Raw genomic sequence first — 144,179 nt, forward strand, 5'->3', positions numbered from 1 at the left:
TTTCAGCATACCAATAATTATAATCTCCTACTAACAATTGCTTACGATGTTATTTAAAAATTAAAGCTAGCTATTCTTTTTAAATGAACAGATTCCTATTATATATATGTATACTTATATCTGCATTAATAAGAGCTTCACCTCACCGTTCTAAAAATAACTTACTTTCAGTTTAATTTAATTTAATTTGAGTTCTTCTTTGCTCTTTGTTGCCTCTCACTCTGAGGGAAGTGCAGGTAATTGGAACTATGCAACATTGGAATGTTACCTTATTTGTTAAACATCATTAGCCATTTTGCTGAACTGTAAAGCATGCAACGTCCTACCAGGTTGTTGTCAATAATTCACTATTGAAGATTAATGCCCTTAACCCCCTCCTACAAATTATCATTATTATTTGTACTTCATGCTTTGAAAAACGAACACAATTTGCCCTCCAAATAATCTGTAATCCTAACCAAGTCCATGCTGTAGTTAAAGATCAAATCCATTTGTCTTCTTATTCTTAGCAGCAGCCTTTACTGCTTCAGAGTTATTCACTTGCTGAAGAATTAAAAATAAATAATGAAGCTCCATTAGAAATTCTGAGAGAGGAGAGTGGGGGCAATAATATGGGAGTGCAAATTATTATTTATTTGAACAAGTAGTCATAAATCCACACACTTTGTCTATGTTTATGTGTGTACAGCACAAAATGTATACCCTGTAAAAAAGAAAACAAATCAACAACACGGAAAACTATAACAGAACAGACACAGAGACTTTCTGTACATGTTTGTATCAACCAATAAAGTCACTCTTTTGAAATGGGATGGATTGGAAACATTACCTCATCATGCATAACATAAAGGATATCCATTGTGTACGTAATGTGTTTTGCTCTGAATGCATCTTACTGTGGCTTTTAGAGCAGACACATGCACACACACACACACATACACACACACACATGTGCACATGCACAAATAGATGCACATATACACACAGGCACACATGCATACAGTATACAAACACACAAAACACACACAGACATACACACAAGTATACATTATATACATATATACATCCACCTGGATTGGATACAATGAACAGTGTGTCATTTTGAGGCATTATGTTGATGCCACCCAGCCATATCCTGTAATGTTTGTTGTCTAAAATAATGTCCCTTCAGATCAATGGTGTGTGTGCCCCTCTGGCTACTGAGTTCTGTTTTGGGTCACAATCTCACAAAACTGACTTCCACCCTTGGTACCAGTGTCCCTTTCTCATCACCAAGAAGCATAGCCGCGGGGACAGCTGTGACATATAGCTTTTTGGAGGATAGGTGTGTCTCCATCTATGTTATCTGAGTAGCCCATAAGTACTTGAACAGTTGCAGGGTGTCTGAGAGTGGTGAGACAAGGAAACCCTGCAGACAAACCCACCCCTAATCATTTCAATAATGCAGTCATTGTGAGATAATGACATGGCTAGGATCATACCCGGGCCACACGGCTTAACATTAGCTGACTGAACCACTCGGTAGCCTCAAGATTTAATTTCATAGACTGGGGTTATTGCAGAAACTGTAAGCCGATGCATGCTGCCATGGTTTTAGCATGGAAGTGTTTATTCGATTTAAAAACAGGAGATCTTAATTTCAGGTCCTCAGTGCCAATGTAATGAATAAAAATGAGATCTGAAGACTATTTTGGAGCATTTTTTAGATTTGCTACTCAAGTCATGTCTTGATGGGCAGACCAGTTAAAAACAGTGCCACTTCAATCTGTGGATTAATGAACTAATGAAAAAAGGGTACTGCTTCAATTTGCCAATCACTTGACTGTCTAGAGTGGGTCTAACCTGCAGCTACATATGTGAATCAATACGAATCAGTAACAATTGTCCATGAAAAAACAAAGGTAACACTGGACTATGAAATTTAAATTGATTTTTTGGAGGGGTGGGGTGGGGGTGGGTGGGAATCACTTAAGATTTAAGTAAAGGAAATGGAACAGTGTCCACACAAGTCTACTTCGAGTCTATTTAAATCTGAAAAGGAATGGTCTGCTTTAGGATATCTGAGGTAAATTTATGTCACATCAGCAGGGATGGAGGCAAGGTGGACTCCTCTAAGAACTGATTGTCACCTGTACCAGGTAATCCCATCACCTGGATGAAAGGGATTGGTTTTCAGTGTGCTGAGCTGGCCATGGGCTATGGCTTCGTCACAGAAAATCATTTGAACAGAACATCCTGAGGCCTGTTATTGTGAGATTCCTGCTCTCATCCTCCTCATCCTGTGGGACAGTTAAAAAAGCGTTTTTGGATGACAGCAGCACTAGGGCTGAAATTCGTTAGCACATTGTGTGTGAATTTGAGCAGTGAGGTGTGAGCTGTTGGCCGTTGGAACTCAAACAGAAGTTACCTGTACCCTGGTGCGAAACAGTAATTGAGATGTGGAGGATCATGTGGGCAGTTCGTCGTATTAGCACGTGCAGATCGTAGGATAAGAAGCACAACACGAAGCACGACCTGTTTCAGCACTTAACTCAGCCAGACTGACCAGCCACATTCCTCTGTAAAATAATAATAAAAAAATACTTTTTTATTAATAAATAATAAAATTAACTCTTTCATTAATTATTTGAGCTGATGTTTTTTTTTTAGATTTGTGATATGCAATTTTTTATCGTCATCACTTAATGTAAATAATAATTATAATAATCTCAAACCAACGGGACTGACTGAAGCAACGGAAACAATCATATTCTTGGTCTGTATGCTCAGCCAAACGACGCATCCAGCATCGTGGGTTAACACAAATCTGCTGTCATCTTGCAGGTTTGTTGCGTTTCACGCTCAGATCGTCTTAACAGAGATGTCAAGGGGAAGTCCGGATCGGTGACAGCGTGCTGAGAAGTGGAAAACCATTGCGACTGGATCACCGATTCGCGCATAATGCGGACACCCGTGAGTCTCCGTCTCTCCTGGGAGCGTAGGTAGGGCTGGCAGTAACGGTTCTTTAGTAGCCAAGGATATTAGCATTAACTGTGAGCCGAGAGCGAGGAGAGGGGTGTCGCGAAGAGCTTCGTTAATCCAGTTTGTCTCTACTGTAAAGGGTGCGTTTTCTAGTGCGCCAAAGGAAGAGAGCGGAAAACAGAAACAAACCTCGAACAAATCTATGGTTGGAATTTGGGTTCTTTCTTTTTCGCCAATGCAAAAGGAGATATGCAGCGAAGCTTCGCCTTGCTCTGCACCAGTTTTCTGGGGCTGTGTTTAGGTTCAAGTTTCCCAAGTAATATAAATATTGGTGAGTATGCGCAAATCTGCACCGCATGCACATAATGTCTACTGTGTTCTTTTCAAACAGCCGCATGTATGTGTACCACATGCATAAAAGTATTTCAGTCTGTTAAAGAAATGTTTATTTATTGCAGTTGTTTTGATGAGGGGCAGAATTTGACGCTGCGTGGTTAAACTGGACAGCTCTGATGATGCGACCTGTGACTGTTTTGACGGCGTTTGTGTGAAATGATGGATTTTGTTTCGTTCGCAGGAGGACTGTTCCCCACAGACTCCCATGAATATGAGGTTTTTCGGTTTGCTCTCTCGCGCCATCAGGATATCCCCAAACTGGTGCCCCATGTGGATATGGTCGAAATCGGGAGTAGCTTTGCAATGACGTATGCTTGTAAGTACATGAACTATCTTCTTTTGATCTCTGTGTGCACTGCAGGAAATAGTCGACCAGACTTTTTTTCGACCCCAGTACTGATGTGCAACGCACGGCACAGCGCAGCGGCTATGCACGGTTGATATTGTAAACTGTTGCTTTTCCTAACTTGCGAGCAAAGCGTCTAGCCGCGACTATTTTTGGGTTGTAATGTATGTTTATGTCCACTGGCTGTTAACTGTACTTATGCGGGCATATGACATGTCCAACCTCTGGGCTGAGAAACTAACCAGAGAAATTTACGCACAGTGATATTTTCCCTTTCACGAGGAAGAATTGTTCAGATGAAAGTCTGACGGACATTTGGCGCATTTTGTCGCGTTGTCAGCCCCGTTGATTTAACCCCATTTTGTTACCGCTGTGCTTTTAGCCCATATCCTTCAGGAGCATGGTCTTTGTTCACAAACCACGATCGACTCTGAGGCTTTGCCACTGGAACAATAAATACGCCCCCGATACCGATCATATCATGCACACAACTGGTTGCTATAGTTCCAGACCATCAGTAATGTGTATTCGATTTGCTTAACTCTGATAATCCCTATTCTATTAACCCGAACGCACGAAGGTCTGAATCATATGTGCCGCAATAATCGTTACCCTGATGAAATGGAATTTTGCTCAGACTTCACCAGTTTTTAAACTCCAGTGCAGTGTATTACACACATCTTTAATTCATCGTAAAATTACCGACAAATTGAAACTGAAAACGGCTATAAACCGATGGTGTCTCAGAAGATTTTGGCATTGTCGTACACCCTACTCTGGAAATTGCTTTGTTGCTTTGAAGAGTGGCATGCAGTATATGATAGAGTTTCGGGAGATGCCCTACTGCTAAAGAGCCGCGTTAGGGTTGCGCAAGCCATGCTGAGTGTCACGTTTAAAGACGCAGCCGATAACACATGAAGCCATAACCTATTTGAATAAATAATATTCATTTTACCTGTAAATAACGCAGCCATCAAACATTCGTTATTATTATTATTTTTTCAATTTTGCAAAGTATCGTGAAAATGCATTTACAGTAAATACAACAACAACAGAAAATGCAGAAAGTGTTTTTCGTCGATGGGCGCGCGTCCCAAGCGCGAAACCCAGCAGAGGCTTATACACTCTTCTCGCGTACTTCCTGTCCGCGCAATGATGCCTAAAAATTCGCAGAGGACAACGTGAACTGACACCACACACGCAACACATCCTCTCCGTGACTGCGAAGAGATGTTAGTTGTAACACCTGTAATCGTGTCCTCTCAAGCTGCCAGGTCAGTTGTTACCAACAGGACAGTTCAGTTTACAGGGCGATAACAGTTTGGCTTTAATGACATAACAACAACAACACTAATAATAACAATAATAATAATGAAGATGATAATAATAATAATAATAATAATAATAATAATAATAATAATAATAATAAAGCTTATGCGTAGAATTATTCAGTGTGGTCTTTTATTTCCGTCCTGCGCTTTGCTGAGCTATAATACGACCACAGATGTTTCAGAAAGTGAGGAGGTCCCGTGTGCGTTAACCTCACCATAAAGCTGTAATAAATAAATAACTACACGAACTTTAAATTATTCCTCCCACCACGGACGCGTTGGTCTCTAAAGAACTCTGCCGTTTTGTAATACATCATACGCTGTAGCTCTGTAATTAACCACGAAGGCTAATTAATGATTAGCGGCACATGTAGACAACGACGAACATCTTTTAAAGCAACTGAGGAAAAACTCCACCGCTGCGTCTAAGTGTACACTACGGCCTTGCTGATGACAGCTGATAGCTGATGGTTTGCCGTAGAGAAGTGAAGGGGCAAGAAGTGTATGGTGAACAATTATGTTGATGCACTGTATTTAGTTCAAAGGCTGTAAAGTATCAGAATCAAATCAAAATCACTGCATTGCAAAAAAAAAAAAAAAAACGTGACTGCTGATTACAACACTGCCGTACTGACCTTACAAATTCTGTCAGTCAGATGGTTTCCCCTGCATCTGTGACTTTTATTCTTTGGTATCAAACCTCTATAAAGGCCAGAGGCCCTTGTCGAGTACATGATCCTGTAATAGCCAAACTATAATACAGGCTGTAGTGTGAATCACAACAAAAAGGAATATGTAGGCTATCCACCAGGCTGACTGAAGTCACCCAGGATAACCCATGATGTCTGGCCTGCAGCTTAGGGTGTCTTCACCAGTGTCTCTCTTCAGGAGGAAGTGAAGCTTGTAATGTCATGTGTAACAAATGCATAACAGCATACCTTCCAGAAACATAATAACAATCTCTTGCTCTTGCAATCTCTCTTTCATTCTCCCTCTCTCTCTCTCTCTCTCTCTCTCTCTCTCTCACACACACACACACACACACACACACAGACACACACACACACACAAGGGCAGCGCCAAGAAACACAAACATATAAAAATGTGCATCCTCTAGGCAAGCACAGAACTGAGGAGAGAAAGAGAGAGAGACAGACTGTGTTTACAGTGCCCCTGGTCTACCTGGGCTGTTCCCTGTTGCAGTGGGAGGCTGTTGGTATGCTGTGGTGGTGGGGTTGGAGGTGGGAGGGGGGTGAGGTTGAGGGCGAGGATGCAGGAGGATGGTGTGTGGGGAGGGAGCTTGGGGTGAGGTTATATAGTGATGGTAATGGTAACCGTAATACCTGGCAAGGTAATCGTACAGAGCAATGGTGTGGTGCAATGATGTGGAACTATAGATTTGAGTACTGCCACGCAGTAGTGAAACTTTAGGGTCATGGTTTGGGGTAAGACGTTAAAGCAGTAGTCTGGGGTAAATCTACGGGTTAATGTATGGGGTGGGTTAATGGTATGGCATGGCTCAGCGTCACACCCAGTGCCCGGAGTCTTCACATCCCTTCGGGCACATATGCGGCAGGTTGATGTTTCCCATTCTGGCCTGCCTCCTGCACACTCAGCCATTAGAGGGCGACGTTGATCCTGATGTGAAGTAGAGGAAGGATCAGGGCTGTAGGAGCTCAGGTGTGTCTGAGATTTGCACCAACAGATGGGACAAGTGGCATCGTATAGATTACCACAATGGTACTGCAGCATGCGGTGGATCCATTATGACTGTTTACATTTCAAATCGACGACTCTATGTATAAATATATAGACGTATGCAGGAATAGAAGTTTGAAAGATGGCCTATCCACAGTCCACACCTCAACTGAGCAGTGAAGATGAAAGTAATGTAATATACCCTTTAGTGCAGCATGTGTTCTGTGTAACTGTAATGACACTCTTCCCTTAACTTTCAGTAACAGATGCATTAATACCAGAAAGGGTTTTTTGTTCAAAATCCTTGTCAGCACTGTTCTTGTACTCAAGTGCTTTATTTCTGTCAGAATGTCTGCATTGTTATGATTAATTTTAAATAGCACTTATGAGATAGCCGTAGGTCATATTTGGAATGCAGTATAAAAACAGCTCAGAAAGTGATCCCAATTGTCATTATCATTACCATTTAATATAATGATAATAATAATGATAATGATAATGTCACCACTATAATAATTTGAGCTATTTAGAGTACATTTTTTTATTGGTATTGCTATTTGAAGCATAACATATCTATATACAAAGGAATGTACAGCTACTTAATCCTTATAATATCTTTCTTCTCATGGTGTCATTTAGGTGGAGTTAGGACATCACTTGCTGCTTCTCTATGCATGGCATTAAGAAAAGCTCTCACCCAGTAAGGTGGGAAAGTCTTCCAAATGCTTAACTGGCAGGTTTTCCTCCAATTCATAAGTAAAAAAATGAACTTCTTACCATGGACAGACTACCAGTGAAGCTTCCATAAAAGTTACGTGTCATAGTACACGTCCCAACAAAAAAAAGAGAATGGAAGTGGAGGCCTCACTGCCTCACATGCTCTCTGCTGTATTATCAGCTTCCTTTAATTAAGATCCCAATCCCCTGGTCTCTGATATCCCAGCAAAGCATTTAAATTGAAATCCTGAGTCATGCGTCTTCAGATCTGCAAGTTAATCATTTCAGTAATATTCTAACTCCCCGAGTTGTGTGTGTCTTGAGATCTTGAGATAATCATTTGGGTAATCCTGAGCTGATAATTGTCTGGTGACCAACCCCCCCCAACCCCCCCCCCCCCCCCCCCCCACTTCACCCTCCACTTTCCCATATCTTTTAAGGATGGCTCCCATGCCCCCCTCAGCGCTGTTTCATGCACGCCAGCGGGCTTTGTAATGAGGGAGGCCATTATCGGCGTGTTTGTCCTGGTTCAGATCCGTGTGGCAGATTGCTGGAGTGGCAGCTGAGCCCCACTGGCTGTTTGAGCTCGGGTTTTTCTCGCACTTTCAATTACGAGATTAATGAGCCGTTAACTTATCATTGTTCCATTACCGCGCGGAGCCGGGGATTGTCTGCGCGGAGAAACGAGGGTCGGTGGTCTGGATCATCTCCAGCCTGAGCCGGCTGCTCCCCTCCTGTGTCCCCAAACAGACTTCATCAGCTCAGGTGTTTTCCGTATGGATGGGTTCCGGCTCGGAGAGAAAGAGGGCAAGTCAGGTAGCACTCAGATCTACAGTAATAGTGCTTCATTTTGGCATCATTATCAAAGAGTGCTTTGTTACCGTGTATCCAGTGACACACTCAGGGGGAAGTTCAGCTTAATATTCATTAGCGTATTGCTGGGCCTCTATCTGCAGCAGGGTCAGGATCTTACTCAGGGCAAAACAACAGCAGTGGCAGGGGGAGCCGTCATCTGGATTCCTGTCTTCCTCCTGCCTGTTTATGATACACTGGCGATTTCAGTCAGCTTCTCTCTCACACACACAGATAAACACACTCACACACACACACACACACACACACACACACACACACATATGCTCAAACAAACAAATGCACGTATATGTGTCAACACGTCATGTGATGATGACTGCAGTTAATTAATCTCATTCACACAAACACAGATACACACACACACACACACACACACACACACACAATTCCCTTATTGTGACAGTCAGCCAGGCCAGGAATATCAGGGTTGTCAATCAGTCTTGCGTGCAGTAGCCCCGCTGAGGCAGCTCAGATTAATCTCAGTGCCAAGGGAGAGAGAAACGAACACCGTTTTATTGCTCTTCCTCAACGGCTGGCTGGAGCCCCTTGGAGTGCTTGCTACTGACTTTCACTGTATCCGAATACTCACAGCCGTGGACAGCACTCTAAAATGGAAAAATGATAGGCCCCTCACTGCAAACATCACTGTGAATCCCCTTTGGCCTATCTGTGCTCTACACTGCGATCTGCAGGCCACATTGTGTACTGCAGTGAATGTGGAGATCAGCTGCAGTCCCTGGAGCAATGGCCACCAGCGCCGAGACTTTTTAAAAATCAGGTGCTGTCAAACATGGGTTTTGTCATCGGCCCAGCACTGCGGCCTTGTGGGACATGGGCTGCTCTAGGGGCTTCAGCGCTGATGATATGTGACAGGTATCTCATTAGCTTGCAATTATTAGCCACCAGGAACAAGGGCAGTGCCGGGAGGAAGCTGTCTGGAAAAGAAAGGCTGATCTAACTTTGGGTGTGGCGGGGGGGGCTGGGAGGGGGCTGTGGAGGAGGGGGGATTGGCGGGGGGGCAAGGGATGGGGGCAGGGGTTGGGTTTAAGTAGAGTGTGGGGGGTCGGATATATTAATTTAATCTTTGTCCCCCCAGGTCAGTCGACTCAGGAGCCTGTAGCTGACTGAAAGCTGATTGGTGGAGACTGTGGGTGATGTGTCCCGTTTTAGGGATGTGCCTTTTGGAATGCAGAGGAGTTGAACGGAGGGTCATCATGGTTTGGAGGCATGTGGGTTGGTTAGCGACAATTTCAACAGGACAAACGTGCAAAATAGGGAGAGAAGGCCTGCAATTCAGACAGACAAAAAGAGGCTGAGCTTCTACCAGTGTAATAAGTGTATAACATACTAGCCGAGTTGTAACTAACAGTGTGCTTAGTTGTACAGTTTGTGTTATCAACAACAGCTAGTACGTGGTAGTTTTGAATCAGCTTGTTATTACAAAGCAATTTTGTGGTTTACTTAAGATTTAGTCAGTATTGCAGTTCGAAATTTTTTAATATTCCTAACCCAAAGCGAGTGAAATAACTCAAATGCTTTGATTTATGCATGTCTCGGTGTAGGATTTTCCCCCTGTTGTTTATGTGCAGATGGCAATGCAAATGAATTGATTATGAAAACTGTCAATCAAATGCAAGCGCACAACACCACTGAGGAATCGCATGCAGACAGGTAGCTGTGATGTGCAGGCTTTAGTCAGAGGACATAGCTTAGTAGCGAGGAATGCAACACCATGAACTGTTTTTTCTTAACTGTTACCCAAGGGCAGCATGGGTCATATTTGTGTGTGTGTGTATGTGTGTGTGTGTGTGTGTCTGTGTGTGTGTGTGTACGTGTGTGTGTGTGGAAGGGTTCAGTGGGGTCTTGTTGGAGGACTAAGTATCTGCCCAGGAGTTTGTGCACTCAGTGATATGTATCACATGATTTCTTACACTACTATTTTTTTTATCATGCTTTGTCAAATGCAATCATGCAGTAATGCCTGCAGCAATGTGCCCCTTATTCATGGCAGTCCTGAAACTGTCTTGCGAGGCTTTCGAGTCTCTAGCGTTCAGTAACACTCAGTGTTTAGTGTTGGTGCTGTGGACTAGGGGTCTCTTTGGAATGTTGTGACTCAGTAGAATAATGGAAAAAAATCCCTCGGAATGTCGTGGTCATGGGTTTCCGGAGCAATCCAGCATTATGACTGGCAAGAATATGTAACTCAAACGCACACCTATATTATAGCATGGTGAGGGGGAGGCCCTACCCAGACGCCCTCCACCTCAAGGGATATAACAAATCCCACTGCAGATCCCAGCTGCAGATCACATATGTCACAGACTTACCTGCATTACCTCTTCTGAGATTCGGCCCTGCAGCCACCTGCTCACAAACCTGCTGCCTGAGTGGTGCCCTCTCTATATGGCATGTTACTGTGGCATGACAGTTTTACAAAGATCACCGGGCGTAAAAGGGTTTATGATGGCAGAAGCCCGGATTCTAGTCCAAGTCAAGGATACAGCAGTGAATGTGTGGCTCCAAAGTGGCTGGCCCTATAACAGCTCTGTAACCGCAGGGCCTCAGCCATGACAAGGCTAGCGAGGTTGGGCTGGGCCAGACTGACGGGCCCTCCGAAACTCCCTCTGTCACGGTCCCAGGCACGGCCGTGCTGGCCAGAACAGACGGACCCTGCCAGGGGTTTTTGGAACATCCCCGGGGGGGGTTCAAATGGCCCCAGATACCCCTTCCCTCTCACCCCGTCCAGCGTCAGCTGCCCGGCGTTCCTCATGGCCGTGTCTGTCACCACGAGATACAGCGCAGAGCACTTCTAGTGTGTTTTAGGTCAGGTTAAAGCAAACTCGTGTTGGGGCTCTTGTTCAACCCCCGCAGCCATTGTTGTTCTCAATTTTAAATCTAGGAGGGGTAAAATATGCTGCCCTTTGGCTACCAGCTGTAACTTACTCAAACAGAAAGAGAACATGAAGCAAGATCAGGAAATAAGAACTGAGGCATGGCGGATTATCAGTACTGTGTCTCATCACCCGCCATCATTTCCCTCTGTAAACAGACACTGTCAACTCTGATTCTACCATTTCTTCCATTCAGATCCCATTTCATGCTCTCAAGTTTACTTGGTTTCTGTTTCTCTCTAATAATTTGGACCATTTTTTCTTCAATGTCTGTGACAATTACGTATTTTCCCCCTTGCAGCTGTATTCTTGTCTTTCACTAGAATCTTCAAAAAATGCCAGGATTTATACAGGATTGTAAATAACTTTTAACTTGTAACTTGTAACTTAACTTCTGATGACCATAATGTACAATTTCTGTTCAAGATCTTTCTCCTATATTATGTATAATTGCACTGACTTGTGAATAGTGAGTTACCCTGGATAAAGATGAGCGCATAAGTAGACAAAACAAAAAAGATCCACACAGAGTAAAGTCAGAATAATAGATCAGATCTGCAATCCAAGTAAAATAGAATAACAGATGTAATCATGACTTTGGCAACCTGCCGATCATATGCTTCAGATTCCAGAACTGCTCTATGCCAGGGCAGACCTGAGGCCAATGGCAGTGTCTGCCCTGTTCTTTCTGCTCATCTCAACGAATGACATTGCTGGATAGACTCACCATTCATGCCTCTGCCATTCATTGGTGCCAGGCAGCACTCACTGTTCCCTGCTTCAGCCTTAATTATCAGAATAGACTGTTTTAAATATTGCAGGTATTATCAGAATTATAAATGCACATGTTAGTCATCTGCATATTGAATTATGACACTATGGTATATATTTTTGGTGTCTGGAACAAATTCCCTTTGCGCTCTTCTCTTACATTACATTACATCACTGTCATTAATCAGATGCTCTTATCCAGGGTAACATAGGTTACCATTTTTACATGTTATCCATTAATACAGCTGGATCTTTAATTTTGATATAAGTACCTTGACCAAGGGTATATCAGCAGTGCCCCAGCAGGGAACTGAACAAGCAACCTTTTGATTACAAGCCCTGCACCATACCACTATACCACACTGCCAGGTCAGTCTCTTACTTGTACCGTACAGAGTTCCTGAAGTCCTGCACTTGCAAGGATCTCCAGAACATATTCCCCAAGACTGTGGGGTCTCCTGGGCACCCCTGTGTTCTTCAGCAACTCTACTCTCAAAAAAAACACTCCATGGCAAGAAAACAGACCAGATAAGATGAGATGGGCATGATTGAGCAGCCCTGTAGAGGAAAAAGAAACCGCAATAAAAGAGGCGGAGGACATTTTAGCTCGGCAGGGGAGCCGTTGCAGAGCCGGCCTACAGGAATGAGCATCAGCCTCCTGAAGGAAAGAGACCCAGCTGTTTTCAGAAATGTCAAAGATACCCTGCAGACTTATTGATCAAAAAATTTCATCCAGAAGCTCATTCAGCACGCCCACCCATGCCTGCATGCTAATAATTAAATAATGCTCCGTCCGCCAATTACCCAAGCTCGTTTCAGCATCTTCGTTGTCACTGGAATGTTTATTCATGGCGGCCAGCGATGGCCTCTTTCAGCGAGCGGACGATAAATACTCAGGATCAGTAGGGAAGTGATCCGATGCAAGCACTCATAAAAATTAATCGTTTCTAACGGACCATTCACCGGATTGTTTGATTAGTGCGATACCGAGACGAGATAAGCTCAGATAAGATAAGATAAGCTGTTTGACTGGCACACGGGGATGTGAGCAGATGGACTGGCAGGGTCACGATTGCGGAGGGCCACACTCTGTAGCTGACGGTTGCAGAAGGACCCGTGTGTCAGCGTTGTCCTCGGCGACTCGGTCAGATCCAGTCAGATGGCCTCCGACCGCCTCCGTGGTGGTGCGGTGGAGTTCTGTCTGTCGGCAATGTTGAAATCTTTCTGATTTGGGCTGATCTGACATGGAGTGACCTGAGGCGGTCATGTGATCCAGTCCTTCAGTGACATTTAGTATCGTGCCCTTACTACTGTGACTGCTCTATGAAGAAGTCAAATAAACATGCTATTGTATTTCCCTAAAACTTCAATTCAAAAATATGTATTCACATTCCATATTCCATTCAAGACAGGAAAAGAAAAAATCAGGAAGCTTGCTGTGACTGTGAGGTATGGTACCATACCTTTGTCTAGTCGTGTTGCACAAGTTGTGGTAGCGCTTGAGTGCTCACACTCACTGGTTTGGGAGTGTTGTTAGGCTGGTCTGACACTGTTGTTCATTCAGCTGAAATGGACACACTTCTGTTCTTGTGCTGGAAGTTGCTCTGTATAAGAGTGTCTGCTAAATGAACGTAATGTAATGCAATGCTGTTTTTACCTGATGAACCGGTCAAAATAATCCTTCCTAGGTGTCTTAATCTTCCTTTTTTTCTTGTCAGTTTGTTCACAGTTTTCCAAAGGGGTGTACGCCATCATCGGACTGTATGACAAGACCACAGTTAACATGCTGATGTCGTTCTGCGGGGCGCTGCACGTCTGCTTCGTCACGCCCAGCTTCCCGATCGAAACGTCCAACCAGTTTGTGATCCAGCTGCGGCCTGACCTGCAGGACCCCCTGGTGGGCGTCATCGAGCACTACAAGTGGACCAAGTTTGTCTACATGTACAGCTCAGACTCCGGTAACACACGTCTGCTTTCAGATCTATTCCCTCAAGCCCCTAAAACCTAAAATTCATCTAAAATTTTGTACCCTAACTTTACTCACTTAGGTACTATGTTATATGTACACAATCACTACTCTACACATTGTGGTTGTTATAAACTTGTAATTACACAAGGCATGACCAAGTTTAATAAGTGGAGGTACTATGTAATAACATGTGGGCCTGTGCACACAGTGAGTTGTACTGTTCCTAAGAAGGGAGAGCCTAAATACGCAGATGTTAGAGCTACTTAATGTAAAGAGAGACAACAAACTACTTGATAAATACCTTCCTTCCTCTTCACATGAGAATTTTGTGGCTGTAGGCATTTCATGAGGAAGACGCTGAGCTCAAGTGTCCATGGATTGATATGCTGAGAGGAAACACAGCATTGATTTTTTTCCAACTCGCTGATCCTCTAAGCACCTGCAGCAGCAAGCTGTGCACTTCAGAATGTGGAGGGCCTGGTGGCCACATAGAGGTGGAACAGCAAGGTCCAGCAAGGAGCTTGCTGTCATCAACACTTCCTCATTTGTTAGTTCTAGCTCTAACATACATGCCTAGAGCCAAAAAAAACACCACACACATGTATAGTCTGTTACTATCTTTCTGGATGCCAGGTCATATGACATGCGGCAAGCATCTATGTATCCATGTAGGTATCCAAGTAGGGCTCGTAGCTGAAAGGTTGCTGGTTCGATTCCCCACTAGGGCACTGCCATTGTGCCCTTGGGCAAAGTACTTAACCCAAAATTGCCTCAGTAAATATCCAGCTGTATAAATGGATAGTATGTAAAATTGTAGCTTATGTAAGTCACTCTGGATAAGAGCTTATTTTAAATTACAGTAATTTAGAGTAATGCTCCATCTTCACTTCCCGCACACTGGGTCATAGTCCTTAGTTTCGATGGCTAACTTAACATGGCACAACCAGGTGCCTCAGAAGTCTGTATCCCCTTGATCTGTGTTGCTTGGATACAGCTCAGCGCTCTCTTAGTGTCATTATCAACCCTCTGAGAGGCTCCTTGTTAGCGCTGTGCATCAGAGAGCGCACTCCAGGTCAGCGTGGGATTCACTAATGGAGCAGGGCCCTTGCTACTTACACCCTAATGAAAGCTTGTTTGCTAATGTTTGCTTGTTCTCTTGTGGCGCAGCTTATGGTTTTTTCGTGTGTGCATGTTGTGCATGAGATTGTTTATGTTAGTCTCTGGTCGCCGAATTCTGTGGCCTATGTGGGTACGAACTGCTGTTCAATTCAAGAAGGAGGAGGGGGTAATTTCCCGGAGAAGGTGGGTTATAATTCAACTGCAGCTGTGCAACAGGCCCCCCCAACCACCACCACCCCCGCTCCCATTCTCTGCATAAAGCATTCTTGCCCCAAGGACAGATTGTGCTAAATCAAGCAAGGACATGAGCTCTGCATGTGTTTTTGCTCTGTTTCATCCAATTTCATTCCGTAGTTCAGAGAAGTAAAATATCTGGTCAGTCAGCTTCAGCTTTTTGCGCATCATCTTTGGCTGCATGATACATTGTCTGATGCATTAAATGAACTATTAGAACATGGTCGCTCATTGCATTGATTGACTTGTCCCTGTAGTTCCTCGGGCTACTCTCTTTCTGTTTATCCATCTGGTGTCTGAGCAGACTTCATGAAGCTTTGTTCCATTACATCACATTGCATTACTTGCATTTAGCAGGGGCTCCTCTCCAGAGTAATTTTCAGCATAAGAGAACAGAAGTTTGTCCATCCAAGTTACATGGGCAACAGCGCCGGGCCTGGTTTGTTCCCATTTCATAGATCTCCCTGTTTTTATTGCACCTGCCTGCTGGTGCATTTTGAGTATGACTTGAAATTTTGTACCCTGTTGTAGTGCTGAGGGGAGGACCTGAACATTGCACAGCTGATCATCGTTAGCTACGCCATTTTTTCTGTAGCATACCTTCAGTTTACAGAGGAGATTGCATTTTGCATGCCATTATGCAGTCACATTGAGCTATGGTTGAAACTCAAGGTGAATTAATGTTGTTTCGCAGTGAGATATTTAAAAGGCAGCATATCATATTTGCTTCACCCTCAAAGTTGAAATCGATGATACAATTCAGTTTGTAACTGCAATTCGAATAAGTCAATACCCTGGCAGTTAACAAATGCATTCTTATATGAAGTGAGTGACAGACAATTGGTTTAGGATCATTTAAGCCAAGGAGACATGTGATTCAGTAATATCCTAAAAGGGTCAAAGCATTTCCACTGTAATTGGGGTCTCTAGTACATTGTAATGACGTATGAGGACAATGCTACAGGGATGCTGGCTGCAGGGGATTTCAGCATTGATCATGATTTCTGCACAAGAATAAAAAAAAAACGATAAAAAGGATTTAAAAATAAATAAATAACAATGATAATTCTGAATGGCAAAGAACATTTTTATAAATATACAACATAAAATAAAAATAGAAAAGGAAGATAATACCATATTCTCCTATCCCAAACTGTAGACAAGACAACAAATGGACAGTATGGATGTGAATGTTTTGTTTTTAAAGATAAGGTCTATAACAGATCTCCCCGTGCAGCTGCACTCTCTCCTCCAGCTCAGACAGGACTGTGAGTGTCATTGATCAAACTGAAGACAGGTGTAATCTCTGCGCTTGGCTCAGGGGAGCCAGTGTGTTTTTCCCGTTGTCTCGGCCACTTTGTTCTCCGTTACTCTCTTAAATTGAGTTATTCTCCCTCTTTTGTTCAGGCTGATGATTTGAGAGCGCGGGCAGGCATCTCCCTGGGGCCTGTAGAGTCGAGTGAGGGGGGAATGCAATGAGCATTCGCTGCTGGCTCACTGTTGCTGTCCACTGCTAGCTTACCTCTGCTGTCTTCTGCTAGCTTACCTGTACTGTTTGCCTGTAGTTTACCTTTGCTTTCCACTGCTAGCTTACCACTGCTGCTTACTGTTTGCCAAGTGCTGCTGTCCACTACTAGCTTACCACTGCTGTCCACTGCTAGCTTACCCCCGGTGGCTTACCTGTGCTGTCTGCTGCTGGCTACTCTTAAGTGGCAGTATTAGACAGGGCGTAAGGTGGTATAGGTGTCATTCTTGGAGAGGGGGGAGAGGAGATCAGAATGCACGTGAGAGCTGGGGTTCCCCAGCCATGCCCTGTGGTGCATAGCACCTCTTATCAATAGGCCTTGCCCTATTTCAGTTCCTGCAAATAAATCTGTCTGTCTCTCTTTTTCCTGTCTCATCACACTCAGAAGACTGAAGACACCAACTGAACTTTACTGCTCTGAGGTCCTTCTTTTTTAAGTTTTCTTTCTGCAGGCTAGGCACATATAGGGACATCTGTCTTTATCTCTCTATCTCTTTATCTCTCTATTTCTCTCTTTTTCCCCTCAGTATCAGTGTAAAGCAGAGATCAAACGAGGGCTTCATGTTAGCTTCAGTCATTTCTCATTTCCAGCTCGAACTGAACTAGAGAGAGGGAACTTTGTACTGTGGGTATCTCAGTGGTTTCTGTGCCCTTATCCTTGAGCAAGGTTCTCTTCCTGGATCACGTCAGTGAAATCAACTTCTGCATATTACTCCAAAAGATTGTGCCGTATGAGTTATATTGGAAAAACATCACTAACTCATGAATAAATAACCTTCTCTGATGTGGAAATGAGGGCGGAAGGAAGTATGATACTTTTTCTATTAGTTTTTAATGGAGTGCTTATCTCCCGGCTCGCCGTGGTATCACCGCATAGGCTGTTGGGCTACCAGTGGATGTAGCTAGCATGGAAAGTGAGGATGTTTTTCCATTACCCATTTCTGTCAGACCTGCATGCGTGGAGCTGTCCATGGTGCTGAATGTGATCTCTATGTGAGGAACCTCGGCATAGCGGACTTCAGTGTTCTGAGCTGCAGTGTAAGGCAACTATTCCACAGCATAATAAATGGCAGGACAAGGGCTTAACATGGGTCATTAAATTATATTTGGCTTTTTACTTAGCAAAATCAAACACTGTATTTCTCTATTTGAAATAGAGTTATTAAGGAGTAATTCATATTTTAAAACTTAGAGAAAGTTTTTAAACTGTTGATGTTGAAATAAATAAATAAAACTGGGAGGCCCTTTTCATGCTTTTCAGTGAGATAGGATTGTACTCACGCTGTTACTATGATGATGTCTTCTTGAAAATAACCAGTAAATAATCTGTCAATAGAACTAATGTTGTGCTCTCTCTCTGTCTTTCTCTCTCTCTCTCTCTCTCTCTCCTATATCTTTCTCTTTCTCTCTGTCTATCTCTGTCTCCCATCAATCCAGGTCCCTCCTACCCCTTGAATCTCTAAAAATATTCCCAGAAAATGACATGCGATGTTCTTGTGTATGTAAATGAGATGAGGGAGAATATCAACATGTATATTTATAACACGCCTTTCTATTCAGCTCTAATTGCCATTTTATTTATTACATTTTTTTCCTGGGAACAGGGCTCAGATTCCTTTTGAAGGAACTGTATTGAGGAGCATCGATGCGGGGGGACTGAGTCATCTCTCCTGGAAGCACGCACACATTCTCGCTCAAAATGATATAAGGCCCGGCTCAGCAGCCTCGTTAGGGTCTCAAAGCCACACAAATCGTACACACCTTCCTCTTCCCCTCAGCGAGCTAAAAGAGACACAGGTTACAATTATGCGTAATTCATGACGACAGTCGCAGTAATGGATGTAAAATATGAATTAATGCGCAGGCATAAATCTGGCGAGAGGGAGTGCAGCAATCTATAAAATGATAACTAACCCGTAGTTCGTGACAGCGTCATAACTCCAGCAATAACTGATTAACTAGTGCCGTGAATGGGACCCAGATGGGATGTGATTTTCCAGACCGGTAAAGAGATTATTTCCGTCTAATGGCGTAATGACTTCCACAATCGCCCAGTCACTCGCTACCTCTCCAGCTCGGCGCTGTCAGGGAACTGACCCGTCGTCCACGCGTACGGTTCTGTTCCTTCTGCAATCATCAGTTCGTGTGGGTGAAAGCCGTGTCTTTGAGGCACGCCTGTGTTCCTCGGTGGATGATTCTTGTCCTGGGACAGCTCCCAGATGGGGTTAGGAATGGCTGGGAGGGGTCTGCTCAGGGTGTGGACCAGAATACTGATCTAAAATCTGCTAGCACTGCTAGCCTTTGCTAGTATAGCCTTTGTCTGACTGACAAGGGGATGATGCAAAGACTGGAGTGAGGATTATAAATGTAATTTAAAAATAATTTGAAAAATATACTACTCAGGGCAAGGTAACAGCCACTTGTGGCCACAGTAATGAAACAGTGAAACTATGACACATTATATCCAAACAAACTTTAGAGATCCTCTAGATCTCTTCCTCACAAAAATGTCAATTTATTGCTGTGAGATTGTAATTAGTATTTTTGTGGTTCTTAAAGTTGTTTTCCCCAACATAATGGGAACGGTAAACATTAATATATTATTATCAATGATTAACAATGATAATTCTTGCATTTCCACCAAAGATACATTAAGAAAAATGATAGTGATTTTGCAAGGAGGCAAGAGATAGAAATAGCTAAAAGCCATTTCTGTGAAGAAAGGGCTGAAATTGCAGGAGACTCAGTTCACTTCCTGTCCTAATTATTACAGGCAGAGCCCATTAAACTGTCCTTAACAGCTGCTCCCCATTAAAGAATGTGCTAGGCAGACAGTGAACAAGACAGCCAATCAGAGCACAGCCTTGTGTACACAGGGTATGTCGGAGCTGATTAGGAGAACATTGATCCTTCACTGCATCTCGGACTGTGGACACATGTACGCTCCCCAGCGCCTACCATGTGTCTTTATATCTGTCTCCATCTGCTGTCATTGCATAAGTTCCTGTTTCCATCTCTATCACCTGCATCGATACAACCTTGTTTCGAGCACAGCGCTACACCATCTACCCTAAATTAGGTTACTAGCACTGATGTGTGTTTTCAGCTGTCCTCAAATATCATACATGGAAAGCATATCATCAAGGTCAGATTCCCGATAAAAGTGTAAAAATATTATTATTATTATTATTATTATTATAAGTAGTAGTAGTAAGCAGTAGCAGTAATATAATGATTATGATGCCAACATTTTGTCATAACAAGTTGTTATGATTCATGATGATCATTATTCATCTTCTGAACCTCATTGCCCGTTTCTTCAGATGTTCAGGTGTATTCAGGTATTCATTCAGGCGATGTCATTGGTCATAGTGGCCCTCCTCTGGTCACTGTGTCTCCCATGAGCGAGCTCATACTCCCTGTTTTCAGACTGACTCCCCTCATTCCGTTCCTTATGTGTTTGGCAGAAGCGCTCATGCCCTCATCCTCAGGGCAGCACATCTTACATTTAACAGGTAATCCGTTCATGCAGCTGGGTGTAGGCTGAGGCAATTCAGATTAAGTGCCTCCCTCAAAGGTGTAACAGCAGTGTGAAGCCAAGGATTCAGGCCCACAGTTTCCCCTTCAGGCACCTCATCCACCACAGAACCACACAGCTAGGCAGCCATTTCAAAGCTATCCCCTGCCGCCTCTTTTTCCCTGTGAAAAAGAATTCCCACTTTTTATTTTCATTATTTCATGGTGTTTTTACCCTAGAGATTACCCTCTCCAGCAAAGGGCCCCTGACTGTTGCTGAACTTTATAACAAGCTGTTTTTTTTTCTTTTATTATTGAACAGCAGAAATGCTGAACAAAATAAGCAGACGTGCATTATAGATTGGTTAGGTGCACACAAACTGATATGTAATTTGATTTAGTAATGGGTCTCCACTTTCTGCAGCTTTTTGAGGTTTTCACAGCTTTTTTGTCGAAGGCAAGGCAGCAGTGTGTTTTGTGTGGCAGTGAGCAAATCAGACAGGGGATCTCCTGATGGTGACATCTAAATCTAGACCAGTCCTACTGGACAACATACATTCAGTTAAAAGGTGTAGAGTGAAAATTATTCTGTGCCATAGCAAGATGACAAAAAGAATCACCTCTTAAAATAAAACCAATGGATTTTTTTGTTGTTTGTGCTGAGGTGGAATTAATGATTGTGGAGAACAGAGGTTCTGCATAAATTTGACTACAATAAGGCTGCCAGCTCTTATTAATCACCTGGCAGTGCTTTCAGGTGCACAGGTTCTACGGGTTTGAGTTTAAAAGAACATGGAGAACAACATTAGGTGTGTGCCGCGGAGCGTGGTGGGGGTGTGCGCATGGGGGTGTTTGTGTGGGGGGGGGGTGTTTTTTTGGGGGGGGCACACTGCCTCGATAACTTTAGATGCTTTGTCCTCCAGCGGTTCCTTTCATGCTTGTGCATTAGAGTAAAAGCTAATAGGCTCCCACAGCCCGCAAACCCATTTCAGATCTCCCAAACAGCTTTTTAAACTATTTTAAGCTTGTCAGTGCACATGATAACAAAATGTAAGAAAATAAATAAATAAATAAGAGAAGACTCTCCATTAAAGTCTGTTTGAATTAGCGTAACGGTGGATTACTGACTGGGAGCACTCATGCAGTCAGAGTTTCCCTACTGATTCACTCATGATCAGGTCACACCTGGGCTCCTGTCTCCTCTCACCTGCCTGCTTTCCATCTCTCCTGTCTCTCCCCCATCCCCCATCCCCCCCCCCCCCCCCGCGCTCCTTGCTCTCCTGCCCGCAGGACTGACGGTGATGCAGAGGGTCCTGGACACTGCCGCGGAGAAGAACTGGCTGGTGACCTCGGTTAACCTGGAGACCATGACGGAGGTGGTGCTCCTGAAGTTCTTCCAGGAGCTTGAGAAGAAGAAGGAGGGCAAAATCATCATCGACTGCGAGCTGGAGAGGCTCACCACCGTGCTTAAAGCGGTAAAGCATCACCCTTTACCACCATGACTACTTCATCTTAGAGAAAAGAGGGAGGGAAACAGAGAGAGAGAGAGGGAAAGAGACAGAGGGGGTGGGATAGAGTGAGAGAGAGGAGAAGAGATGGAAAGACTGCACAGATATCTGACCCAGATGAGATGCCCATCACACTGGCAGAGAGATACACAGCCCCATTAGCAACCCGATGCATCGCCACCTGCCACAGCTTGAGAGCTAAGCTAAACACTCTGAGGGGAGGACCAGTCAAGTACTGTTCGGTACATTTTTCTCAGAGCCCGAGACCCTCGCTCTTTACCGTTTATGTATTGTGTGTGTTGTGTATTTCGTGTGTGTTTTGCTTTGGCAACACAACCATATGTTTGTCATGCCAGCAAAGCTCATTGAATTGAGCTAATTTGAAAGGAGACAGAGGAAGAAGAGAGAAACAGAGACTTGTGAACTAAAAAAACCTTATTGAACCTTTTTATTTATTGAATGGAGAGGTATGTAGAGGTATGGAGAAGTGTTTGAGAAGTGGAGAAGTATTATACATTTATATATGTGAAAGAACAAACAACACACCGCAACCAGAATACTGCAACCAAAATAAAAAAAAGCTTTACCACGTCACATGGTTAGAATGTCACCACTCTTTCATAAACCTCATTTACAGCACAAAGTGCCATCAATTTCCCACTTGCTCAGAGAAGGAGATGGAGAGAAGAAAACAGAGGCTGAGAGATACAGAAAGAGGGGGGAGAGAAAGCGAGAGAGAGAGAAAGAGAAGGAAACAGGCTGAGAAAGAGAAAGAGAGAAAGAGGTTCTTACATTTATTTGGCCTGTAGAAGCCTGAAATATAGGTTGGCCCAGTGCAGTATAATTCAGTTCCAAACCTCTTATTGTTCCATCATTGCTACAAAAAATACCAAACGGGCAGTAAGTCAGTAAAATTCCTGGCAGTGGAAATCAATCTTGAACATTGGGGCAAAGAACAAAACCGCACTACCGGTGAGTCAGTGGGCGGCTCGTACAGATTCACAAGATAGACTGCAGCACTGCTGTTCCCTTAGCTACAGAGAGGGAGAACAGAGACACATCATTGCCTCCCAGCTAAAGACATTTAAAGTGACTGATTGGTTAGCAAGTGAGTGACTATGTGAGTGAATAAGGGGATGAGAGAGTAAATGAATGAGTTAGTGACAGGGTGAGTAACTGTGAGGGAGTGAATGGGTGAGTGAATAAGTGAGTGGGTGTGTGAGTAAATGAATCGGTGAGTGATTGTCAAAGTGACAGCAGTGAGTGAAGGATGTGAATGAGGCCGAAGCCGAGAGCTTAGATGAATGTACCTCACGGCATTTCCCTGGAATGAAAGCAGTGTTCCCTGATGTTCCGCACATAATCCCAGCCTGACACACTTTATGTGGCCACCTCCAGTTTAGTTGCCTGAACAAAACCAGACCAGTTACCTGAAGAACACGTATAGTATATACAGGCCTGTATTGCACTCCATAAGAAATGATAAGATACACTTGTTTTACTGCATTATTTAAATGTATTTTCATATACTGTATGTCTTTACATATATTCTGTCTGTCTGTCTGTCTATCTATCTATCTATCCATCTGTCTATCTGTTTGTCTACTTGTAATGTTCAGACCAAATTATGCAGTGATAGGCTGTGCTCAATCCCAAGAAAAGTTTTTTTTAGCATAAATGAGGTGGTAGTATTAAAGAAACCTGTGTCACATCAGGGAGAAGAAGACAGCACTCACCACACAAAGAGAACGACAAGGGCTTCAAAGCTTTCAGTCCAAGCACTGATGTTGGCGTGAGTGCCTAAATGCATTTGTTCCACATCTGTGAACATGTCTATTAAACGTTAAAAAGTATCTTTGAAACCTTTGTGGTTTTCTTTTTTTATGGTCAAAAGTTGGCTAATGTGACTACAGTCTATACATCTAACTTTTTTTCAGGCAGGTTTCCAGTGTCCTACAGACATAAAATCCAGGGAGAGGGGCCTGTAAACATGGAATAGTCTTAAATTAAATCTTAAAACATCCTTACATGCCTCTAAGGGGAATCTAATCTAATTATGTATATTTTTAAAATAATTGTGATTTATGTGGCCTTTGATTACGGAAGTAGTTCAAGTTAAACACCCTGCTTAAGAGGACCATGGCAGTCTCCTGACAACAGCGGAACAAACTGGGGATAGAGTCGGGTAGGTCAGCCAGTGTCCCCTCATCTCACCGCCCTTAGGCACCCTGCGATTTGTCAGGTACCTGTGAGTTGCTCAGATGGGGTCAGTGGAGTGGCGCCTATCCTCCAAAGAGCACTAATGCCCTGTGTGATGCAGTGGTGTGAAAAGCAGCCTATAAAAGAATTATATTCTGCTCACCTCAGCACTGCAGAGGTTGTCGTGGAGAGATGGACGTAGAATATAATTAGCAATTCCATAACAGGGTTGCGCTAAGGGTTAAAAAAACTGAAAAGAGAACAATGGCAATGCACGTCCTGGAATTTGAACCTGCAGCTCCAGGTCATCAGCATCCACAATGAATTGTCCTTTGATCACAGGATTACGCACTGGAACTCTTCTCTCAGACTGAACCTGACCAGGGGGAGAGATAGGAAGCCAGAGGAATAACTCTTCATAAATAACACACACAACATGTATAGTTATACCTAAATTGCTCTTTGGTGATGTTCTGCGTGTTTAGCGGTGTTTAGTGTTTAGCGTTTAGCACATGTCTGGGACACTGTAATTTATGCAAGGTTTTCCATTTCACCCAGAGGGCACTGGTCATGTGTGAAGGTTGCCTCTGTCTGTGTTTATGGATGATCTGCCATCTGAAGCTGAAGTTGTTGTATCAAATTTCACCAATGAGCCTCTATCCCAGGACAAAGCAGTTCTCTCATCAAAGTATAGCCATCACATTGGGTCTGCAGATTCCCTTGACAGTAAAAGAACTGCACTTGTCCTGTACTCTGTATTTCATCTTTGTCTCATTTTATATTATTATTATTATTATTATTATTATTATTATTATTATTATTTTCACACTTCTGCTCTTGCAGTAGACATCATTTGGCTCATGGTCCAGCCATGTGTTGAATCAGGAGAATTTCACATTCTGTGAGAGTTTCATGCAAACTCCCAAGCCGATTTGAATATCGCAAGGAGGCAAAGGGAAAAGGAAAAGAAAAAGGAAAGAGAAAAAAATCATTACATGCTTTAGTGAGATTACAGCAAAGTGTGTTCCTCCCTGAAGGAAAATCCTTGGATAAGTTGTTAAAGGGACTACTTATGTTATTGCAAGGGAGACTCGTCATGCTCAGGTCCTTTTTGGATTTGTTCTCCCTGCCTCAGGTTTGGCCCACAGAGCTGCAACCGGTCAGGGTCATTGGTAATAACTAATACAATTGTCTGTCGAGGATGGGAAGGAAACGTGTCTGGCACAGCAAAGAGCCATCTCTCCAACTCTTTCCTTTCTTTAGTGCAATTTAATGCTCTGGCTTTTTAGAATTGTTTTGTTTTTTTTTTTTTAGAGCCAGGATGCTGCATCTCCCATAATTACCTATTTTGTGCTCAGGAGGAAATAGCAGGTGTCCTTGAAGATGTTCTTTTCAATGTTACATCATGAACTGTTTGATTTTAGAAGTCCACAGTCAGGTTATAAATATGTTCATTTCAAGCAAAAGGAAATTATAAACTCCAGTCTCTGAACTGAAAATGCTTGGCAGGTACTAAAGTGATCATTGTAACAACATTTTTGGCTTAGTGATGAAAAAATCATATTCAGTACACTGTGTGGAGCACAGACTGTACCGTGAATGTACATGCATGTGTGCCTGGCAGGCTATTTTCTTAGCAGGCACACTTAGTGAGGGCAGCTCTCTTGGTTTACAGGTTCAAATATTGTGGATTTACACAGCTGGATTTTTGCTGAAGCACAGCAGGGGGAGTGCTTAAGTGCTCCAGGGCACAGCAATAGCATCCCACCTGGGACCTGAATCTGTGGCCGTCTATCTACTGCCTGATCACACTGTAAATCCAAGCAGAAGAGATTAAGCCAAACTTTTATTAGCGCTAATCAAAGCAAGACCTTTGAAAACATTGTTCTTATAGGGCAATGCAGCGTGTGGCTTGTGGGTTGGTTTTGGGTTATTCTTTATAAGTGCAGTGAAATGTGGCTCCGGTGAGAGCTGTGACAGTGAGTGCTGTGACACAGTTCAAGGGTTGTGGACATATCAGAGAAAACACCATCAGGCCATAATGATGGTAATCATCACCATCTGTGCTTTTGCATTGTGGTGCTTTGCATGTAATTGTAAATCACACAATACCTCTTGATTATGTCGCCTCTGTGACATGACGGGTGGATTTTGACAACAGAGGCAGTGAAAAAGAATATGAACAACAAAAAGATAAAAAAAAAAAAAAAATTCAACTCTCAGGCCACAAAATTTAATTTGAGTAAGATTAGTCATTCTTTCCACAGTGAAACAGACTTTTGTAACTATAATATGAGGACAGTAAAATATTAATCTCCACCATCTCTTTTGTTTAACAGATTGCAAGCCAAGGAAGGAATCTGAAAAGCAACCATTACATACTGGCAAACCTGGTAAGGAAAAGGATCTCTTCTGTGAAATCGCTGGTCGGAGAATCTGAACAGATGTGTTCTGATGTGCTCCAAGGCCCTGAGACACATGTCAGTGAAACTCTTAACACTGAGAAAACACTCTTGCGGTCGGGGAGTATACAACCAATAACAGCTAATATGAGGTCCGAGCAGAATCTCACTTTCAAACCAAGATGTGCCAATCAGCATTTTGATCAAAGAAGGAAATTGGCAAGCAGACTGCTTTCTTTAGGAGCAGGGACATAGAGCTCATATCAAAAGTGGGAGGGGACACATGCTGTTGAGCATACATGCAGGTCTTTTTACAAATGGCTTGTAAGTGATTAACTTATACGTTTACCCATCATTCCTTGCACTCAGTCAGGCTGTATTACAAATGACAGATGAAATGAGGGTATGCTGCTGGCATTTTCCCTCGCTGCCCTTGGCATCTGTTCATGCTCTATGGTGAGGATTTTTGGTTTAATTATAATATCAGTGCTACTACTGCATTCCTAAGGAAATGCCTGAATACCCTTCAGGGGGCCCCTGTTGCAGAAAAAAAACTGAAGTTTCAGAGCCTGTGGAACACTTGTATGTTCCATTATACAGTGTTCTTGGGAGGAGACTCAGACTACAATGACAGGAGTCAGCAAGGTGCCATTGATGTTGCATCACTGGAAGCTCTTTGGTGTACCAGCATGGTGAATGAACCTATGGAACAAAAAGCACTTCCATAGAAATACAACTATTGTACATCTATTGTACTGAAACCCAGGGTCAGCGCTCAACATTGAATAATATTCCATTTTCATTCATAAAAATCAGTGTATACACCATTATATTGAAAGAAAGATGGAATGCAGATTTGCATAAAGAGGAAAAATCAGACCTGACAATATGCCGACTCCTGAAGAACTGGCTTTATTCTAGAAAAACAGTTTTTCTATCATGCAAATTCCAATCTGTTGTGGAGATTAATTTTTTTACGGTTTATGAGTTTGAATGCAAACACGCATCTGAAAAAGCTAAACTGCGCGCTGTTTCAGCAATGCCTGCTCGTCAGTCATGTGGAGCCCTGTGCTGTGGTGCAGCGCGACTGGGTTCCACCTGAGCACTTTTGTGGTGGCTGGTTTCTGTTGCCATGCATGGAGCCCCGTTAACCGCGCTTCCGTTTGCTTAACCAAGAGGAGCGGACACCTGCGCTAACAGGTACCTTGGGGAGAGGAGACTAGGCAAAGGGAGAGAGAGAAAGAGATCGATAGATAGAGAGAGAGAGAGAGAGAGAGATAGAGAGAGAGATAGGGAGAGAGACAGAGAGGGAGACGGAGAGGGAAAGACAGAGAAAGAAAGACAGAAAGAGAGGCAGAGTGGTGACATGAATAGCTGCCGCAGTGCCAGAGCGTTACATATAAAACTTGGCTCTGCTGCCATGCTCTAACGCTGTGGCAATGGACACATGGCTACCATGTAAACTACTGCCCAGACCCCCCCCCCACAAGAGGAAGGAAGAGTGAGCCAAACCTCTGTCAGCAGGAAGGGGGAAAAAAACCCAGCTCCTGTAGGTTTATATAAATCTGCAGCGAATCAGGTTTTTGATTGCTTCACAAAGCATGAACCTCAGTGTGTGAAACGCTTACATTCCCGCTCCTGGCAGGTTTGCTGCATGGATCAGCCTTGCGCTGCGATGGACAGTGATCTGCGCAGGTGTGAGTGACAGTGTATGTGTCTGCTGCCTCCCATTTGTGGAGGGAGAGCCAGTCGTGACTATGTACTGCAGATGCACAGAAGCTCAAGCCACTGTCCCCTTTACCTGTAAGAAGGATGGGCGTGGTTCTTCAGTCACCATTAGTCTGGATAGGAGTATCTGCCAAGTGACTGAGTATAAATGTAAAGGGATGCCTCAGAGAGAGAATCCAGTCAGGGAATGGGCTGGTTGAACTGACTGTCTCTGCTGCTCGAACACATGTTGGCACAAAAACTGAACTTTGATCATTATATGTAAAGTGAGCATATGTAGTACTGCAGATGATGGAAGTTTTAAGTGGCTGAGTATTCGGAAAAAGGATTTTCCAGCAATCAGGAAAATCAATGGTCTCATTATTTCATTGTCTTTGCAATTGTGTGGAGCGCTAGCATTTTCTGTGTGATGCACAGTTTAGATTACGGGCTGCATGTGGAGCAAATTAATTTGAATTTCTGCTACTGCAGGGCATCACAATTTCGAGAGCTTCTCCTTTGTGTGTGCGTGTGTGTGTGTGTGTGTGTGTGTGTGTGTGTGTGTGTGTGTGTGTGTGTGTGTGCATGTGTGTGTGTGTGCGTGTGCGTGTGTGTATGTGTGTGTGTCTGTGTGTCTGTGCATGCACACAGACCTGTGTGTGTTGCCATGTGCATGTGTGTACATTTGTGAGTGTGTCTGTGTGTGCATGTGTGTGCATTTGTGTTTGTGCGTGCCCGTGTGCATGAGTGTGTGCTTGCGTATGTGTGTGTGTGTGTGTATGTGATTGTTGCCACTTTCTCTTCCTCCTCCTATGTTCTGCTGTCTTTACTGTTTGTCTGTGTGATGAAAGAAAGAGCAATGACAGAGCAGCAGCTAACTGGCAGCTAATAGAACATTTAATACACTGAGGAGAACTTTGCTTTCCTCCCACTGTCTTTCCTTCAACCTATTTCTCTCTAACCCAAACAGACCCAAACACACAGTCCTGCAGAGACACACACACACAACACCACACATTGCAATTCATGTTAACATAGTCCTGCCGATACAGACAAACACACACACACACACACATACACACCCACACACACACACACACATACACACACACACACACGCACACACACACACATACACACCCACACACACACACACACACAGACACACACACACACACACACATCAGCTGTTTCCTGAGATAGTGGGCCAGAAGAAAGGAAGGACATTGCCATTGCTCCAGAGTTGCTTCACCCAAACTGTATGAATCAAATATCCATCCGTATGAATAATTAATAAATCACAAAATGTCAGCTGCTGTATGCAAATCATATTCAATAGCACCATCTGCTAAATTGCTAAATAATAATAATAATAATAATAATAATAATAATAATCAGAGCTGCTTACATCAGTAGAATGATATTGGCACAGAATAGATGAGCACTGTGTAATGCTAGGCTGCATTACCCAGCACATTATATGCTAACACTGTAGTTCTGTGGCATTTGCTGAATATGGGTGGGTGCAAGGGACAGGCATCTATTGTAAGGGATGACATTAAAATAATTTTTTGCTTTAACTGATAATATTTATGTATATGTTTGCTTGTCTATATCATTTCTTTCTGTTCTTTCTTTATTTACTCACTCAACCAGGGATTCACTGTTGTCTCTTCAAACCCAGAATTGTGTTGTTCTACCACCCGCTAATGTGATTCTCCATAGCCCCAACCCCACATCCGTGCACATCCAAAACACCCCAGCAAGCAAACACCAAATACAGTCTGGTTCATTTTGAAGCAGCACATTTCCTGTTTTCATTTTCCTGTTGAAGAGACGCTCTAAAACATTTATTAATCCATAACTTTTTTTTTCAAATCCATAAAGTGAAGTTCCCCTAATTGATTCTGTCTGAAATGCTTTTTTTTCAACTCAGTCCTGCTTTTATCTTAGGTCCAGACGTTTTGTGCTGGAATTGCAATTATTCTTTGCTCTCACACTGAAATGGCCACTTTCGTACTTTGGCCTTATCCTCAGTATTCTTTCTAAATTACTTGAATAGGAGCCATACAGCTGCCACAGCAATTCAGTCCTTTTTTGTGTTGTAAGTGCATAATCCCTGGGATTCAATCAACAGTCACCTCTGCACTCAACTAACAATTATGTATAAGTGTTCCCTTTATCCTTTGTAAAGACATTTAGGGAGGTTTAGGGGTGATTAGGAAAAACAAAACTGTTTGTATTGAAAAGCATATGCACTTATTGGCAGATCAAAATTGAGAAGAAGCTTTGTTTTAATCCGGGGCTTAGTCTTTGTAGACTAGTCTTTGTAGACGTCGTAGACTTTTAGAAGAAGGTTTTGTCTTTTCTTATGCTTTAGGAACTCCTTGGCTTCTGTCTGGCCTGTTAGTCGTTGAGTTTGTCCCTGTACAGTTAGGCACTTTTCACTGTATGTGAGACATTTCAAGTTTTAAGTCTCGACAAAGCTTGCCGTCTAGTTGGTTGCAATGTGTATTTCATTTGCATCCCTGAAGCTTCATTCTTATTCTTGTGGGCTATCAATTCGACCTCAAATCGACCTTCCCATTCCCACTAATTAACTGAAGATGACTCCCTGAACCCTGCTGGATCCTGACCCTGTTCATCTGTCTATAACCCCAAAATATTGTCTTTTGTTTACCAATATACTACCCGACGTTTATCCTTCCTTCTATGCTTCCACTATAATACCTGACGTTATGGTTGGACCATTTATATAAAATCCAGAGAAAAACAAATAAAATCAAACAGTAAAGATAAATCAAATGCTAAATCAAAGAGTTTATTTGATTGATTGATTGATTGATTGATTGGATAATGGATTGGTTGGTTGATTTACTGACATCCCTGTGTCCCTTAGGGGTTTCTGGACATTGACCTGATCGAGTTTCAGAAGGCCGGAGCCAACGTTACAGGCTTCCAGCTGATGAACTACTCGGATCCACTGGTCGGCAGGACAATACAGGAGTGGCTCGACTTTGACAGCAAAGACCTCAAGGCTCCCAAGAAGAGGCTGAAGGTACCAAGAAATCATATATCTCAAGGAGGGAATCCAGACCAATAAGCATCATCCTAATATGAACAGAAAATAAAAAGAGAACAAGAGGATGAGAGAAATAGAAAAGCCTGACATTTTTATGAAAAAAAAAGTTCAAAACCAACCTGCATAATAATAACAATAATAACTCAAAATTTAATTTAAAATGTAATAATGAAATATTTCAAAAGGTAAAGGCCATTTTTACTGGCATTAAAAAGTATTTCCCTATTCCCAATTTCCTGTTTTATTGTGCATGTTTCTCTCGCCAACCTGCATATAGTGACTCAAAATTTACTTTAAAATATATAATTTCATAATAAAATATTTGAAAAGGTAAAGGCCATTTTTGCTGATGTACAGTGGCATGAAAAAGTACTTTTCCCCTTCCTGTTTTATTGCATGTTTCTCTCACTGACTGGTTTCATATCATCAAATACAATTTAATATTAGACAAGGGAAACCTGAGCAAATACAAAACATAGTTTTAAAATCATTATCTCATTCATTTAATAGAGAAAGTCACCAATTACCCGTATTGCCCCTGAGAAAAGGTAATTGCCTCTTAGTTTTATAACAAAGAAATCAACAAACTTGTAGTGGATAATGAGATATTCAGGTGACTGAACACAGCCAGGCTTGATTGCAACCAGCCCTGTTGAGTTTAAATGGCATATATATTGAACTGTACCATCAGAGGAAGTAGTCGCCACAAAGCTTCTACAGGCACCCACTGCCACAATCACAGGAAATTCCAGAACAGCTGAGAAAAAAAAAAAAAGTTGTTGAGATACATTGGTATGGAAAGGGTTACAAAGCCATTTCTAAGGTCCTTGAGCGGCACCTCATCCAGGCAGTCTCAAAAGATCCCAGAAAAACTTCCAAAGAACTGCTGACCTCTCTAACATCAGCTACGGTCAGTGTTCAGGACTCAACAATAAGAAAGAGACTGTGCAAAAATGAGCTTCATGGAAGAGCAGCGAGGTGGAAACCACTGCTCACCAAGAAAAACATCAAAGCTCTCACATTTGCTAAGAAGCACTTGCATGATCCCCAGTAATTTTGGGATAGTCTATGGACAGATGAGTCAAAGATGGACCTTTTGGGAGGGTGCAAGTCTGTCTAGCATAAAGTGAGTACAGCATTCCACTGTAAGAACGTCATACCTACAGTGAAACATGGTGGTTGCTGTGTGGTGGTACGGGGATGTTTTGATGCAGCGGGACCTGGACGACTTGTGTCATTGAAGGAAGCATGAATTCTATGTACCAGACAATTCTTAGGGAGAATGTCCTGTCATCTAATTAGGTGATGCAACAGAACGATGATCTAAAACACAGAAGAAAATCTGAATGGCTAAAAAGAAGCTAAATTAAAGTTTTGGAGTTTCCTAGTCAAAGTTCTGTCTTAAATCCAATAGAGATGATGTGGCAGGACCTCAAAAGAGCAGTTGATGCTTGAATACCTACCAATCTGTCAGAGTTAAAGCCGTTCTGCAAAGAAGAGTGGGCCAATATTCCTCCACAGAGATGTGAAATGTTCATATAAAATTATGGAAGTGTTTAGTTTTAGGGCAGTTATTGCCCCTAAGGGTGATCCAACCAGATATTATGTTTAAGAGGGCATTTACTTTTTCACAGGGGCAATATGGGGGCTGACGGTTGTTTGCTGTCTGAGGTAGTTGAAACAACTCCTTAATTCGTATGAATGCGCTCGTCGCAGGAAGAACTTCCACAGGACTCCATGTAAAAGAGATAAAATAAAGGTGTTTATTCCAAGCTATACACGTAACAGAATATGTTGAAACAAAACTTCTCTAACAGGAGAAGGCTAAAGCTAAGTTGTTCCTAATACGACACGCGACTATGGTAAGAAAACTGTGTTGCTCTGTAGCCGAAAAACCCCCAACTCCCTCCTTAAATCCAGAATGAATGAATGTGTAAGTGCGAAGCCAACCTGTCTTAAAGTTACAGTATTCAAAAAATGTTACAAGCATAAATCCAAGTGTAAAGAAAGGCATCCTAAGCCTATCAATTGTACATTAACGATACAGCTTTTACCTGTGTCGTCTATATGAATATTATGTATTAACAATAACTAATACGCTCTATACTGTTTATGATAATGTTACTGTTCCCTGTAAACTTTATACTTAATATAAACAACAACACTTAGCTATACAATTATCACACACATGTCTAAAGTGCTTTGGCTCCCACAGGTGATATGGGTGTACATTAACTATTTTCACTGAAGGGGGAAAATAAACATTGAAATATTGTGCTTTGTGTTTACTCAGGTTCCTTTTGTGTAGTATTACATTTTGTTTGAAAATCTGAAACCATTCAGTGCTCCAAATAGGCAATAATAGGGAATATCAAGAAGGGGGAAAATACTTTTTTTTCACACCGCTGTACTTATACCGTGGGGTTCTATATATACTGTAAAAACAGCAATGTAAGTGTTAAAGAACATTTTCTACAAGCATCAAGCTTTGAACATTTTTTTTTTTCCAGCTTACTCATCAAACCTTAACAATGTGAGTACACAGGATGTACACAGATGATAAAATTCAATTTGTACCTGATGATAAAACCCCAGAAGGCAAAACTCAAGAGCAATTTCATTAGTGATGGAAAAGGTTACTGAACCCCAAAATGGATGTACTGTCAATGACTCACATATTTTAAGCCAAACCTGCTGCAGAGAGCAGAATCTTTCAATTGGTTTGTGTGTGTCAGTGATTGACAGCTCCGCCCATCATGGGGTCCATGAATCCCTGCCCTCCCATCGCTAATTCATTTCTTTCATAAAGGCAATGACGGCTGCTTCGTTACCATGGGAATACATTCACTCATGTCAGGCAACAGCGCAGACGGCTGTGGAGACCTCAGATTCCCTTTGAGCTTCTGTTGATTTTTCATTTCTTTCTTTCTTTCTTTCACTCTTTCTTTCACTCTCTTTTTCCTTCTTTCTCTATCACTCTTTGTTCCTTTCTGTCTTTCTTTCTTTCTGTATCACTCTTTGTGTCTTTATATCCTTTTTTATTTCTTTCCCTCTCTTTGTCTTTCTCTCTTTCCTTCTTTCTTTCTCTCACTCACTCTTTCTCTCTTTTGCTCTTTCTCTCTGGTTCTTTCTCTCTCTTGCTCACTCTGTCTTTCTCCCTCTTTCTTTCCTTCTTTCTTTCCCTCACTTCTTTCTTTCTTTCTTTCTTTGTTTCTTTCTTTCTTCCCTCTCTCAGTACACAGGGGCCCTCACATACGATGGGGTTAGCGTAATGGCTACTGCCTTTCAGAACCTCCGCAAGCAGAGGATCGATATTTCTCGTAGAGGGAACGCTGGCGACTGTCTGGCTAACCCCCCAGCACCGTGGGGTCAGGGAATCGACATCCAGAGAGCCCTGCAGCAGGTACGCAAAGCCGGGAAACCAGGTTTCCCTCTGCCTCACTGGGCATGTAGGCGGCACACCGAAGAGCCAGAACAGAACCGTGTGAATGCATCGCGCTCCATTTTTAATGGAGCATTTGTGTCCTCACTAGAACCTCTACGAGGCTACCAGGGCCTGATGTTTGGTAAAAGAAATAACATGAAAGAAATAAGTAATGATAAAACAGAGGTGAATCAGGAAAATCTGCTTTTTAAGGCAAGGATAAAAAAGGGCAAATGCAGTTTACACGAACTGACTTCCAGCGTGTTGTGACTTGGTGCTGCAAGAGAGCATTCTCTCAACAGGAGCTGCGGGAAACAATGGCGTTTGTGCCTTTCACAATAAAACTGTCAGCTGCAGAGATGAGTACATTTTTCCAGCAGTAATGAAAAGGAAAGGATTTCATGTAAACATGAAGCAAGTCATCTCCTTGATATATAGTCGGTTTTTTTGTTCTGTTGTTTTAAATGACATTCCACTATGCCTTGCAATGCGTGAGTTTGCCCATCTGTCAGAAATTCTGCTCGGATAATTAACTCATTTAGCTGTGTCAAGCTGTGGCAGTGCAGCCATGAAAAGATGGGATAAAGATGGAGGATATTCTCAACATGTTTATTCAGAACTACTTTGTGGAGGAAAAAAAAAAGAACAACAGACGAGCACTACTGAGGAGATGGCTGTTGTCACGCCTCTGCAGTTGGAGTTTGGAATACACTCTGTTCTGAAAGAATGTAACAATGTAACAGCACACTAGTGCATTTGAGGTGCTGGGTCGTGTTCTGTGGAATTGAACTGTGCTTGCTGATCTCGTCTAACTGCCTAAAATAACTATATGTGTACCAACACTGAAAGTGTTATGTACGCAGTCTGAAGTGCAAGGCTCTGAAGCCATTATCCAAATAAAAAATTAAAATGGAGGCAGCTGAAATTAACATAAACATTTACATGCTTAAAGAATTTATGTCATGAAAAAAGAGATACCAAAAAGTAATAAAAAACACAAATCTGTAGCAGTATTCACGTTCCAAAAATTGAGCATAGCAGTTTTTATTACTCTATTTGGCATGCACCCATACACGTCTTGATTTGCAGACTGAGGATTTTGAGCTCTGCTGGGAATGTGGATTATACAGCCCTGTTGAGTCAGGTTCCAGCTCTGAATGTTGACCATCGCCAGCCTGTGGATTGTCTCACAGGTTCAGCTGGAGGGTATGACCGGACACATCCAGTTCGACGAGAAGGGAAGACGGACCAACTACACTGTCACTGTGATGGAACTGGGACCAAAGGGCCCCAAGAAGGTGACCTGTCTCTTCTTTATTGCCATATAAATGTCAATCAATTAGTGAATAGGTCAATTTATATTTGATAAGCTGCATTTCACAAATATGACTAAAGTGGGAGGGCTTTTTAATCAGTTACATTTATGAATAAATTGAATTGTTGGTTGTTTCATTTTCATCCATTACCTTGTACTTAAAAACTGTTAAAGAGTGATTTATAAATGTTTAATTGCGACGTACACATAGAGCATGTCATAAAAGCAGTGAGAATAAGGGGACAGGTATTTAATAAGGAGAAACTCATCAGTGGCAAAGCATGCAGCTGTTGAACAGTGCTGGGATAAGCCCACAGGCAATAGAATATAGGCAGATGCATAGCATTTTAAATGGTCATCAGGAGAAACTGTTAAAGGAACTTCAGGAATCATGTAAGTAACCGTAAAAGCTATATCTTCTGATATTGCAGTAGCATACTGTATATCTTTAGTATAAGCCTAATTTAATTGTGCTTTCTTTATTGCAATGTAGAACACTTTTTAAAAATAATGATTAGAAGTTCATTGGCCTGCCATGCTGAGGTTGACCCTTCTGATTTCAGGCGGGCTACTGGAACGAACAGGAGAAATTTGTCAGCACATCGACCTACGCTCAGGGCAGCAATGAGACCTTTGGGCTGCAGAACAGGACTTACATCGTCACCACCATCTTGGTAAGATTCGGTTACCCAATGGCACATGTGGCATCACGCGGATCACTCACAACAAGTTTCAGTGATGCTGCTTTGAACACTGCTGGAAATGTTTGTGTTCAAGGGGAAATCCTCACATCCATCAAGTAAACAAATGAAAATCCAGCAGGAGAGATATGTCTGTCAGAATAACTAGAACGTACTTCCTCCTTAATGAAGAAAGAGAGGTTTGACTTGCAGTATTGCTATGCCTGTAACTTTCCTTCTCCCCATAGCTTTGTCTCTTTCAGTGGAATGATTTCTGTGTAGGAGGAGTGGTAAAGCCCTAAAAACAGCCTGTCATAAATGAAAGCATGTTTGTCATGACAATACTGTTCCCTGCTCCAGCACGTGGGGCTGTGGGATTAATTCATCTTTGATGCCTTTCCAAAAAAGATGAATCCCCCCTCCCCTCTGCTTCCTGGTATTGAAATCCTCCTGTTGCCTGCAATGCTTTTTCATTTTATTCTCTGCTTTGTGAAAGCCTTCACATCAGCTGTTTCCTTCACACACACACACACACACACACACACACACACACACACACACACACCACGCTCACACACACTCACTCTCTCATACACACACGCACACATGTACGCACGCAAGCACACACTCACGCACACATAAGGAGTGTTATTCATCACTTTTCTCTGGTCCAGGCCCTTTGTAAAGGCTCTGCAAGTCAACAGGGCTGTGGTGCCCAGAAACGTGGGTGGTTTCTGAGATTGGTCTCTGAACTGATCGGCCAGCATTGGAGGCAGGAGCATGCGGTCTGTGAGGCTGTACAGTAATGCACAATAATGACACATAGATAAAAATAAACTTAAAGCCAGCAATGCTCAAAAAAGGGAGATGGTCACGCCTGACAGCAAAAATCCTTATGTTCATCATTCTGGACTATTTTTCTATTGCAACAGAAGTGAGAGTTTCTCTCTTCATCATTTGTGAAACTGCATTCTCATGTTAAATAAATTATGGCCTTTAAGGAACTACTTCATAGTGGCATGCAAGTTTTTCTTGTCCGTGGCAGGAAGATTGAAGATTCCTCAACCCCTATTGCCACTGCACACAGATACCCTGGGAATGAGCCATAAATCCAATGGACAAACACAGTCAGGATGACTGTGCCTTTGCAGAGTCAGAATGTGACTGAGAATGACTGTTCAACTGAAGTAGCATTGCCAAAACTGAGTGCAGATGCTAGCAGTACTGTCTCGTAAGCACCATGTTAGGAGAGATTATCCTATTAACAATTATTTCATGGCATGTTCCAAAGACCCAGGCAGGGATTGGTTCAGCAGGTGTTAACTGAAAGTGACAATGATCACAACGCCACACATGTGTGTTACTGCACAGTGACTCATTGATGTGTTTCCACTACAATACTTAAAAGTACTTCCATGTTGGGAGCCTCTGGCATTGCATGCTGTCATAGAAGTGTGCACAGGAATTCCTCAAGTACTGCATTACATTTGAACAAGCTTTGGACTTCATTCCCCATCAGCCCTTGTGAACCTTGGCTAAATGCCTTTCAGCTCTCTAGCACAATTACAAAACAACTCAACACCAACACTAGCTAACCAACACTATGGTTCTTTGCTTGTGTTGTACTCTGCCTCACTTGTAAGGCTCTTTGGATAAAAGCATCTGCCAAATGAATAAATGTAATTATACAAATACATATATGTATATGTATACGTACACCCATGTATGTGTAAATGTGTATGTATATGTATACGTTTACATATACATACACATGTGTAATCTTCTCCGCCTTTTCATGCACCAAATGTGAAAAGTGTAGCGAAAAAGAGTGTTTTGGCAGTGCTTCTTATACAACTTCTTTGGCTCCAGCATTGAAATAACCAGATTTCACTGTTGACCAAATATTTGCTGATTTGCAATATTCATGTGCTTCAGCAACCAGGGAATTAAACAAAAAAGAACAGGCCCCAAAGAAAAACAGGACCAGCTGGTACTGTTGCATGAAGCAAACTTGGTACAAACATTGGCAAACTTATGTATTTTTGCATAAATCTGTGCACTTGCTTAATATATTTCATATAGAAAAAGTCTATTTTATGTGTAATTAGGGGCTTAGGACACAGTGTTTGTGTCCACCAGAGTCATTCCAATGAGGTTACAAGCTGAACAAGATATTGCACGTTTCATATCACAGATGACAGAACTGAACTGGCTTCAGTACCATCACTGGAATTTGTTACAGGTAACACTCACCTGTTGTACTCTTCTACTTATCTCTCTCTTTCTCTCGCTTTCTCCTGCTCTCTCTCTCCCTCCCTCTCTCTCTCTCTCTCTCTCTCTCTCTCTCTCTCTCTCCCCCCCCCCCCCCTCTCTCTCTCTCTCTCTCTCTCTGTCTCACGTTCTGTCTGTCTCTCTCTTTATCTCTGTATCACTCAGGAATCTCCGTATGTGATGCTGAAGAAGAACCACGATCAGTTTGTTGGGAATGACAAATATGAAGGCTACTGTGTGGAGCTGGCCGCAGAGATCGCCAAACACGTGGGGTACACCTACAAGCTGGAGATCGTGGGTGATGGGAAGTACGGGGCCCGGGACCCCGACACCAAGATGTGGAACGGGATGGTGGGGGAGCTGGTCTATGGAGTAAGTCTTGTAGCTGTAAACAAGTAATGCCTCTATTGTTAAGCTTTTGTTCATGTTATTTTTATTTTTTCTCCTTTTCCAGAGAAAAGGATACATTTTCAAGGAACTCCTTATATGGCCGGTGGGTGGGGCAAACAGACTCTGATTTACCAGTCGTCAACAATCACACTGTGGGACCTTCCATACCTGCTGCCACAATGCATACACATGCCACACGTGCACTCATGCTCACAATAGCTGCGTTTATTTGCCAGAGGGCAATGCTTTCTGAAAGTGTTACACCCTTTTTGACAAAAATCAATCGTGAAGGGAAAAACAATGTGTTGGCACAGTGGGTCACAGCGCCAGTGCTGGTGAGTGACAATGTGTCCATGCCTTAAAGCATAACAAAAGGTTACGCTCCTGAGTTGACACGTTCAGGGCACATTATGACCATCCAACATGCTTAACACAGCAAGTCTGCCTTCTCCACTGCAACCACAGTATCCACCCTCTACAAGAGCTATCAGTGGAAAAAAGCCTGTCAGGGCAAAGTCAATAAAGGGGAGGAAATTGGCCTAATATGAGAGACCATCAACTGCGATGTGACATTCTGTATTTCTCAGCTGTCCGTGTTGATATTACTTTCATTTTAGTGTTATTTCTCACAACACCCCCTTTGGCTGTCATGAAATTCAAATGAAAGAATTGAAAAAAAAAAGATGAAAAATCAAGGAAGTGTACAGGGTGTTTTGTATTCTCGCATTGTTTCTGACAGAGGCTCTGGCCGGAGTCTGCCATAATCAAGATTCCCTCCATTTTATCCATTATTTCCTGGATGTTATTTTAATATTACTGGAAAGCATTATATTATGTTACATTATTCAATTTGAAATGCATGAGTAGGTTTATGTAAGTTGGCATCCCCTTGTGAGACAAGTGCCCGTTCATTTCTCGAGGGGGAAGAGATTGTATTTATTCTGGCACGTAATATTCATCCTTCAATGTCTACATGTTCACGTCCAGTGGGCTTCAAAGGAAGCGTCTTTGAAGGATTCCTTAGGTAATACTGCCTTGACAGGGTTCTAGGTTTGTAAAAGTAAAGCTCTATTTCACAAACTGTGCCTGATGTTTTTTTTTTTTTTGTTTGCTTTTTGGTGGTTACAAGTAATAATAATGTAAACCTTGCACGCTGTTCTCAGGGAGAATAAATCAGTGCGATATTGCCTTCAGTGTTTCCTCTTCAAAATCTCACTGCCATAAAAATAAAACACAACAAATGGAATGCAGCCATTTCACGGTACTTCAGAGGGTAGTAAAAACATATTTCTGGATGAAGAATTATTTGTCGCAAGGGTAAGAGTATTTTAGTCATGTCAAGAAGATCCGTGTTATTGCAGAGCTGTACATTTTAACATGATTTGCGAGGGCTTCTTCCCATTCCGAAAAAAAACTGCATCCATTTTGTGAGCAATTTATTATTTTACAGAGGGTACTTGATATGCACATTGTTCATATGAGTCAAACACTGAAAGTCTTACCGTTGAGCAAAATTTGACAGCTTCTTTGAATCATTGAGTTTGTGGCAGAGAGTAAAAAAGACGTTTATCCCGGGTGTCAGTCAAATCCTCCAAGTCATCTTAAGGGAGAATAATATTCAGTAGAGGAAAAAAAGGCCTAGTGCCTAGAAGCACCATATTACATTTAAGTAACCCCTGGATTCACTTAACACAGCCAACCTATATTCTGGGGAAAAAACATTTTTGTTCTAATACTGTTCCTTATGAATGAAATGAAAATGAGAATGAGTTTTATGATTTTTTTCTCTTTTTAATTGAATAGTGATATCCTTTAAGAGAACTTGGCAGTTTTTATTTAATCCAGGAGCAAGCATTCTTGACATGGTTACATTATTTTTTGAACAGATACAATACATTGAGCCTGTGACTTTCTCAGCCACTGCCCTGTGATCATTCATACTCAGTGTCATGTGACCTGACCCTCCCCCCTCCCTGCTTGCAGAAGGCGGATGTTGCCGTGGCTCCCCTGACCATCACCCTGGTGAGAGAGGAGGTCATCGACTTCTCCAAGCCCTTCATGAGCCTGGGCATCTCCATCATGATCAAGAAGCCCATGAAGTCCAAGCCCGGTGTCTTCTCCTTCCTGGACCCGCTGGCCTACGAGATCTGGATGTGCATCGTCTTCGCCTACATTGGCGTGAGCGTGGTGCTGTTCCTGGTCAGCCGCTTCAGCCCATACGAGTGGCAGGGGGAGGACCTGGAGGAAGGACAGGACCAGCAGCAGAACCCGTCACAGGCCCAGCAGAACCAGAACCAGAACGAGCAGCAGCAGCAGAATCAGCAGTCCTCCAGCCAGCTGAGCCAGTCCGGGTCCCAGCAGAACCAGAACCAGCAGCAGCAGCAGCAGACCCTGGAGCACACCAACGAGTTTGGGATATTTAACAGCCTCTGGTTCTCCCTCGGGGCTTTCATGCAGCAAGGCTGTGACATCTCCCCCAGGTAGGCCAGCTACAATGCCAGCGTCATCACCATCATCGACATCATCACAGCACAAGCTCACGTCCAACACAGCAGTGGCGCAGCAGTGTAACATAGTGGCAAGGTGTAGGGCTCGTAACTGAAAGGCTGCTGGTTTGATTCCCTGCTGGGGCACTGTTGCTTTACCCTTGGGCAAGGTGCTTAAACCAGAATAGCCACAGTAAATATCCAGCTATATAAATAGATACCACCTAAAAACTAAACTGAGTCACACTGGATAAGACCATCTGTAATGTAACACATCAAACAGACTCCGAAACAATGCATCGATACATATCCAGGACGTTGTCATACGTTTTTGATTTTTTGTTTATTATAATTTGTGGGTTGGATAGTTTTGTTGTGTCATGCACTGGAAGGGGATATATGCATAGATGTCCTATTCTGGCCTATCTTTATCAAGTATGTTGCATCTTGTAGCATGCTCATGCTTCTCAGGGTATCATTCTGGGTTATCTTTGGAAGTAATGAGCCATTATCACAAGATATAACTTTTTCATCTTGAGAATGAAAACCTCTCATCTGACTCCACCTGACACATTTAAATTGTGTGTACATGCCAGCTGTTGATGGACTTCTCCCGTGCAAGTGCTGTGAACCTAGAAAGAGTAGCCCTTTATTCCTCACGAGGCTGCTCACAGAACTGTAGGGCAGGTAGCTCCAATCAGATGGCAGGGATTCTGATCACTGCAGTAGTGTGTCTGTGATAGTGACCTTTGCAATGGCTGGGATGAAAGAAGAAGAGACAACCAGGGTCTTGTGAACCAACAAAAGCAATTCTGTATGGCATTTGAGGGCTCTGTTACTACGGCATACTGGGAATTGGTGGATGTGCTGAAAATTGGATCTCTTCTTGTTTGGAGCATTTTGATTATGGCTTTTGAAGGGCTGGCTAGGATCCATTAAACTGCTTAGTGGGAGTGGCTGCTCTATGAAATTTAGAGTGTGCTCCGCCCTGTCATTTCTTTCATGCTGAATATGGGTTAGAAGTTTCTATTATTTCTTTGATACAGTTCTTTACCTCAACGTACCTCTGTTCAAGTCATAAATGTCAACCGTTTTGTGTAATTGTCTCCATTAATTAGTGACCTTTTGAGTGAGAGACAGTGTTCCCATTCCACCCTGCTCCTGAGAACACTCCAGGCGGAGAGAGGCACGGAGGTGGATATCCTCCCCATTACTAATGAGCCTCTCTCTATTGTGAAGTCACAATGCTGCTTTCTATGGCAGAGCCAATCATGGCTCACGGCCACAGCTTTTGTGACCTTTGCACAGCCGACACAGCAGTGATGTCATTCAGACTTGGTCCTGCCCCTGGCTGAATTGACACAAGTCTTTTTTTTTCTTGACTTCATTACGTGTACGATGAAACAGGTCATCCTCTTGGTGAGTCCGGGAGCTCTCCTCTCTCCTGGGTTATAAACAATAAAAAAACAAAACAACAGCTATCCCCTCTGGAGCCCTGGTGCCTGTTCCTGCTGGCTTCTCATTTAGTTTCTGACATTTAGGTGAGACCTCTGTGTTCCGGTCCTCAGGGGAATCCGCAGACTCCAATTTGAACTGATCTTCACGGATGTGGCAGTGACAGATGTTTTTATTGGCGTCATAGATGGCCTGTGGAAGGTAGCATTCCAGCAGGCCTACATAATGCACAAGCCACAAAGTTTTAGCGCTATTTTTACTCTTGTTTTTCTAATTTCTCTACTATTACATGCAGTGGTTGGGAGGTCAAAGCCTGTAGGCGGGGCACAAATGCTTTAATATGCTTTATGTTGAGTAATATCCCCAAATCAAAATCTTGTTGAGTGTAGAACTTTGTGTCTTTCTGCCATTGACACCAAAAGCTAAGAGCTGATTTAAGATGTGATTTCCAATGGTAGCTGTGCATTGCAGCTTGGTGTGTCCACCTGGAATATACAGATCAAGTCTATTTTCAGGCCTTTGGATGAAGCAGCCCGGCTGCTCTGGAAGGACAGACCAGTCAATCAGGGGTAGAGCATGATCTCTGCTGTGATCTGTGGCCCTCCAAGAAAACCCCCCCAAAACAGCCAAACCCATTAGTTTGACAGAAACACACCAACAAAAAGAGATTCACTTCAACCCGTGCTTCACATTTTTGACCATGTAACTGTACCATTAATTTCTGTAGCTTCCCTGAAAATCTGTGCTTTTAGCAGGTTGTTCAGAACATCTTTCCCAGTTGTCAGGGTTATTTTTTCTGACATTTTATATGGCATAAAAAATGATAGCTTCACTGGAGTGTTCCTTTAACTCTGGATTAACATGGGGGTGTGGGTGGTCCATGTTAAAATCTTTGATCTCACATCCCAGATTTAACAGGCTGTTCTATTTTCTGTCTTCAGAGAGCAAGGGAAGACCCTTCTGTGGTCAGAATCATCTACATTTCATGGTCAAACAAGTCACTCAGGGACAAATCATAACCATCTCCCCAGTCTCCTCACTGCAGCATCGGCACAGAGGCAGATCAGTGCTACCCCCTCCTTATCCCCTGGGGGTGTGAAGGAGACACTGTAATGGGATTGCAATAGAGAAATAGTAATGGCATCATAATGGAGAAATTGTAATTTGGTCATAATAGAGAAAGTGTAATAAGGTCGTAATGGAGAACCTGTAATGGGTTCATAATGAAAAAACTGTAATGGGGTTGTTATGGAGAGACTATAATAGGTATATAATGGAGAAACTGTAGTGGGGTCATAATGGAGAGATTGTAATGGGGTTGTAATGGAGAGACTGTAACGGGGTTGTAATGAAGAAACTGTAATGGGGCTGTAATAGAGAAACTGCAATGGGGTCATAATAGAGAAATTGTCATGGGGCTGTAATGGAAAAATAGTACTGGTGTCATAGTAGAGATACTAGGCTGAGTAAGAGAGCCCTTCCTGTTTTTGTTCCTTCAGGTGATTTTTTTCTGGTATCAAATAATGCTTTTTAGTGTTTTATTTAAGCAGAAATTTAGGATATCAAGCTAAGCATTTCCTCTGGTATGTCTCTTTACAGCATTCAAAATCAGAACTCAGGTAAATTTGGTGTATTTTTTCCTGATGAGGACTATTCTCATACTGCTTTTTTAGTGTTACTGCAGTGCTATTACTCTGGGGGAAAAAAAAAAAAAACAATTTGCACAGTAATGCAGTTTTAATGTCATGTGATTTTAGTTGATTTTCATAATCAGCTTTTTCTTTTTTCTTGTTGTTTGTTTCTTAATTAGACACCAAAAGGTCACATCAACAAAATACCTTGCTCTCTGATTAATTGGCTGCAATTTTAATTATTTGTTATTCATATGCTGGCTATAAATTTACATTCCATTAGTTTCCATCAAAAGACTGAAGCGCAGCTGAACAAAAGGAATCAGTTACGACCCCTGGAAGACCCCTCCCTCGCCTAGGTCCTCCCCACCCCCAATCAGGAGTGAGGGAGATATCAATCAGAGACGGAACAGGAAATGAAGAGCATTCCGGACACGCTTTGCCACTGCTATTTACCCATTATAAATTCCTCTCTGCTTCGGTCTCTTCAAATGTCACAGATGCCACTCAAGGTCTGTTTGTCACTCTGAGATTCACGGCAGCCACTCTGCGTCAGGTTTATCTACAAAGACAGGTGGGTGGTCTGCACGCAAGCAGGGATGTGTGTTTCCTTCCTGCACCCACCCATCCTCACATCGATGCATTGAACACTTTTAGCGATCCTGGGGGGGCTATTCTGTTTTTCTTCTTCTTCTCTCATTATTATTATTATTATTATTATTATTATTATTATAACAGGGTTAATGAAACCTTTAGCTTTAGTCTAGCGCTGGAGAAATCATATCGATACTTTGAAAAAGACTGTCACCTTCCTGACACCACATGACCTTCCTGATGTCAGTGACAATGATGATATTGATAACACTAACAAAGGTGATGGTGATGATGATCATGAAGATGATCATGATGATGATCATATTGATGATCAGTGGGGACTAGTGGTTAGGATCTGCTAAGCAAACAAGTAGTGTTGAGATTAAAGAGAAAGAGAAAAGCACTCGACATGCCTACCCATTAATGCTACAATTTTAAAGCTCATCATCAGTGTAGTGTACATCAGACCCTCCAGAATCAATTCACATAAATTGCTCGGGCAAATTTCTGACTTGTTTTGCGTCCTCTCTGAAGTTAATTGGTAGTCTTAGATAAAGGCCTGAACTGACCTAGCTTCACTGTAATAGCTGCATGTCCTAAACTCTGTTTTCTATTAAAAAAAAAGAAAAAAAAAAAATGGTTTAATGCACTTGTGTCTCTCCCAGCTAGCTTGTACCTTGTCTGGCCAGCTATTGAAACTTGGTCATGTAGCACTTTTAATATTGTGAATCGATGTATGGCTTTCGCTTGTGTTGTATTCTAAAATATAAATTTATTTTTTATGCACGTTTTTGATTTTGAGAATTATAAGCAAACCTCAAGTCTTACTTGGCTGATTTCCATGTTGAAAGGTTGAAATTACACGTTCCACGTTGAAAGGTTGAAATTACATATTGTGAATGGTTAATGTCACTTGTTTAAAAGATGTCAGGTTAATTGTGACTGCAGAGAAAACACATTGCCAATGTGTCTCATTGGTATAGGTTTTTGCATCCAGGTTAAATGACAGCTTGGTTCAGCACTGGGAGGCTCAGCCAAACATTCCGGATCTCTGGGAAAAATGATGAATTTCTGTCTAGAAAACTCTTGTGTTGTTAAGTAGCAGCAGCCAGACATTTATGCAAAGGCATACAGCATACAAATCTAAAGATGCACCCTGACTACAAATGAGAATGTGTGTATATGTGTGTGTGTGTGAGAGTGAGTGTATGTGTGTGTTTGAGAGTGGGTGTTCAGAGCAGAAGGCAGAGTACTAAGGCAGCTGCAGCAGCAGAGAGTGGTGATTACTGCTCTCAGTAAACTGTTCCCAGAGGGCCCCCCCGCTTAGCCTGCTCTCCACTTGCCTCCAGACGGCCGCACTCCGCCACTCGCGTGGCTCAGCGACTGTCTCCATACTGCGACCTCTGCATGTGGAAAAAAAAAAACAAGCTTCATGCTAAATTTATCCCAGAATCAGGCTGTCCCATTAGCATTCTGCAGCCAAGCGCATCCATGCCAACACACGATTCCATAAGAAGTGAAAGAGGAATGGTGTGAGATAACGCGCCGCTGAAAGGTTAAACTCCTGAAGAGAACGCCCCCCCGCCCCCACCCCCTGGCCACTCTCTGTGAGAGGAGATGCTTTTATACACACACACAACAGAAATATTATATTATATTAGAGCAAATATGGCTATAGATTTTACCTGCATAGTCATTTTAGCATGGTATTACCACCATTTTATTCTCATTCTGTCACCAGTGTCGGTTGCATCCTCTTTACATTAATGCAAGGACACTTATTAGGGACTTATTAGGGACCACTGTGTGTTCACAGCAATTGCCATCATTACAGCCAGCTTTCCTTGCACAAAGGAGAAACCTGGAGATGTATTGCCAGGTGTGTGTGTGTGTGTGTGTGTGTGTGTGTGTGCGTGCGTGTATAATGTGTACTGGTAATTAATGACAATTGAATGAATGCAAATGACCCCTCTGTATAAGAAACTGTGCTTATTATCAGTCGCTGAAACACAGACCTTCACCCAGCAGCAGAAAGCTTTCTGAGCCAGGCGGGGGGCATGGTAATTCTGGAGCTGGTGCAGCATGTTGTTCACTGTAAAGGCCACCATTAGGCTTGAAAGCAAAGGCTGTGGAGTGTTTTGTGAGTCAGAGGCAGGCGCTGGCTCTGAAACGCATGTGAGGTTGTACTGGCACTTGCACACCTGCAGCAATGTGTTTGAGATACAGAGGACAACCCCAAGAAAGCAAGAGAGAGAAAGAGAGCGAAACCTACTTTTTTCCAATACAACCGTTTTTTTCTTTTCGTTTCGCTAATTTTCCTGATTGCCATGCTCACTGAACTGTGCTTGTGAGGAGAATTGCATATAAGGACAAATAATGGCTGAATCACGGGGGAAACCTTTCCCTTCAAACCAAGAAGAGAAAGAGAGAAACAGAAAGACAGAGAGGCATTCTGGTATGTTCACAGAGAGAGAGAGAGAGAGAGAGAGAGAGAGAAAAGAATAAGAGCAGTGTTTTTTTTCTTTCCTGAAACAGATGTTTTTTTTATGATAATTCCAAGAAGTACTCAGTCGTGTATACAGACAGAGAGAGAAAACATAAAGTGAGAAAGAGGGAGAGAGAGAAAATAAAAAAAAGCAAGAGAGAGGGAGAGCAAGAAAGTGAAAAAACGAGAGAGATGGAGAAAGAGAAAGAAAGTGAAAAGCAAAAGAGAGGGAGACAGAGAGCAAGAGAAAGAGGGATAGTGTGAGAGCCTGGGGAAACTGTTCATTGTGACTGTCTGGAGTGAGATGGGGAGAGAGGTGCATTGTGGGCCGGCGAGCCGAGCCCGGGGCTGATAACGCAGCTTTGGTTGCACATGCCGCCCCCCCCCCGGCCCCCAAGGCTGTGTCTGTCACTTCGGCTTTGGTGTCACACTCTGCCATCAACACACACGCGCGCACACACATACACAAATATACCCCTTCAGGGGCATCTCGACCCGCAAGGACAGAGGTGACCCCGATACCACTTGTCGTTGATGCAATGAACCAAGCGCATTATAGAGACATAGACAAGGAGTAGAGGCAGAGCCTTGTTTTCTGTAATCTGAGTTTAAATGTGTTCACGGCGGCAGCAACCAGCGCAGACAAGGTGATAATGGAAGCTCTCAAGGGAGGCATTTTATACTGCCTCCCACACACAAGTGCTGACCAACAGCAAAATCTCTTTCCGCCGAATGACAGGGTCTTTAGAGCCACAGCGCTGCCATGGCAACGCCAGGTCTAGAGTGGCAAGGTCTGCAGCATGAGTACTGTCAAACTAACACGGACTTAGATGAGAGTGTGTGTGTGTGTGTGTGTGTGTGTGTGTAAGTGTATAAATATAAATGTGTGTTTGTATAAATGTGTGTGTGCATGCATGTAGACATGTGTGCATTTGTGTGTGTTTGTGTGGGCATGTGTGTATGCATCTGTGTATGTACATGTTTATTTGCATATGTGTGTGTAGATGGTGTATGTACCTATGTTTGTGTGTGTGTACCTGTATATATGCATGTGCACATGCATGTGTGCATGTTTGTGTACATGTATCTGTGTGTGTGTGTGTGTGTGTCTGTGAGTCTGGGTGTGTGCCAGGATGAGGTGATGGCATTTGGAGGAAAAGGACAGTTACTCAGTGTTGGGTCAGCCCGAGTCTGCCAGCTTGTGTATTGGGTAAATTAGGTCAGTGTGTCTGCAGGTGGGGGAGCAGCAGACACAGAGAGGAGAAGAGTGCAGCTACAACGAATACACCCTTGTGTCAGGCTCTAGGCAATCGACTGAACTGAGGTCAGGTGAGGGTGAGCCATTAGATTAACCGAGGGAGAGATAGTCCTTGACTTTGCCAATGGAATTTAAGGGATGTGCCTCAAGAGAATAAGAAATACTATTGTTAATGTCCCACTGACCTATAATCCACAAATGTCTCGCAATCTGAACAGAAAAAAGGAAACCATTCAAAGTCCAAGGGACTCATTTCTTGGTGACAGGCTAAAATGAAAGCCAGTTCTGGTCAATAATGTGATTTCTGATCTAACTGACAGTAAACAAATGGTTTATTGCAATGGAGGTTTTTTTGTTTGCAGTAGAAATAGGGTTTTTCACATTATTTTTTGGGAGAAATACTTCTCTGTCAATTAAGTGAAGGAAGATTGAAAAAAAAGAATCTTCCTTATCCAAACACACAGATTTAATTACCCATGAGCACCTGCTTGCAGGACATAAGTCCCAAAGCTGCAGGGGTCATGACTGCACAGTGCATTACGTACATACTGCACATGCTATCAGCAAGCACAGTTCTGAGGACAGCCGTGTCCTTCGTCTTCCTGCAGTGAAGACACAACTGTGAGTGGCACACTTGCTGACTGTTTAAAGCAATGACGATCACACAAAATGAGCAGCTCCGTCTCAGAGGAGCGGTCTTGAGACAAGCGAGGAAACAGCTATTTTGCTGTGCGTCTCAGTGACGGGGACAGCGCCAATTTGGTGCTGCAGGTATAAACAGTGGAAGAGACAGTGATTTGTCAGTCCCGCTGGTGTGTCAACACGTGTCTGAGCTGTGTCTGAGCTGGGAAGAGTGCGTAGTTTCTAAAGGGTTTCTATAAGCAGCTACTGATGAGGCAATAATGCTCGCACAGACATCAAATATGTCTGTATCAGGCATCTTCGTCTGTATGCTGATACTGTATATGTAAAGCATACAAGTTTGTTCAGTACAACAGGAGCTGATCAAATGTTAACTGTCTTCTAGTTGGTGGAGCTGAATCCATGAAAGCCCTGCCAACCGAAAGCTTGTGGTTGTTACACCATGTCTCGAAGCTGTAACCTTTGCATGTAGTGTATGGGAGAAGGTGCCATAATACAAGTGTTGTACATCCACTGAACTGAGAATCATCAGCTGAACAAGGGCAGGCAGCCAGGCAGCATAATAAAGAGGCATCCTGCCACAGCATCAGGCTCGATTGCAACACTGCATGCTTTCAGGAATTAAATCTGGGGGTTATCTCCATTGCTCCAGGTGTTCTTCAAAGAAATGGAAAGGAAGACCAGAAGTGTAGAACAAAAGTATGGAGAATGAGCATCCTTCATTTTAAGGCATGCAATTACCACACTTTGCTTACAGTAACAGTTGTTGCACACATAATTAGCATAATTACGTTATTCTTCTTGAGTTGGATGTAAACACTGACCTTTGTGTGAACGGCAGAGACGTTTCTGTGGTTTTCTAGCCTGAAGTGTTGTTCGGATTTGTAAACACAATCATTATGGTCTCGGGTCCAACATGTGCCATGTCCAAATTAGAAAATTAAAAGGTTTTTTTGCATAATTGCCTTTAAAGATTTTTTTTGTCACATTTTTCTGAAGGCACATTTTAAATGGATGTAATTAGACAGCCATTTTTATCTGAGTCATAAACTCTTCAGGAAGTTGATAAAGGACCCTTTGTGATTTCAGTCAGGTGATATGTGTGTCTTCCTGTGATTGAGGATTCTGCACAAAATGCCATAAGGCATAGGGGTTTAATCTGTCTTTGATTAAAGATGTGATCAGAACTGATCTGTAAGAGGTCACATGACTTCTTTAAACAGTACTTTCTTTACACTATATTATTATATTATATTATATTATATTATATTATATTATATTATTATTATTACTGCTGATGTTTCATATATATATATATATATGTAAACTACAGAAGTAGGAAAGAACACTAAAAAAGCATTGAGCTGAAAGCCATAGCACATGTACATATGCAGCAGTTTCTGTTTTGCTGCGCATATACAGCCTAACAATTAAAGCATTCTTAAGTGCAACTCACATGCTAAGATGGAGTCAAAAGCTGATCTGTGAGAGCAATGTCCATCAGAACTTAGACACACCCCAGGACCATTCTTTCATCATTTTCATGGCTTTATTTGAAAGTACATTTAGCTTTTTCATTATTTTTCCCCAATGTGAGTATGTACCACCAAGGACTTATGCAAGGCAGATTAAACCACAGTAAGCTGATTGTGTTCCCCTTTACAGTGCAGAGTACTTCAACCAACAAAGAAAAGCCACAGCAAGTTTAAAAGATGCACAAAAGAAGCTCCCCTAATTCTGCCTCAGTTGCTCATTCTCAATTTCACATTGAGTCACTAATGTATTTCAACGTCTCAATTTATCATTCTTAGCACATGGCACCAGCTTTTTGACGTACTAATTGAGGCACTGTAAGCACAACTGGGGGAATACGGTGACATGAATAATTATCTGACATCTTAATTCGCCCAAGATTAATTCATATGCTATGTTGTTTATGAGGAAAGCGTGGGTTGATTTCTGTAGTCCAGGGGAAACACAGTGGCTAAACGCCAAGGCATGCCAAACAAACATCTGGAATCTCTCCAGAGTTTAATTGACTTGTGACATTTGACATTGTCTTCTTTTTCCCATATATTATTATATTATATTATATTATATTATATATCGAAATTTAGAGTTGAATATGAGTGTACCCACTGTGAGTGTTTTTTTTTTTACATTGAATTGTTCACGTAAGATATAAAAAACTGGACATCATTCCTTATTTTTGTTACTGGATTTGGAGTCCGTAATTATACTGAAATGATCTACTTTGGAATTGCAACAAGCCAGGTCTCAAACTATTTCCACATTGTCCACAATATTTAGAATCGCATACACAAGTGTATACACTACTGTATCCCCCTGTTTTGTTATGTGTGCGTTCACAAAAAAAAAAATAAAAAATGTGGTGTTGTAACAATGGCTCAAAGTCACTCACTCCGAGTTGGTACAGAGAGTGCACTATAATGGAAATATGTTTTAAATCCTATAAATGTTTTAAGAATATAACACATTTAACACGTTGAAGTTTATGATTATAAATCATTGTGCAAAGTAATTGATATATGCATAGTGTGTATGAAATGCATTGTAAAACGTGTGTCAGACACAAGCATTTGTCTCTGTCCATAAATGTTATTAATGCATTAATTAAGCTACATAATGTTTTATAATCATACACTTAAAGTGCTTCTGAATGACGTAAAAGCCTCATAAAGTCACTCCCGGGGAAATATTACATACTCGGCAGGAGGTATAACAGTGCACGCAAAATGATTTAACCCATTTAGCATTCAGTGATTGTTCATCAGAAGTACATGAGCTGCAGCGCTAAAGGTCGTTTCAGGATCCCGCTTCGGTTTTTAATCTCTCCGCCCTCTCCCAAGCGGGCTCTGAAGCAATGCTTCTCCTGTGGAATTGGACTTCGGCCGCTCGATGGAGAAAGTGGAGGCTGCAGCCTCCCTCCCCATCGAGATATTTCTCTCATTGTGTTTCTCGTCACGTAGCTGAATATTTTCTCTTTGAGGTCCCACTGATTTCAGAGCGCTGCGGCTGTGCATTTCAAACAGCCCTACGGAGGGTTAACCCTGCAGCCCATAGGAAGAGATGGGTTTACCAGATCAATGTGTAATCAATCAATCAATCAATCAGCCAATCAATCAATCAAACAATCAGTCCATCTCTGTATCCGCTTAACTGTCATGTTTATCAGTCAGTTCATAAGTCAGAATTTTTGGGTGTATACTATTTGGGTATATCTTAACAAAAATAGTAAATTGTCACATGGTACTTGTCAGAGCATCAGGTCAGGAGGGAATGAATAAAACAGAAAAACCAAAGTGAGACTGAAGGGGAAAAGCTAAATATATATTATATTCCCTGAACATTTGCAAGAAGCGTTCTAGATAAACTCCAGGAAGTATGTGGGAGGAGACAGACTGTTGCATTTGCATGAGGCATTGTGTCATACATCAGTGACAGTCAGTCCACCACAGAGTGGTGAGAAAGGAAGTACTTAGAAGAGCTACTAAATGAGAATGGCCGTGGTCCCTCTCTGAGAGAAAATGTTGTTTTAAAGTCCAAAGGACACATAAGAATGCAGAGAGCATACTTTCATCATATGGCAGAGTACAGTGATCTGCCAACCCTTCTGAAAACCTACCTGATTTTAAATTCTTTTTAGTGATCTTTTGTGTCATTTTACATGTAATGGCTCAGGCAATGCCACTGTACAAATGGAATATTGTGTATGTCATTTTTAAGTATGTGTGATTCTTCTTTGCTTAATGTTTTTTTTTTCCCACTCATTATCATGTTTCTCTGTGCACTCTCTTTTCACGAGTGGTTTTATCCTGTGCACAAAATTTCCGGATAAATATTGAAAAAAAATTAACGTTTACTGAATCCAGCGGGTGAGAGGTGGGGCTTGCCATGTGGGCAGGCGCAGTTGTTCCAGGGTGGCTCGGGGACATGCCAGGTAGCCTCTTTTTCCCACCATCCAGCTCAGCGCAGCTTAACTTCCTGGCAGGTTTGTCCTGCAGAGACGGGCTCCCTCATCTCACCCGAAAGTGTAGATTGAGCTCACTGGCTGCCAGGTGTCGGGGGAGGGCTTCGCGGCTCTTGGCGTGTCTCAGCCTTGTTCGTGTGAGAGCAGCATTCTGCAGAGGGGATTGACAGTGATAAAAGGTGGTTTGTCAAGTCTTCCAAAAAAAAAAAAAAAAGAAAAGGCACTGCTGTCATGCGTTTTGGATTTGCGGATGTCTGTAACTGAGGGAGTCATGGGGATTTTGGCTTTCACACAGAAACTGGCAACCCAGGCCAGCTTAGCATAGCATGGTGCTCTGCTGTTATTGTTGTTGTTCTGTGTCTGCAGATCTCCCTTTTATTTATTTATTTATTTATTTATTTATTTATTTTTCTTCTTCTTCTTCTTCTGCAAGATGATGAATAGCCTCTTTGTAATCTGTGCACGCATGCCCCAAATTCTTCTGTTTACTTATATTCACTGAGGCTCTGTCATTCTTTCCTCCTTTATCTAATGTACTGTAGATTTTTTTGGGGGAAGGGGGGGTTCTCTTCCTTTTTGTTTTTTCTTTTGATATGATTGGGCCTGTTGCGCCTGCATTGTCATGCTGATTGAACATATACTTAGAGAGGACCCCAAAAGCCCCCTCTCTGTTTTTGGTTTGTTATGTCTGTTTCATAAAATCTTCGCCTCTCTGATGCATTGTGATGTTGTAGAGTGGAGATATTTTTGTTGTTGTTGTGTAGCACGCGTACTTAAAGGAAGAGCATCAGGTCTCGGGGGATTATCATACATATCAGGCGTTTGTTTTTCAAAGCACAGGCACAGGAGCAGCTAACTGCTCTTTTCTCTATTAATCCCGAGTTATTAATATGCATACGTTCATCAAACATGTTGGCTACTTTTGAGAGAAACTAGGATTAATTTGCTGGTTTGGGGTTTCCTTTATGATCTTCCTTATCATGTTTGAACACATTTCAATGAGAATTAGCAGTGAGCCCATGTCAAAGATTTGAATAAAATAAATGTATGCAGTGAATATTCTTTTCATATAAAACACATTGAAATTGTAATAGTTTAGAGCATTTTCTAGGCATATAAAAATAGATTATAAATAATAGAATTCAATCCTCATCATTTTACACATAATTGTATTTTTATAGCATCTTTCATCCATTTAGAGTGCTTTCCAGTCAAGAAAGAGAAAGCACGTGTTTAAAATGCATGTGTGTCTTTTTTATCTGGTACATAAACAAATATGTCTTACAAAGAATGGATGCATCTTTTGCTTCTGCAGTTCACAGGCTTAGCCTGGTTCACTTATATTCAATGCCCAAACCAACATCTGTTGAACTCAACCACACAAGGGTCTAGTTTTAAGTATGTATTTTGCTAATGAGAAGAAAGAATAGCAAAAATATGACAATGATGGTTTATTTGTAAAATTACAAGGAGATGAAACATGAAGCTAAACTAGTGGGTTTATTTAGTTATGTATTTTTTTACAATAAAAAATTACAATTTTTTTGGCGCTGAACTGATGTAGAAACCATTTTGCTTTTTATAGACTTAGACTTAGAGCATTTATAGAGAAATGTCTACATTTATAGACACTAGAACTAGCTCTTTATAAAATGATCCCTCTGTGTTTCTCAATGTGCAAGGTGAACCTTAGCATGACATTTCCTTTCAGTAAACCAGCTTCTGTGTTGATGATAACTTCATTATTTTGTTGAAAGTTTTTCCAAAGTGGAGTGTCACTGGGACAGTACTAACCCACCATGTTGCCCTTTGCAGATCCCTTTCTGGTCGCATCGTTGGGGGTGTTTGGTGGTTCTTCACACTCATCATCATCTCCTCCTACACGGCCAACCTGGCAGCCTTCCTCACGGTGGAGAGGATGGTGTCGCCCATTGAGAGCGCCGAGGACCTGGCCAAGCAGACAGAGATTGCCTACGGAACCTTGGACGGAGGCTCAACCAAAGAGTTCTTCAGGGTGAGAGTCTGTTACTCGGCAACGAAAGGGTGGAGCCCCATGGGCACCAAAATGGGTGGAGCTGTTATTTTGGTCTCCATGACTCACTGATCTTAACCAATCATAGAGTCAGCTATGGAAGGAGAAATCCTTTTGATTGATTCATACAAGTGAAACATGACACCAGGCAATTTGTAGCTCCTGCTCTAATGATGTTCCTGAAGCCTTACTCTCCCATCACCAAAATATCACTGACTATTTCAATTCTTACCAAAATATTACATTCACAAAGAGTTTGGGACCCCACAATGGCAGGACATTGGCATTAGTTTCCTTCTGCCAGGGATAGGGAGGGTAGGTCAGCCAGAGCTTCTTCATCTCACCTCAGACTTTCTGCCATTCCTCAAACACCTGCAAGTTGCTCATATGATGTCAGTGGAGTAGCAGCTGTCTTCCAGTGAGTGATCACTTCACTGCATTTTGTGAGTGTTAAAAAAACGGGCATTGGCTCAGTGGGAGTGTATCGCAATATTGCCTTCATCTCACGCCAGTGCTCTTGCGTGAGTGCAGAGATTGTTGTGATGAGCCAGCCCTCATGGACAGTTGGTGATTCCAAAAATAGGGGTGTATGAAGGGGAGTAATCCTAAGGAGTTTATGGGTACATCATCCACGTGTAGCTGGAATTTTTGTACTTCAAAGGTGGCAGGTTGAATGTCCAGGAAGACTGACGGAGGACTCAGTGAGTGTGGTGGGGAAGGACTGAACTCTGTGACTCAGTTTATACCACAGTTATGATCACGTATTATGGCCACTTTATGAACATCCACTCATTCTACTGTCTGTTTTCTCCACAGAGGTCAAAGATAGCGGTGTTTGAGAAGATGTGGTCGTACATGAAGTCTGCGGACCCATCGGTGTTCGTGAAAACGACAGATGAGGGAGTGGCGAGGGTGAGGAGGTCGAAAGGGAAGTACGCCTACCTGCTGGAATCCACTATGAACGAGTACATCGAGCAGCGCAAGCCATGTGACACCATGAAGGTGGGGGGCAACCTCGACTCGAAGGGCTATGGCGTCGCCACCCCCAAAGGATCCGCTTTAAGGTATATGTCACTATACTAACCTTCAGCCACCATGATGACATCATCATTAACATGCATGAGTTACTTACTTATGTATAGGAATGAAAAAAATCAATGCTTAATTGAATTTGGGCAATTTAATGGTGATGGAGTTTGCATAAGGTGTGACAAAATATGTTGAGGTGGCAACTGAAAAAAAGGGGGGGGATTTTTGGAGACTAAAATGCTAAAAATGAGATTAGCTCATACAGCAGCCAATCCATCAGAGGCTAGATGAGGTGATCTTGATGTTGTGTCTGTATGTAACCTCTCTCACCATGCCCTGTGAGATGATGAGGGAGTAATTACCCAAATTTGACCTGCGCAGATTCCATTAGCACTTGTATAAGCAGATTGTGGGATAAACCAGAGTACAATAATTATGTGCTGTTATCAGAAAGGAGCCCCTTGGCTTTCATATGCAGCTCTTTTATTACACTGTTCAGAGATTCAATTTAAGGACCTTATATGACATTGTCCACTTCTGATACAGTACTCCTCTCGTAAGCATTATCAGACCCGGCACGCTTGAGTGCATACCTTTATTTGCTTTTCAAGGAGAGCTGCCAGTTTACGATGTATGCACTAGTAAAAACGTTTACTCAATGTACCCAGACTTACATTTCTTCGGAATTTAGTTAAATATTTGTATTTTTTAACATGGATCATCTACCAATGCTACAATTTTTGTGTTCAACCAGTAATTGGCTTCATTTTACACCTCTACGCTTGTCAGCTGGTTGCATTTCATTCAGTTCATACACTAAGCCACAACATTACCTAGGCATATAGTTTTTTTTTTTTTTTATGTATGTAGTCTAGACACCACACTACTCCCTGTCTTCAGCTTTACAGTGCAGCTTCACCAGACCACAGCACCGGCACCATCTTTTCACATCAGACCACAAAAGTGGAGTTGTTAAATTCACACATAGCCGTGATGATTGACCACATAAGGCTTATGACATCTCTAGCAGCAAATGAGAATGTTCCCCTATAGCCTTTTTCTTTAAAAAAAAAAAAAAAAAAGCATGAGAGCATATGAAAGCAAGGGAGGATCCTATCCACGGAGTCAGCATCCACGGAGTCACCATCCACCATCCAGCTAGCTATTTCTTTTCCTCCATATAAGTCCTTAAATATTCAGTAGAAGTAAAATCAGAGGGTATCTGATGGTTAGGAAAACTATACACTGAAATTCTGCTCAGGAATATTGAGAAATGCTTATTGTTTTGAGATAAATCTGGAAATCCCTATCCAACATCCACATGACCCTGAAGTTATGCTTCATTGTTTTCTTTTATGTGACCCATCTTGCTCAAAGGGTGCAGGGGGTATTTAATCTAACCACGCCTTGTCCTCAACGTTGGACTTTCAGTGATAAAAGGAAGAAGCATAGTACTGCATTCATCAGTATTTGTATATTTCTACATGACATGCCAAACTTTAACTTGGCAGATGGCTCGCATCCGGTCCTAATATAGATATAGTCATACACTGTAAATATAGATACGCATATCTTTTGGATCAGTGAGTGCTGAATTCTAGGTGCCGGTATGGGAAGCTTTGTGTTTATAGCGTCTGACATTGGGAGGCTTGGGGTAAAGCGTGAGTCATACCAAAGTGGCTGTGGGTGCCGTTTATAATGGTACGGCATCTCTGTTAGGCACTGAGCATTAAAAAGATACGAATTGGGGTTAATGGCCCTGCGACAGATTGCCGTGCTGTCCAGAGGGCGAGCGTAGTCTTTAGCTGGCTCATGCCACTGAGAGCGGGTTAAGCTTTGGCGCTATGAGTCATGCATCTCTTTGCTGAACTTTTCAGGACGCCTGAGAGCCAGAATCTAATACTTGGTGGAAACAATTACTAAGCATTTAGGACAAAGCACTGCCGTGGTTAGATTGAAAACTCCTCCTTGCACAGTGCAGCTGTTGCTATATTAGTAACCAATCATGGAAAAATGATTCATAAAGGGGAAAATATGATTTACTGCATCCTTTTGGGGTGGGGAGGAGGGATGCATCTACTGTAATTACCCTGCTTAAGATTTTTCATTTTCTATTTATGACAATATGCATTTTGAGGCACCTTCACTGAGATTGAGCCATTAACCACTGTGTCAATTCTGAACACATGATAGCTGAAAAAGGCTATAGGAAATAGAAAAATGCAATGATGAAAATAATTTTGTGATGAGTCTGCATGTCCTTTGTTATACTCAGCACTCTTTGAAGGTCCCTTAGATGTTCATAACACATATGCATAGGAAGTCAAAAAAATGTGATGGAATCTGATGTGACTGTGCAGATGTTACATCACAGTTCATATGGCAAGAATGGGTTCTTTCCTTTCTCTTTTGAGACATTTCAGGCTGTTTTTCTTACTAGTCACAGTGGTATCACTTTAAGTTAACAAAATCATCTCACCCAGAACTCTGCCGCCTCCAAAAAAAAAAAAAACAAACCAAAAAAAGAAAAGGATGTGGATTTCTGTTCATCACCCATAAACACATGGACTGCTTTCTTTCTGAGTCTTGGGACAAGAAAGAATTCAGGGGTTTTACTGAGAAAGACACTCGACAAAGAGCATTACGTGCTATGGCCAACATTGTTTGCATTAATGTACAATGCAAAGAAGGGTTTGTCCATAGTGGAGCAGCTGCTGAATGAAGGGAAGACGAGGAAAGGCAGATATAGATATCTGGGGAAACGCTTACGTTGTGTCACACATTTGGTGGCATTTTCGTCTTTGCTTGTGCACAAATGAAGACCCGAGCCACCAGTATCCCAACTGAATGAAATTTTAAAAAAAGGAATGTAGGATTCTCCCATATAATCAGTTCCTGAGAATGTTACCTGGATGGAATGCATAGGTACCTACCTTTGGCACTTTTTACTGATGAAGGGCGCTGGCACTTTAATGAATCACCTGTTGAATCGTACACATAACTGATACTTTATTTCCTTCCTCAAAACCCTTCTCACATGTCTTGCTTGGTAAAATCTGGTACAGTATGGCCACTGGGCATTATTTTTCCATTGAAAAAATGAATATTTTTATTCACATCTCTACTGCATTTTAATTTTTAGTTCTAAGCCACCGAGGCAATCGTTATTGTAGACAGTAATACTTTATAAATTAAAAATAAGCAGTTAAAGGTTCTGTTTTTTTGTAATTATTATTATTTATTTTTTACATCAGTCTGTATCTCGCCACTAACGTATCTCGATTAATGCTGACCAGTATTATTTTATCATTTCAAGAAACCCAGTAAACCTGGCAGTGTTAAAACTGAACGAGCAGGGCCTCTTGGACAAATTGAAAAACAAATGGTGGTACGACAAGGGAGAGTGCGGCAGCGGGGGAGGTGATTCCAAGGTCAGCCCCAAAATGAGCCACCCAGCGGTAACCACGCCAACCCGGGGAGGGTAACCGGCAACCACACTACGCAAACACATCGGCCCCAAACCCCTCCCACGCTGACCCAGCTTTACGTGGTGGGGTGGGGGGGGGGGCAGAGAATGGCAGTAACATGAAGCATTCTGAAGCTTTTTCTTTTTTATTTTTATTTATACAACTGTCTAGATCAACAGGTTTGGAATACAAAAAATCAGATAAATGAATCAATGAAGAGATCATACTCTGCAGATCACATTCAGTTCTGCATTTATTGTGTTTGGATGTTCTTAGATATATTTTTCCTCTGCCTGTTTGAATATGATTAATAATCCATGAGTATTTTTGTCATGGCTGCTTTATTGGGAATATGAAAGAGATTTTGCTCCTAAAACCGAGTGTTTACAGTTTGCCGGTTACCCAAAGTGATATAGTAATACACATCTTGCAGTAGGGAGAAAGGAAACATTGGCTAGATGGAGTATTAATGCATATCACTTTGATGATGTATCAGACTATGATTCTGTTTTTTTTTTCTTTCTTTCTCTCTATTTATATACATGTAGAGTACCTAAATACATTTTCATGGGTTTTATGTTTTACTCTGTTGCTGAATAACATAAAATAACATAAAAATAATGTTATTTATGTTATTTCCCCTTGACTGAAGAATCCCCGTAAACCTAGCGGTGTTGAAACTCAATGAGCAAGCCGTCTTAGACAAACTGAAAAACAAGTGGTGGTACGATAAGGGGGAATGTGGAAGCAAGGACTCAGCGAGAAAGGTCAGTTCACGACTCGGTCCCTACCTGCCGCTGAGCTCAGTCGCTCTGTCTCTCGGGCTCCCTGCCCCCACTGTGGCCTGTCCCCCTCTCTCTCCAACCTGCCATTTACCTGAACAGGTGTCACTCCTTTTTGGCTACGGACCAAGTTGTTACATTGTGGTTCTGGTGCTCGTGAATTGCAGGTGCTTCTGAACCTTGATATGGTGAATGCAAATCAATCATCAAGTCAATTGACCAGTTAATCAGTCAATGAGTCAATCAATCACTGACTCAGTCAGTAATTGAAGCAAGCAATCAGTCAATTAGTCCAATCGATCAGTCAAAATCAGTGAATCAACTCAAATATCTGTAACTAAGCATTCAAATTAGTTTGTTACAAAGGACTTCAGAGAGTCCATTACATAGAAAGGAAGTGACTGTGCATGGACAGACAATAAAATGAGATATGTTCAAATTCTGCTGCTTTGTCTATAAAGCAAAATGCAACCCCTTATAGAAACAGGCTACATAGTCGGGTGTCATATATGAGATTCTCTCTGAAGTGGATGAGAATCCACAAAGAGGACCTCAAATGCTATCGAGGAAAAGTCTCTGGTCCCATAAGCAAACCTCAAAAGAGACTCAGCCTTGTCTTTTTCTGCAGATCAAAGAATGAGGATCGCCTTGAACAAAAGACGGAACACGTGCAAACAAACCACAGCGGAATTAGTTATTCACAGCTGAAGAAAACAGCTGCGGGTTCCGTAGAATAACGCCGCCGTGCGCAACGCGATCACTCGTGCCGAGAGTGTCGGTTTCTCGTCTCGCACGGCCTGTCTGTCCTCCGTGGGAGATGGGGTTGGCATTCGCACTACGACAGGGACTCTGTGCCGACTGCAGGAGAGCAGCTGTTGAGGAGGATGGGTTCTCAGAAGAAAACAACAGTACTGTATGTAGCCAGTAGCTGATAGTTCTGGTGCTCCTCTCAGCAGCAGACAGCAGTACTGTATGCAGTGTGTATCTGATAGTCCTGGTGCAGCCCACACTACAAACACAGCCTAAATGATAAGCACAGATCTGGACATGTGTAGTGTGAATCACCCAGAGGAAAAATGTTTAAGTATAAGAACGGCTACTGCAAGCGTGTTTTTAATCTGGAGTTGCATGGGAGGTATCCCATCTTACATTATTTGATAATACTCATCATCTTTTGTATTTATTTGGATGATTAACAAAAAAACCTAATTTAAATTAAAACGCCAGATTAGCCACTGATTCCTTTTTATGTAATTGCATTGAATGTGATTACCTTAGTGTACTTTGATGAGCATTTGAGCAAAACAAAACAAGCAAAGAAGTGAACAAAACCAAACTGTGGGGTTTGAATTAAAACTGAGCAAGCTATGTTCCTTTTCTTATAGCTGAAATGCTTTAATATGAGGTACAGCACAAAGACGCTGTAATGCTACAGCATTAGACTGAATTGGGTTAAAAAAAAACAGGAGTCTACTCGCTGCTGATAGCTGAGCCTCACTTAAACCAGCAGGCTTGTTAATCATGAAATAAACAGGCCCAGATCAGGACCAGCCTCAGGACAATTATGTTTTCAGAGGCAGTTTCTCTGCCTCGGCTGTTACCCGCCCATGGGCTGACATGGAAGATGAGGCATATGTGCGGACAAGTCATCGGGTGACGCATTCTGCTCTCTACCAAAAACATTGTACCATAAGGTCCCCCCATTTCCTGCGCAACGGGGAACCTTTTTAATGAGAAAAACTACTTTGTCATGCAGCACTTGCTGACTAACAGCGGTGTTTTTAGAGAGTTCAAGGCAATGTAAAATAATGAGTAAGCACAGAAATGAGCTGGGTGGTCATTTGTCTACATTACATGCCGTTTCACCTTTTAAGAAAAATAGAAACCCACACTTCCCCAGAGAGAAAACAAAGACGGTCTTTAACTCTGGATATTTATTCTGAAGTCCAAGCCATAATGCAAGTTTACCCTGTTCATTCTGTTAACATTTTAATGTTAATGCTTTCCAAAAACAAAGCAGTAAATGGCAGTTTGGAGAGAGCTGTACTCATGGGACAGCTGTTTATGACTGAGTAGCCCAGCCTTCACCACCCAGTACTGTTTCCCTCTCTTTGTTGGAACTTGCATGCTATTGGATGAGAACCATGTGGAATCTGATGACCGTACATTGAGGTCACCAAACCCCAAAGTGCATGCAACTGAGAACCACTGTCCTTCTCTTGTGATGTCATAATTACATGGCCGTGCCAACAGTGAACACAAGCCAAAGTACGGTGTCCATTTTAGGACATAAATGCCTCTTCCTACCTTCCTCCATTGTAAAACCCCACCTCTTTGTAATTTACAACAATGGAAATTTCAATGAGGGAGCTGAGAAGGAAGGAATTTTGAAGGAAACTGTAGGAACTCTGAATGTCCTAAAATGGGCATTGTATAGAAGAGCCCCCTCTTTATCCTTGTTAAAAAAAACGTTTCAGATAATTTTACCCTGAACCCTGACCAAGGTTCGGAACAACAATCAAAATTTACTATTTTTGTCACCTCCTGCATGGTACCATCCACTGAGAACTCGAAACGTCCTGTGACCACAACCCCAACTTATGAGTGCTCATAATATGAATATATTTATGTTTTTTATTATCATAGGTTTATTTTATTGATTGGGGGTTTATTACTTTAAGGCAGATCCAGGACATACTAACTAGCCAGTTATAACGTGTATATTAATTGCATTGACCAAGAGCTTGTGAATTGTGCATGATTACGTGCATGTTTCTGTCAGTGTTGATTATGTGTCTCTTGATTGTTGATTATAGGGTTTTCAAGTATATTTTGTGGATAATTATACATTAACTGTCAATAACTCAAGTTACAAGTACATTTATGGATAATTATACATTGACTATTGATCAAATAGTATGTGTATACATTAATTACATAGTATGCATATATACAACAGGCAAAACAGACTAGACCACATTTGGATCTGTTTACTCTTTAATTTTGTTTAGACTGTGATTATTATTAAGTCAGTATTTCACATATAAGCGCTCTAATTCTGAAAGCATGCAAGTATATATCATCATGACTCCCAATTAGCAGCAGTGATGGTGGTGCTGTGTGTGTGTGTGTGTGTGTGTGTGTGTGTGTGTGTGCGTGCGCAGTTTTTTGTGTATGTGTCTCTGACCTCATGTATCTGCTCGCAGGACAAGACCAGCGCTCTGAGCCTCAGTAATGTGGCCGGAGTTTTCTACATCCTGATTGGAGGATTGGGTCTGGCCATGCTAGTGGCCCTCGTCGAATTCTGTTACAAGTCCAGAACTGAGTCCATGCGAATGAAGGTGTCTGTATGCTTCACTCAATCCTTGTGTTGCACAACCACGCCACCAGGGGGCACTACACATTCCTTTAACAGACCTGAAGGCGTATAGGATAATGGCCGTATAGGATAAAACTATTGACCTGTAACTCCATTTTTGAATTTCTCTGAAAAGCTGCCATTACTTGTACTTTCATATGCAATTGATCCCTGTCCTCCCTTACACTTTATAGTATGTGTGATAATATAGAAATGCGAAGGGAAACTTAATAATTGTAGAATAAGTCGTTGCTATTTATATAAATCATCCATGTGACAGATGGATTGCACTGTTTTGGATATCACAACAGAAATTGCGACCAGTGTCCAAAATGAATTAGCCTGTTTCAGCTGAAGACTATAATCCTCTGCTTTCATTAGAGTGTTCCGGAATGGAATCATTTATACACTGAAGATGCTCATGCCCCAGCATACAGATCATTAGCTACAGTTTCAAGCCCAGAGGCTTTCATTATAATATACTAATGCACAGTGTCAACTGTAAGCAATGAGAGTGCCGCATTGCTTTCATTATTTTGGGGAGCTAGGTCCATGCTTTTACACTTATGTAATAATTGTGTAGATTTCCATATCGTGTAAAGTTATCTGAGAGCACTTACAAAAAGGTGGAGATTACCATCGTAGGAAATAGAAAACAGGGTCAAAGGTAATGAAGAGAGAAAAAAATGCTAATGTCCAATACTGAATATAGTGAAAATACTGAGTAGGACAGATGTTTGACTAAATAATTATATAATATAAATAATTATATAATATATATACACACACACATACATACATATATATGATATATAGAGGGAGAGAGAGTAGAATAGAAAGTAGAGGTCTTCAGACACGTTAATGTACACATTAATATGTATGTTATGAAGACAGACTCACGACACTTCAGTCTTCAGTCTCAGGAAAAGGAGGAGGTTTTTACATTTTTAAAAGGGATTAATAAGGAAGCTATTTCAAGATCAGTCAGCTGAACAAGACGACACAGGTGGAAACTACATCAAGTGAAATTTCACACTGACACTAGGAAGTCGTTTTTCACTCAGAGAGTTATAAATACATGAAATAGCTCACCAGGATTCATAGCAGAAGCAGAAATGTTTAGAGTGGAGTTTAGTTACACTTTATATAGGCAGAATGACCCATTACACCTTATATAGGCAAAATGGCCTGTTACACTTTATATAGGCAGAATGACCTGTTACACTGTATAAAGGCAGAATGACCCAATACATTTTATATATACAGGATGACTCATTATAATGTATATAGGCAGATTGATCCGTTACACTGTATATAAGCAGAATGACCCATGGTCTTGTGTTCTTATGTAGTAGACACTGTTTGGTATTGTGCTTCTTTCTGATTTGTTGTTACTGTCCACCCCCCCCTCCGTTCAGCAAATCATCAACGAGGCCATGATGAGCTCCACCCTGAACCGTGTGAGCGGGAATGGCAGCGGGGGTGAGAACGGGCGCGTGGTGACACACGACTTCCCCAAAGCGGCACAGACTCTGCCCTGCATGAGCCACACGGGTGACATGGGCTTAGGCGCCTCCGGCATGTGACGGGGCACGCCCCCGCACCACGCCGCCCCCCCCCCCCCCCTTCCACCGCCGCGGAAAAACACACAACAGAGCCACAGCGACGCCAACGACAACCACCACCACCACAACCATGACCACAGCGAAAGGAAGCGTCGCGCCGCGGCGAGCTGCCCAGCCATCTCGCATCTACTGCCAAAACAGACTCACTGACTGTACCGCAGACTATGAACTATGGATGCTACAAGAGTAACAAAAAAGGATAAAAAAAAACACTTTTCTAAAGAGAATTTGTTTGTTTAAAGACTATGATCTGCTGCAATAAAGAAGCCGTCTGAACTTTGAGAAGTGTACATTTTGTGACAAAAAAGGAAAATTTTCTCCCCCCACCCTCAAAAAGTGACACTTTTTTCCTCTGTGCCAGTTCTTTTGTCCTGTTTATTTTATCCTCCATATGCAATATTTTGATTATTATTGATGTTGAACTCTGTCTGTCTCTACTCTTTCTTAAGATGGAATCACAAAAATTATTTAAAAGTATGAAAAATCCCCAACCCCATATCCCCCCATTACTGGGGAATTTCTTTTAGAGAATACACAGGCAGAACTGGCAGGGCACGGCACACTGCAGTGGTGTAAGGGAAAATCTCTTCACTCTTCACAAACTCAAACAAGCTGTTTTCTTTGTACTCATCCTCTCATTTTCCTTTGTATTCATATTCATATATTCGAGTGTCTACTCATTCCACGGCCAGAGGACTGGCAGCATATATCTGCTCTCTCTCCTGTTGGTACAAAAGCTGCTTGAGGAGAAAGAAACATTTTTTGCTTGCTTGTGCTGTAGAATAAGGTTTTGGGGACTCTGTCAGTAGCAGGATGTGCACAAGATCATCAAGGAAAGATGATTTGCTTTCTGAAAGATTACAGTCAGCAGGATGGTTTCAGCAACACTTTTTTGCCCAATAATGAAATGATTAACAGGGTAAAATTGGGTCAGGGGGTGTAATTAGCTGTCAGATTTGTTATCCATATCTTTAAAGCACAGCTGGGCTGAAATGTTTGTGTTGCCTTGTAAAGCAATATTAGCTCACATGAGGTCGGGGAGGAGCATGCAATCTGAAGTGCTGCAGAAATGTGAGAGAGGACAAGTGAAATTGCCTTGGACGTATGTGGGAGATCATTTTAAAGCGTTTGGCATATGTAACTGAGCCATCTCTGATACATGTTTATTTTCTGGCTTACTGACATGCCCAAGGGTGTGTGGCATGTAGACAGAGGTGTAAATGTCTTTGTAAAAGCACCCAGCCATTCATACTTTCCAGAGAGTGGGCCAAGCAGCAGCACAGAAGTGACCTTTCACATGGAATTTTGGGGGGATGTGGAGTAAAAGAGTTTAGGAAATGTGTTTGAGACAAGAAGCTGGAAGAATGCCTTCTCAGTGCCCTCTGTCCAATCAAGATAAAAATGCACCCAACAGTATCCCACAGTGCATTGTGCAGATATCCACAGTCGAGGCAAGGAGATTTTTGCTTATCAGCCATCTGTTTTTATTTATTTATTTTTCTATTTTATCTATTTCCACACCTGAAATCCAAAACTGCATGAATTTTATCACCAGCCAATCAATGACTTGCAACCTGATGTTAAGGTCATCAGTTGTGGGTGTGGCACAGTGTGTAGGGCAGCTGATCCAGCACTCGCCTTGCTTCTAAGGATCTGACATTTGATCTACGCCCAGATTATGGGCCAGGGAACCACAACGGGCCTCATGCTTTGATTGATGCTCACACAGGAACCTGTGGGTTTGTTTGTTTTTTTTTTTTGAGTTTGGAGAGATGCATGGACGTAGCATGAAAACACGGAAGATGCTGCATGATTTTCTGCTCAGAGTGATTTGCATACATTTACATTACATCCTTGAAGTCCATGCAGTTTCACATTGTGATATCCCCTCATATTAAAGCATGCATGACAGCATCTGGTTGTCAGCAAGCCTCCATCTCTCTAAAAAATATTCTGCAGTGCTAGCAGAAGGTTTTCACCCCCTGCACCTGAAATGCTGCATTGCGTGCAGGAAGAAGGGGTATGCTGTGACTCCAGATATGTGACTTTGCAGGCATAATCCTCCCCTTATCATGCGTGTGCAACAGGAAAGAATGAACAAACCACAAGACTGTCTGCTCCTTAACTGCTTCACAAGCATAGCATCCCTGTGCGTTGTGCACACCTGACATGCAGGGAAAAAGCACAGTAACACGTCATGGGAAATTTACAAAAATCATGCTTCTAAACATGTGCCCCATTTGTTTATTAATTATTATTCCATAAATCGTGAGTTGGAACACAACAGTATTGTGTAATGAGAAGATTTCTCTGTTCCTACCCATGCTTTCCAGGCCACACCCACTCTGTGCTTCTTACTGATTGGCTGGGTGAGAATAACCATTTCAATATTTAATTAGTAAGGCACAGCACAATCAAGACAGCCCTCCATAAAAGAAAGAAAAAAAATCATATTCTACTTCATTTTGAAAGACATTTTTATACTTTATTATATTTGTAAAAAATAACATTCAAAATTTGTATTGTTTGAAGAACATGTAAGAGTCAGTGTTACACACATGGAAAAATTTGGTGAAATGGTGTTGAATTAGTAGACATGGTTATTGATTTTACCAGTTTAGTTGGATTTAAGGTCAGTCTTGTTGATTTTGTGAAATTTTTGTGGAAATTTTCCAAAACATGACCTTTCTTTTTTAAAAAATGTTCTGTCTGACACTAATTTTCTCCTTTATTTACTTATGAGGACAGCTATGAAATCTTATCTCAATGTATTCACATCAGCTTCACAATATTGTTCATTTTTCTACCATGAAGGCGAGATGTGACTTGAATAATTAATTACCAATGGAAACGAGTATGTTAATTATGGTTCGTAAATGAATTAAACTTTTTTCTAATCAATTGCCCTGAGAGCTGGAGCTTTCTTGTTTAGTTTAGGGGGGTATGAGGGGCAGAGGGTCAGGCATATGGGGGGTGATGCATGAACAGATTGAAATATGTATGATATTGATTCCATCTAAGTAGCATGAATATAAATTGCACTCTGATGCTCTTTCATGAACAAACAAAGTAAACTTAAAGAAGGAATGGAATAATATAACATTATAGTGATAAATATACTGTGAAAGTAATATTTTACAGACACCTATTGCTCTATTTATGTGTGTGCATTTTGGGGAACAAAATTAAGCAAATGGATTTAGCATATTCATTGCATGATTTTGGCTGGTAAACTGAATCTTTCATGACACAGATGATATGCTCAAAGAGTCCAACAGCTGCACAAGCATACAGTAATGTCACCTTATAGGGCAGAGATATAATGGGCTGCATTTGAAATCATCAGCCTGGACGCAGAAAGAAAACAGGGAAATGAAAGAATACCCCACTTACCAAGAGAACAACACCCTCATGTTGACTCTGTATATTGCTACAACAGCAAGCAATAGGCAGACAAAAAAAAAAAACACATTCAGGACTGTTATAGGCCCACCCGCAGCCATTCACAGTAGTCTAAACACTCCACTTGACTGATGTGCAGGCTGAAATACTTACATCCAGTCAAAAATGTCTTTCATTCTAATTTCGACTACAGTATATTCAGGTGACATTTGTAGGTAGTGTGAGTCACTGAGAAGGCTTTCACTCATTATTGGGTCATGAGTTTGGAAAGTTCGGAACTCTTGATGCAGATGACACTGGTTATATGTGATAAATTCCATTTACTAGGACAGCATTCCTCTGAATGAAAAACAGCATGGCTTTAGGGTGAAGTCATTTTTCGCACTAGGGAAGGCATGGTTGGCAGAAGGATGCCCTGGGCACATATCTTTTAATATTTAATGAGCAAGGGCCAAGTGCTTCTGCAGTTTTTGGTGCTCCGCACTCCACAACTCAGCACAAAGAGAAAATGAAATCAATTATTAAATAAAAAAGTACAAATAAAACAACAAATTGAATTAAAAAATGAGACCGTTAGCTCTTTGTCCGTGCCACTTGGGTAGAATCCATTGAATGTTTTCAACTGCAAATGTGACACAAGCAGACAATCTGCCAATAGGAGGTGCTGTTTCTTAATCTGATTAATAAAGATGCTTGCACAGTTTGACAGAGACAATGGGTTTCTGTACTGGGAAATGTCACAGTCAGGACAGGTGTAATGAGCAATACAACACAGAAACATACACACCTAAACCAGTTCTCACGATAAGACCAAATTTTTTCAGATTTGCTGTGAGCTTTATAATGTACTACTGGTGAAATTTTTTGACAACATAAAATTATATTTACTCACAGTTAGTGGCTCACCCCTGTTTTGCACCTTTTTTTCTTTTTTGCAAAATCTGACAGCGTACCTCTGCCATCTTTCATGAGGACGCCTTTAGGTTAAAGAAAGAAAGTCTGAACTGTTGCGTCACAGATTTAAAAATCCATTGCCATGACAGCCAGGCTCATTTCTCTGGAACAGACTCGGAAACGTTGAGAGGAACAATGTCAATATGTTTGACCTGGTTAGGATCAAATTCTCATTAAAACAAACTGGCACTGTCTCACAGGTCTATCGAGGTACACTGAAAATCTTTGATGTACTCATTAGCATCAATGGGATTTCATCACCTTTTGGAGAAGTAATGTAGGAAAATGTTGCTTTTGTTGGCCTTGTATATACACTTTATGAAATGCTGGATAATGCATTTACATTTACGATATAAACCTGATGACACATTTTAACATTGTGGTCTTTCAGGGTTGCTGAAATCTGTAGGCTATTAAAAAAGGCAGGCAGTTGATAAAATTACCATCAGTGGCAGTATATAGGTTCATATGTTATTGCTATTTTCATAAAAGGCTGTCTCACTCAGGCTGTCAACTATACTCAGGCAAATCAGCAAGCTAGAGTATGCAAAGCATTTTCAAAATATTCATTACAACTTGCTGTGCATTTTCAGGCTATAGGGACATCATTTGCTTTATAAAAAAATCTATTTGCCCGTTTCATCACATGCTGCCCTTGAGTATCCCTGAATCACCCCTCATATTATAATAATGTTAATCACTTTGTTGCTGTTTGTGCCCATGGTTTTATTCAATTCAATGCATACTACTTATGCTAAATTACAAAAATCATAATTAATCTAACTAGTTTGACAGTCAAACACAAAGCAATTGAGACTTCTTCTATGAGCAACAGAAGTAATCATATCTTTTACCATTTTGCTGGCTTTTTCAAATGAAATAAACTAGCTGAAACTTTTTTTTCCCCTGCTCATTTTTTTTTCCCTCATTTTCAAGACATTGTTGTCTTTTCTGCATTGAGGAGGATTTGTGACAAGTGACAAGTCATAGCCTTAAGTATGACATGTATTCATTGCACAAAGTGAGTCTGGGAAATGTTGTCCAATTAACAATTAGCATAAATTACATTTACACCACAGTTGCTTAGCAGACACATATTATCCATTTACACAGCAGCACATACACTGTGGCAATTCAGGTAAAGTATCCTGCCCAAGCAACCTTTATGTCACAAAATACATTTTTTCTCATGTGTGACTAAATAAAAAAGCAGACAATAAAAGAGATAAATCATGATGTGTACTGGGCTTGTCATTGTCACTGTCTTTCATGATACAGGTATTCGACCTGAATTGCTTCAATAAATATCCAGTGGTACAATTGGGGATGTAAGGATGGGTTGAGCCAGTGTTTCCTGGTCCTTGAGTGTTCCAATGGATGCTGCCTTTGGACACTGAGCCTGCGTGTTTTACACACCCTTGTCCAGAGTGACTTACATATCATCTGTTCACAAAGCTGTTTACAATTAAGTACAAGCATTACTTATTTTTGCACTACATGGTTGTATGTGTGTCATTGTAATTTACAATTATTTTTTTATTAGTAATTTGGATAGGGCCTAAAAAATCATTGACCAGTGAATTCAGTACAGATATGTGGAAGAAATCATTTCACTTTTATTTCTTCATGAGCGCAGCAAATCCTTTCAACAGCACATTTCTATCACAGCGCATTCACAGCCCCGTTAAAGCTTTGTTCTTTTTTGGTTTGTTGTTTTTTTTTTTTTTTCAATTTGTTCATGCATCAAGCCATCTGTGTGGAGAAGTCCGTCGCTTTCAAGAGAGAGAGAAGAAAGGAGAGATGAAACAAAGACGTTTATTCAGAGCAAAACGCGCCTGTCCCCGTCCCCTGACAACAGGCTAATGGTGGGCAGGAGGCGGCGCGGCTCTTTTTCTGACTGACGAAACCCACTGAGCTGCAGATGACAAACGCCGAGGTGCAGTGTCCCAGCTGTACCCAGGCTGTTCTTCCCTGTTTTCTCTCTTTTTTTTCCGTTTTATTTCAGCGTGTCATGAAGTGGGCGTCTTGTACATTGCACAGCTCCCTATAATCACTGTCATCGCAGACCGGAAAGAGGCGATGAATAGCATCTGACACCCGGTTAAGGGACCTATCATTACCAGTGATTTCCACATTGTATTTATAATTACCTCATTAAAACTTCAAGGAGCGCTCCTGTAGAGTCACTGGTCTACAGGGATTTTTGGACTGTTTTGAAAAAAAAGTTCTGATTTTTTTTTTTCCATTTTAAACTCCTCACAGAATCCACAAAGGCTTACAGCGACCCGATGATATCATTTAATTTGACATTTTGAAGGCTCTTTGAGGGCGGTGAGGAGTCTTTAAACTGTCAATAAAGGCTGCCCTGCCCTCTCTTTGTGAGCCCACTACACTGACAGAATGGCACAATTTAAACACAACACTGGAAAGTGACTGCAGTGTATTGCAGTCTTTTTTTTTTTACATGAGGTCAAAGATGCTTATTGAGTGTGATATGATCTCAGCTTCCTGTTTTTTGGCAGGGAAGTGTTGGGGTAGTGAACCAGTCCAAACAAGTCAGCAGAAGCAGTGATGTGCAGGGAAAGGAAATTCAGGGAAGAAGACGTCCTCAGTCAAAGGCCTTGAGTCATGCACTCCCCCCTGACTCCTCGTCAGACAACGGTACACCTCCTCTCGTTTTCATGTCAGATTCATTCCCAGGGATGGACCATTCTAGAATAACCAAATGGCTAATTACCTGTCCATAGACGAGTGACGGTTCGGCACCACAGAGCAAGGGAGTCTGTGGAGGATCAGAGCCTGTTATGAGGAACCGAAGAGTCCTGGATCCAGCCAGCTTCTCTCAGCTACAGCACAGTCACCTGGGATGGGGATAGATAGGAAAGGGGTGGGGCAGTGTTCAGAGAAGAACATGCACAGATGAGGAAGGCTGGGGGGGGAAAGGAAGAAAAGGAGAGGGAATCTAGTAAAATATAGTCAGTTCAAAGTCATTGTGTTTTTGCTCTCTGTGGTTTAAATTTGATTATTTCCTCTTTACAATGTTTATCATGTCATTGACTACAGTGCATTATGTGGCAGCATAATGTGGCAGAGATTTTTATAAGATTCCCAAGAAATTGTTACTCCCGTGCAGGGCTCGACATAAGCAATGGCCCTATGGCCCGGGGCCAGAAAAAACTATGTCGGGCAAGTTGATTGGCCAGTCGCTGGCCCATTCAGCCCAGTGACAGTGTTTCTGCCCATCACAGCCACGAGTCAGTTTACCTGTGATGCTAACTGGCTGAAACTAACCCTCGATTCCCTGACAAGTTTTTTTTTTTTTCTTGCAGTCAGTATTTTCACTAAAAGTTTCACCTCAGCCGATAGTTCGAAGATATTGTCAAAGGAAGTGTATGAGGCTACTAAAAGATAGAGGGGGTTCCTAGTGTCATGGAAAAAACAGCTAACTACTGTATCTTGATTGGATGGTGAAATGAAAGAAAGTGCTAAGTTAATGTCCATGCACTTTACGAACGATTACATTGTTCTTTTCAATACTCGTCATGTAGCAAGTTTTAATATCACTGCGTGGTGAATGGGGTGCTAGCTACTTTGCTAGCTAGCTTGCTAATATTTTAAATACTTGTGTACATAGAATGTACTTCTCCAACTTTAAAACAAAACATACCTCATTTAATATGGAAAAATGTATTGGACGGAAGAAGTGTGTGCGTCATGTAACAACAGTCCTCCTTATGTAGAATCTGCATGTAACTTGACATTGCAACAAGATGATTATTTTTACACAACATTTAAATTTGTGTATATTTTGTAAATGTGTGTTCTATAAAACAGAATATAGCTGTGATTAAATGAATGTATGTCATTGGATTGTGCTGTTTAATTTGTTTTGAAAGCACTGAAGGTATTAATGGAATTATGGAAGAAAAAAAAAAACAGTGTACACAATGAAGAGACAGTTCAAGTAAAAAGACGTTAATTCTTATCAGTTTGTTTAATTGTTATATGTACTGCATTACACCTTTGGGGCTTGGAAACATTTGAGGTAGCTTGCAACCTGTAGTTTTTTCCCCTTTTTTCGGGCCAGTAAAAATATACAAGGCACCAGTAAAACTCTGATCTACTGGCCCGGGGGGCCAGTGGAGGAAAAATGTTACGTTGGACACTGCTCCCATGCTTTTTAGGGTTGCCTTCCTCTGACCTAAAGGGAGCCATGAAAGAGTATTACGGGTAAGAACACTTGAGTCCTACATTATGAACAAGAAAGAACAACAATGAGTACAGTCTTTCTTCTGTTTGTAGCCATGTTTTTTGTGCCTGCCTTTTTCAATGGCTAGACCGCAGTCCCTGGGCCTGTACTTGGTAAGGATCTGTCTCTGTCTCTGGACCTGTCTCTCATCTCAGTGATGATGAGATATTTACCCAATCTGTAATCTCTTTTTAGGGCCAGATTGCAATTAATCTTACTTTGTGTTCTCGTTCGGTTATTCCAGTGTTGCAGATAAGTAATTTTAGTTTGCTTTACGATTTGGTTCAATCTAATCTGTAAAACAGTTTGCTCTCTCTCTCTCTCTCTCTCTCTATCTATCTATCTATTTCTCTCTCTGCTGGACCAGCACAGTGGAAGCGATGATTACAAATTTCCATCTCTCTCTACCACCAGAATGCTGGAGCTGAGGGTTTTCAAAGAGGCCATGGGATAGGCATTATATCACACACGTGTAAAACCTAGATACCAGACCTCTTTGAAGGGGCCACAAAGCCTCTATTTGGGCAGAACAGTTTGAACCAGATTACTCTCTGAAGGGACGCTGGAAGTCCCAGTATCAGCCTCCTGTAGGGAAGAAAGTGGGAGATCTGTATGGAGGGTTATTCAGGGGGGCATAGCTACTAACAGACCAAAATGTCACACCTGAATCCAGTAGTGGAGAGGGGATTGTTCTTAAGACACCATGGAACATTTATTTGTGCAGTGTGCTTGTCGTTCTGAAAGTCTTCCAAGGTGGACTAAGAAAGGGGTTCTCTGAATGACTTTTTACCTGGGTATTTAAATATGTCTTTTCACAAAGGAGGAAGTTATGTGTTTACTTAATTACCTACTGGGTCTGGTCAAGCTAAGTTAGCAGCTGAAACCCAGAAAATCAAATCCCTTATCTATGCAAGATGAAGATGTTTTATTTGCCTGGGTCTTATTTAATTTTATTTTTTTTTGTAATTTATCTAGGGAATGGCTATTGAGTGGTTTAAATAATTTGCAAACAGGTTTGTCTGACTTTTTTGTCTTGAATGGTTTTATGTTTTCTCTCAAGATGTAGCAATAAAGATGAGTTAAAATTCAAATTCTCCCTCTCTTTCTCTGACGCCCTCATTTCATTGCATCATGTTCTGCCAGCTACCATATACAGTGACACTGTATATACACACAGCAAACTGGGCATGTGTCTCCCTTCCCTGACAGCCAGAACAATTTGCCAGAGAGAACACCCACGCTGCAGCGATTGGGAGTGATATATGCGGTAATATTCACTGTGGCGCATACCAGCCCTTCCCATCGGTCCCCTGAACCTGTCTGAGATTAAATCTCCCATGATTCAAACCCTCCCACCACTGAGACGTTAGATTTAAATCTTAGGTGACACGTTCCTTTGGGGGAAGATAACCTCTGCGAGGTCTCCACAATGCGAACCTTGAATGGCGGACATTTATGGAGGGGGGTGAGGGCATCAGTGGTGATGAACGTCTCAGTGTCCGCCCTCCCTTACCCCGAGCGTTTGTTCTGCTTTATTGTTACTGCCTGTGTGAGGAATGGCAATTCCAACAACTGGAATCCTTCAGTATTTTGTGTTTTTAGAATGTAGCTATGTTTTTATGCTGACTTCATTAAAAAAATTCTATTGACTTTTTTGTTCAGAAAATAAAACCCCTACAACTCAATCGAAGCATTTCATACTGTTATTGTGTATTTTTTTTTCATTTAGTTTTAGATTAAAAAAAAAAAAACTATGTATCTTTTATCAGTTTTTTGCAGTTGTGTTCACTGAGATCAGCATTGAAGAGCTTATGAATGATCAACTTTGCCTGGCAAACTTTGCTTCCATTCACTTACCTTCAATTTTAATTAAACCCTAAATTGAACAATGAGCTCTTCAATGACTTCAAAAGCTCTCTACGGTATTAATATCATCTCCAGCAAAAATATAACTGGAAAAATGAAGGAGAGGGTGAATCTGTCTGTGTAGTTTGCTGTCCATCCATGACCTTTGATGCTGCTCATGTAAATGTAACCTTTGAGTCATTGCTAACTGGGAGAAGTGAAGACTTCACAGTGTGACTTCACAGATGCATATAAAGAAAGCCCTCGCTGTGACTGTTGTGCAGACAGTCCTGGAACAGATGCAAGTGAGCTCCAGTTTCAGACACACAACTGATCCTAGACTATGACTCAGCAGCTTTGACTGAACTTTTCGATATCATTACCGGAGCAGTAATCTGTTGGGCACTTACCCCTAGATTCAATCAATATTTAAAATAAATGGAAGTGCTTCTTTTTTCAATACCAACAAATCCACTTTTTTTCGGTTTATTTTTCATTCAGTCTGGGATCGCTGAATTTATCAAACTGTTTACAGAGAAAAGGAAAAGTGACATTTGCATTTAATTGTAAGGCAAAGATGAACATCGACCAATCCCAGGGTTTAGTGTGGCTGTGGTAAAGCAGGCACAATTTAAGACTCAATACTTTCTGTGGGCAAAGGTAATTCCTGTGAATGTCAATGTGCTCTGTTAAAAAAAAAAAAAACTGTTTGTGTATAGGAACTGCACCAAGACTAAAATGCAGTCTCAGACAGAAGGGAAAGCCAATCAAAGAGCAACAAATCAGTGAGATACATGTATCTCACAAGGACTCGTAGTGACAGCAGATTGGATTGCTCAATACTAGGGTATGACACAGTGCTAGATGCACTGTAGACTGCAGGCAAAAAATAAGAAACTTAGCTGAGCAGAACAGGCTGCTACATTCTGTAAACTTACTAATGTACTTACTGTATGTTCCTATGAAAAGTCAATGTGAGGAGGTGGGGACAGGTGCATTATAAATAGTAAAGTGGTAGCAGCCCAGGTAGCAGTGCATTAGTGACACACCTCAGATGACCTTCACAAGACTACCTGACACCTGTGTCATGCTGAGGAAGAGGAAGCATCCTCCGATCAGGGATGTCATTTCATGGAATTCAGAGAACATTTTGTGAAAAGCTTTAAAGAAAACTATTATTTCACAACCTTGTCATGCCATTTTTGAATGAGGATTGTTTCTGCTTCGCCTGGGGAGGGCATGTGATAACCCTGACAGTACAGATCGATCCAAAATGTCCTCGCAGGGGTGAGTTCAGATGGAAAATAGTACATGATTTATGCGTGATTTGATTTGTCATTCTCAATAAACAGAGAACTGATGCATATTAATTAATGAAAAAATATCTTATCTTTCTCTCTCTTTCTCTATAAACAGACAAACAGTTGAAGTACTCGATTAGTTGAAGTTTATTTAATTGACAACTTTTTTTAATCGATGCTTTTAAAAAAAGAAAAAGTAACTATAATATCTATGATATAAAATACTATAGTATCACACAAATCCACATAGCCATCACAGCTGCTTATCTTAGCTTGGCAAATCCTTGATCTCTCTTAAAATGGCTGGGGATAGGATTGGTGGTGGGAATCCCATCCTGACCTTAGATCTGATTTCAAGGGCAGAGAGGAGCTTGCAGTTGTCTATTGTCATTGTCCCTTGTACCCTCCAACCCATTTTTTGCCATGGTTTTGGGGGAGGAGATAAGTAGGGCCTAGGCTAATCGGCGCATGAGATAGACTGTGCGTAGAAGTGTGTGGAGTGTATTCAAAATTTTAAAAAGCCCAGATGAAGGCTGACTGTCACACACTGAACTGAAAATATTTATTTCATTTGGAAAGAGGCTAATAGAGCTATGAACAACACATTTTGCTTTGTGTTTCGTCAGAGTCCCGCAGTAATGGTAACAAATGCTTAAAGCTTAAACACACCCAGGCACAGGTGTCGATAATTATTTTCAATTAAGTCATTAACAGGAAACTGTCAGCAGCATCTTTACAAATTACTAATCATGATCAACTTTAAATCTAATTTAAGGCAAATAATTCCATTGACACATCATAGGGTGAAATAAATTAAATTAGTGTATACAATCAACAAGCAGCAAGCATTCAATGGGTAGAAAGATGTGGGATTTTGAATTGACTACTTCCTGCTATCAATACCTCATACACACAGTGCACAAGGTTCTCACTCTTTTTTTGTGTATGAAGTGTATTACTGAATAAACTTGGCAAAACTGTCTGTAATTTACCTCCATGTGGCCCAGTTTATGCATACATCATTGACTTGACTTTTATATGCATACATAATAACATAGCATATAAAAATTGATATACTCTGAAACTTGCTCTATGCGTTTGAAGGTGTACTACAAATATTTTGGATTTCATATATTATCATACATTGGCATACATTACTTTTTCATAAGGACATTAATAATGCATTACAGTTGGGTACACCTCATATTGTATGCACTGAATCTTTATTCTTGCAAGCAAGGCAAGTAACCTTGCATAGTGTCTCAGCCAAATTAGTATACATCCTCCAACCTTGGGTCTACTTAAGTTTAATCATGAAGCATAATCTTTTCTCCCTGAAGAGACCAAAAATGAAGAGACACATTTCGAACATTTCAAACTGTAGCCCATTCTATTCAGGTTCATTTTAAGCATTTAAACCAAACTAAATAATGAATACTTGAAGGTTTCAGATGAACTGAGGGGTATTGGTTCCTCAGTGACACAGCTCAGGTGACCTTCGCAAGGTCACTGTGTTTTTTTTTTTGTTTTTTGTTTTTTTTTTTGTGGAAGTGATGGTGGAAAAGATATTCACTCGTTATGACAGAAAGATACAGTGATGTAATCTAACAAATCCTTTCTTACCATTCCATACACAACTTTAAAGCCAAATTTACATGTGGTATATTTTACCTTGAGTTATCACATTATGTCTCAGAATTAAAGCCTTCACATCTCTGCCATTAATTGAAATGGTGAAGTCACATGAACTTTTGTTTTGCACCTCTAAATAAAAATAAAATTTTGAAGGGCAAGCTGGCTTTTCAGTAGGACAGCTTCAAGCAAAACCAGGGACACCAGAGATATTATGGCACCCCTGGAGTATGAATAAAGTCAGCACTACTCCTGCAGTTACTGAAAATCAATATTTCAGTGCACATTGCAGCGCACAGATAAACTCCACATGCCAGTTTAGAGTTTGTTTTTGGCCATTTCAAAATGGAGGCCAGCTGAGGCCAGTGGGCGGGGTAGCTGCAATTCTCCTGTCAGGTGAAGGTAGGAACCCTGATGCACAGAAAAGTGCCTATGCATCATGCTGCTGAGAGTGTATGGTACATTAGGCCCCCATTAGAAACCATTGTAAAATAAGTATACTTTATTTCAGTTGACTGGGAGCAGAGGCAATCGACTATTAGCAATGATGCAGGCTGGTGCCTGGCAACTCAATGAGTTCCCTGCCTGAATTAGCTTCCCTCCATTTTTGAACAGTAACAGTTCAGACTGTTGCACTGTGCATTTTAAACTGGAATTCAGCAGGCAAGACAGCTGATCTATGCATTAGAACACCTAAAAGTTCAATTAGCAGGAAATACTTGCACACCGATTTATTGAATTTGAACTGAAAGGGCTGCTGTTTCTGCAAAGTTTACCCCTGGAAAAACGATCCAGTCATTTGTTTATCTCTGGTAATACAGGGGGTAGGTGAAACTTGTGGCACACTATGTCCCTGCATCCTGTTTAAATCTTTCTAGGTGGAGAGACAAATGACAGAATCTTTTAGAGTAGATTTACTTTATTGTTTCTCTGCTGTGTTATGAGCAAATGTTGGTAATGTTTATAATCTTTTGGTTTATTAATTTCATTGGACTGATATTTAGTGTAACAAAAAAAAAACTGTAGGTGGCATTTTAAAATGTTTGACTCAGTACAGCCAATCTCTTCCTTCACAGGTCAGTGAATTTCATCTTTAGGCAAAATCTGCTCCCCAGGAAAAGATAATTAACTCCGACCTGGCTCCTGTAACAGCAGTACAATCTAATTATTTCCATCTGTGACTATGGTATTTGTATTATAATTACATTTTTACATGACACAGTGCACCTTTTTTCAAATGGCAGAATTTTCAGAGGAAAGAGAAGTGTTAATTCAAAATCATCCAGAAAACCCTTAATAGGAAGCCTAATCTGAGGGAATATGGAGAGCAGTGATGTTCCATTATGATTTTTTTAATACATGGCATTTTTATGATTATTCTAATCCTGCCAATGACCTTTTAGTCTGAACTCACCCTTATCTCCTCACTGCAGTAGTTTTCTCAGTAATATGGCAATCGGAGGTAATGACCTGAAACTGACACAGGGGAGAAAGAAAGAGGGAGGTTAGAGTTGAATGGTAGGGTCTGTAAAAAACGACACCGCAAGAAGAATGGTTTATTGTGTTTCTTTTGAAATGCATTTGGGGAAAGTACTGTATGTATAATTTTGCTGTCTACAATTTCTCAGCATCTCATGTTGCGTCAGTTTTAACGGTCTGAAATAATAGGAATAAAATATGTCTCTTCTGACAAAGGTCTCCATGTGAAAAAAGTAAAATATGAAAAGTAAAGTAATACTCATTAAAATGTTAGAGATGCTTTTGTTATCATATTTCATATTGCAATGCATGTTTGTAAGCATCATACCACCAAGTAGCTTCTACATCCCAAACATTAATATGGCTACAAATAATGATAATGAATACAATTGGCATTCTTTCTGTCTCGCTAAGATAATTGTAGTCTGATAAAGTGATGTTTTAGTTTATTTTCATAATTCACCATTCACTCCTCCTTATTTGTTTCATTTCAAAAATGAAGGTTGCACTCCATGCAGAGATTTCTGCAAGAAGTGCAAAGGTTAGAGAAAGAAGGTATTTTTGGTTATTGTTTTCATTTTTTATTTATTTTTTTGACATAATGTTATTTTGGTTTTCAACAACAACTAATGATATGAAAAAAGACCAAGAGAACCAAATCCTTTCTGCAGGAAAACAGAAAGACAGCTGTGCAAATGACTCCACAGAGCGTAATCTACAGAGGAACACTCACTTTCTAATTGACTGAGCTTTCTAATTGACTGTACTTTGGTGAAGATTGACATTGTGTGACATTAGAATTATTGCCAGGAATATGCCTTTCCGCAGGCCACACTCAGGCCACTGGCTCCAACACATCTGAAATAAATTCCCTGTTTTTTTGTCATGCCATTATCATCAATTCAACATAAGACTGCAGTTTAAGTTTTGGCAAGTCTGTGTGCTGTGTTGTCACAACTAGCAATTCGTATCCACGGTTTCTAATTATCCGATTACCGTCAAGGGGCACGGCTATGCTATCCAAACGGCTCATCCCTGCTGTGTGTGATTGCTTCACTTCTCAACACCCCCTCCCTGCTATTACACAAAACATTTACACATTTTTTGGCACATTATTTTCTTTCCTTTTGTCTTTCCTGTACAGGTTTCTAAATATTGCCTCACAAATAGTATCCATAAACAGCATTTTTTCTGGCTTGTTGATGAAGCTGAATTCAGTTAATTATGCTCATGTTTCATTTGTCAATATTATCATTTAAAAATTTCTAAACGGGCGACACTGTGGTGAAGTGGTAAGGGGTAGGGCTTGTAACTGAAAGGCTGCTAGTTCAAGTCCCTGCTGGGGCACTGTTGTTGTACCCTTAGCCTACTTAACTCACAATTGTCTCAGTTAACATCAAGCTGTATAAATGGTTAAAACAGCCCCACCTGTGTAAGTTGCACTGGATAAGAGTGTCTACTAAATGACAGTAATGTGAAGTAAACGGCTTCACACTGTCTAACTTGATATATACACATCACTAACTGTGATGTGTATAAGAGCCACACCCAAAACCAGACCCAGCTGTACATATACTGATGATTATCTCTGTGTGAGTCCTATCAACAAGTATTCTTCTTTACCTGTGTTTGATTATGGATCTTTCATTTCTCCTTTTAGTAAAATGCATAATGATAAAACTTATTATATATTTCCAATAAGCATAAAGATCAAAATATAAAGTAAAAATCCATTTTACTTTTGTCAGTCCATGTTATTTATAAACAAAAATAAACTGTTTCAGTACTACAAGTTTACAATCAAGATTTTGTTGATTTTATCAAATATATTATAGTTCACAGGAATTCATTGATACTACCACTATATGATGAGTAAATTGCTAAGGGATTGTTACTATAAAATGATATGCAGGATGTACTTTTAAATGTTTCTGGGAAGGAGAAATCAGCATATTCCCATTACATATGTAGGAGAATGATTAGCCCCTGAAGGAGTCAACATTTCTGTGACCTCAGGTCCACCCTTCAACTTGTTATTCCACATTAAGTGTTAAGGATGATAGTGGCCATTTTTTTCTCCCCTGCCCCCTCTCTCCTGCACTCTCTTAGCTTCAGTTGGGAGAGTTTCTAATTAGATTTTCTGAAGGTCTCAATCTCTTTCTGGCGGTTTCAAAGCTCCTTTGATAGCCCCTTTAAAGACAGTAACTGTTTTGCCCCGAACACACGGCTAATGGTAGATCTATAACAAATGAGAGTGTGCTGTGAAATAAAGTACCGTGAACTGGCACACAAAGCCAGTGCTATTACGGTTTCAAGCATGCTGTCGGGTAATGGAAAAATGGGTTCCCTTCTTCTCTTTCTTCTTCTTTTAATTTCTGGATCATAAAGAAGAAGAAATGACCTATGAGTGCACATTGAGGATTAAAAGTGTCTCTCACCTCATGTGTCTTTGAGAAGACGATGAAACTGTCCATGACCTTCACATTGCTGGTCAGCTATTTGTGAACAACCTCAGTAAATAATATCAAAGGAACAGACTTGACTTGATAATATTGGCAAAATGTTGACTGAGCTTTTTTCATGTATGTATTTCAGTGGATTATGAATCTTTTCAAATGCAAATGTTCTGCCTGCAGAAACAAGCAATTTCAGATAGTCCATCAATATTCAGTCTTCCGTCTGAGCCCTTGTGAACTTGGCTATTATCACCACAAGCTAATGAAAAGAAACATAAAAGATTTCACAGTAGCATATTCGTTTTAAAATAACCTCTCAGGACAGTTTTACATGCATTGCCTTTACCCTAGACATGGCTGCAAATTCAATGTTAAACCCAGCCTTCTCTGGAATTTTGGAAAATAGAATTGTTTAACAGTGCAGCTTCCTGAACTCAAAAATGGTTGGACCTACCACTGATTCACCAAATGAAAATTATCACAGTGCTTTGCTAAATTCTTTGGATTGACTCTCAGGAGTCTGTGATTGACAGCACACAGAGGGCCTTCCAGCTGTGGTGCTGAAAATGTCTCACATTTGCATTCAGCCAAAATTTGTCCTTAACTGTCCCTTATAATTAAATGCAAGTGTTACTTGTATGCTTCACAAGCACAGTTTGGAGACTTAATTCTGCTTAAACTGCAAAAAGCACAGACTACATTTAAACTGTAAATCAAATTTAAAGACAAATGTTGATTGAATTCAGGGTAGGGTGTTGTATCCTGACAAACAGCTGGTTCAAAATTAATTTTAGCAGCTCCTGAGTGATGAGGGTAATTTCTCAACTCTATTGAGTCAACAAGCTGTTGGTTCATGAGGCTCCTTCATTCCTGGCGGAAACAGTGAGAAGGAAGCATGTCAGAGCCACGTCTTTTACAATCAGGAGCAGGATTATACCACATCTGGTACATAACCAATCAGTTACTTATAATACATTCCTGAGTGGGAACTACCTGCGTGCAATTATGGTTGTCGCTTTTTTCTGTGGTTCCATTCAATGCACCACAAATAGTTTCCCATCACTGGTGACAACTGGAGGTTTTTGCATCACCCACAGAGGCAATGCAAAGCAGCTCTCATTACCTGACACTGAACAGGCTGCCATTCAAATCAGTGTGCCCTGCTAAAGCGCAGAGGAAGTCCCCACAATGCCTCACAGTGATGCTGCATTACACAAAGTTTCCCATCACTGCTTTTCTTCAGGACCAAAAATAGGATGCATATTCCATCTGAAAAAGAGAAAGTTAGGAATTTGCATATTTTTTATTGTAGTTTTTATTATGCAAACAAGTACAAGTTGTATGAATAAAGTCATTATTTGCTCGACCTACTTTTGATAGTGATCTAGCTTTCATTCATAAGGTTTATTATTACTGGGACTGTGCAGATATTTTGGATTTACTGCCTTGCAGATTGGATGTTTCAGCCAGTCGTGCATTGATTTTGTCAATCAGTTTTTAACAATGCATAGTGGCCATCATGAAACATGACGGGAAATTTATGTGAACATTATGTATTTAAAAAGGTCTGACAGGTGTCAGGGACAGCAGCTGTCCTGCTCTCATATTGTGTGATGTACAAAACCCTGCTTGAGTTCTTTAATTATGCATACAATCTGTCCGTGTTGAGTTGCAGGCGGCTATTTTTTTTTCTTTCAGTTGCATGTAGCCACGAATGACAGCTCTGGGTTTTCGCATCAACCCCAACCAATTCTCCCATAATCCCCCACATGGGAGAAATTTGCCTTAATGAGGCTCCTTCCCAGGCTGTGGGATGCATGCGAAGCGACGCAGTTACGCATCTGATTAACAACACTCTCGCACAGATTTCCCAGAATTCATTGCCCCGCGTGTGCCTTGCAATCGCTCTGGCACATGCATCACCGGCGAAAACCGTCCTCCTCTGGGTCCCGGTGCGGAATATCTCCTGGTGAAGAGCCATGAGAAGCTCATTCCCTTCTGCTGGCATATAAAAAGACAGATTTCCTCAGATGTTTCATGACATGCATTATTGATATGTTTCCAAGCGCAGTCTCAAAGCTCTAAGCACCATCCTGGCAGTAGATGAATTGTATGTTGTTGTTGTTGTTGGTCTTTTTTTCCCACAGACATCAGACAAAGCACCTGTAACTAAAAATCAACAATGTTTAAATACCTGTTGGGCAGCACCTGTTATGGAAATGCAATTTCTCCTCATTCAGAGTTATGCGTATGTTGAGAGCTATGCATAAAGCAGGCATTAGCAAAACACCCAGGGTGCCAGAACAACTAGTCCTAGCAGTCACTCAGCGTGAGATGTGAAATCTCAAGTGATACCAGGATCATTGGGCTGCGTTCAGTGTGACTGCTGTGCCGCTTTGACACACTTAATCAGGTTTTTAGTTTTTTAACAATATGTGCCTTTATTTCTGTAACCCCTGAACTGAACTCATGATGAAATTTGTTACTCAAATTTAAGGACAAAGTAACCCCCCACACATTCCACCAAATTAGCAGAGGGGGTATTGGGGAAATTGCTAAATTTAATCATGGTTTAATTAATTATTGCTATGTTTCTAAGAATTTTTTTTAAATCTGAAGGCAATAATTTCCAGAATTTAGGTCATTAAAATTGCTCAAGGCTGCATCATCTAGGTCTTACCCAGAATTCCAAAATCCTCAGCTTCGGAGTGTTAACCTATTCTGTGCAATACTGCTGCCACTCTTACAGGACAGAAAGCACTGTGTGAATATGAGTACAATAGAAAAGGGACTGGATATATCTTAATTAAAGCCAATTTGACTCAAACCTGTGCACGGGTAACAACTTGTAGCATTCTAATCTTGCTAGTATTTAGATAAATGCTCTAGAGGTATTAATTCATCCCTAACGGCAACTCCCCATTTCTCCATCATATCCCACAATCCCTGTTGCATCACCAAGTTTACGAACACCTAAACAGTGAAAGAACATATTAAAGAAAAAATACTGTTTTAAAATAATTTAAATCCCCTTGAGAAAAAGAGGAATTCCACTGGAATTCCCACTCCTCTGTTCTCTTACGGGTCTCTGTCTGAGGTTTCCTTTAATGCTTTTTCCTGTTCTAGCAGGAAGTTGTCACAATATGCTGGAGCTACCCTAGGGGATAGCGTCCACTACACAGGCAGATCTGCTGACATGTTGATACAGACTGTGTTTCAGCACCATCTCCTAGCAATTCAACTACAGCAAGGGCAGACATGTAAAAAAGACGTTAATATCCTGCATCTAATTAATTAGATTATGATGTGGAATGATACTTCTTTTTTTCACACCAGTCTCGCAACATCATGGCTTTATTGTCGACTTTCCCCTTCGCAGAGGCAGTCGGATGAACATGCAGCAACTGATAGTCGTTTTGTCAGAGCACCACCCTTTGATGTACTTCTTCACAAGGTTGACTCAAAAATCAGGAAGCTCATTAATAATATTAATAAAAAAAGTTTGTGAATAACTGGAGAGCTTTCCTAACGCAATGATTCTGGGCTTCGCTTATCTTTTCAGCCCACCTTAGCGTCTGGAAGACTTAATTCTCAAATCACAAACTCGAGCGGTGTAATAACACTCTCCAGACGAGCGCAGTAATAGCTGGCTGATCCTTGCAGAATCGTCGAAACTGTGAGTTCAAATGAAAAGCATTCTTATCAAGAATATTTTTTCAAGCATTTCTCAAAATTGCAACGTTCTGATGTGTTCGCATAAAATGCTCCCTGGGGGAAAAAAAAAAGAAACAAATCACCTCATTCTCTCCCTCACAGAGATGACGATTATTAAGTCAGGATTCTAAAGACATAAATAAGCACTTGTGTGAATGTTCTGACACATACGGTAGCAACTGAGTTTGAAATGGGGGATGTGAAGGCAGGGTCTGATACCAAACTTACATTTACATTTACATTTATTCATTTGGCAGACGCTATTATCCAAAGTGACTTACAAGTGAGGCAGGGTACAACACAAGCCATATAGGAGAGTCAACAATATTAGAAACTTACATAAAGTATGAAATTTACACACTTATGTCATTCAGCTTGTTACAATCTGTTGTTGTAACAGATTTAAAACAAGTGCTGATTTCCATCAACAGGAGCATTATAATATAATATAATACATTTAAAGCAGCTGTGGAGTCAGTACTTATGAATGTGTGTGTGTGTGTGTGTGTGTGTGCGTGTGGGTGGGTGAGTGTATATCCTTACTCCAAACTGCAGTCACTAACCCATTCAAAATGCCCTCTACTTTCCCCTTCCTCCTCCTCCTTCTCCCTCTCTCACTACAGGTGGCTTTTCTTGTGTTTTCCAAGAGCTCCATTACCCATGTCCACAGGCATTGCTCATTTCCAGTTATGCAAACCACCAGGCTTCCTATGCCACCACCCTCACCTGTTCCTCCGCCCCTCTCCACTTTTCCTCCACTCACAGACTCTGCTGTGTTCCAGCCTCTGGAGTCTCACAAATCAACCACATGCTCTATGATTCTTACCCCTATCTGCCATTTTTTAAGATATCCCTTCTGAACTGCTTTCATTTATCTGCCCCCTTTTTAATACCTTACTTTCCTGTGGGTATTTTCCTAATGCCCTAAAACTGGCACACATCACACCTCTTTCGGAAAAAATAAATAAATAAAAAATGAACTTTGATCTCTCTGTAGTACCACATCTCTTCACCTTTTTCTCTTGAAAAGATTTGAATGTGGTGTAGTTAAAAATGCCTGTCTGTCAGGACAACCTTCTGGACCCCAATCAGCCTGGTTGTAGAGCTAGACACCCCATGGAGATCGCTCTTGTTTCAGGAAACCAAAACCCAAGACCCTGTACTTCACAATAGAATCCTCCCTTTGCTTTATAGGGATTGTTCTGGGCCTGGACGTTTGACACGGTAATCCACAAAATCCTGTTCAACCTGACAGGAATGGGAATAACTGGGCTTGCCCTGGGCTGCTTTGTTTCCCGCCTCCTGGATTGTTCCTATCATATCACCTGGAGAGGCTTTATCTTGACTTCCCACTCTCTCTCTCAGCGGGAGTCCCCCAGGGATTATTGCTTGGGCCTCTCAAATTTCTCCCTTGTTCACTAAATCACAGATTTATTATTTCTGCCCATGGTTTCTCCTGAAACTGTCGTGCTGATCTCACTCAGCTATCCCCTTCTACCTGACTCCCCCCTAACACACACACACACACACACACACACACACACATGTGCATTTACTGTATGCTTAGGAGGAATCTCTGCCTAGATGTCAAACCCTCTTTAGTGACAGGTCAAATTCTTACCTGTCCACTACCTCTCAGAAACATTGAATGGCTCTGCTGGTACAAATACATTTCCATGCATGTACAATCAGGGTGGACAGTGCCTCCCTCATAGTAACTGACATAGCAGCGTTTTTTGCCTTATTTGTTGCCATTGAACATGTTAGGCTTTGATTGGTCCAGGCTCTTTATTTGATGCTATTGAGCTTCTGATTGAAAGGTTTCAGTGAGCTTTGGCAAAATAATGCCAAATAAAACATTCACCAAATATGCAGGTAGCTAACTACCTCTTTTGAGACTGATTTAAAAAAGAAGCAGAATAACAATAAAAGATGATATTGCTAATCTTATCCAGAGGTCTCAGCAGACATCTTTCTACTCTGAAATAATCAAAACATGTCATTGTAACTCAGGACAAAGGTACTGATTTAAATTCAGACAGGCCAATTTACAAATGAGTAGTCTGTATATGTATGTATTGAATGTTTTGTGATCAGGTCGTTTGTGAACAAATCAATTGACCAAGAGAGCTTGCTAGCTAAAAGATAGCTGGGTGAGTTGCTGCTACAATGTTGCTCCCTGCAACAACCCTAGCCAGCTAGCTAATACAACAGGCCTAAAATGTTATTACACTAAAGGGCACCGATCAGCCATTAGAGATCATTAGCCACTCTAAGGCCTATGCGGCAAAATTCGAGATACATTTTTATTGACCTGACACCTTACATCCCATTAATGACTAATATAACACAGCACTTAGCAGCTACACTTTTATTTATCTGTGAGGCAAACCCCCAGAACATTCCCTCTCCCTCTCTCCCCCCTCCTCCTCCTCTCAGGCTCTGGTTTGATTATTTGGAAATTGATAATCCTGTTATTGACTTCCTTCCTATTATCTATCCGAACACAGTTTCCATGGCAACACCTACGACAGAAGGGCACTTGTTCCGCAGTGGCTGACATAATTCAGCATGATTCTGTGGGAGAAGGGCAAACAGAAGAATATGTATATGCATGTATGACATGTATTTTTTTATTATTTATTTTATTTTTTTATCCCTGATGGGAACTGAGGAAATCACAATTCCCTCAATGAACCACAGCTGCTTTATAACACTGCTGAAAACTCAAAAAGACCCCCCCCCCCCCCCCCCCCCCCATAACTTTTCATTGCCTATAGATGAGTTGCCACATTAAGTGCTGTCAATGTGATGGGTTCAAAACAAAATGTCCATCATTCCAACTGTAAGGTCTCCAAGACGTGACTATGAAACAGTTAATTTCATACATGTTGAATGTTTTTGGTGTGAGCTTTCATTAAAAAAAGGAACAGCAGCACTTTTCTGGAACAAAGTAGTATGCTATAACGCATGTGAAAAAAAAGATACATGTTTGTGTCATAACCTGCGGGCTGCACGTGATATGACAGTCATACGATATGAACTCACGATGCAATGGTTGCTTCTGAGACTTTACGTGCGTGTTCTGCCCTCTTCAAAAACACCCGTGCGCAGATATGATGGGAAAACACTGAAGAACGTTTGATTTACGTTAAAATAACCGAAAACTCTGAAGCACAGTGACAGAAGGATGCGGTCACGTTGTGTGGTTATCTGATTGGCTGCGTTCTCCTGATTCTCTCTGCTGTGAAGTTTGTCCTCGGCTGTCGACGTTCTGCTCCGTCGCAGAGTTTGAGCAGATCAGAATTCAAAGTGAAACGCGTGCTGTAGGGGAGGTGTGAGGAAGGCCTGACTGAAATGTAATGGTCCCTCAGATCTGTGCTGTCAGCCTTCATCTCCTCCTATTATTCATTTCAGCTCCCTCTACAACAGCATGACAGTGTGGACACACACATACACACACACACACATCCACACCAGTCAATGAGAAATGATGTCAGCTTCACTGGGTCACAGCTCACACCATTCCCTTGAACTACAGAGACACCACAAACAAATCTCCTGCTGCATTCTGCCCCTTGGGGGATTTAAGCTTCCGGGAAAAGATTATGTCATCACCGTTCAGTTCTCAGTCCCGTGGGAGGTGGCAGAAGCCTGTAGCCTTCAATCAGGAGTGATCAGTGTAATTACTGGTACACACAACAAGCAAAAAGCACCTTAAAAATAGAAAACCAACACGGACTCATGATGAGCGCTATGTATTTAAACGTGTGACACTGCTATTACTAATAGCAGGGTTTCTACCCTTTCAAAGCGAAGAACAAAGTTCCAGGGGAACTATGTTCCGTAATAGCTACATATCTCTAAGCGTCACTTGCCAAGAATCGCGGCTAAATGAACGTAAATGACAGGATTGCGAATGTAAATGAGGACGGCGGCGGCCGCGACACTCCCTGGTGATTTGTCGCTGCCAAAAGCCGTGAAGGAACAAGATGGTGATCTGAAGACGGCGCGAACAGTAGGCCTAAACAGGCACACCAAGCACACACCCCCAGCGCGGAGATGGTCACTGCTAAAAAGGGCGGGGGGGACGCATTCCTCCCCGATCGTCGCGATGCGTTCTTAGGGAACTCCAGAAATCTTCTTTATCTTCATTATCTCGGTAGGCAGCGTTGTCAAGATGCGAGTTTGGAGAAGACAGTGATGGGTGGACGAGGTGGATTTTTAACGTTACCTAGGGACCCCGTGAGAAGTGCTCTCCTTTAATGTTGCTGAAAAACGTGAAATGTCCCGCTGTGGGGAGGATTTTGCTGAATGAATCATGTTCGTCTTTGTGTCCTTTGGGGATAAGCACACACTGCGTTTGTCTAATGAGAGAACACAGAGGCCTGGCGTTCACTGTTATCACACGCATGCTGCAAGAAAAAAAAATCTACCAACACAGAGGATCAAGACAACACAGTTTCTCAACATTTGATTTCTTTCTTTTTTCCATTCAGTAGCATGACATGAATGAAAATTCATTTCTATAGAAGCTGCCCATTAAATCCGTAGAGATGCACACATCCAGCATTAGAATTGTGCTGGATTATTTTATGAGAGGCACTAAATTAGAATGTACACAACAGGAAATGGACGTGACTGTAATACTCAACCCAAGTATGTCTGGATCTGGACGTTGTGAAAAGCACTTAAAACGACAAATAGAACGTTGGGATGTGTACTGAATGAATAAATCGAAGGCAGTTATATAAATGCTATTCAGTGCGTTTGCCAGGCTGTATTTTCAGTACTCTGTTCTGGGCAAATAAATAAATAAATAAAAATAAGGAGGATATAGTAGCTGTTTGCTTGTGTTGTACTTTGCCTCACATGTAAGTCGCTTTGGATAAAAGCGTCTGCCAAATCAATAAATGTAGGCTACATATAAATGTTTACATAAAGTCCAGAGAAAAGGAACAAAACTGGTTACAGTGTCAGACGCATATGTATAAACGAGACTTTTAATACCTTTAATCACTTTGGTATCAGTAAAAGGAGACTTAGGGAAGATTTTATTGGTTTTCAAATTTTAACGTAAATTCGCAGGGTGGAGTAGGCTACAGAAGCTGAGTTCTGTCGAAATGACACGGTGGACATGAGTTGGAGGAAAGTTTCAAACTGATGCTCAACAGGTTTTTTTTTTTCCTCACACGTAGTTATTAATTGATGATCTAGTTTACCAGGATTAGCACTGGAAGTAGAGACTCTTAAAAGTGTTCAAGACTAGGTTTTAGGTAGTGCTAGTTAGATGCACTCTAGATTCTTGGCAGAATGAGTCTATTTGGCCAGAATGGCCTCCTCTCATTGTTACACTAGTAGGCTAGTCATGTTTTAAGTGAAGAGGAAATGGCACGCACAACAGGGAGCAGGGAAATCAATACGTAGATGAAAATTAAAGCTCAAAGGTTATTACTGTTGAATGTGAAATTTCCGGGCACTAACCACGATCCGTTCTGCATTGCAGTGAGCACGGAGATCCATTACATTTTATAGGAGCATAATGCTTTCATGGTGTAGGCTTCCGCCTCACAGAGGGAACTTTCACCATTATTTTACTGATTACATACTTTAAACTGAGTATGTCCGTTTATCTTCATGAGACGATAATTATTTCTTTTTCACGCAGCTAAATGTATGCGATAACTAATAACCCGAACCAACTGTTCAAAACTGGCTGCATATTGCCATCTAGTGGATATTGTGTCATGTAACCGTTCCGAGGAGCATTTTCCATTTACAAAGCTCGATCAAAAATCTCGTAGGTTTTTGCAATATGGTACAGCGCACTCCATATTCACACTCTTGCCTACATCCATAAATCGCAAATTCCTCTAAAGGTTCTATCCTCGAATAATATTCATTCAAAGGTCAAGAGATTTCCACACGCTTCCAGATTTTCTCGTGCTTTGTAGCAGTCATTTCCCATGTGGGTTTTTTATGTTTAAGGTTATATGGTCAACGCAGAAGTAACTGATAGAGCAATTTACGTCAAAGTTTAAAGAACGCGCGGCAAAATCAACTCGCTGCGAGCAGGGTTCGAACCTGCGCGGGGAGACCCCATTGGATTTCAAGTCCAACGCCTTAACCACTCGGCCATCACAGCCTCGTTTTCATTGGTCTCCGTCAAACCTTTCGACTGTATGCCTTCAAAGTTTCTCTAATTGGAATTTGTTTAGTAATGTTTTATATTTCTTTGCTTCAAGGCAGAATATTATGGGTAGCAATCTGTAACCCCACTTGTAACAGAAATGTGCAAATGTAGAATCAGGCATTCGTAACCCTGGTTACCCTTGCTACACTGCTAGCAATATTAATTATCGAGCTAGCCACCTAACTAGCTAGTTAGCACATGCACGTACTTGCTGCACTATAGTGTTAGTAGTAGATCTAGATCACCAGCTTTTTGTAGTTTTACTCGTATTCGGTCTCTTCCTTTTGCCATGGAAGCTAATTGTACATAGCCTACCATGGAATGTTAATTAGATTTACGCTAGTTTGATTATTGTGGGATTGCTACACAGGTTTCCAAATGATATCCAGCAGAAAGTGAAAAGAAAAAAACGCACTACGTATGTAATGCGAAAGAGTTATTCAAAGTTACTTGAGCGCAAACGAGGTAGCATGTCAGTTTCCGTAGTGTAGTGGTTATCACGTTCGCCTCACACGCGAAAGGTCCCCGGTTCGAAACCGGGCGGGAACAACCTTTTTCTGTCACTTGATGTGACCACATAATTCATCTTCGGTGTACTTTCTGAATGCAAAAGCCAAAGTGATAAAAGATGCCGTCTTGTCAATTTCTCCCTTTAATCAATCCTACTCATAGAATGTGACAACCGTCAGTTTTTTCCGTCTATTAGGCTAAATAACCAACAATTCACCAAAAGAAGCAGCGACTTCCTCGACGACTCGTTTGTGAGTGCTTCCAGTCCATCATTGAAAAACATGGTGAGACTACAATTGTCTGTTTTTTTTTTTAAGTTTGACTTGAACTGTCGTCTAAAATGGCAGCAGACACTGCGATCCTTTTGGGATGCAAAGCCTATTATTGTAAAGAGGGCCACCTGCTGGTGCGAACTAGTCATTTGGCTGGTTTCTCAACCCTCGTTGTCTCCATGCCAGTTTCTCTTTTTTTCCCCTCCTTCTCAGCCCACACATATGAGTGTTCACTCCAACTATGCATGGTCTGGTTGCATGCTATGTCACTTGTGAAAACATGCAAACTTGTTAAGTGTAACAGCTGGATTAGATGTAAAAAAAATTGTATTTAAATAAGTTTTTTGTTTCTGTTTTTGATTCATGTGAAATTGAGCAGTGCCTCGCTGAAAGAAACTGGGAAGTTACCATAATATCCCCTAAAAGAGCAGGCCTACATGCAACCCGCAACAAATCAGAAAAGGTGCAAGCTGCAGCACACCAAGGTTCAAAGTCTGAAGCTGAGATTTTTGTAGAGTGTCCTAACTAAATACAGTTATCAAAGGGTTCAAAATTCACTTTGCCATGTGGGTTGATGTTTAGACTGTGCCAATGAAATTAAAAGGATTAGATGCAGTGAAATACTTCCCCTGTCAGACTATGCATGAAACGTCCATGACATTATTTTCCAACTCTCAGTCTTCATGCTTTGTCTTTTCTTTTTTCTTCTCTTTTCATTTTATCTCTTCTCATTTCTTTGCAATGTTACACAAAAACTGGGCTTTTTTGAGACACAGTGCTGGCAAGGGGAAATATTATTACAATGACTAACATTTTACTAACATTTTATAGGCAGAAAAGCAGCCCTGCACTCTGCACCACATGCAAATGTACTCACCCACACTTCTGAGAACTGGTACAACTGTGCACACCTGTGTCTTAGTAACTTAACTGTGTCTATATACTTGTGTGTCTTAGTAACTTAACTGTGTCTATATACTTGTGCTTTACTTAGGCGTGAGTAAGTGAAGGCTACTTCTTTATCTCTTTCCGCATGTCTCTCAACTGCATCTGCAAAACTACACTGTACTTGTGTGTTTGTGACAGTGCTATACCTGTGCCTGAGTAACTGTATACCAATTTGCAGATCAGATATTAGGCTATGATAGAACAAAGACTGGGAGACAAAAGGTTGTTCTTCACACCTAGATTCACTCTACCCACACATTCATTTCCTGATCAGATGCAGAGAGTCTGATACAGATTGTTCCTGTCAGACAGCAGAGCCCCTGAGCTTTAAAACTTCATAGGTTTGACACACTTTATTCATGAATGCGTGAATGTTTATTGAACAATTTATTGTACCTGAAAGCCAGAGGTACATCAAGTTAAGTACCTCGCTCAAGGGCACAGCAGCTGCCTCTCACAAGGATGGAATCCCACAATCCTATGGGTAGTATTCACATTAAAGTACTGTAAAGTGCTAAAGGCAATCTCTGACCCACCTCTACACCTTCCCTGTCTGCTGACATCTCTCTATCTCTCTCTCTCTCTCTCTCTCTCTCTCTCTCGCTCTCTCTCTTTCTCTCTCACAAGTTTAGCTCTGTGTGTGAACAGGAAGCACAGACATGCAAAAACATTGGTGAAGAACAGCACTGAGTGAGATTTCCCACCCAGATCCACACTGTCTACATTAACCTGCATTGCCAGGAGTCAGGCCTTCAGTAGTTGAGCAGGATGTGGTGATACAACATGTACTGTATGCTGATATGTTGCATTGTATGATTTGAGTTAGATGTAATGTGTATCTAACCCCTGTTACAGACCCACGATGCGCGATCAATGATGATTCTAAACCCTAATTTAAAACCAGCTCAAAATGTCACTTGCTTTTTGACATTTGTTAAGAAGGCCATTTTGTAAAACTGGATTACACCAGATCTTCCACTGAGCAAGTACTGAATTTGTATACAGAAAATAATTGATCTTGAGTGCACAACTGCAAGACTAAATAAAGCACCATCATGCACAGTGCAGGTATGGATAGGGTTGTAATGTAAAATTACACAAATTTCATTGTTAAATCTTCAGAAATTATATTTTATACTGTGGATGCAAAGTATACAATGCATGAACTGCAGCTGTTTGTTTATGAACCCGTTAAACAAAACGTTCACCACAAAAATTATTCAAGCTGACAGTAAAGAAACTGAGCAGGATACGGTGACGCAGTGTGTACATTGGTGCAAGTTAGGACTGGGTGGCACCTGTACCGATTTCCCAAGTGTAATAAGTCCGTCCACACCAGCACATGCCCAGAGGATTGTGTGGCTTGTTCTTCTCTAGCTAGGTGTGCCTAGTTACTCACACAACAAAGCCACAGAATTGGGGGTTTGTTCAGTGCCTGAGCTGTCAGATGTCATGTGGGTGCAAACAATCCGCTACAAGTCTCTGCTTGAATATGCATCCAGGGGCAGGGAGTCATAAATACATATCTTGGGAGAAAACTGTAAATTTGTGATTAAATAAAGCCTTATCATTATGCAATGGAAGATACTCTTGTGGGTAGAAATCAGATTTGAGAGATTTATGATTTTTATGCATTATTTTTGGTAGCATACACAAAGGGACCACCTCCCACACGAAGTGGATCTGACTGTGGATGACTCTGTTGGGGCAGATCCATATTCAGCAGATGGTGTTTTTAAAGCAGCTTGCTGAACTCTGCCAACATATGTACAGTGCCACGTTATGATTTAAGATATTTATGGATATGTATACATTGTGGAAATGAGTGGTTAGCGGCAGACTGAGCACTGGCTCATAGCCCTGGTGATGTCACTGGATCTTCAGTGTACTCTGTGCATTGCGGGGAGCCAGTCACACTCTGTCTGAAACCTGGACTTTTCTTTCTCTCTGTGAGGATGTTGCTTAAATGCAGTGTTCAGGCACGTGATCATGTTTGTGGTGTACTAATTACGTTTCAGTGGATATGAATTTCCATACAGTCAAAGCATAAAAGTTTTGATTGATGTGGATATACTTATATTTGGCTTAGAGTCTGAAGAATGAACCACACCTGGCCATGGGTGGAGGTTGTTGACCCCCCATTTGGATATCATGCACAGGAAAGAAAAGTTGGGGATGGGATGGGGGAGGGATGCCGAGAAGAACTGACAAAAAAAGAAGGGATAAGTGGGATGTGTAAACTTGTGGATGGAACTGGTTTGTTAACTGTGTAGGGATGGTCTTAAAATTTTCCTTCCAAGTCTTTCATACTTCACTAAATGGTTTTTTTAATTATTATTATTGGGAACTAACCCCCTTCTCATAAACATGTATTACTGGTGAAATACAGTTTTTGCAGATTTCCACACTCTCTCATCTCAAGACTGCATATCGCGTTAACAGAAAGTGTGTTCTGGCCAGGGCACTGTGTAGGTCTCTGTGACTGACCTTCAGTTTGCTTCATTCAGATATGTAAATATTTAACAAAGAAACAGAGTGAGCCTCAACAGGTTCACATTTCTCCAGGCAAAAGTGCTCTGGCCTGAGGCATTGTGAAACACAGTGGCCAGCAGAACTGTCATGCTGCCTGCATGCGGCATACTGCAATGCCAGCTCAGCTTTAGGGAAACTATGACCAGGCATCGCACACATAGCCCTGCTATCAACATTTCTCCTGAACTTTGACTCACAATCATATGCAAATGTTTTTTTTTGTTTGTGTGTTTTGTTTGCTTGTTTTTACACACAGTTTGGCCAGTTTTCGCTTTATTGTGCCTTTGTGTTTGTGTGTGTGTGTGTGTGCATTAGTGGTGGTGGTGTGGGGGAGGATAAGTGATTATCATGCCATCTTTGAAACACTTGTTTGTATCTGCTTGTTCCTATAAAATATTTACTTTTTCTTAATTAGTTTTTTTTTTTTTGTTTTGGTTTTTGAACTCTATACATTCAATGTGGCACATAAGAGAGAGCCAGGTTTGGTTTCATAGGTGTGCAGCTGTGGGTGCATGTAAAATAATGTTTTGGGGGCAGACTTAAACACTGTCTCAACAGGCCTCCAGATTACTACCTGCCAAACTTTATTTATTCTGTATATGCGTGAACATGAGGCATGCATTCTTTTGTTCTCTGTTTACTGAGGGATTAATTAGGTGTGTCTGTGTGTTTTTAAAGCAGTTGATTTCTATATAATTAATATCTAATCTGTTTTTATTATTATCTTTGTGTGCGCTAATGTCTTGGAGAGGAAATGACATAACAGTGTTCGAGCAGCGATGGTGTGTCTCAGTTTTTGTTAGGAATGGTTCTGTGTTTTGTGTGCCACCATCTCCTGCTTTGTTTCCTGAAACACACACTGAATCAAAGCACGAAGCACGACTCACGGTTCTGTCTCCTTGGCGACAGGTTAGGGGGTGGGGCACGCTGTACAGTGATTGGCAGCCCTGTACGTGCATTCAGGCTGTGAGATGATGTCATTGCACCAGCGCAGAAACATCGCCCAGCTCTTTATTTTTCATTTGTGACGCATATATATTTTTTTCTCCTTGTTTAGCCAGGACGATGGAATGTTCTGGGTAGGTTACCTTATTACTTATAACAGAGCAGAACCCCACAGGTGAGCTACCTGTGTATTGCTCTAAACCACAGTTTGCCAGAGGCAATGTCATCAATGACAACTGTCACTGCTGCATTGCTTCCATGGCAAAATCGTACGTAGTGCATGGGAGCTAAGTCTATTGGTTGGTCTGCAAAGCTGCTGATGGTCACGGGTTGGGTCCAAAATCATCAACGACATGAAGGGCATCGCATCAAGCAAGGACTGAATGTAACTGTCAATACACCAGTCACTGTCATGGAACGCAACTTTTTAAAAAATATATATTTTCCCCATTGATCCAGCGCATAGAGCACATTGGCGTGAAAGCCATGTTATTTTCGCTTGAAGATGACTCTGCTCCTCCTTTAGAGTCCTTGTTTCTCGGGGCCTAAATCAATTTCCCACGTACACCATTCACCCCATTCAGTGACACCAAAGGTGCTGGAAAGTAGGCTACTACGTCAAACAAAGAGACAAAGAAGCACGTGACAAACACAACGCAATACATCCTTTTTTATTTATGCGACAAATTATTTTTCTTCAACATAAAGTATTATTATTAACAACGGTAGTAGTAGAATTTAATGTTAATTAATTATTTCCTTTCATATTCTCCCATTAGACGTGGTTATAGACTATGAACACCACGGGCTTGTTCTGTTTAAAGTTACCTGCATGCATGCTCATAGTTACTAATGTTTAATGTCTTTGTGTTGTCAGTGAGAGATTTCTCGTCTCCGCTTAGCCTTTAATGATTACGTGTAGCAATTAGTCTCCATCTGACGAGCTGGGCCGACACCTGACACCTTGTTTGTTGCTGGCGCAGTTCAGTTCTTCCGTTACTTCACTCTCGCAGCCCGGTTCCCTCTCTCGGAGGAAGCCGAAAAACCAGTTTGGCTCACAGCGGTGCAGTGGAAGCACAACCCGAGCGTACAGAACGAAAGCATCGGGGACGCGCAGCGTTAAAACAAACAACACGGCAAACACAGTATCACAATGAGCTCTGTGTTTGGTTTGTTGTCCTGCAGACAAACCAAAGGGCGTTCAGTCCTTAATTAAAAAAAAAAAAAGACATTTTTTGAACGACACAGGACACCGTGAAGCCACTACCTTTCTCCCCACCTCCGCCGTGTGTGTCTTACCTGTGAGCTGTTAGGCGATGTTGGCACGCGTTTAAAGTCAGTTATTTAAAAGTGTGTTCAGGGTTACGCCCAAAATAATAGCACCATTTAACTGTTATTGAAGCGAGATAGTAAACAGTGGGGAGATAAGAAGATAAGAATATAAGATAAGAACTAGGCAGTAGCGCTAATAAGTAAATAAATGTGTCGCGTCACAAAAGGAATGGTCAAAACGGTATAAAATAAATACTTGTAAGGTGTACGACTGGGCTGTAAAATAATATCAGAACATAGGCCTAACGATACAATTATTTCAAAGTGAATGTCTCTTTCAAAATGAGAACTTACATTTTTGGATGAATATTGTGAGGAGATTAAAGTAAACTGTGATAGAGGTACTAAAATCATTCATCCAGAATATCACTATAAAACACACACACACACACACACAGGCTGAGGTTGTGCTTGTGTCATACTGGAAACTGCAGGCAATGCAGTGTGACAGACAGCAACAACCCTTAGAGGAGCAAACTGCTAATATCCCCTGTGGGCCAGCCAGGGGTTACAGTACTGAGAAGCCACAGCAGGGGGTCCTCATCCTTGTCTGCTCCCACAGCTGAAAAGAGCCTGCCTGCTGCTCCCATTCTCCCAAAAAAGCCAACATTTGTGTCCACACAATACAGACAATGGGATATTTTTTCCAGGATAGCTGGTGAAGATCTTCTGACTGAAATGCATTATGAAGTAAATATTGACTTTTTGGGAGCAGCAGTAGGGAGCAGTGTTTGGATTCTCATACGGCATCTCCACCTGCCAAACATAATGGGTGTAGTGTGAGAACTTCTAAAGAGTTCCTGCAGTTGATCCAGACATCAGGTTCCTTTAAGGTTTTATGAGATGACTAATGCTGACGGGATTGCTGTGACCATTAACGGCAAATCTACATCCTCACAAGCTGCACAGTAAAACATTGCTTTATGTGATCCTTGTCTGTAAGAACTGCCTTGCCTCACTGTTGTCACATGTTTCAAAATCTTTGTCTGCGTAAAAAGATCATATGTGATATGTGTACACACACACACACACACACTCACACACGATGACATCAGAGATGACAGCACAGTCTTTACCATAATGTAGTCAATCCAAAGACGCAGCCAGCAGACTGCTCTGAGGGATTTTTTGGAACAAAGCATCCAGCACTTTGTGAATGGAGGTGTCGAGTCAAAGAGGATTACAGAGGTTTTATGGATATGCTGGAGCAAGCCCTTATAATCACTTCTAACTGTTGGGGCTGAACCTCAGCGTCAGTCTGTAATTTTCCAGTAGTCCTGCAACAATTTTTTTTCTTGTTTACCAAGTAAGTATCAGGAATTCAATATTTAATAACTGCAAACCTGTGTTCTTGCCAAAATTCTTTTTGGATCACAGAGGCTTCAGAATAAATGTTGTTGCATCAGCAGGACTTGCTAGCCACTGCCATATGTGAGCTATTATGTGGGGTGTAATTTATGCACTGTCATGGCATGTTTTATAGTGTGATCAGTAGAGGGGAAACCCGATCGCTCCCTACTGTTTCTGCCTCGGTGAGGAGAACAGGGATCGCCTGCGATGGCGACAGGGATGGCGAGCCAATCACAGAGGGGCTGCCATGCCTCAGCCTGATCTCATTCCACCTGGTCCTCACACACACCCACAGACACCCTCAGGCTGGGGCGTGGCATGTACCTTTGCCCACAAAAAGAGGACTGTGCACACATGGATGAGCACACGGCATTCCATAGGCTACCTACACACACACGCGCGCGCGCACACACACAGACACACACACTCACACACACGCACATCTAAATGGTCTTAATGACAGTGTGTCCTGTGTATGTCCACTCTGAGTTCTGTTACCCATTTTGTTTTGTTTTGGTATGTTTCATTGCACTGCTGTCATTGTCCTGATTTTGTCATACACTTGTTCACGGTGTTGAGTCATTAGGATGAAAATGTACCCCTGCTCCCCTGAAGAACTAAGAGTGGTAAAAGGAGTACTGAATACCAGATGGGCTGAGTCTCTTCAAAAGTCTCTTTGAGTTTCTCTGAGACCTTTTTTTTTATATTCTCAAGGGGGATTCACTCAGCACTGTTGGAAGCAATGCTTTCATCCAGTTGTTAAAGAGGTGAGATATTCAGACGACCATTCTCAAACTGATATTGTATTGTACCACACAGGTGTCACTCAAACAATGGGAACCAGGAACAATATATGGAAAGTCCCTAGAATGTGCCATCCTCAGTTTCAAACTTTTTCATTAAGCCGATATGAATGCCTTTGTTGAACTCATGAACCTGAGGCTTAACTCAATTTAATTTAATGACGCATACTTAGGTCATCATGGCCTATAACCTCTATTTACCCCTTTTTCAACTGTAAAGGATGCAGGGTTCCAAGTGACACCAGTCAACACACAGAGCACAGTAATGAAATGCATCTAACTGGTTCAACTCTGCACATGCCACTCCCTAGGCACAGCGCATGGTTATGACGTCATAAAAGCAGGGTGGGAAGTTCCGCCCAGGGACGTACATGTACATATGAAGCCCATTTTAGGAACAGCTAAGCTTATTATGTAAATCTGAGTCATAGTGCCTGTGGGATTGGACTCTTTGAATAGTCTAGACCCCCCTCACGCTCCCAAGTTTCTGTTTTTGCATTCTATTATGAGCACAGTAACCTGAGCTATTTCACCTCTTACAATAAGCCTATCAAATTGGTATCAAAGGGAAAAGCAACAAAAACCCTGAGCAACTGATTCACTCCTGCTGTCTTTCTGTCTCTCAGCACTGATAAAGGTATAACTGTGGAGATCTGAGCTCAATGCCCAACCCTACCCTGAAGCTAGTGTGCTAACCAGTCAAAGTCACATAATAAAAACTTTCCCCATGTGTAATGGAAAGACTAAGTTTCAGTTCTCTCTCCAGTGTTTGCTTCTGAAGTGACAGAGGGTGGGGAGAGCAGAGACGAGCGTTACTTCTGGATTCCATTTCATAATGATAATAATAATAAACCTACAGTTAAATAATTATGTTATAGTACACACTGCCACTTTGATGATGTCATAATAGCAGACCACAGAGGGACACCTATAATGAGCTTGTGCCTGTGTCACATGACTCCATCCCCTTCTTTGAAGAAGCTAGGTAATGTGTGATAAGAGTCCTGAGAGGCCTGCCACACGTTCAAATTCTGCCCTATAGCCATCTAATGTATCGCTGAGGTGTGAAAAGGTGGTTAGAAATTAATTTTGTTTCACATCCCTCCAGATACATGGCTTCTTTGTTGATCTATAGTTCTAAACTTGAAAACAGGTGACTCAGACTCAAGCAGCCAACTTGCTTGCTTCTTTGAAAAATGGATTTACCAAAACCCCAAAATGCACCTACTACTGTGCAGCTATTTAGTAAATCAGAATTCTTTCATTAAAATGCTTCTTCTAGTGTATAAAATGCAGGTTTAGATTAAAATGCCACAAAGACAGAGATTCACAGGTGGAGGAAGAAGAACACTAACAATACAGCACAGATTTTCTGATTAATCGTATCACACTGCAGGGAACTGTGGGGGAAGTCCATGTTCTGCTTTTTTTTAAAATCTCAGAACCTACGTTCCCATGTCATCATGAAGCAAAGACACCTGAGTGTTCACAGTTTACCTACAGCTCTTTTCCCAGAAAGACAACATGATTGGTAACCTACTTTTACAAAGCTAGATTTTTTTTTTTATGTTCCTAAAGTTCATTCCTTTCAGGGTTACAACAGCTGTGCCACAGCATGGTGATGACAAATCCTTAATCACTATAACTTTCTGCCACCCCATTCCACCTATGACCAGAACACATTTCAAGGTAAAAGTAATTATTACTGAAATTGTAATGCTGGACTGGCCTGATCCTCGCTACAGGTATGCCAAGGCGTGTCTCTCACAGGTGTGACTGTAGGTGCACCTGCGGAGGTCAGATTCAAAATTAAACCCTGTGGATATGCTGAACATAAGGACAGCACAGAGTGGATATATGTATATGTATAATTCCTAGGCACTAACAGTATATACTCAAATATCTGACCCAAGAACCAAACCACTGAGCCATGGAAAGTTTTTTTTTTTTTTTTTTTTTTTGCGATAACCTAACATGCTTCGACAAAGTGCACAACAGTCGTCATCTGACTAAGACACAGACAGCAACGCTATAGCTAACGGTACGGCGGAGTGCACTGAACCTTCACCTGCGATTTGGTCTTCGCAGCGCTCCCACTCTTTGTTGAATTACTGGTTGGGTCGCATTCTTTCCCGAGGTTGCTGGGGCCCACGGTCTTGACTGTAAAACACAATTGGGAAGGGGGTGAGGCGGGGCACGAATGAACAAGTTTACTTGAAAACCCGTTTATAATACTTAAAAGGGTAAGAATGATAAAACACATCCGGTTGCAACACGGTCATGAGCCTATATGTGTCCATTTATTCGTGCGTTACAATGAAGCAGTGTTAGTACCTTGTTTCGCATGACGGTAGTTTCGATAGGAAATGCGATCAGTCTTTGTCCAACAGTTCATGCATATTTACAGCGAAGTTAATGTGGCACATGCATGAAAAATAATACAGAATTTAAAATGTTGCCATGCCATTGTTAATATGGTACAGATAAGCGAACGCTACATCTTAAATATCTAAAAAGGAAAGGAAGAAACAATGGCACGGTGAGCGTAATTGTCCTCAGCCAATGAGCGCAAGGGACGGGCGGGTCTTCCAGGCACACCTGAACAGGTCGAGTTGTTTTCGTGGACACGAGTTAGATCATTCCGTGTAGGCGCTTGGGAATACTGTACCACTATATTCTGCTATATTCTGATTTAGAGATTAACTTTTGCCCGTGAGCCAAAATTAGAAAAAGAACCTTTGGACTATAGATTTTTCTTCTAGTATTTTCTGTCCTCCTCTTTGGATTATCGTTTATAACAAAAGATATTTATTAACGTTTTAATCGCTGCAACTGAGCCAATTTCTGAGAAGTACAAGACCATACTAATGGGGACGATGCAAAATGGCTATTTAGTTGATGATTCGTGCACAAATGGTGAGTTATGACTTAGTCCTGCTAGCGAAACGTTGACTCACACATTTTCTTATTGAGTGTTTCGGTATATATGAAGATTTTACTCTCTCGGTGTTTGGGAAACTGTTTTTATATTTTTTTGCTGGCTATTTATGCAGCTCATAACTAGGACATAAGAGTAACCAATAGTATATTCCTAACTGCGGCTACATTGCCAGGCCCGTTAGTCACATAGGTTTTGCACCATCTTGACGAGGCAGCCTTTATGTTTGCATTTCAAAGATCCTTGCCAGTTCTACCGGTCTTGGCTGCTGTCACCTCATTGCTCAACGGCCACCTTCAATACCGTTTCTCAGCAAATTCGTTGTTAGCTGAATAGCTAATCCGCCCTCTCTCAAGAGATTGCATCCGTGTTTTATAAACGTCCTTGCTGTTGACAGTGTAAACATGATAGATGTTAATGAGCCCTTTAAAAGTTTGATGTAAGTGGTATCCATCACTTGAATTTTAATCGATCATTTGATTTTACAAATTAGGGTTTCGGATCGATCCCAGCGTTTAGCTATCAACAGCAGACTGTATGGCGTGCAGAAGTTGTCATACAGCTGCATTTATAGTTAGGCTACCTGAAAGGAATAAACAATTCACTAATAATTCCTTGGAGTGAATACATATGTAGAGTAATAGGTCTATCGACAGTTTCGCTCAGTTATTTCATGTGAGTCACGGAGTGTGGGTCCTGTTTTCTCCTACCACTCCGCTGTGTGAACTTATCGTTCTGCTTAAACGATAATGTGTGATTTTTTTTATTATATCAGGTGACGTTGGTTCAGACGCTGGAGAGCAGCTTCCAATCTGTTTCTGTTCATACATATATCCTACTGTATTATTGAATAGATTTTTTTTCTGTTGTTCTGCCTAATTAAACATAAGAAGTGATAATAGGGGCTCTACTTAATACAATGTGTTGAGACTTCCCTTTTTCCCTCCTTTTAAAATGACAACTGTTCCGAAACTAATAGCCTATTGTATAGATTTCAGTTATTATGAACGCAAGATTCCTTGTCATAAATAATTGATTTCTTTAGGCGGAGCAGCGGTCTGTCATCAACATAAAACAAACTGTCAGTCTTCTCAGATTCGATAATGTTCAACGACGTGTTCAAACGGTTTGAGAGTTTCACTCATCCACCTGGAGTGCTGAAATCAAATAATCGCTTTTCTATTGTTTTGCCAGGTTCTTTCGTAAAATTGCTCTGCCGGTCTCTTGAAGCTGTCTGCAGAGTCGTGGAAGCGACAGCCCGAAATGCCACTAACAGCGAGGGCCACAACATCACTGAGACAGTGCTCGCTGTGGACAAATGGAACAACTACAACTTCTGGATCGGCCTCTCCCTGGCGGTGTTCTCGGCCTTTCTTATTGGTGGGAGTGTTATTCTCAAGAAGAAGGCGCTGCTCCGTCTGGCTGACAAGGGAGAGACGAGAGCAGGTGCGTGAGCTCTTTAGAACTACACTTGAGAAAGTTTACCGTTACGCTAATGTCCAGACGAAATGCCTGCGCTAAAGAGAAATAGCCAGGTAGTTATGTTCCTTAAGTAACTAATTTACTGGTAAATCAAAAGGTGCTGTTTAATTAACAGTTTGAGGAGGCAACAGTGTAACCAGAAGGATGCTGAGTTGATTCCCAGGTGGACCCTTGTACCCTCGAGGAAGGCGCTTAACGTGAATTTCTTACAAAAATACCCAGCTGTGAAATTTTCCTCATTATTAAAATTCCCTGGATAAGGTTGTGTGCCATGCAAATAATTTATTTGAACGATCATACTACAAGATTATCGCTGTTAGAGTGCAAGGTAAATCACAGCATGGATTTAAACATTAGCTACCGTGTTACATTGGTAGTTGCTTTTTACACATTTTGTGTTTATTTTTAATGGGAAAAACGGTAGAATTGTGCAAAGGTCCTCGAGAATGCACTGCTGCCTTTTGGTGTTTTATTTTAAATGGTCAAATATAATATTACATATACTATGGTCTTAATTTGAACATTTTAGCAGTATATGTACTGTATATATGAAGTAGACATGATGTTTGATGTTTTTCATGATTTTACAGCTTTCTATTCTGAAAAAAATCTTTGGATATAATAAGATGTAATAAGCTTTTGAGAGACAAAACAGGGAGGTGTGTGTCAGGGTGTCCACATTGTGACCTTGAGGGACACTGTATGATGCTCCCAAGTCAGCACTGAATGTATTGGTATCAGATAACCAGGAAAAGGCCCCAGTTAAATTTTGGCCACCAGATTTTGTTTGAGGTACTGGTTAATTTTCAACCGCTTACCATTAGCTTCCTTTCTCAGTATCACCGTGTACGTTTGACTGAAAGTGCTTTAATGGATTCAGATCAGTTTAGTGAATGTGTTGTGTTTGTGTCCAGGTGACGGAGGTCATGGGTACCTGAAGGACTGGATGTGGTGGGGCGGACTCCTGACCAGTGAGTTTCATCAGCAATGCAAAATTCACCAGTAGCATAGCTCTTGTGTATAACACAGTCGGTATCTGTAAAGTGGCTTGCCTATAAGACATCTCCTGTTTATAGCCTGGCGTTCATTTCTAGCTTAACTCTAATGTGCAATACACTTTTCATCAGCAACTCCCTTCAGTAACTCTTCCATAACAACTATACTCACTTATGTGACACAAACCTTGTCAGCGCCATAACTAACTGTGTGATAATGGATGAAAAGTTATGAGTGTAATGTGTTTGAGTTGCATTGACATTTGGGTCAATGTTTCGTCTTTTTTTTAATCACTCAGTGGGGGCTGGCGAAGGGGCGAATTTTGCAGCCTACATGTTTGCCCCAGCCACTGTGGTCACCCCGCTTGGAGCCCTGAGTGTCCTCATCAGGTATGTTCGTTCAGTCCCTCAGCACTGCCCTGTGCTTAGTCTTCACTGGTGCTACATGTTTCATACCATGTAAAAAATCCTTGAAGTGCAATCAGTTTAGCAGCTCTGCTGCTTGGACCTTAATTTTGAATAGTTAATGTGTGCTGTGATTTCTGTATCTTGCTGTAATCTTGATAAAGAGATCAGTTAGCAGCCAGCAGCCAATGAACAAAAACACACTCAAAATGGGTTACTCTGTATCAAGGAGAAAGCAAAGACTACACTGATTTTTAAATTTATGCGTGTCCTGGGATGTAGTTGCATGGTTAATTCAGGGAGTTTTTCCTTTTGTTCTGGTTTAGCTGATTGATGTAGGTTCTGGTTCTTTTGCACAGCGCAATTTTGTCGTCCTTCCTGCTGGGGGAGACACTAAATCTCCTGGGTAAGCTTGGCTGCGTGCTGAGCCTGTTGGGCAGCACCATCATGGTGATCCATGCCCCTGAGGAAGAGGAGGTGACCACCCTGCAGCAGATGGCAGAGAAGCTCCTTGATCCTGGTGAGAAATGCTTGCACTCTGTCTCCACTGCCATCGCTCCCTTTTTTCACAGTTTCAACAGTGCCTATTTTAAGAAGGAACAATTGAGTTACAGTCAGTGGCCAACATTTGAACCGAACTGTTGTCTGCATTTACAAAGAAACTCAGTGCACTTGTCCATTGCAAAATCTGTCCGTGTCAATGAAGGTTCCATTACTGCAACAGTGGAGCTCTGTAAGAGTGGAACTTTGTGACACCGGGACAGCTTAACTTCTCAATTTAATTAGAAGCCAGTAGTCACTTGCTAAACCAGGAAAGAACATACAGTTGTACTTTTCTCATCAGATCATTCTCATCAACTGTCAAAGGGAAAGCAAATTTTGGCTAGCAATCAGTTAGTTCAGTTAACTGCTGAGTTAACTGAACAGGGGCAGAAGTGTAGCATAGTACATAGTACTAAGGAGCAGGGCTCTTCTCCACAGAGGCACTGCTGCTGTGCCCTTGGACAAGGTACTTAACCCAGAACTGCCTCTGTGAATATCCAGCTGTATAAATGTATAACATATAAAAATGCCAACATATATAAATCACTCTGGATAAGACTGACTGCTAAATGACAATAATATAATAATATAATGTAATGTGAAACCATGGGAATCCAGCACAATACCACTGTTCCCTTGGAGTCCTCAGAACAGTGCTGAGCAAACTTTGATCTGTCCTAACTCCACCTCTAGGTTTCCTGGTGTATGCCAGCATTCTTCTCATCGCCTGTTTGGTCCTGATTTTCTACTCCTCCCCTCGCGTGGGACAGACCAACATCCTGGTGTACATCAGCATCTGCTCCCTCCTGGGGGCCTTCACCGTGTCCTCCGTCAAGGGCCTGGGCATTGCCATCCGAACCTTCTTCACAAACCCCTCCGTGGTGCGCCACCCCCTCACCTGGATCCTCCTGGGCTCGCTGGTGGGCTCCATCATCACGCAGGTGAACTACCTGAACAAGTCGCTGGACACCTTCAACACGCTGCTGGTCTACCCCATCTACTACGTGTTCTTCACCACCGTGGTGCTCGCCACCTCCATCATCCTCTTCAAAGAGTGGGGCTCCATGTCCGGGGTGGACGTGGTGGGCACCGTATGCGGCTTCCTGGTCATCATCCTGGGCGTGGCCATGCTGCACCTGTTCAGGGACGTCCAGGTGTCTCTGGACACCCTCACGCGGTCCCTTGGCCAGCGGTCCGAGGAGGAGGAAAGGAGGAAGGTGGAAGACAAGCACGTGCTGATCGAGAACATGGAGTGTCTGCCCCCGATGAGAGAGGAGGGGCCCAGAGTCTTCATCATCAGCTGAGGGACATGAGATGAACACGACTCATGATTGTATTGTATATATATGTATGTATATATCTATGTTTATGTAAGAAACTTATTATTATAAATTTATAAATTTATTAGAGTTTCACATAAATCAAAAGCTCCATTGCTGCTGATGACTTCTGCCAATTGTTGATGATGCGGCAAGGCCAGTATTGGTTCAGTATGGACCCTCCCTCACACATGAAAGCAACCTCTTCCTTTCATCAGTTGGAATTTATTAATTTTATTGTTATCATAAAATCATATCATCAGTTGATCTGTCCCAAACACATCTGATTTCATCTTTTGTTTTGAAGAGCATAACACTATTCAGACCCTACCAACAGATAATTTGTGCGAACCTGACTAGACAGCCTAAAAAATAAGGGAAGCCAACTACACATACGTCGTGGCCACTAGATCACAGAATCCGAAACACATTGCAATACTGCATGTAAAATAAACAGTAAGTAGCTGTTAGTAATAAACGAGTGTACTGAAGTGCCCAGGTGCATATATATATATATATATATATATATATATATATATATATATATATATATATATATATATATGTTTTGGAAATGCTTTCTTTCATAATGTGATCAGGACTGAGGTTGCAGTAATGCCATTACAACAGGTACTGTATATAATTTCCCTGTTTTCACACAGAAAACCAGATCATTTTTAGACATATCCAAGATATGCTGGAAAAAAAATCATATTTAAACATTTCAAAGTGAATATTTCAAAGTACAAATTTCAAGAAGAGTTGAGAGGAAAGATTATTAGCAATGCTAGTGCTAGTACTTGAAATGACCAGGTTATGTAATTAATTTAATGTGAAGTTTAAATACATTTTAATTTTAGTCAATTTGTATTTTAACAGAGGATATTAAACAATGGTCAGTTAATTGAAAGAGATGAACTCTGCAAGCCAAATGCATATGCACAAATTTGAATCTGTTAGGCATTCAATATAAGTCTATGCAGCATGTTTGTTGAGTGACTTTCATTGATTGACAATTTGTTCTGGGACCTTCAAATGTCTTATTTTATTGTTATGGATCTTACAGTCTTACAGAGTTTTCTCTGATGGCCTTGTTTCAAAAATGTCTATAAAAATGCTGATATACAGGCTTCTAAATGTAAAAAGACAGTTCAAGTGGTTGTGTGAGGAACTATGTCAGGACTTGCATTGAGGAAAAAAAAACATTCCTACTTGGCACAATAAAACATTTTGGCACATTCAGACACAGTAGTGTTCTTTATGTTGGTCTCCTTTTTTTTTTAAATGGTTGCTGAAAGCAATTTTAATGCGGAATCAAATGCAAATATTAGAGAGCGAGACGTGACTGTGATGAGTGGGTGTGTACATGGAAAGTATCATAAAAGGGTATTCATAAACAACATGAATAATAGTAAAAAAGCACTGAAATATATCTAGATTTGCCTTAGTTTAGGTGTGAGAGTAAACAATATGTTATTGACATGTACTATTATACCAGAAATACTATATACCAGAAATATTAGTGCATACCAGTTATAATGCCATAGCGACATTATGTCCAACTGTAACATTTAGGTATAGTTATGGTATGCATGTCAGAACCTTGGTGCCTCTGTGTATTTCTGATGAGTTTGTTCTTAAGCATAGCTGGTACTGTGCAGATCCTGCCTGTGATGTAACAGTTGGGAGAGCCAAACCGCTGGGCCGAAGATTCTGGATGAGGCTCTTTTGGGAGAACAGTGCAAGCTGATGAGTGGTCTTGCTGAGATAACTGAGAGACTGAGGAAGGACAGTAATCACTTCCTGAAGACTACAGTCTCAATGTGTGTGTATGTGCGAATAGGTATGCACTTAATATAGCTGTTCGTAATATAAGCCACAGTATTATCCAATCAGTTACCTTTCCCATGGGAAAAATTTCTGGAATGTATTAGTCAAAGCATTCTGACAAAGTTTGACAAGTCTGTACTGGATTTAATGTTTACTTGTTGCTCTAATGTTTTCAGGGTTATATTTTCATTCATAGTGCTCCTTTGTGTCTAAGTTACTGGCCGAATGTTCTTACTTTCCAGCAATATTAAGCATTTTATATAACAGCCAGTGTAGACCTTGATATTGTAAAACCTTAAATGTCTGTGGAATTTTCTCATTTTTCTTCCTTTTTTAACTTGTTGGTGATCCCCGCAAGTAAAAATGATACATGTATAATCAGCACTGATGTAACAAAATGTTAAACTAATAATTTAATTGGCATTGACTGCTTAGCAAAAAATACTTAATTTGTACAAAGGTACATACAATACCTCACACATAAAGGTACATACAATACCTCACACATAAATATCAGGTATTGCACAGCATGGTGCTACAGTGTATGGAGCTTCTGGCCTCAGTTGCAGTAGTTTTGGAGGTCATAGATGCTGCAGGGCTTGTGACAGCACTGCTCAATGATGCCTCTCCTCACCTTCATCTCACTGGCCATCACAGAGGTATTCCTCTGCCTCATTTTCCTGTCCCAGCTACGGAGAAGTGAATCCTGCAGGAGAGACACAAGCCACCATTTACCTCTGGAAAAAAAAATAACAACACTATGAACAGCCAAGAGAAAATGTCCAGCTTGTGCTGTTATGTAAGGTGCCCTGAAGGTCTGCTTGCTTATCTGAGGTGCTGGAGTTTCATTTAAAAAGCTGTGCCTGAGTCAAAAATGCAAATTTCACAATTACATAAATATGTTTTATAACTTTGTTTTATTTTACTTGTTTTTAAAAATTAAAGTGTTTGCCACCAATGTGTCATGTTCCCTTGTCTAAAGACCTAAAATGTTAAACTCTTCCTGTGTACATGGAGCCTGTGAAGGAGGACCCTACACCTGTCCCCAAAACGGCTGCGGTGTTAATGTTGTGTTTGTCATGTGTTGTACTAGTAACTGAGGTACTACTAGTAACTAGTAGATCCTTATTTCCAATGTACATTATTTGCCATAGCCAAATCATATACCATCAGCTCCACTCCATACAGCTTAATTGTTTTAATTGTCAACTGTGAGCCAGCCATTGGGTAACCAGTCACACCTGCCTAACTGAATGCACTGAATGCACATTAAATACATGTGTGTGGCTGGAAGCTCACTTTTTCAATTATGTCCTCAGGCTGGCTCTTTTTGTTTATTGGTTTTTAAAATATATGATTGGCTTCTTGAAAATTTGCTCTCTCTGTTCATTTTTGTGAAAAGTGCATTCCAGCTTCCTCACAGTGCCAAAGGCCTTTGCCTCAGTACCAGTGAAAACAGCCGCTAAGAATAGAAGGTGAACACTATTTGGTAGGCAAAAGGTGAAGCCCATCTCCTCTTACCCAGCAGGGGGCCCAGGCACCTGTTTGATGTGGGGTCAAAGAAACCTATTTCTCCACACAGCAGGTTAGAACCACACAGGCACTGGTTACAGGCAGCATCGGAACACAGGAGAAGAGGACCAGCAGCACCAACTGAGAGACTGCCCGTAAACATGGTGCCATGATGCTGGACAGCTGGGGAGGAAAGACTCCATTATACAACAACAATGGAGCCTCTGCTATACAGGCATGTTGTCAGGAATGTAGCTGCTGCTTCCTGGGTTGGCCACCAGATGGATACATAACTTTATGTTATATGGCTCATTTAGTTAATCTCTTCCACCTGTGTTAGTTATTGGGTACACCTGCTTTCCCTGTTCTTTAAGCCCTGCTCTTTGTTCATGTATTTGCTCAGTCTTGAGTTTCTGTGCAAGAGTACCGCTGGGCATAAAGCCTGTTTTGCGTCTCCTGAGTCTTCAGTAAAGTTGGCTTTTTCTTTGAACCAAACTTGTGTCTTGTGTCACCTCTGCATTTTGGTTCACCCTGCTCCTTGCCATACATATGTATGTAGAGCGTTCTCCCTTCCTTCCAGGGTGGTCATTTTTATTTAATCTGTAGATATAGAGTTAGTGAGAGGTGCCATGCAGCATTGTCTATAGATGACCACACCAAGGGCTTTCAGGTTTGCTTTCTGCTCAGTGTTCTGCTGCTGCCCCCTGTGCATAGGATGTTTAACCTGCTGAGCTGAAAGAGATTCCCTGCAGTGAGTTATGTGATGACTCTCACCTTAGTGTCAAAGTCTGAGTACAAAGCAGTCAAGACAGTATGCATATAACCCAAAGGTTGCATGTCTGAATCTTGGCAAGGGTACTGCTGTGTCAGGTTTGAGCAAGATATGCTGAATCAGTTTGGTGAAATATATTCATCTATATAGATAATACAATGGAAGATGCCCTGAATAAGGGCATCTGCTAAATAAACGATGCAGATGTGAGTCATGGCCAGAGATAAACATCAAGTCAATTACAGAGCTGCCATAAACTCACACCAAGGTTTTTACTGTTATTGCTCCAAAAACAGCTACAGGAGTAGCTTACAGGATCTTACAAAAAGGTATAAAGATGGTATTAGCAAGGTCCTAATTACTTGTGGTATTGCAAGCATAGTATCTGATCTCGCCTAAGAGCAGATCTTGCAATTGTTTTATACAAGTAAAATACAAGTAATGAACACTCAATCATACACGGCAACAGAAGATTGTGACCCTTACTATGAAGGTAAATATGTTGCAAAATGTGAGAGCTTGTAGACTTGATTTTGAAAACTTGTAGAACAAAAATCTGAACTCGTATGTTTAAATTTTGACTTGTAGAAAAATGTGAACTTGTATGTTGAAATTCTTAAATGTGTAGATTTATATTTACATTAGTACAATGACAGCTGCAAACTTGTAATCCAACATTTATGCAAATTTATTTTATTACTTGAGTTCATTTTCTACTACAACCACAATTTGGTGATTACAACCTCTCGAATCAGTCCCTACAACTTCAAATCTGCAGGCCTTGACTTTTGCATTCTTGAATTCTGTAATTCTACAAATAACCAAAGGGTGTCACCCTTGCTACATGTTTTGAAGCCATCCAAGTCCGTTTTGTAATTGAGACAAATTTCCCTTCCACTACTAGGTGCACCTTTTCTGACAAATGGGGTTCAATGGCACATTAATTTAAAGATCCTTTAGAGCGTAAGCGCCGATGAAGTTTGGTCGTTAATTGTGTAAAGGAACAGTCCCATTGTCTCTCCAGGTTAGGGGCCGAGATTCAGTGTAACCACAGTGGTCTTAACAGTTACCCTTGGGTAACAAATATAGTGTTTCATTTCATATATATTTGTGGAGCAGAGCCTTTTACAGATTTCATTCTGTAATAAAAGATAATGGCATGAAATCAACATGCTAATGACTTCCTTGACCGAAAGACAACAACAACAACAACAACAACAACAATAATAATAATAATAATAATAATAATAATAATGTATTAATTACATCATAATGACCTTGGGTAAAGAAACATTACCACCAAACTATCACTTCTGAATAAAAAGGCAGACATTACAGTCTCATGTGTTCTTCATCAAATGGAAATCGTTTCTGACTAATATCTTTTCTTTTTTTTCATATCAACCCAGCTGGGTGGGTTTAGAGAGTAATCTGTAAACCTTGGGGGGTATGTTTAACTTTCCGGTAGATGAGCATGTCAGATCCACTCTGATAGACTCTGCCACTGCCGTGTTTCTGACTAAACCAAAGAGAGGCTTCAGGGAGAACTGGGTTACACTGAGCATTCACAGCATTCAAACTGCGATTACGTTGGTGCAGTAATGCAGCTCTGAGCTGTCTTTTGAACATATTTCCCTGTTTCCGTCTTTGGGGGTTTATTTGTAAATACTCTGTCCGTCAACTCAGCACATCTGTGTAGCAGTAGCAACAAGACAGCATTGCTTGGAAAATTATGCTTAACCACATTTCACTCAGTAAATGTCCTGCTGTATAAATGGATAAAATTGTAAGTTGCTCTGGATAAGTGTCTCTGCTAAAGGACAATAACATAATGTAATGTCACAGTTTTAATCCTCATTTTGATTCCAAATGCTAATTTTCAGAAAGGTCCTTGGAGATAACCAAGACCTCTGTCCACGGTTTCACTCTAGAAATGTTTCTTTTTCTTCTTCCACATTAGTAGGGGGGGAAAAAAAAACCTGAACTGTGTTGAGGCTTTGAACCCATAACGTCGCCATTTGTGTTGCATTGTGCTTCATTATTTGATAAGGCGTGTAATCCGCCCGAGGGAAGGAAATCTGTCAGATAGCGGCAGTAATTTCACATGTGCATGTCGCCCGAGTGTTCATTGTCTGGGAGAAAGTGCTGCTTGCAGCCTGAATTCCAGCAGAAGCTCTCTGCTCTCTTGCTGTGCAGCCTCCGCAGAGGGACGTGATGAACAGGCTCCCGGGGCGACGAGTCAGAGCTGTGCGTGTCCCTCGCATCGTCAAACAGAGCACTCTGCTTCACACGCTGCCCTGACCGAAGGAGGCCTGCAAAAATTCATTTATCATATAGACGCAAATGTCATATTGTTTGCCATTGTGACAATAAAAATGCTATTGCTGTTCAACTACATAAAGGCTATAAAATGTGATTGCTATATAATTACACAAAATATTTTACCACTCTATTCATAGTACTTTTGGCAGCATTGCTAGAGGAGCTAGGGGGCTGTCTGCCTGTCAGCTTACAGTCTGTAGTGCTAACAGTACATTCTAAGCAAACTTTTTTAATGTGTTTGTTTTTACCTCTTTCCTGCCTTGATAACAGAGAAAAGAGAGGGTGGTTAGAATCCTTTTTTCTTCATTATTCATCAAAGAGACAGCAGGAAGAATAAATAAAATCACCCTCAAATTAACTGTGTGGTCCAAGCCTCATCACAGTTTGGTACCACCTCATCGCTGGTTACGTTTGTACCAGAATAGAGAGCCATACACTGTTTTGGATGGGTCTTTGGGTTGTTTGGTTTGTGAGGCTGGCTGCTGGTATATTCCAGCCATAGTGTAGAAATTACAAAGAGACTCAGATATCAAGCTGGGTGATATGAAGGAAACAACCATGTGGCGATAGCAAGAGGTGGTGGTGCTTATACCTAATATTATCATAAAGCATATTATTATTAGCCGTAATAGAAAGTTTTATTCTTTTAAAGCCCAGTGAAATTCCTTTCTCTTCCGTGCTGGGGGCACGTGAGACTGAAGGAGAAGCTGGACAGGGAGGTGGTGGATTGTGGGACGTGGGGAAGGCTTGGGTGGGTTAAGTTTGGAGAGGTTGGGCTGACCCCCTGGGGCTCAGGGGAACTCATGGGGGGGGGGGGGGGGGGGGGGGGGGGCTGCTGTAAATATGGTATGCGATGGAGGAAAGGTGGGGGATTGTGGGATTAGCGGGGGACAAATTGAGCGGAGCTTAATGGGTTTTGCCGCTCTAGGGAACCGGGTGTGGGAGGGAGGGCAGGTAATCAATATGTGAGCCGCCACACACTGGCCAATCGATGTGTGAGGATCAGTAAGGGGCATCATGCTCTACCCTCACGCTCACAGAAATAAACTCCTGCTGTTAGCAGAGGCAGAGCAGGGCTGAACTGGACAACTCAGGTTGCTTTTAAGGGGTTTTCCCCTGGGAAAGACCTAAAGTTAGGCTGCTGCGTGAGAAAGGTCCAGCCCAGGAGTTACCCTCTGAGTTTCGATCACCTGCATAAAGCTCCACACTGTACACAGGTACGCATTCACCTTTGGAGGAGCACTGAGCTAAACTGTCAAACCCCCACAACACAGAGGTCACCCTTCATCGTGTAAGAAAGTGGACAGGAGAGAGGTAAGTCCTAGGGCCAACAATGTGACATAGTGTTAAGGAGCAGGACTCATAACGAAAAGGTTGCCAGCTCGACTCCCCGCAAGGGCACTACTGTATTATCCTTGAGCAAGGTACTTTACCCACAATTTCCTCAGTAAAGATCTAGCTTTATAAATGGATAACATGTAAAACTGTAACCTATATAAGTCTTTCTGAATAAAATGACAAAAATGCTGCCAAAAATGACAAATGACAAAAATATAATGTAATGACTTTGAGACACAGAGTGTCAAACTCCCAGAAAGGTGAAAGGTCACTTTATGTAAGTATTGCCAAAGGCAAGAGTAGGGCTGAACACATCTTATCGGTAAACTGGCTAATGCAATGAGCCAATCAAAAGCTAGAGTGGAAAGAAAACTGGAAACCTTCTACAGCTCTTGAACCATTTGGGAAAAAAAAAATCTTCAGCTGAAGTGTGTAGTCAAGCCTCAGGCCCAGATTCAATCTAACTGCAGTACACTTTGTCCATGACATTCAGAAACACATTTGAGTCAGTGCAAGTGTTAACAAAGTTCATTTCTTTAATGAAAATTGACTAATCAAAGTTTGATGGAACTGGATAGTCTTTTATCCACACCTACACTCCTAACTACTAGCCTTACTTCTATATTTTATGAAAAGAAAATGAGAAAAAAATAGTTATTTGACTTCAATAAGGCATTTGAAATTGAATTGAACTGAGAGAGAGAGATGTTGTTAAATTTCATTTCGTGTATGACTGCTTTGGGTTGTTCTGCCAATAAAATGCCAATCAGCTTCAACTGACATAGACATAGACAGGCATGGAGAGAGATGTCAAAAACAGTATCAATAAACATGGAGAATAAAAACATAGTTCTAACACCCTGTCAGAAGAAAAAAGAAAAAAACCTCCCTGAACACATGCAATATCCAGACAAACCAAAACAAAACAGCACAGTCAACCTGATAATGTCAAACCAAGAACTCCTTCATTAACCTGCCAAAACACATTGCCCATAGAAAGAGAGAGAGAGATAGAGAGAGAGAGAGTGAGGGAGGTAGGGGGGTGAAGGAGCAGGGGATGTCCTTTCATTTGAAGACGCTGCTGTGAAACAGAGCCAAAATAGACTACTGTGCTTAATTTGATTTTACTTTGATTTTCGCTGGAGTCAGGCTGTCCCCTCTTTGTTTCAGATTTTATTCAGCGGAACAGACTCTGCTCCAGCCTCCTGGGGAGACGGCGAAGCCTGCTGTTTTGTAATTTCTGGAATTATTAAATCGTGTGGCAGCTTCCATTACGGCTAAATGCATTTCAAGGGCAATGCAGGACAGAGACCGTGCTTTGTGGAACCTTTCTGCTCTAATTTGATCCCCTCTGAGCTACAACCAGAGACAGGAAGCAGACCTCCTACCAGTTTCATTACATATGTATATATGCATTTCTGACTTTGGTGTCACTATCAGTTGAAGGAATAATAAAATAAATTATAAAGGACATGTGTGTGTCTGTGTGCATGTACAGGATAGTCAGCCAGACAGATAGAGAGATAAGTAAAGAGATGCTTAGGCAGACAGACAAACAGACAGAGAGATAGACAGAGGTAAATAGACAGACAGAAATACACAGACAGATAGAGATTAGTAGTTTGTCAAACAGACAGACAGAAATAAATAGACGGAGAGAGACAGACTGACTGACAGACAGATAGATAGACAGACACAGACAAACAGAGAGACACACAGAGGTAAGTAAACATACGGACAGACACACAGAGATAAGTTGACTGACAGACAGTCACAGATAGAGATATATAGACAGAAAGAGGTTAGTAGACAGACAGATAGACACGTGCATCACTGTGCCAGGGGGTGTTGTTTTCACCCCCATCAATCTTGTATCCATTGTGAAAAACTGACTGGCCATTCTGGATGGCTTACATCAGAGTGCCCCATCTGGCTGCACTTGCTGATTTTGGATTATTCAGAAACGAAACAGGTGAATCAGCATCTGGCTCAGCAGGTGTGCTGCGACTTCCACTTACCTGAACGAGTGATTGGGTTTCAACAGGTCTCATCCTGCAACTGAACATCTCTGTCAGGCATGCTGTGGAACTGTGAAAAACAAAACCCAGGCCTGAAAGTGGTAGACCTCATGGTCTTTGGTTGTCTAGCACCAATGCATTTCAAAGAAGAGTCTGATTTTCTGTTTTTTCTAAATAGTACAAATCAGGGGTGCCTGCAGGATTTCATCTTAGGGTATGCACAGAAACCTGACCATGCACGTGCACGTACACGCACGCATGCGAGCATACACACATCGAGAGAGAGAGCTGAGAGAGAGAAACTCCACTGACTGATTAATGAATAATTAAATCTGTCCTACCTATTTGAAGTTTACTCTCCTTCTGCTGGTTGCATCGAATTGTTTGAGCACTTCCTCACAGACTAGACATTGATCACATAGCCTAATTGAAGAGCGTTAAACCAGAGGAGAAATATGAAGTGGATGTGCACATAATCTGTGAATATCAGAGGTGGTCACCATGTCATACCCGGTATTTAATAAAGTCGGTGAATCACAGTTTGTTGTTTGTTTTATGACTACTTTCCTCAGTGTGCTGAGAGCTAGCTGCAGGTGACTAGCAAGCTAACTTTAGCTTGCAAGCTAGCTAGCTAATTGATACACCTAGTTAAGCAAGCTTTCTGCTTCAATTGAAATTGAAAAAAACACAATAATTGCCAAATGTTAATAAATGCTCACGCTATTACAATCATACAATCCAAAAATGGTCTCTACTTTAATTCTGTCAGACACAATAGTGTCGCCTTTTACATGTAATATTTGACAGAAAAGTTGGCACAATAATGCGCCGATCTCCATCAGAGACATTATATAGAACGTTAGCTTGGCACCTAATATTACTCATTGTGTAGATTTGCCCCGTTTGTGTGCTGCGTAGCTATAATTGTGACAGTAGAGAGGGCTGTGGGAGTTCATTTTTCGCCTTATGCATATGATAGGCCTGCCTTTTTCCAGGTTACGCATTAACCAACAAAGCAATTGGCTGTATGGTGTAAAAGCGGGACTTCTCTTAACGCAACCGCTACATTGAGCATTATTGCCATTCGTATTTCAATGAGTGGTCTGTCTCCTCCTTTTTAATGTATCTGACACACCTCTCTCTCTCTCTCTCTCTCTCTCTCTCTCTCTCTCTCTCAATTTTCAATTTCAAATTTCAATTCCAAACAGCTTCACTGGCATGACAAATATACACATACATCTCTCTCTCTCTCTCTCTCTCTCTCTCTCTCTCTCTCTCTCTCTCTCTCTCTCGTGGAGCGCTCACAAATCGGGAATCTCATAGTACGCACTGTGCATACAGCTGTACAGCTGCAGGCTCCCGTGGTACAAATCTCCTCTTAAATCATCCAACCCAATCATCTAATTACTTTGTTCTCTAATCAATGGCCTCTTCACTGATGTTTCTGTGGTTGAACACTTATTTTCAATGTAGGTATCAGGATATGTGGATTGGGTGTCTTGAAATTGTTGCAGGGTGTCAGGGATTCGGTGTCCTGTTACTGTGTCAGGGAGAACTCTGCCTTCTGTCTGCAGTGTCCAACCCACATTAGCAAAGGCCTGATTATTCAAACTTGCAAACAATCCTTTTTTAGGGGAGTGCAAATGAAAGCTTGTAGTCTCTCCTTTCAGTGCTAATTCCACAATGTTCTGCCAAACACTGGCTGATGTGCCATTAACATGTGGTGCTACTGCCAAAACAGCACAGTGCAAGTGATGGTTGGACGGAAATCAGGCTCGTCGGGAGTTGGTTTCTGTGAGTTTGTTCCTGATTTGGGGCTATTGCCTGTGAGCTTTTTGTTGATCAAGAGCTGGTTTCTGTAAATTGTTTCCTGATCCTGGGGTTGGTGTCTGTGAGCTTTTGGATCAGTGTTTGAGTGAGTGTCTGTAACTTTTCCAACTGATCAGGGGCTGATGTAGTGAATTCTAAGCAGAATCCTGCCCTACTCTGGGACAGAACAGTTTCCATGTTGATATTTGGTGATCCTTTGCCCTCAGGAAGGTGGTGTCTGAGGTATTACAGTCAGAGAACTAATTTTTAAACACCACCAGCAGCCGAGCAGCACGAAGAATCAGCTTGAGGTCCAGGTCCAGATCTGACCTAGAAACAAAATTTCATTTATTTTGAAGACAGTAAGATTTTTTTTCTTTTATAAGAAAAAGAACCTCTCAAAAATCCAGTTTTTGAAGTAAGACTAAAGCACTTACGCAGTATGCAGCAATTGTTTCATTAATGATTGACTAAATGAATTAACAGAAGCTGAATTGACTTTGGTTGGAATGGTGGTTGCACAGTGTTTCATATGTTTATAAACCCTAGCCTCATTTCTCTTTTTTTGTATATTGCTGCCATTAAAAAGTTTTTTATCTGTCTAAAATGACAAAAAAAGATAATTGGTCTGAGGAATGCAAATTTGTTATTATCCTCCAGGTACAATGAAAATAACCGTAACACAGATAACCAAACTGAGAAGCTCTGATAGACAAGATGGATTAAACCCTCAAGAGGCAACTGCGTTCCATTTTTTGCCACAGGATCTGCAAAATTACACCGTAAAACAGTAGTTTTAATGCTTTTTATCTTGTATTTTTATTTTGTCAAATGTGATGAAAGGGGTCACGGCAGCCATTACGCAGATTAACACTCCACGTTGGGTGAAGCAGAAGCAATAAAATTAAACGTTAACGCTGTCGTCCTTACTGAGAGAGCCGCTCGGTCGCCAAAGCGGGAGGAAACTTACGCTATAATTCAAGGTGGCAATATCTGATAACTGCAGACTGAATGGATATTATTTGGCAGCATTCCAGCGTGTCAAGCGGTGCCAGCATATTTATGTGCATTATTTATGCCCCGTAATGAACAGCATAAAGAAAATTGGACAGAGCAATAAACATGAGTCGGCAACATAATGTGCAGGATAATCATCGGTGCAATTAACCTGTCTCACAGACATATGAAGGATCTGAAAAAGAAAAAGGAACCTCTCCTTTCCAGTACAAGATGTAGGCCTATATTTACCAGGAAGCATTGCATTAAGCTGCACTTGTAATTCTGCTGGGATGCTATAGGTGGCACTGCTTAGATGAAATTCTCCATGCGTTTTGGATTTTGAGGGATGGAGGGCGATGGGTTGTCTTGTGAGCATGTGGAGAAGGGAAAAACTCACAAAGGATGCATAAGATGCATCTCTCTTCTCATTTCTTCTTCTTCTTATTCTACTTCTTTTTCATATAAAGCAAATTTCCCCGCCCCGTAACACCTGATACCTCTAATATTTGATTCTTATTTTGTGTGTCGCATCGTGATGTATTTTGAATCCTGTGTTCTATGGACTGTTGTATCGTAGCATACTTGGCTTCTGTCAGATTTCACAAGTTAACTTGTGGTAAGGCTCTAATAGTGTTATGCTCACACTCATTGGTGTGGGAGTGTTGTTAGCCTGGTCTGACACTGTTGCTTGTTTAAATTGAATGGATACACTTATGTTCTATTGTGCTGGGAGTCGCTCTGGATAAGAGCGTCTGCTCAATGAATGTAATGTAATGTAATAATTATCGGTTATTTATCTGGCAGATGCCCTTGTCTAAGTAAACTCTGCTAAATGATGTAATGTAATGTAATGCAATGTAAACTGTGAGACTGTTAAAGCGAGGGAATCAGTGTGGTGTAACGGTAATGAGCAGGACTCTTGACCCTAAGGTTGCCACTTAGATTCCAAGGTAGGTCTATGCTCTTGTACCCTGCAGCAAGGTGCCTATCCTGAATTGCCTCAGTAAATATCACACTGTATAAACAGATGGCATATAAGGCTGCTAAGCAAATGCAGTGTGGCAAAAGTAAGCATTGATTTGGACTAGCATCTTTTGCGTATCTGAGGGAATGTGTGCAAATTTATTAGTTGCAAGCTGGAGTTGTATTGTTATCAGTACAATGAGTGGCACAGCTCTTTGCTATTTTTGACAATTAGTACCTGTTGCATGTTTGTATGCTGAAAGCATTTTTGTTAAAGAATGAAAGTTACAGTAAAGAAAACAAATAAGAAAGAAACAAGGATAATGGAGCCCATTGCATTCATCTGCCTAAATTGCAGACCATTCATTTTAGTCATGTATTTTGTTAATGTACTTACACAATCCAAAACAGGCACACCTAGACCTGAAATAGCAAAACATAACACATTTATTAGGGACACAGGAAGAAAAAGAAGCATTGTCAATTTATGTATGCAAATAAGCATTTATGTATGCAATACCAATATTTTAAATTGATTTAATAAGCTGTCATTTTAAATACTGTTTTAGTGTAATAATCACTACAAAAGGCAAAGATTCAGGCATTTGTTATTAAAGACTTGCTTAATGACTCATAGACCCTGCCCTCTCACACAAGTGAATTGTGCATGTCAAGCTGTGCTTGGTTACTTTAAGATTAGCCAAATAAGTGAAAGTTTGAAATGAGTTACTGCACATGCTATCTGTGTGCTGTTTTAGGACTGATTGGATGGCACTCTCTTCTAGATCAAGGCTATGATACTGCATCAAGAGAGGAGAACTTTATCAACATTAATATGCCATAGGTCTTATTTTGTGAGTGGTAGAGGAGAACGCTACCAGGACAGGGGCAACTGAGGTCTGCTGTGAGGACCCTGAGTGACTCTGTGATGAGATGCTGTTACTGTGGGGTCTGCATATCACTTCTAATCTAGCAGTGTCATGTTGTCATTTCCTGGCTGTCTATAATGCCAGCAGCCATACCATTCTAGAACTCTGTCCTGCCTCATGACAGAGGCTCAGCAGGGACAGGCTTGCTTAATACGTGGAAGAGGGACCTTCCATGTCAAAATAAAACATGTGGTTGCTTTTGGAAGTGATGCTAGTGGGCCAGCAGGGGGCAGTGTTCTTTCTGGGACAAGCAGAGAATCAGTACAGTGGTGAACGTGCTATGACGCAAGCGAAGCTGTCTTTTGGACGAGACGTCAAACTGGTCCTGACTCACTGCACACATTAACAATCCCAGGACACCTAGCATAAAGAGTGCTGTCCTGGCCGAATTCCCTGTCTGGCTGTTTAATTACCCTTCAGTTTAACTGGCTGAAATATATCCCTCCCAGACTGAGCTGATGTGTGGTGGGTGCTGATGCCAAATGGCTAACGTGCATCACCCAGGTGGGTAATAAGCCTCTCCCTGCTCTTTGTCATTAGTGTTAGAGGGGGGGTCCCAAGAGGCTAAGCTCTACTGTACAAAACACCACTTCCACCAGTAAATTGTTTCATTTTTTTCTAGGTGTGCTATCCAAGTACAATCTAGGCCCAGCCCTGCTTAGCCCCAGCTGTGCTGTAGCAGAGGACTCCAGGGTGGTATGGCGGCTACCTGTTCTACTGACAACATAACAAAGCATGAACGTTTACCCTCAAAATTCCGCCAAGTTAAATCACTGGTCTCTCCTTAAATAGTGACACATACTCATTAAAAATAAACTGCTTAAATGGTAGCTTGAATGAACTTTTCTTCAATCTGACAGAGTTGATAGGAGATTAAGACGATGTTCAACCGAAATTCTTTGACATCATGATGACTCATTTCAATGATCATACCTGTGAAATTTTAAAACGAAAACTTAAGGGAAGAAATTAAAAGTGCAGACAGCACTGACAGCTCTGGCTATATTGCTCTCAGCTGTTGACTTCATAATACGATTATAAATTGTTTGAATTGGCTGAGGAATTGTCCTTAGGAGAGCCATCTCTCCCGCTCTCAGTGCGGGATTATGCCTCTGGTTTATCATCGCAGAGCACAGCACTTTGTGGAGTCGAAGTGTTTACGACTTTGCCAAGTCTCCGTTTTGTTTGCGACTTGGCTGGAAGGATGGGGCCATCAATAATTGACGTGCCTCCCTGCTAAAATGGCCTGTTTGTTTTCTTCTGTTCGCTCTGTAAGTCACCCATGGGGGGAGCAGAGGGATTGTCCTTGGCTGTTTACCACAGGTACAAGCTGCTGAGGCATTCGTCATTAGAGATACTGCCTGCACCCGCACACAGAAAGTGACGCCTTGGCTTTGTACGGTCCTGTCAAGCTGAAGAACAGGACGCTAATAAGATTTACAAAGAAGGAATTATTGCAGCCTCTACTGGCAAACAGTCCTTCAGACTTCTGTGTATGTGTGTGTGTGTGTGTGTGTGTGTGTGTGTTTGTGAAAGCACATGAGACCAGACAAGTAATGAATAAGAGGTCCAACTTTCCTTGTGTTCCTCATTCCCTTGTTTTTCAAAGGGGTCCAAGTGGACATTACATTATTGTCATTTAGCAGACTCTTTTATCTAGATCAACCTACATATGTTATAATTTTTACATGTTATCCATTTATACAGCGGGATATTTACTGAGGCAATTGTGGGTTAATTACCTTGCCCAAGTGTACAGCAGCTGTGCCCCAGCAGGGAATTGAACTGGCAACCGTTTTTGGTTACAAGCCCTGCTCCTTGCCACTATACTAAAACTGCCACACTGCCAACATACCCTCCAAAATCTCCACCTCTACACCAAGAGCATCAGTCCAGTCGAGATTTACTTAGCTTTCAATCTATGAGCACATGGGGAGGGTAAGGAAGGCCTCGACACACACCTCACCTCACATACTCCCACCCACACACTTCCATTTTGCATCCTCCTCTGACATTCCAGACAGCCTGACAGAGACAGCGTCCGAAGCTCAGGCTTGTGGGAATTAGATGAGCCCACTTTTCTGACGATGAATCACATGACACCAAGAGATCTCTGTCTGAGCTGTACGGATCAGCGTCTGAAACGGGGAGCTGCTCGTGGGTACACACGATCAATAAAGTCTCTTCTGACCCCCTCTCCTCACCTCAGGTCTCCATTCCCATGCAAATTGGACTCAAGGAAGAAAACGTCAGTTACTGTACCGCCTCCGTACATAACAGCCTTTTGATCCTTCAATCCGCTTTACATTCCTTTGAAGGACATTACTGAAATGCACCCTTTGATGCCCCGCTGAAGTCACTGATAACCCCACTGGGCAAATGCAGCCAGTTTCTTGAGTAACGGAGGTAGGTGTGTGGCAGGCCTCAGGTCTTGGCTCTTGCCATTCAAACGGCATTCTGAGATCCCCGACCGGCTGACCGAGATTCAGCTTCTAGTCCCCTGACATGCGATAGGTGAATGAATCATGCTCTTGCTCTGTCTGGGTCGCCATGTCACCCTCTGGAGTGGACACTCCCATACACATTCTCACTGCGCTCAGCTGAAATAGGCTGGAAAAGCAAGAAGAAAAAAGTCTCTCCAGATCCAATTCTGAAATTCGAAATCTGTTCATTTTGAACATTACTATCCTGCAGGAATATATTTCATGTTCTCTTTTTTTAAAAGAGAATTAAACAATTCTGTCTAAGATAAGGTCCATAAAATTGGATTTTTATTCCTATTTTTCTACAATGAATCACCTGGCTTATTACTCCTAATGGAGTTTGCTGAAATGAACAGCACAGCTCCTCCACTCTGTGTGTGTTGAACAGATCCATTGGAACTCTGAAACGTTGTGGAAATATTCATCTTCTGTGGCATTTCTCAATTCCACCTGCTGGGCAAGATAATACTGTGTTGAACCTGTAGATGGCAGTATTGCTCTGGAACTGAAGTTTCAGCCCTCTAGCATATGTAGACATATTGACGTATTTGTTTTAAAAAAAAACTGCTGCAAAGTTCACTGTGTTTGGCAGTTATGTTCCTTGGCTACGACAGCTAGAGAAGTATTTGAACAGTATTTCAATGAAAGTGAGACGCATCAATATTCCTTAGCCAGCAATGGCCCATGTTAAAAGATGCTCCGGTCTTGAGAAAGCAGTAGCCTTTGCATGGAGCACTGCCCTTGGAGAGAGATTAGACGGTGACATGGCAGATGGTGCAAAACACTTAGTTCTGCCTCTGTGTTTGTCATAACGCTGATCTGGGAATGATGGGATGTTTTGCAATGCACTGAGATCACTGTGAGATTGAGGTACAAGCAAGTTATCCTGATGAAATATGTCCTGTTTTTTTTGTACTAATCTCTTCATTGCTTTTATCATTACACTACACTTCTGACTTGAGTTTGAAGAAAAAGCATTATGTCACTAAAATGCTCAGTGGTAGTGCGTATGTATGTTGATTGAAATACATGACTTCACCAAGGTGAAGCCAATATTATATGAACGCATAATTTTACTCTATTTATGTTGTACTGTACAACTAAGCACATTTATATTTGACCTTCTCTCTGTTTTGCCCACAGTAGGCCAGCCTTCTCTTGGGATGTCGAAAATCACACTGACTGTCATTTATATATAATTTCAAATACAATCAAATCATGATGAAATAGTAACTTAAATCATGATAAAAACATTGCCTCATTATATTCAAATGCTTTGATGTGAACATTTTCAGGGGCACAGATGAGAGTCCTGTTTTTTTTTTTTTTGGAGTGAAGGAAGCGGAGGTATGCTCAGTCCATCATCTCTGACCCTCTCTGGGATCGTCTTTTTTCAGGCAGAATAACCCTTTCCGTCAGGCCTGGACATCCCTGGTGATTTGAGTTCAATTAGAACTGACATCTGCTGAGATATATCTGACACCAGAGCGATATTCGGTTTGAAATGGAAGCGATTTAGAAGACCGATTCCAGGGCAACGAGCCAGATGGCTGACTTCAGTTCTGTGTAAAGCTTCATCTTTGGAAACATTTCATTGTGAAAAAGTGCCTGTGGTTTGTGTACAGTGCAAAGATGAGTTTGCTCCATTTCGGGTGCTCTGATAAACACTGAAACCTGATGTAATCTTGGGTGTTAAATCTTAAGTTGAGTTTTAATTCATTATTTTGTTTTACTTCCAGTGGACTGGCTACAATTTCTAAAACATACAGATACTTCAACAAAGGAGTTCACGCATGATGTCATCAATCAACAGAAACATTTGATTAATTTAGAGGGAGTGACACAACCAGACCTTGCATAGTAGAAGGACCATATCCTGACACAAAAAATGCCTCTGTTTATCACTCTTAATATTAAGTGCGCTTCTTAAAGTTTTGAACAGAACAAAAACCAGTAATTGCAAATCTTTCAGGGAGCAGGTTAAGAAGATATATTCACGTTTTAACAATCAATGTCATTAGACTAGACAAAAATAATAATGCTACTAAATATTACTTATTGAAATTTGCCAATGAAATTAAAATGGGAGCAGTCAAGCAGAGGCAACTAAGTGCTTAACTTAACACATTAATAATCTTTTGAGTAAATCCTTTTTTTTTTTATCTAACCTTCAATTAAAAAGGAAAACTGTGAGGGTGGACGTAAAGGCAATAGTGGAGTTAGCAGCATGACTCCGCTGGTGTAATTATGCTGAATGTGCCATTCACATCTGGTGGAATAACAACAAATGTGGGTTTCTGGTGCTTTTTTGTCAAGCCCTGCTCTAGATATCTTCAAATAAATAAAAGTAAAGGTGAAGAACAACCAAATATAACTCTGTCCTTAAGTAATGGCTACAAATCACATGAAAAGAAAGGCCCATATCCTATAAATACATTGATACGATGTAAGTCGCTCAACTGAAAAAAAAAAAAAAAAAAAAAAATATATATATATATATATATATATATATATTAACTGAATTTTTTTTCTTATCCATTATCCAATTATTATCCAAAGGTTTACTCCTAAAATGATCATGATTATTGCATCTGCAGTGGTCCGCGTAATACAATGCATCATATCATATGTTACAGTGTTTCCTTCTGAAGTGTTGCTACATAAAATTATATTTAATTGTGTCATAGAATGCCTTTGTAAAAGGATAAATGCAACACATTGTGCTTCTTAGCACATTGAGGTTTCTAATGAGTGGCTGTTATGACGCATACTATGCTGGAGATTTTCATTGAGAACTAGGCCTTTGTTCATCGAGCCCTGTAATGCATTCCCTAAGTATTATGCATGAATTAGAATGTGCTTATATTGCATTATATTCATGGGATTCACAGAAAATGGCATCCATGCTTTCAGTTCAACACAGTCCTGACAGTGTTTTTTCAATAGCACAGAAGGAAAAAACTTGTTATTCCATTGGATAGTTTGAGTTCCTGAAAAGAACAGAACTAGGTCACATCACATTATTATCATTTAGCAGACCCTCTTATCCAGAGCAACCTGTGTAGGTTCCATCCCTTTACACAGCTGAATATTTACTGGGGAAGTTGTGAGTTAAGTTCCTTGCCCAAGGGTACAACCATAGTGCCACAGTGAGGATGTGAACCAGCAACCTTTCAGTTCCGCTCCCCTCCACTTTGCCACACTACTGCACCAGATCTCTTCAAGATACCTAATGAAAATACTTGGTTGTTTGATGTGAGTGAAAGAAACCTTCTATGTGCTTGTGATCAATTAAACATTCTCCCTGGGTTTTCAGCATCAGCTGGAGAAAACTAAACTTGCATTCACACTCTTACTAGACTTATGTAATCAATTATATCTGCATGTTAAATTGCTTTTTTTAATCAGAAAGCAATGCAATGTCCTTTAAAAATGAACCGTTTTATGGGAGATATGTATTTTATTATTAATTTTTAATTGGATTTTAGTCCAGTTCTCATTGATCATTGGATAACAGCATCCTTTGTGAACAGACTCCATTCACATGCTTGTCAGTATTGGGGTGGAATCTTTCTCCCTCCTTTGATCTATTTTAGGCCGGTGTTCCTCGGCAACGCCTCAGAGCAGAGGTACCCTCTCACCGAAAACACCTCAGAGTGCACTGACATCTTTAAGTGCGTAAATCTTTAAAGTTCCCACTGACTGCAGGGAAAAAGAAGAGAGAGAAGAGGAAAAAAAACAGGGGAATGAGAGGGAAAACTTTGGCAGACCCACTACCTGTGGGGTTTCGAAGTGGCAATGTAGGAAGGTATGCCTTCCTTCCTACCTACCTTCTCAGCATCAATCTCATGATTATTAGGAGTGTGGATTACCAGATGGCCAACTGATTCAGAGATACTCCCATTCAGAGTACATTATCATACACTTTTACATTATTTGTATACTATAATATAATAATATACATACATAATATAGTACAGATGCATCGTATGTATAAAATAAAAATAGTATAAGAATAACATGGCTGAGTGCTAGTCAGCCTCACTCCCTGCTGCCTGCCAACCTGAAAGTCAGTGGCTGGGGTTATTAAACAATATGTCATTTTGTAAATCAGCTCCATTCCATCTAAAAATAATCAAAAGTAACAAAAATAACATTGTAGAAAAAATGGTGACATGGTGGTAATTACGTACGATTATTTATAGGACTCAATAGGCACCCCGTCCCGTGCGTTTCAAAAAACAGCAACTGTCGATTTCAAGGCAGGCAAATGCAGTGGAAGCACTAGGGCCTTGCGCTGGCAGCCCGGCTCTTTTCAAAGCAAAGCAGCTGTACGATGCCAGGTGCTGTGATCTGTAGGCTGGAATTCATTTCACAATACTAGCATGCAGTGTTCACGAGACTTGAGAGACAACCACTGCGTTACACTGCCTTCATTTTCTCTGTGCTTAGCAATTTAAGAAGGAAGTTATTTAAACTTAAGCTTAGTCCCAGTCTTGCCTTTATAAGCAACACGAGGTTGCTGAAAATCATTTCTAGGAAAAGTCATGAACGGGCAACGGTGAATCCTTCTCAGCGATGAAGTCATTTAAATTTTAAAAAGTGAAGGCTGTTAAACTGTCCGCCTCGGCAGTTGTGGTGTTAAGATAACCGCTGCACACTGACACCCCTCTCTTGCTGCGTCGTTCCCAGTGCCACACTCACCATTGCAGGAAGACACACAATAAAGGTGCTTAATATGTATGGCAGTGCAGGCACGAACAAAGAGCGGGGAGATTGCTCCTGTGGAATATAATCATTCTGAAAGGCGTGTTTGGACTCATAACCTCTCCTCTGCTGTTCCGCGCGCACGCCGCTAACTCCCAGAGCCATAACCACTCATCCTGACAGCTGTTTGCCTTCTCCTCAATCGTCTCAAAGCATTGGCGAGCTTTGACCTTACAAATCTTTGAGGTCCCGATCCAGACCAATCCCGCAGCACATCATGCTGAATTTTATGCAAGGTTTTGAGTTTTTTATGGGGGCATTTGTATTCTTACACAACAATTTTTCTTCATTTTTAGAAACTGTTCATCCTATGATATCCTATGTACATACAGAAAAAAATTAAGTTTAATAAATTTGTTTCGTAGAGTTTTAAATATAGGGCCTTGTGGTTAGATTTAATCTGGACCTTTATCAAAGTCATTCTTACACATAAACAAATTAATTATTTTCTGTATATTAGATATTTCATATAATAATTTCACACACACACACACACACACACACACACACACAGGTTCATGGTCAAGGCATGCGACAGCATTTTTCCCACTGGAAAGCTATGCCTCAGAAAAAGATTCAAAGGCTGGGTTGGTAAGCATTAGTTAAATTTTTGTTTGTTTTTCATTCGTAAACGAAGGATCTTTCCCACTTGTTCCCTTTCTTCATCTGAACACTCCGGCTCTCATCTCTTGCCTCAAGGCCCTGGTGAGAGGCTGCTTAGGACCATGGGAAACACACAGTTTCACCCGGGAGAAGCAGAGATGGGGACTGTGAACACAGCAAGTACGCTTCAGAAATATAATGGGAGAATGCGCTGAGGGGCAGTGCCGTGCTGTTCTCACTGCAGACGCAACGTAATTTCCTGTCCATGTCTATGGCTCCTTTGGGTGGGGCTCATGTGTGTTGGGCAGATCCAATGCCTCAGGCAAGCGTTGTCCATTTAACTTCAAACAGGCCATGGGAGAAAAGCCATCATTTGGAGGGGATTAAACAGGGAGAGTAGAAAAGACCTGGGGTCCTCTCTGCAGTGTGTGGAAGTGTTACAAAGATTCCCTCCGTTATCGTGGGTCCCTTTAGCAGTGATATCCATGTGATCTCTACATGATGATGGGCCTGAGAGGAGAGGAGAGGGGGTGAGAGGAGAGGAGAGGAGAGAGTGTGAATGTTTTTTAGGAGTTTTTTTCTTCGTTTTATTTTTTGGAGTGGACAGGAAGGCTAATGATGCATCTGAGTATGCAAAAAAACACTCAAAAAGACTCAAAATGCTTTGAGGTTTTCATCACAGCAGTAATTACCGCTGTGATTGAACTTCTGTTTCATCAAACAAATTGGATGTGGAAAAGCTCAGGTAGTGCATAGGTGCGTCTTCTGAAGTGATTGGGGGGTCGTCAAAATGAGGCCAGTGGGGGGCATTACAGCGGGCTAAATCTGCAGAGAAGTGCGAATTGAGACTCATCTCCAGCCTCTTCACTGGGATGGGGGAAACTTTAGACCAATAACAGGTCAGTGCTGCTTCACTTTAACCAATTGCATGCAAAAAACCCTTCCTCCTGATCTATCACGGGTCAGTGTCCTGCTTCACCCTGACCAATCATGCGTCAGATAAACAGAACCGCAGCTGGCTGACCTTGGAGCCTCACCTTTTTGCTTACGCCTTCAAAACAACCCCCGATTCGACCGCAGCTAAACAGGAGGTTTCTGGCTTGACGAGAAATAAACATTTACCTTATTGATTCGAAGGCCCGTAAAGCAGGGTGGAAAGCAGAGTTAGTATTCATAAATGTGTTTCTTCTGCACAAAACTGTATGCTAATGCTTTGCTGGCCCTGGGGAGCTAATGAAGAATCTGCTGTTCGTGGGGGGAATATTTGTGTCGCTGGCATCAATAATCTCTCGCTGATTCTCCCCCCGAATGATCCCCACCTCACTCTCTCACCCAGGTGTCAGGCGCAGACGGTTTATATGATAAAATAAGAAGACGTGTCTGCGGCTAAACGCCGGCGAATTTTTGATGAATGATTCTGATGAGAATTATTAAGGTCGCTCTGATGAGCAAGCTGCGCTCTGCATTTCAAACAATTAGAGATTATTCTGCAGGGGTCTCCGGTATCCCATGCTGCGGCTGAATAGGCATTGGATTAATCATTAGGCAGATTCCCCCCGAATCGCCCCTAATTATCAATGCCACGCCGCCCACGTTGGTGATGAGATGGGGCTCAAGGTCATCTCTGAAGATTAAGGGCAGATTCAATCTAAACGCAAGGTGCTCTGTGCATCACGGCCAAGTGGTGACACTTTGTTGTGATGACTGCTTAGTTGATCAGAGAGAGAGAGACATTAACGTGCACCAACGATGACGTAAAATACAGTTGTGGAACCTGAAACATGCCGCAGATTGTGTGCATTAACATGTGACAGCAAGACTGTGTTCATATTTTTTTTTTACACTTACAGTCTTATCGAGAGTGTCTGCTTAAAAAACTGCATGAAAGAATGTTAGGCTAACAGCAGACCCAATACTAAAGCATAAATGTCACAATCTGATAGCAGGAGTCATTACGTAACACAATGATTTTGTGATTAGACATAGGAGATTCACCACCTGCTTCAGTGGCCCCCCTGCCCCTATGACTGCATTGAAGTAAGACAGACCAGAAGAGCCAATGACATGCCAGAACCACAGATTGTGGTTCAGCCACACTCTGTTGCCGTAGTGACACTACCCCTGAGGTTCTGTCATGTGGGACCCTGTGCTGGCACACCTGGGGGGAGGCGTAGGTTTACAGCCATAGCAACACCGAATGTTCAGTGCTGAACCATGCTCTGAACCAGTTCCAAGTGATCTAAAACAAAACAAGCTTTATTTTAAACTTTCTGTAACATTTTATCTTCATTCCCATTCATATGAAAACTCCAAACGTTACAAAATGGGACTATAAAAAGAAAACAATTAAGTTCAGCTCAACTGAACCGATCCTAAAATTGGTTTAACATACTGTCAATCATATCCTCTATTAACAGGGAGTAATAGAACCAAACAAGACAGCTTGTGTATAGCTCCTAATTTAATTTGGACTTTCTTTCTTCTTATTTCAAAAATGTCAATTGAGATTTATTTGTGTAATATTGTGCATTAACACAAAATATGATATTTTCATTGATAACATTGCTAATGTATTTTGGCAATATTCACTGTGTATATGTATCCCCACCTTTATGACCAAACCAAAAAAGAGAGAGATTACCCGTTTAGATGAATCCAAGCTTTGGTATGGCTGTAAACTTGATTGTAAGCCATTTGGTCCCTCAAAGTCACCCTGACACAGCGTAATAAAGAGAGGTGGTTTTATGGAAGAATAAAGGGATGGAGCGGAGAGGGGATAGCTTGGCCTCAGCGTGGGGGAAACGCCTCTTCTCCCTCTCCGATGGTTTTGAGCCACGCCTTGCCAGAGATAAACGCATGTGTTTACAGCATGTGTTTCCATCAAGCCGAGAACAGAGATCCGTTTACTGAGCGCTGAGGCCCCATCCATCTGTTAGCTTCTGGTTCTGGTTCTGACCCAGACTGACAGAGCCCATAGATTAGCAAGCGTGGCGTAGTGCCCTGAACGGGCATCTCCCCTGATGGACGAGGGGGGTGGGCCCGTTCCCAAGAGACCAAGGGAGTGGCAGAGCACAGCTTGATTTACTGAACTGGGGGTTGGCCGTTTGTTAACCTTAACGAGCTGAGGTGAGCAGACATGAATAGGCGATGCACGTGCTGGCCTGATAGAGTGATCAGTCTCTCTCTATGACATCACCCACCTGCAGGAGTGAGAGATGACAGTGATGCCTAGGGTGATTATACTGCAGGACAGGGTGTTGATCTCTGGGCATGTTTTACAATGTATTACTGTACTTATTTATTTACTTACTTCATTTGATTTTTTTAGGGGAGGCCTGTCACCATTCACCATTCTTAGTCACAGTGTATCATCACCTCAATTTTGCTTAGCTCACAGTGTAAATCTTGTGCAAGAATGTTTTGTGATAGCATTGTCCTTGATTTTGAGTTATTCATCTTAGACTTGTGTTAAGTTTGAAGATATGTTTGTTGATTTTTAATGAAAATAACTTGTAATAATGAGCTGGAAGTCAAATAAATAGAACCCTTGTAATTTAGAGTTAAGGACAGGGGTCTGCTGTTCTTAAATGTTCCTTTTTTGCGTGGTTGTATTTCAGTTACAGTAAACTCAGTTGCCTCTTGTTGTTTGCCCTGTTTGTTTCCATATGAGCAGGAAATCCGACAATGCAGAAGAGAAAGATAAAGAGAAAAGCACAACCCAGAAGAGTATGGATTCTCAGACTCGACAGCGCCACCATGAGGGAGCTGCCCCCCCGTCACTGACAGATGACGCAAACATGACAATACGCACGTCCGTCGTCACCGCGCATTCACAGAGCGAGCAAACCCACACATTCAGAGCCAGAACAACTGCCATACAAATACAGCTGCGCCCAACCAGCTTGGCTGAGGGTGAGCCCTTCCAGAAAAATAATGGTCAATCGCGTCACGTCGGACGTGGAGGGATATTTTCAGATGCTCTCACGCTTCTGGATGGCTCCGCTCAGAGAGCTCCCGCAGACCAGAACAGATGAGAGGATGTGACTCCTCCGCTGTCACCACTTTAGCACCGTTTTAGCACCTGTCGCTCCCAGCAGCAGCCATCCCGAAACATGCCATCCAGCCAGACGGTTCTGACACGTTCCTCTGGCTGTAACTGATGCGCACCACAGCCTCTCACTGCCACATATCCCGCCCAGCCAGTCCTGTGACACCGGGCCACAGAGACAGGTCACTCTTGGCCACAGCTGGGTAGCTCAGTTCCCTCCTGTTTCTGAGTGGCTACTTGAACTTGAGAAAACAAGACTGTTGAATAAATTATTTCAGAGTGGTGCATGTACCCACGATCAGACAGAAGGATCTCACTCTTCATCCCAGCATACAAAAATCAGCTGCTCACATATTCTGATTTCAATTGAGAGATCTCCAAATATTTTAGCGCTGTATATTTATTTCGCAGAAAAGGGCTTGTTAACTAGAAGAGGGTGTCTCTCTCCCTGCTGTTTTAGCCAGTGGGGTATACTGTGTCTTGATTGCAATCTTTCTGTGGTTTTAAATCTGGTGAAGGGGCTTGTGAATGTCAGGCTGAATTCCTTCAGCAGAGCAATTAGGGCAATATTTAAAGGCAAATGTGACACTTTCAGTCAGAGGTATCAATGCATGGAATAGTTTACCAGAATTCAGAGTGAAAGCAGAGACTCTAAGAGTATTTGATACAAAGACTGACACACAATGCTAAGCCTGTTTTTGCCTTTAATCTTCATGCTCTGTCATACAAAGTGTTCACTATATCAAATGCATACACAGACAGACACACACACAGATCCACATATATCCCTCCATATCCGTTCATAGCATTGGTTACCCATTTCTGATCCATTCTTTAAAAGAAAAAGTGAAAATATAAACATAGTCAGTACTTATTTTTCCCACTTAAACCTTTTTTAAATGTGATACTTTAATACTAGTTGCATTTCACCCATAATACAAACAAATATTGCATTTTAATATAAAAAAACCATGAGGGTCACATATAGTCATCCATTTAAGCAATCTTTAAAACAAAATAAAAAAGTCAACGAAAACACATCTACACCAACACTCTACTCATTGAAAGTCCATTGTAAAGTTCCAGCATCCAAGTGCTTCCTGTGTTCCCTGTAAAAAAAAAAGCAGGCAACAAAGAGAAGAGGTTCGTCAGTGGCATGCATTATTGTGGCTAAGGTGGGAGAGCTCACTGAAGACTGCAGGTAAATGGCCTTCCACCGTTGCGCTGAGAGGAAAATGGAGCATTTCACATAGGGACACGACGACGTAGCAGGTAGGAGCCTCTTGCTCTCTCCAGTCAATCTCACCTCCACTTTCACGCTGATCCAGGAACAGTTCAAGCCCTGCAATTTTTGGGAGGAAATTGCACAAAGTGTTGTATGATTTGAGGGGGGCTAAAAACATGCTAGGGTTCATGGGGAATGCAGGATGACATAAATGGTTTAATTTGTGGAACTGCAGGTTCAATCTGAATCAGCCCCTGAGTTGGGAGCCGATCAGGATAGAAAATAGTTTAGGTTTGTACAGAAATAGTACAGAGACACATCACCGTACAAAAAGCGCTTCTATGAATTGTGCCGTGTGACATTGAGGTTTTCATAAATGAGCTCACAGGGACCATGATGGTAATATAGTGTTTGAAGGGACAGTGTGGATGCTGTGATAATATCTTTAATATCTCTGTGTCCTTTCTGCTATACTTGCGACCTGAATGAATGGCTCCCCCAGGGTAATGACAATACCTTGATTTTACCACTAGATGGTGACAAAGCACTAATAATTGGATACACTAAGGACGTTGCAGCAGCTGAACAGTGGCGATTATTGCTCTCTGGATTTCATGAACGAAATGTAAAATTGATGCTGCAGCAATGACAAAACAATCAACATCATGTTATTCTCAGATTGAGACAGACAATCTAAAGTGAATGGGCAAAAATGCAAATGTCTCCAGTGTACGTGATTCTAAGAGACGTTTTCCTTTTCTTAGTTTTTGCTTCAATAGACAGGGTCAAAGCAAGAAAAGTTCACGAAGAACTCTCATGAGACAAGGGAAGTTGGATTTCTCCATCAGCCCTCTTTGTCCAACAGGGTTCAAAATCTAACAGCCAATTAGAACCCATAGCAACCTGTTTTAATATATTATTTGTGTCTCACCACTTTTTCAGACTAAAATTCCTCCAGTACTTTGGCTATGACTTCACAGGGGCAGCATTTAGAGAATGTGATGCAATCTGGCAGGGCCGAATCCTCTCCACACATTTTAATTAGGTGGTGTAAAATCACCAGGCTATAAAGGGCCGCTTCAGAAACGCACTTGTTCTCTGACTGCTACACTGTGACCAAGATAAAGGCATGAGGAGAGTGCACCGATATCGATCCGTTCTTTTTCTGTTTGGTTCAGTATAATTAGTCCGTTGAAGTGACCGCTTTTAACCCAAACGTTTTACAGTCCCAGCTTTGAAAAGGACCAATCGTGTTTTGATTTAATTGGTTTTTTTGTGAAAATTCAACAGTCTGTGCTTTGAACTGTTAAGGTCAAACCTTTTAATCGGCACCTCATGAATTTATGCATTGAATATTATGTTTCTAATTAATTTTTCAGTTACTTTTTTATCTCTAAACAACACTGAGCATGTTAATGAAGATTGCTCTTAATGCGATTGGTGACTTTCTCTTTGAAAAAAAACCTGCTTGTGCCCATGTGCAGCTGTTGTTTCTGTGCCACGTCAAAAATATTAAATGGGAGATTACCCTTTCTGTTGGCTCCCAACAGCAGAATGCCAAGGATCTATCAGGATAAATCTCTCTAACATCACAGTACTGCTCATATCTCATGTTACACATTACAATGCCATATTACAGCTTGCACACATTGCTCGAGTCACATGAATGCCATATGTAACAGAATCAGAGTGACAGAGCACAAATGAAGAAAACATCCATTTTTCATATGTTGTAGATTTAGCAGTTATTGTCTGTCTAATTGACATTTTATAATTGTCTCATTTAACAGAGACATTTTTAAAGTGTCACTGTTTTATTTATCTTGTCAACATATATATCTGTGGTACAAGAAGTGTTGTTTTGCCCTCCTGAAAAATGCAGGCAGGAGAGGGAAAGGAAAGATAATGTGGGAAGTAGTGAAAAAGAAAGACCAGTTTTTTCTATTCCTAATTCATTTGCTCTGTTATTGCTAATATAAGAATTTATACAGTCTTGTTGAACTCTGAAAATGAGAGGCAGTGGGAATGTCTTGTATGTTCATGCCCTGAATGCTTTAATAGAGCTGGATAACATCCTTTATGCTAGTGGAGCCAGACTCCTTGAGAGAGAGAGGAGAAAGAGAGAGAGAGAGAGAGTGAGAGAGAGATGAGATGAGTAGAGGAGTACAACAGGTGAGGGTTACCTGTAACAAATTCCAGTGATGGTGCTGAAGCCAGTTCAGTTCTGTCATGTCTGTGATGTGAAACGTGCAATATCTTGCTCTCTGAGTTGCAAATTAAAGCTCAGCAAGTCCTCCCTGAGAATGGGACTTAGACCTAATTTTTCCACCAAGTTCTTGCATCAAGGCACACTCTTTGCAGGAAGATGGAGATGCATTTAGGAAGCGATCGATAAGTCTAATAAACATTATCTCTGTCTTTCTATTTTCTGCTGGTGATTAAAATAAGGCCAGACGCTTATTTTAAGTTTTCAGCATGCCCCTCTGAGTCACCTTAGATGAACGCAATTCACTGACACTGCGCTAATTAGAAAGCTGGATGTCGAAGATATCATCGATTTGTAGAGAAGGGTTGGGCTTAATGAGATGTCACAAGGATGAACAGGAAAACTGAGTCATCTGGAGAAATTCATTTGCATACAGCCTCCAGATTTGTGATTTGAATGACGCATTTTTAATTTTCACTTTTGATGAAAAATTGCCTCTTAATTATGCTTTGCTTGCGGAGTTAATTCCTGCAGTAGCTGACTGGAATTGTTGCCCATACCTCTTGAAAACAAGCACTCGATAATGGTAAGATTCTGTGGGTCATATTCACTCTCTATGATGAACTCGGGGTTGAGAAAAAAGGGAATTGGAGAGATGCATTATCTTACATGTACTCATAGCTTCATTCTCTAAACCAGATGAAGCCTCCGTATACTTCAGCTTTGAGGATCAAGAATAAACAAAATAAACATCAATGTAATATTGCAATTTTCATTATCATAATAGTTTGAATATGCCCCTCATGAATAAATTGCACAGGCCTCAATGCTCTGTGACTCAATTAACATTTTCATGAACACTTTCTTTGCCGGGCGCGTGACTGAAAATAATATATTATCTCAACACAAATAAAATGGTCGCGTTTTATCATCAAGTACTATATTTCCAAGGCTATTAATAATTCATTTACGAGGATAAGTCGACATGGCACAATGCCATTGAGAGAGTTCTGTAAATCTATATTTATTTGCAGACATTAGCATACATATTGCATAGATTGCATGTTGTGGAATTACATGGTATCAGCTGTAAGATAAACCCCCATGGTAACCAATGTCTTTAGAGGGCTCTTCAAAACAGAGTGGTAGATTGCTTTGCTCTTCACTGACCCCATTTTAATCTATTAAATTCTGCTCTTCATCGCTGGCTAAATAATGGTGCTTTGTTCTACAGACCAGATATGAAAAATTAGAGCTGATGAGTAGCTTTGTCTCTGTTTGAGTATGTGTGTGTGTGTGTGTGTGTGTTTTAAAAAAAGAAAAAAAAAACTATGTGATTGATTTTTTTAATCATTTATTTCAAAAAAACCACCAGCCCTGCTTTGAGATCTTTGACAATTTGCTTTCTTTGACTCCTGACTCCGCAAATATTCGTCAACCTACAAGCCCCCCCCCCCCCCCCCCCCCCCCCGCCCGCCAAGAGGAACAAATAAATAAATAAAAACATCTGCCTTATTTTCACACCCATAATTGCGACATTATTATGTATTTATGTGCCAAAGACCCTTATCCAGACCTGCTAATAGAGCACTCTATTAATGGATTCAAAGACAAAGCACAGTACAATATTTAAATATTTATTGCAGATAAACAAGGGCATGTATAATGGATTGCATTATGATTAAACAGTAGTGAAAGTATTGCTCACCAATCAAACCCCTATGGCCCTATGTCCCATGAGTCTGTTATTTATGATGTGCCCATTAGACAGGTGGGTCTAACTGAAATGCAATGCTTATCTTCCCACTTCCCTTCCCTGTATTCATTACATTACTCTATATTATTGTCAGTTAGCAGATGCTCCAGAGCAATGTACATACAGTAGGTTGTAGTTTTGTCCATCTATACAGCTGGATATGTACCGAGGCAATTCTGGGTTAAGTACTTTGCCTGAGGGTACAACAGCAGTTTCCTAGTGGGGAATCAAACCAGCTACCTTTTGATTTCAAACCCTGCTCCTTACCACTATGCTACGCTACTGTCCCCAACAATGACCAAGAAGAGGCACTATACAGCCCAGTGCTGGCATTTTTCCATTACATTACATTAGCTTAGGGGAAATGGCACACTTACATACCCATATCCTCCATTGATACTGCTGGATATTTGCTGAAGAGAACAATAACCTTTTGGGACACAAGCCCTGCTCCTCACCACCACACTTTATGGTGCACCATATGTGCTGTATATAGTATATACAGTAGTTGCTGGTTCAATTCCCTGGGGCACTAACGTTGTGTTTTTGGGCAAGGTACTTAACCCACCATTTCCTCAGGAAATAGCCAGTTGTATAAATGGATAAAATTGTAAGCTGCGTAAGTCACTCATGTAATATGTAAACACAATCTAACTTTATGCAATAGATATTCTTTAAGGACCGGATAAGATTCTATCCTGAACTGTGAACTGTGATGTGAAAAATTTGTGTGATATTACCCAGTTCCAGACCAAGTGTTTTATAGGACTTAGTAATTTATAGATTGCATGACACAAAGGGATTTAATGCAAGCTGTGGCAGCTTCACTGTGCCTGCTCATGTATGTGGAAATGAACTGCCGAGGACGTTCCATTTACAGCTAGCCAGATGCACCGCATCACATTAAACACCTCTAAATGTGTATAGGCACTGAAGATAACACATTCACATCCTCGGGGTTAAAATAATGAAAAAAATGTGTCAGTAGTTTCCAGTCTCCAATTAAAGCCCATGGCAAATTGAGTTTCTTTATTTTATTTCAATTTGCTTTAAATCTATTAGGGCCTCTGTGAGATCAGTTCCTCACAGCGATATGCTGCTGGGTACAGTAATTCACTGGAGTGGAGTCATCTCTGCGTTGAGCAGAAGGTGTCTTGTTTGTAAGTAATTGTTTTATGTGTCTGGTATATATGATATGCCATTTCCTCTCACGAGTTAGTGGTACTCTCGAGACTCTGAAGTCCCCACAGACTGAGAGAATCAAATGAAACATTATGAGAAGAGGCACAGCATTTGCATAATTGCATGAGTTCCTCTCACACACAGTAATTGATGGACCTTTTATTGATAAGGGGCTAGAATGAAAGGTAATTTAACAGTGTTTCCTGGTGCCTTTATTTAATTGATTATTTCGGTAAGCATGTTACCTAGGAGATCGATGGTTTAATCTGTGTTCCAGACCAGTGTTTGTGGTAGTATGGAGACAACGAGTTGGGGAAGAAGAGGGAGTAATGGAAAAGAGACAGAGAAAAGAGAGAGATTTTCTGACCGATGGTGGACACTTGTGACTTCTGCCACACACACATACACGCACACGCACGCGCACACGCACACTCACACATACACACACACACACACACACACACACACACACACACACACACACACACACACTCTTGGAGTTGCCTCCTCCAGACACTGTCTAGCTGTGAGATACAGTGGGAGTGAGAGTGGTAGAGGGCAAGCAGTGGCAATCTGCTGCCATGGAAGCATGGAGCATGGGTGCAGTACCGCGCTGAGTTTACAGAGATACAGCTTCTAAAGGCCAGCAGGCAGGGAGCGGGTGGCTGCGCTCTGGTGTGTCTAATCTCAGGCGGAAACCTATGATCTCTAGGTAAAGACAGAGGTGAGAGGATTTAGAAACAGGTAGGCTGAAGCCACTGCTGCAGAACTGTCTAGATGTGTTTTTCTCTCTCTCATGCATATGCATGAGTTTAAGAACCTCTTTGAACTCTCCAGACATGTAAAACAGAAGGCAAGTGAGCAGGGCTGTTTGGTGAAGGTGAAGGTGATTCAGAATCCTGACACTTATGATTTTACAATAACAAATCATTCACAATTTACCTCTTTAACTTTCTCAAGTCACTCTGTATAAGCAAAATGTCGCACAATTAGTTCATGCCACAATGCAATGAATTTGCTTCTAAAATTCCTTTTAAGTCCTGTCTATTGTGGGTTTTTCATAATTTAATGGTATCAGCTAAGCATTCATTCAACCACAGCATTCTTTTAACACTTGTACCTATAACCTACCTGCAATAATGGCAAATGCATTTACCCCGTCACCTGTTGCAGTTACAAGAAAAATTCTGAAGTATGACTTTTTTCCCTTATTAATGTTTGTACAGCTGGCTCTCTGAAATCATGCATTCAGAGACGTTACCTTGAATATAATGCTTTGCATTTTCTCGTCAACACCCTTTTTTCCTGCCTGTTTTGATAGCATTCCGCTTAAAGCTCAAATGAGCTGGATGCTTGCATCTAGACAGAGTCCACACAGGGAGGTGAATGAAAGGCCATTTGCTACGTAAAGACTCACTCTGTAAAGACTTACGCAGTGTAGGAAATAGAAATGCACTGTGTAATTATATTTTGCTGATGTATGAGGCAGAGCAGTAAACAGATGCTCATTGTGCGGTCCTTAAAGCAGCCCTCGGAGACTCATCATCGCATCATTTCACAACCTGCTGTCTTCAATGCCTTATTTTCAGCATCAGCGCCTGTGTAATGCACCCCAAAACTGCTCCAGACACCCCCCCCCCAGATACCACTATCACCCC

At 41.4% G+C, this 144,179-nt stretch overlaps 3 protein-coding genes and 2 non-coding genes across 7 annotated transcripts; 3 read left to right on the top strand and 2 right to left on the bottom strand.

Moving 5' to 3' along the window:
* The first annotated feature begins 2,863 nt into the window (after positions 1 to 2,863).
* On the top strand, positions 2,864 to 68,584 carry LOC118775761 (glutamate receptor 1-like). Of its 3 annotated transcripts, none has more exons than XM_036525838.1 (16): positions 2,864 to 3,292; positions 3,539 to 3,673; positions 13,703 to 13,942; positions 21,638 to 21,822; positions 26,394 to 26,447; positions 31,063 to 31,221; positions 34,481 to 34,648; positions 35,863 to 35,967; positions 36,548 to 36,658; positions 39,101 to 39,307; positions 41,309 to 41,805; positions 55,683 to 55,881; positions 56,716 to 56,963; positions 60,245 to 60,359; positions 64,384 to 64,518; positions 65,954 to 68,584. In XM_036525838.1, the coding sequence occupies exons 1-16, from the start codon at positions 3,211 to 3,213 to the stop codon at positions 66,119 to 66,121; spliced, it is 2,808 nt and encodes a 935-aa protein (XP_036381731.1). In that variant the 5' UTR covers positions 2,864 to 3,210; the 3' UTR covers positions 66,122 to 68,584. The 3 variants fall into 3 exon arrangements, with proteins under 3 accessions (XP_036381731.1, XP_036381732.1, XP_036381733.1); XM_036525839.1 differs by lacking the exon at positions 60,245 to 60,359 and adding an exon at positions 61,048 to 61,162; XM_036525840.1 differs by lacking the exons at positions 64,384 to 64,518; positions 65,954 to 68,584 and adding an exon at positions 61,048 to 61,155.
* A 24,671-nt stretch (positions 68,585 to 93,255) lies between these two features.
* trnas-uga lies at positions 93,256 to 93,337 on the bottom strand. Its single transcript has one exon. It is a non-coding gene; the product is annotated as a tRNA-Ser (tRNA).
* A 524-nt stretch (positions 93,338 to 93,861) lies between these two features.
* trnav-cac lies at positions 93,862 to 93,934 on the top strand. Its single transcript has one exon. It is a non-coding gene; the product is annotated as a tRNA-Val (tRNA).
* Positions 93,935 to 104,708: 10,774 nt separating this feature from the next.
* Positions 104,709 to 109,759, top strand: nipal4 (NIPA like domain containing 4). The gene is made up of 6 exons (XM_036524746.1): positions 104,709 to 104,993; positions 106,210 to 106,461; positions 107,412 to 107,468; positions 107,792 to 107,882; positions 108,257 to 108,417; positions 109,134 to 109,759. Exons 1-6 carry the CDS (start codon positions 104,945 to 104,947, stop codon positions 109,742 to 109,744), a joined length of 1,221 nt encoding a protein of 406 aa, XP_036380639.1. The 5' UTR covers positions 104,709 to 104,944; the 3' UTR covers positions 109,745 to 109,759.
* A 2,389-nt stretch (positions 109,760 to 112,148) lies between these two features.
* On the bottom strand, positions 112,149 to 113,272 carry LOC118774533 (insulin-like). Its single transcript, XM_036523881.1, is given in 3 exon segments — positions 112,149 to 112,278; positions 113,131 to 113,195; positions 113,198 to 113,272. Coding segments are annotated over 3 exon segments (270 nt in total).
* Positions 113,273 to 144,179: the final 30,907 nt, after the last annotated feature.

The sequence above is a fragment of the Megalops cyprinoides genome, chromosome 3, assembly GCF_013368585.1.
Source record: "Megalops cyprinoides isolate fMegCyp1 chromosome 3, fMegCyp1.pri, whole genome shotgun sequence".
NCBI classification, from domain to species: domain Eukaryota; kingdom Metazoa; phylum Chordata; class Actinopteri; order Elopiformes; family Megalopidae; genus Megalops; species Megalops cyprinoides.

Excerpts from the sequence above, each read along its gene's own strand:
- LOC118775761 (XM_036525838.1), top strand. The coding sequence starts at position 3,211 with ATGCAGCGAAGCTTCGCCTTGCTCTGCACCAGTTTTCTGGGGCTGTGT. Across the intron at positions 31,222-34,480 it reads CTCCCAAGAAGAGGCTGAAG|TACACAGGGGCCCTCACATA; the intron begins GTACCAAGAAAT and ends TCCCTCTCTCAG. Across the intron at positions 35,968-36,547 it reads GACCAAAGGGCCCCAAGAAG|GCGGGCTACTGGAACGAACA; the intron begins GTGACCTGTCTC and ends TTCTGATTTCAG.
- nipal4 (XM_036524746.1), top strand. The coding sequence starts at position 104,945 with ATGGGGACGATGCAAAATGGCTATTTAGTTGATGATTCGTGCACAAAT. Across the intron at positions 104,994-106,209 it reads TGATGATTCGTGCACAAATG|GTTCTTTCGTAAAATTGCTC; the intron begins GTGAGTTATGAC and ends TTGTTTTGCCAG. Across the intron at positions 106,462-107,411 it reads CAAGGGAGAGACGAGAGCAG|GTGACGGAGGTCATGGGTAC; the intron begins GTGCGTGAGCTC and ends GTTTGTGTCCAG.